General features: G+C 41.5%; 2 protein-coding genes and 2 pseudogenes across 4 annotated transcripts; 2 read left to right on the forward strand and 2 right to left on the reverse strand.

Annotated features, from left to right (window-relative positions):
• Window positions 1–752: 752 nt before the first annotated feature.
• Window positions 753–21,689, reverse strand: LOC131400555 (GTPase IMAP family member 8-like). The gene is given in 7 exon segments (XM_058535275.1): window positions 753–775; window positions 778–1,440; window positions 3,479–4,105; window positions 6,750–6,795; window positions 10,631–11,291; window positions 14,062–14,148; window positions 21,583–21,689. Coding segments are annotated over 7 exon segments (2,214 nt in total).
• A 2,392-nt stretch (window positions 21,690–24,081) lies between these two features.
• LOC131398985 (GTPase IMAP family member 7-like) lies at window positions 24,082–72,771 on the forward strand. 3 transcript variants are annotated; one of them, XR_009217050.1, is made up of 2 exons: window positions 24,082–24,494; window positions 25,077–25,321. XR_009217050.1 is itself a non-coding variant. In XM_058532901.1 (2 exons), exon 2 carries the CDS (start codon window positions 71,337–71,339, stop codon window positions 72,225–72,227), a length of 891 nt encoding a protein of 296 aa, XP_058388884.1. In that variant the 5' UTR covers window positions 24,082–24,494; window positions 71,286–71,336; the 3' UTR covers window positions 72,228–72,771. The 3 variants fall into 3 exon arrangements, 2 of the variants coding, with proteins under 2 accessions (XP_058388884.1, XP_058388873.1); XM_058532901.1 differs by lacking the exon at window positions 25,077–25,321 and adding an exon at window positions 71,286–72,771; XM_058532890.1 differs by lacking the exons at window positions 24,082–24,494; window positions 25,077–25,321 and adding exons at window positions 66,001–66,108; window positions 71,286–72,771.
• LOC131400566 (GTPase IMAP family member 1-like) lies at window positions 36,762–40,519 on the reverse strand (annotated as a pseudogene).
• On the forward strand, window positions 64,281–94,731 carry LOC131398916 (GTPase IMAP family member 4-like; annotated as a pseudogene).
• Window positions 94,732–120,733: the final 26,002 nt, after the last annotated feature.

Genomic DNA, 120,733 nt, shown 5'->3' on the forward strand with positions numbered 1-120,733 from the left:
AGAACGTTGCAAGATTGTCTAATCTTTTACATGCCTCTGATTTTTTAGTCTGCTTCACTGTGATGATTAGCAATAAAATCTTCTGAAACCTCACAGACTCATGTTCATTTCCTCAGGGACAACAAGGGAGGGTAGACTGGGTCCCACTTTCCCTTCAGGCTTGGAAGGAAGAGAGCACTAAGGAGCAGCCACTACATGGAGAAAAGAACCTGCTAGCCCTGAGTCCTGCCCCAGGTTAAGACACGGGAGCTCAGGGGGCTACCAGGCCTGGCAAGCAGCCCTGGGGAACGAGGAGGCCCACAGGAATCCAGCTTCTCCATCCTGCCATGCCCAGGGGTTGGCTGGACTGTGCCCTGCTCTCACATACCTGGATCCCCTGGTTCCTGAGTAATGATCTGTGTTCTGACCCCAGGCTGGCCTTGGCCTTGCTCCTGGTGTCTGTCCTGACACCAGTCCACCTACATAGGTGAGGTCACTCTTGTACTTGATTCTGACCCTTGACATCAGCCTAGTCTCAGAAGCCTTTTCCAGATTTCCCCACCTTATTTCTTCTTTCTCCTTTATAATCTCCTACCACCTGCCCAGCCTGATAATTACTTACCTACAAAGAGCCACAGCATCACAGGTGAGATGCACCTACCTCCCAAGTCCTCAAAGTCATGGATCCTCTTCCCAGCCCACCAGTCCTCCCATGTCCCCACCCCAACCTCAAGGTGTCTTCAACTGAATGAGACCCCAAGCATTTCAGCTACCTATGGTAACATATCTTTTAAAGTTTCAGTAAATTTGGGGGCTTGTGCTTTTCCTGGGCATTTTTCATTATTTTGCTGACCTTCTCCCAACCATAGGGGTATCCATGCCCTTCACATCTCCCTATTAGCTCATTGGCCAATGTCAAAAGATCTTTTGCCTAGGCTTCCCTGGCTTGGCCACTTTCTTTGTTATTAAAAGCACAAACTCGCCCCTCACACTTTTTAATTATCTTCTTAAGAGCTTTGTTATCTGTGTTCTTGAGGTACTCCTCAAGCTTCCCATCTCCTAGATCTTCCTTCCGGGTGAACACCACAATCGTATATTTCATAACTTCCTCTCCAAAGATGGTCTCCAGTTCCCTCACCACGTTTTCATCCTCCTGAGTGAACTGTCCCAGCTGCAACACCAAGACCAGAATCTTGCTCCCTTCTTCACAGCAGGACCAACAGCGTTCGACCTCCTGCTCCAGCTGGGATGGACCTCCTTAAGCACCGGGCATCAGGTGGAATGAGGGAGTGTCCACAACCACAACATCCTGCCCTTCCCACTTCCTCCTGCTGCTCTGGCACGTCTTGGTGATTGGCTGCGCTAGAAGCTGAGAGGGGAATTTGTCCCTTCCAAGGATGGTGTTCCCCGTCGCGCTCTTCCCAGTCCCGCTCCTCCCCACGAGGACAATGCTCAAGGCCTCTGTTGAAAGGAAAGCGGGAAAGATTCGTGACCACGGGCTGATCAGGGTATGACATTCAAAGTTATGCCATACATTACAGCAGAGGATGCTCAGAGAGCTTCAAGGCAACCCTCTCGCCTGGCAGCTCCATCCCCAGGCATGGGAATGGCTTGTTCCAGTCACGCGGTCTGCGAACTCAGAAGCAGGACTTGACCACAGTCTCTGCCCTGTGCTCATCCACTGACATGGCACTGTTCCTGTCTCTGAATCTGCTCTGCTCCCTCTTTCTGGTACCTTCTCTGACTCCCTGGCACCTTGTGAATGCTGCTGGCTTTATTATTCTTCACCTACTCAGCTGGTCCAGTGACCTACACAACTCATCTTTTTGTCTTCTGCTCCTGCTGCGACTATGTCTTCCTATTGCCAACTAATGCTAACTGTAGCAAAATCTCCTTGATGTATTTGAAAAATTATTCCATAGAATTGACTTTTCATGAAAAATGTAACTGTGTATACCAATGATGGTTTACCAGTTCCTTTGGCTGGGTCACACTGAAATCCATTTCTCATTAAGACCACGTTAAACTTGATTATGTCTCTCATGGATGAGTCAAAAGTCACTTCATGGTTTTAATAATGAATATCCCCTAACACTGTTCTGTGCAGTGACAATAATGGAGAATAAATTTTCCTATAAACGAAATTACAGATGCACAGAGATCTTACAAGGTGTATTACTGGGGGTTTCTTATGACTTTGCACTTCTACTGTGATCTCTCTCTCTCTCTCTCTTCCATTCAGGTCTCTTCACAGTTCTGCTCAATTATGAATTCTTTACCAAATTACTAGCATCCACCCCCCAAAAAAGAGGGAGGAAAGCTCGTTCTGTGCTCTTCCTTCCAGGGGAAATCATTGAATTGCTTATGCTGAAGCTGCAATCCTATAGTTATGCTTTCAGGATGAAAAATAGATGAATCTTCTGACACCCCAATATTTGTCATGTATTTCAGTCCCTGCTTCCATAAAATCAGAGGGTGTGGTTCTCAAGTCCTCTCTAATCTGATCTAACCTCCTCATCCCACGTTATCAAGATGTGTGAACGCTCCATTTCCATGAAGACTATTCCCTTTTGTTCCCTCCAAAGTGGCATGCTTAGTCCTACCTCCTTGCTTCAGATTGCTAGTGTACTCTCTGGAATGACTTCCAGCTCTCTGCTCAGCCATCCAAACTCTACCTATTCTCCAATGCCTGTTTCAAATTGGGCTTTCTCCACACAGCCTCCTCAGCTTTCTCACATGTCTGTACTTCATGAAGCTACCCAGCACCTGGCCCTCCATGAAGAATTGAAAGGGCTCAGTAAACAGATATGACTTGGTCTGATATTCTTCCTGGTGAGGACACTGTAGCAGAAGAGAATGGCACGAACAGTGCTGGGCTGGAAGAATCTCAGCTCAGGTCAGTAGAACATGGAACGCTTAGTGGTAGCAACTCCTGCTTTAGCAGTAGATAGGGTATTGTGACTGGGCTAATAAAACCCATCTAGTGCCATGTGGGGGCCACCCATCAAGAGCATTCAGGCTCCCTGTCCTGTCCAGTCAAAATAGCTTCCTCTCTCCAACAGAGAGAAGAGTAAAGAACCGAGAGACTGGACAAAGAAGATGAGAGAGAGAGTTAGGCTTAAGAGAAAGACAAGAGTAAGCCAATGATCGGGAACTATCTCATCACCAACACTGAGCAATGAGCCCTGGACAACAGATACACTGTAAGGAAAACAAGAGATTGGAAGAGGTCAACTCCTTCCCTTAAGACCCTCACCATCCAGCTGGAGAGATAGGATAAGGGTCATGAAAGAAGTAAACACCAGGTCAGGACATCGTGCACAGAAAGGCACATCACTTTAGTAAAATGTGAGAAAGAACGGAAAAAGAGAAAAGAGTTAGTCAATAGCATGGACCTGTCCTTTTTATCTTCTCTATGCCCTTCAGAAAATGAAAACTTCTTGTATATTTTAGATCTATTTTTTAAGTATATATGAAATGTTTTCTACACATTGTTTACCTCTCCCTCTGAGGAAGCAGGGCTTGTTTCCATTCTGCTGCACCACGTTCACAATTTTTTCCAGGAGCTGATCCACCTGGTGTTGCTCCTCATCTCCTGTCACTCTGTAGTTGAAGGCGCTGTATCTGTCTTTACATTTCTTGATGAGCTGGTTGAGGGATTCATTTGTGTCTTTTAAGAACGTATCTACATTCTGATCCCCTAGATCTTCTTTCCTGGTGAGGAGGACGATCATGTACTCAAAGAACTTGTCTCCAAAATTGCTTCGGATGGTGTCCAGCACTGCCTCATCTTTCTCAGTGAAAGAGCCCAGCGGGCTCACCAGCAGGAAGGCGTGGGGGCCCGGGAAGGTGTGTTTTGAAAGCTCTGATTCAAGGACCTTTGAAAGTGAGATGTCTGGAGTGTCAATGATTGAAATATTCCTCTCTTTCCAGATTCTGCTCTTAGACCTAAACATCTGGGTTACTGACTGTTCACTGAATTTGGTCTCAAAGACTCGCTTCCCCAGAAGGCTGTTTCCAACGGTACTTTTTCCAGCCCCACGCTTCCCCACGAGCAGGACCTTCAGTTCTGACATCCCAGGGTTCCGCTCACATCCTGTGGCCTGCAGCTGCTTCTCCTCTGGCCCTGTGGGACAAAAGGACAGATTCATATTCCCTTCTTGCAGTAGACACAGAGACGTGGACTGGTTTTATGATTTCTCATCCTTGTCAGTTTTTATAGAGAATGGCAGTAGGGTACTGAACCAGTAGAACTCTAGTCCTGGAGAGAAGCTACCCATCAAAGTTAAAGCCATGAAAGGCACCAGGAACAAATTAAAAGATACGTAAAGTGTGGGGCCGGCCCCATGGCTTAGCGGTTAAGTGTGCACGCTCCGCCACTGGCGGCCCGGGTTAGGATCCCAGGCACGCACTGGCACACCAACGCACCGCTTGTCCAGCCGTGCTGAGGTGGCATCCCACATACAGCAAATAGAGGGATGTGCAACTATGATGTACAACTATCTACTGGGGCTTTGAGGAGAAAAGGAAAAAAAAACGAGGAGGATTGGCAATAGATGTTAGTTCAGGGCCAGTCTTCCTCAGCAAAAAGAGGAGGATTGGTATGAGTGTTAGCTCACGGCTGATCTTTCTCACACACGCACAAAAAAGATACATAAAGGGCTTGAGGTTACCCAGGAACACGATAACGTTAAACTTGGCCTTCACTGGTATTGGTCCTTAGGCTTCCTCTCACTTTGCTACCAAAGGTAAGTACTGGGGCATGAAGTCAATGGACTAAGGCAAGACCAGGGAGAATCCAAGTTTAAAATGCCCCTTAGTGGTATATTCATAAAATAGAACAGAACTCAGCAATTAAAAAAAAAAAAGGGGGGAGTGACTGATATGCAATGTGGATGGATCTCTAAAACATGCTAAGTGAAGACAGCCAGCCACAATACTACATACTATGTAATTCCATTATACAATGTTCAAGAACAGACAAAATTAATCTATGTTGATAGAAGTCTGGAGATGGTTCCCTTTGCGGAGGGTCAGTAAGAACTTCTAAGCTGATGGAAACGCTCCATATCTTTATCTAGATGGTGGTCACACATGTGTAGATATGTAAAATGTCTTTGAGCAGTATACTTAAGATTTGTGCATTTTACTTCATGTGAATTATACCTCAATGGTGTAACAACCTGCACCTCAAAACTGTCTCTTCACACAGCCCTGTCCCCACTGCTCTCCTGTGGTCCAAGCTCAACACCAGACCTACGTGCTGAGCAAATGGCAGAGCCAGCAACTACAGGAAATATTCACTGAGTCTGAGTCATCCAGGGCGCTATTGGTGTGGATCGTCACTCAGTATCTGAGTGGCAAGTCTGGGAGGTGGAGTGAACATGGCATTTAAAGAAAGCAGCTGAAACGCTAGTGAAACCATGTCCTTGTTATGTCCCCTTGGGAAAGTTATTGCTTTCCCCAAAATCACCTTAGACAAGCTCACATTCTATAAAAAGTACTTTTCAACACCCTCATTCTGAGACGCCCCATGGTTCCCCACGACGTGCTGTTCTTTTACTTCCATGAGTCAATAAACCCCATTTTGTTCAGGAAGAGGTATATTCTTGGGGGTCTTGGCTAAAGAACTTGACAGAATTTTAAATCCCTACTGCTGCCTGAATTCACATATTTCTGGCTAAGTTTACTCATCTGTAAAATGAGCATAATGATAAGAACACCTTCTTTATAGGGTTGTTATGATGAATATGTATACAGGGTTGTTATGAGGATTATATGTTATATGCTACGAGGATTAAATGATTTATATATTTCCCACATAATACCAGCTGCAATTATTATCACTGTTAAAATTATAATTATTATTTTGGGGAGTTCTATGATGACAGAGATGTCATCTATCTTATTCACTGCTTAATATTCAATTCTTGCACAGAGCTGGCCCAGAAATAACCTGAAAGTCCATCAATAATGGGATGGTTGAGTTAGTTGTGTAAGCCCATACTATGGACCAAATTGCATGTACTAAACAGAACAAGGTAGACCTATACATACTGACTTATGCAGTATGCAGGATGTACTATTAGCAGCAATCATTACATGGATACTGAGCTCCATCACTGAAGTCTGTAAGTTAGTGTTATCTGTGAAGGTGTGGTTTCTGCTTTCCCAGTAGGAGTCAAAAACTGGGACGTGCTGGGGGGCCGGCCCAGTGGTGTAGCGGTTATGTTCCCAGGTTCCACTTCAGCTGCCCTTGGTTCACCAGTTCAGATACTTGGCGCAGACCTACTCACCGCTCATCAAATGATGCTGAGGCAGCGTCCCATATAGAAGAGCTACAATTCTACAACTAAGATGTACAACTACGTACTGGGGCTTTGGGGAGAAAAGAGAAATAGGAAGACTGGCAACAGGTGTTAGTGCAGGGCCAATCTTCCTCAAAAAAAAAAAATTGGGTAGTGCTGGATCCATGGCCAGACAAAAGAGGCTGAGTCAGAAAAGAAGCCGTGAGAGGCAAACCTAGCTCTGTAATATTTCAGAGACGGTCAATGACACCAACGCCATGTCCAGGACCTTTGCTGGTGATGCACCTACTCACAAGTATTAGGAGTTCCCTGGGAGACAGATGGTGGGCACTGACCTGAACTAGGTCTCCAGGGTGCATTTTTGTTCTGACTCATCTGGATAATTTTTCCACTACACTTTGACGCATGATACATTCAAAAGAATACAGATAGGAGCTTAACATTTTTTAAGAATCATCTTACTATGTGGATTGTCCTCCTTCTGTGATGTAGCTTCATTCACAGAGTCCTAGAAAATAAAGGGGGAAAATGATGCACGCAGATCTAAAATCTCATGTTTTCAGAAAGCAAATAAATGGAGACACAAGTGCAGTCATGTGTCGCTTAACGACGGGGATACATTTTGAGAAATGTGTCATTAGGCAATTTCATCATTGTGCGAACATCACAGAGTGCATTTACACAAACCTAGATGGTATAGCCTACCACACACCTAGGCTCAATGATACTAATGTTATGGGACCACCGTCATATATGTGGTGTGTCGTTGACTGAAATGTCATTATGCGGTGCATGACTATATATAATCCAGAGTGATCTGATGATTAGGATGTGGTCAAATCAAATCCATGGTCATGGTCCTTGCTGGCCTTTGTAGACCTGTTCATAATGATGGTTGTTCTCGAGACCTCACTGCAGCTGCTGCTGCTGCTGTGACAGTTTCCCAGAGTAAGAAGATGGGTCCTGTTCTCACACAGAGAAGCCCCACAAATGCCATCTAACCAGGACATTGTTCCTGAAGCTCTCTAACTTTACTTCTCCACAGTCCCTGAGAGTAAGAGTAATTCCTTCCAAAGTCTTCCAGAGTTTCTGCTATTCCTGGAGATAATCCAGAGACTTAAGAAGAGTTTCCAGACTCCCTGAAAGAAGAAACTAGCCCTGTAGTGCCTGTGATGTGCATCTGAGGAACAAGGGGAAGGGAGGAGGTTGGGGATCAGCTCCCCACATAGCTCCAACGTCTTCTTCCCTCACTGCACCCCTGGTACAGAGATGAAGCTTCTTCTAACATGAGATCCAGAAAAATTGGAACCTTCCCCATCCAGGTGGGCAAATAGAGACAACAGAGGATGGGGTGACAAACACACAACTGGCATCCCCTTCAGCTGCCTGGTGAAGCCTTATACTCTCTCCCGAAATTTAAACTTTCATGGAACCAAAAGAGAAGGTGAAAACAGTGATATACAATCTTGATGAATCTACTGTTCTTAGAGACTTCCTGTACTTTATTTTAGCCTTATCTCTGTTAAATCTCCATGCCAGCCAAGGAAATTTCCCTCTGCTCTCTTACTTGGCCCTACCCAAAACCGTTGACACCCTCAATCATCTCTCCCGAGGTCCTCTCCAGTCAGCTCGGAGTATCAGACTTCTTTTTCTTTGAACACAGCCCAGTTCAAATTCTTTCACGTTTTTTAAGTGCAAAAGATTCTTACAATGCAAATGTGTATTACCTAAAAATTAACAATTTTCCATCTCCAATCCATCAGAACAGTAACAGTTTTATATATATATGTAGATAGATGATAGGTAGATATATATATCATATATGTATATGAAGGAATACATACATATATAGATACATAAGTTATATATGTACAGATATATACCCTTCTATGTTTTTCTATGTTTACACAAATACATACGAACATATAGAGAGACTTACTAGGCTTTTTATTCTGCAATTTGCTTAATAATATGTCCTGTACATCTGCACAAGTCAATTCATACAGCTCAACCCCATTTTTTTTTTTAGTAGATGTTACTTGTTCCATAGTATGAACATATACAACTAATGCAACCATTCTTTTATTGATAGACCTTCAGATTATTTCTGGCTTTACTACTTCAAAAGATGCTGTGGTAAATATCCTTGTACACAGATCTTTATACATAAAAACGTTTTTATTTCTGGGTGATATCATCCTAAATGTGGGAATCTTGCTCAGTCTTTAGATTGTTAAAGTCCTTAAAATTTCCATTATTTATTAGAACCTCATATACTTCTATAATAATAACAATAATAATAATAACAGTTGATAATTATTGAACACTTACCAAGTTTCAAGCATTTGCAAACAACTTTGTAAGCATTTCATTGAATGCTTATTACATAGTATTATTACCTCCTTTTTACAGAAGACAAAATTAAGGTGCTGTGATCAACAAAGCAGATACGAGTTCTGTCCTCATGGAGTTTGTGGGGAGGCTCCCATCACAGATCTATTCAGAGGAATCACTTGGTACGATGATGACCACGTGAGAAGCACTGAGAGGGAGGGGAGCTGCGGGGGCTCACCCAGGGGACAATCAGGGAGGACTCCCTGAGGAAGTGAGTTTAAGCTGAGGCAGATGGACACGTAAAAGCAGATCTGGGATGGGATGGGATGGGAGAGGGGAAGCCTCAGGCAGAGTGAACTGCAGGTTTGAGGCTCTAGAGTGGACATGAGCATAACTCAAGGACCAAAGGGAAGGCCGGTGACACCAGCACATAGAAAGCAAGATAGACGGTGAGGGACCAGGTCAGGTCAAGGGCTCTGAACTTGATCTGAAGACCAGCGGGGAGTCACTGAGGCATTTTAAATCAGAGGGTGTTCAGGTTACACTGTAGAAAACTCATTCTGTGCCCCTTCTCCTCTCTGCTGACATCTCTGTTCCAGGCCTCCTTCAAGAGAGAGACAGATGGTCATGAAGGAGAGAGAGAGCTCAGGCCTAGGAGACAAGAGAGCAAGTGACTTCAGTTCTCTTGAGCCTCTGGGGCCTCATCTGTAGAACATCAGTACATAGAATTGTTGTGAAGACTTAATCAGTTCATGTATGTGCCTGGAACTTAGTAGGTGCTCAACGAATATCCATTTCTCTCTCATTTAGATCATGTTTGGGCTCAATACTCAGTAGCTGTAAGAAGATTCGCTCTGACCAAAACTGTCCCCATGCTGAATTCTTGCTTGCTTCACATTCTCCAGCACCTACATTTATAGAATTCTCTATACCAACATTCACTTACCTGCACTGAATCACTTATTGCTTTGTTTCTTATGCATAGGTCACTCCAATTGAATGGTACTCTCCTCAAAGGCAAAATTTTACATTTTTGTATCTTCCTTAGTTAAGAATACATTTTCCATTCCAGTTTAAAAATCAAATAAAATATCACTCTGGCTGTTGTGTGTGAAATGGATTGGAGGGTAAGGCACAAGAATGAAGGAGGGCAAAGTTGTTAGTAGAATCCTTATAAAATAGGACAGGGAAGAAAAGAGGCTGACTTAGACCAAGTGGTGGTAGTGGAGATGGAGAGAAGCAGGTGGATTCCAGGTACACTGATGACCTCTTGGATATCAGCCGCAAGCTAGCAGTGGTATCAAAGCTGACATCTGGGTTTAGGTTTGAAGTTCATGGTGTGCACCACAACCAGTTACTGAGTTGAGAGCAAGACTGAAGTCTTATAGATTTAAGAGGGAAAAGCAAAAGTTTGGACATGTTAAGTTTGAGATCCTACAAGAGAGCCATGTGGACATGTCAAGTAGCAACTGGAAAAAGGAGTCAGAACTCCGAGGACAGATCTGGACCGGTATTACTAATTTGGAAACTGTTAGCAAGAGATAGAGCTCAAAGCCGTAAGAATATGGAATCATCTGAAGAGAGAGTGTAGAGAATTGAGGAAAGGCTAGAACCAAGCCCCAAAGATGCCAACATTTAGAGATCATTAGAGCAGGACCCAGCCATCTCTGGAGTAGCCAGTAAGAGAGGGGGCAAAGATAAGAGGGTAGCTTTATTGAAGCCAAGGGAAGAGAGGGTCTAATGAGTCACTTGTGTCTCCAATACTACGGGGGTAAAGTTAGATAGGGACTTAAATGTATCCAATAACTTGCCAATAAAGTCCAAAGTCCAAAGGGTAATACTCAGAGTAACCTACCGGCTGCCTCATCTTTCCAGATATGGATAAATATCTCCTTAAGCAATGCTTGTGTTCCATCACACAATGCAACATTTCACTTATTTACACTCATTTTCAACCTACTAGCTCTAGCAACATAGAGATCTTTGGAGACCTTAACAAGAATTCTCACCTGGAATCCAATGTCTTCATTTCTGAATTTCACACAATATGGTCTTCGGTTCTCATCCACCAAACACGGGACCTTGCAGAGGAGCTCCCTCACCTGAGTGTCCCACTCACCCTCACTTGCCTTGTTGTTGAAAGCGCAGTACCGGTCTCCACAGTCTTGAACCAATTCCCTAAGAGAGTCATCATCTTCAATGTAATCTTGTAGGGAGTCATCACCGAAGTCATCCTTCCGGGTAAAGACAACAATGATGTGCCTCTTGGCTTCAGCTCCAAACACCTTCCAGATGGCATCAATTGTTTCTTTGTCCTCCGGCTTATGGTAGCCAATGGGAATTACCAGAAGCAGGACATGGAGGCTGGGAGCGGAGAGCTCCAAGCAGTGTTCAATGTTGCGGTGCCTGTCACTGGCACAAGGTACTGAAGAGAAAAACTCGAGGGTGTCGATGATCACAACCTCCCTCTCTCTTGTGGCCCCCTTCTCCTCCTGGCACATTTTAGTCACCATCTCCTCACTCGGCTTGGACTTGAACACAGCTTTGACCAGAATAGTGTTTCCTGTGGCACTCTTTCCTACACCATGTTTGCCTAGGAGGAGAAGCCTCAGTTCCGACATGGAGCAGCCCTCCTCTGACTTGCTCTCCAGACAGAGGCTCCTGCTTATTCTGTTGGGACAAAAAGCAACACATCAATGTTCAACTCACACGCAGAGTGGAGAGAGGAACAGCAAGAAACTACATTTTCTTTTTCACTCAACTTTTTGGCCAAGGATTTGGGCCACTGAAGTCCTAGACTCAGACTAGACTGGGACAAGAAATCCTGTTTCCTAGGATCTTCCCTGGGCTCTTATCTCTGAAATAAACCCATATTGGTAAAATGTCAAACACTGTTGATAACCCCTTTCTCTATACACATCTCCCACTCTACATGCTGAGGGGATCTAGACACTCTCTGTGATGGAGAGAGTAACGCCCCACTCCCCCAAGATGTCCATGTGCTAATCCCCGGAATCTGTGACTAGGTTACCTTTCATGGTAAAAGGGACTTTGCCAGGGTGGTTAAGGATCTTGAGATGAAGAGATAACCTTGAATCATCCAGGTGAGCACAATCTCATTAAAAGAGGTCTTTATAAGAGGGAGGCAGGAAAGTCAGTGTGAGAAAAAAGAGATGTGAGGACAAAAGTAGAGATTGGAGAGTGAGAGAGATTTGAAAATGCTACACTGCTGGCTTTGAAGATGGAAGAAGAGGCCACAAGCCAAGGGGGGATCCAGGCGGCCTCTAGAAGCTGGAAAAGACAAGGACACTATTCTCCCAGAGAGCTTCCAGAAGGATCATAGTCCTGCCCAACACCTTGATTTTAGGACTCCTGACCTCCAGAACTGTAAAATGATAATTTTGGGGTTTTTAGGAACTAAGTTTGTGGCAGTTTGTTACAGCAGCAAAACAAAATCATACATTCTCTCTCCCAGCTTCCCCTCCAACTAGGAGTGTCCGTGTGACCTGATGACAGTGGAGGGAACGTTGGCTTGGGCCTTCTGGGGATGCTGTTTTGTTCTTGATGGTAGGGGCAGACTCGAGTAGAGAGCTCCTGTTGTCACTTCTTCCCCATTCCACTTATTTGGAATTCAAATGTGATATCTGGAATTGCGGCAGATATCATGGGGCAATGAGGTAACAAATAAGAGAACAAAAAGTCAACAGGCACCATCAGGCTAAAGCACGGCAGAGTAGAAAGACAGAAGGATCCCTGCTGATGTCACTGAGCTGCCAGAACACCCTCGAGACCGCCTCTTTGTTAAATAAACAGCTAATATTCTTACAATTTAAGCTGTTGCTACTCAAAGTGTGATTTGCGAGCAGGAATATTGGCAACAACTGGGATCATAGTAGAAATGCAGAATCTTAGGCGCCACCCCAGACCTGCTGAATCAGAATCTGTAATTTAACAGGTTCCAGGTGATTCTCATGAACACTCAAGTTTGAGAGACACTGATGTACGCCACCGTTACTTACAAATTAGCATTCCCAACTGAATCAGAATCCACAGGAAGAGCAAATTTCCCAAGACCATTAGTTGAATAGTCCAACCTTTGTCAGATGATTCTGTCAGACACCAGGTGCCCCTATTTCCATGAGACTGTCCCTAGGTTCTCTGTTTTGTCCACTGGACTCAGTCTATTCCTGAACCAGAATGTCTTAATTACTAAAACCATATGACTTAGTATAATTTTAAAATAGGTCTTAGCTATCTGTCGAGCAGCCCTCAACACCTTACTATTGTTCAAAATTGTCTCACTACTCTTGGCTTTTTAATCGTCTACAGGACTTTTAAATCAGGTGTCATTTTCTTTGGGAAATCCTGTTGAAATCCTGAAGGCCCCTGCACTGAGCTGACAGCATAGTTTGAGAAGAACTGACATCTTCACAATGTTGTCATTCCCGCCATTCTTTTTGTTGTAGTTTTAAATACGTTCTAATTTCAACTGATTTCTTTTTGATCCATAGATTAAGAGACATGATTACTAAATTTAACAATGTATTGGGAGACTGGCTCTCTTTTTTGTTATTTCCAATGTTACTGCACTATGGTCAGAGAACAACATCTGTATAAAATATTTGTCCTTGATTGAGATTTGACCCAATAAAACTCTGGTAAATGTTTCGTGTGGGCTTGAAAAGAATGTGTAGCCTGTAACTGTGGGTGCCTTTCACAGAGACCCCCCTCCATCTCTGCTACCTCAGCTCCAGTTCCCCAGAAGGTCCAGCATGCCCTTCCCTGCACTCTTCTCCCCCATCTGCCTGGAAAATTCCTCCCCATTCTTCACACATAGCTTAAGTGTCACCTCCATGTCAAGTTTTTCCTGATTTTTCCAGATTGAACTCATCATCGGCTCTTTTCTGGACTCCTGCAATAACATTATCGCTGGTCTCCCTGCTCCCACCCTCCTCCTAGAGCCTATCATCCATCAGCTGCTGGACTGCTCCTGCTAAAACAAGAGACGATAATGTCCCTCATCCCCCCAAAATCCCCCAGTGGCTTCCCAGCCCCTCAAAGTAACAGGCAAGCCTTTATAGCAGTCTACAAGACCCTACCCAGTCTGGGCCCTGGCCGCCTCTCTGACCTCATCTCCCTCTCCCACCTTGCTTTGTCTGCTGTAGGCACATCAGCCTCCCTGCTGTTCCCCAAACTGTGACCTTGGGCCTTTGTGCTGGTTGTTCATCTGAGCTAGAACGTTCTTCCCCCAGACTTGTGCAAGGCAGTTTCACTTTTTAGGTCTCTACTACATTGTCCCCATGATGCAGGAGGCCTTCTTCAGTGACCCTCTATTTAAGAGCAACCCGCCCCTCTGCGCCCACCAGCACCCCTGTCCCTGCACACTGCTCTGTGTTTCTCCCCAGCCCCCACTGCTACCACCCTTCACAAGTGCATCTACCTGCTTATCGCTTTCTTCTTGTCTCCCGCCTCTATAAGGTAAGTCGCACGAGGACAGGGACTTGTTCTGCTGTGTTCACCACTGTCCCTACAGCACAGAGAAGGCATCCCATAAACACTTGCTCAGGACTGAGGAGATGGTTGTTGACTTGAAGAACAAAGAAACACAGCTGAAGAAAGTGAAGAGTGAGAAAAGCCCCATTTCTGTGTAGCCATTTGACAGTTTGTCCCTTTTAAGAGAGCAGTGTCACGGACCACTGAAGGGAGAAACCGCACTGCAAGGACAGAGTCAGAGGAGGTGGAAAGGGAGGATGCAGACTCCTCCTTCAAGAGGCTTCACCACCGAGGAAACCCAGTGGGCTGAGGGGAGGAGAGCCCACGGGGGCCACGCACAGGGGCCTGGGCTCCTCTCTAGAATCACCTGGATCTCTGCAGGACGCAAGAGGCCAAGCCCGCCTCAGACTGAGACACTCACCCCAGAACGGTTGCTCCAAGGAGAAATAGATGTCTTGGTTGCTTAAGTCCAGTAGCTGTTGGGACTCTTCTAAGAGCATCCTCTGACCCCGACATACTCCTTTATAGAGAAGACCTGAGGAAGTGAGGCCCTCAGACTAGCGCTGCTTCCCAGGCCAAAGATTTCTTTCCCCAAGCTAGTAAATCACTTGAAATGCTAGAACTTGGAGCTAGCAAAACACTTAAAATGCTAGAACTTGGATGCTTTCCTATAGGTCTTAAAATGAAACCCTTTTTGTGACAGATAATACTGTCCAAAGTCCCTGGTTGCTGCTACAGAAGGATGTCCAACACTTCAAAAGACTTTTTTATTTTATCTTCTTTTATTATGGTAAAAAAAACCCATAACATTAAATTTACCACCCTAAGAGCATAGTTCAGGAGCGTCAAGTACATTTACCTTGTTGTGCAACGAGCTCCAGAACTTTCCCATCTCGCCACAGGGAACCTCCATACCCTTTAGACACTAATTCCCCCTCCCGTTCCTGTTCCCTCCCTGGTAACCCCCTTTCTACTTCTGTTTCTATGATTTTGATGACTTAGATACTTCATACCAGTGGAAGCAGACAGGGGTTTGTCCTTTCGTGTCTGGCTTTTCTCACTTAGCATCATGTCCCTGAGGTTCACCCATGTGAGAACACGTCATCAGGAAACAGAGCCTGAGCCCACACCGTCACACCAGGCTTGGTCTTCGACACGTCTGAGGTGGTGCTGAGCCTTCCAGAGACCCCACGGAAGGAGCAGCAGTGGGGGCCCTGAACGGGCTTTGAGGGACCTCTCTGTCCCCAGGGGTGCACCTCCCTCTGGGCTGGTCTTCATGGTCAGCCTCCTTGGGAAGCTGAAGGAAAACCTGGTTATGCTGGCGCTGCCCACTGAGGGCTCGGGGCTTCACCCTGGTGGGGAAACTGACAAAGCCTCCCTGTCCCCTCCCACTGACCCCCCTTAGTGAAGGAGGACCCGCCGCAGGAAGACGGCCCACCTCTACTTCTGTTGGGCACTAGGTCAGTTCACGTCAAATCAGCTCATCAAAACGATCAGACAAAAGTCTTCATCCCGGCCAGTGCTCACCAGCCACCCCAGAATGAACAGCCCATCAGAAAAGGTGTGACCGACCAGGGCTGGGGTGGGTTTTTGATGACAATCAGACTTCACGAAGTGGGGTATATTTAGGGAAACCCTTAGGAGTGGGGCGAGGCCTTTAGTCGTGGAATTTAGATCAAACCCTGGTGATGTGCGTTGTGGGGGCACAGAATTGTGTTTAGGTGCGAGGGCCCAGGGTGGGGCTGGATTAGGTCAGCGTTGTCGGGAGGCCATAGTTTGTTACTGACCATCTACAGTATGCCTCGTCCTGGGATGACAGACCACTCTGGGAGGAACAGGGAAAGTGCAGGCACTCTGCACTCCAGGAGCTTCCACTCGCTCTGATCCTTGGCCAACCTGGAGGGAACCTCCCAGACGCATCCCTTCTCTGCTGATTGTCAGCTCCTCTCCCCTTTACCCTGTAACTGTGCCATCTGCCTTCCTGCCTCTGCCTTCCCTAGTATTGCTCTGAAATGTGCCCCTACCCCCTGCCCCGGCTCAGCCCTCTTCTCCACCAGGGCCTAGCTTCTCTAACCGCCTAGCCCCCATTCCCCCTTCCTCCTCTGAGCAGTACCCATGTTAATTACCATCTCACACTCGGGTATTATGTGCAGTCTTACACTCCAGCTTCCTGTGGGTGTGTGTGTGTCTCGAATCTCCAACGAGACTGTGGGCTCTGAGAGGACAAGGGTCTAGCACAGGGCTGGGCCCGTAACCTCAGGAAATACGCGTCGACTGGCTGATGGGTCAGGTGCTGGAGGTTGTGGGGTGGCTGGTGCCGGGAGGTGCCAAAGGGGAGAGGGCCTGTGAGCTCACCGGTGGGTGCATATCACTGGGCTGTGGGCTGGCTCCCCTGGGCAATAATGGCCAGAGGAGGCCTCAGATCCTCCCCTACTTGGGGCCGTGGGACAGGAGGGACCCCCCATGCTGTGCAGGAGTGTGCGTAAATGCTTGTCCAGACTGGATATTTCCGAAGGTCACTGACACCTGCCGGAGCTGACCGAGTGGAATCAACATTCTCTCGACGTGAGCGAGTGTGAGGACTGGTCGTTTAGGGCTCAGCTGGGAGAGGGCAGTGGCCTCTGGCTTGCTCCATCATTTCTTGGGGAGTTATGTTCACAGTAACTCGTGGTGGCCAAAGGCTAGAGGAAACACAGCTCAAAGGCCACAGCAGTGAATTAGTTTAGGCTCCCCCCCAGTGTGGATGTTTACCGCCATTTGCATTTGGATAATGGATATTGGGGCTCCTTGAAGTAGCCCCAACATCTTGCTCAGCCCGCAGTGAGGCCTGAGAACCTGCGGGGTGATTCCCATCGGTACCTGAGAGGTGGGTGGCTGAATGTCAAGAGACCATCCAGCTCCGGAGCGGGGCCATCTCCACCGAAGGGTCTTGGCCAGTCACATAACTCTCCTGAGCTTAGTCTTCTCATCTGTCACACGGGGAAAGCAATTCCTGCTCCTCTTACCCCACGGAGTCATGGGAACAAATAACGCACATAAGCTGTAAGCTGCAAGCTGCACAGCACAGTGCAGAGGCAGGGCTTTGCCATCCTCCTCCTCCTGCCGAAGGGGGCCCTCCCTGGCCACTGACCACGTCATTTCACAGCCCACGTGTCTTCTGTCACGGAAAGTGCTGGAGAGTGGAGTTTATGTCAGGCCGGCCACCAGCAGCCATGAGACTTGGCTGAGTGAGTTCCCTCCTGTTTTTTGGTGAGGGGCTGGGCCCGATCATGGCTGAGGCTCACTCCAGAATGTTCTATCAGGGAGGAAGACAAATCTTCTACCCACTCTAGGTCCTTCTGGCTGGGTACGAATTAAATTGACATGAGACAGAATAACAGGAGAAAATCAAACAAAGCTTTATAACACGTGTACTTGAGAGAAACCCAGGAAAGCTGAGTAATTCGCCAAAAGGGCTGAGCTGCCAGCTTAAATATCATCTTCAGCTAAAGACAAAGGAGGATGTTGGGTGTAGTGGTTTGGAACTTCAAAGGGGAAGAAGGCAATTCACCTGGAGATGGAAAAGCAAATGTTTGATAGATAAGATTGGGCTTAGCAAGGACCCTCCAAGTCTACCGATACTCAGAGTTATCCATGGTGATGGCCTGTCCTGGGGACAGGCCTTTTATCTTAAATTCTTTTAGGCAGTTAGGGGGAAGACCAAAGTTTCTTTTAGAGTCTTTTATTCTTAAAAATAATCAAGGCAGGGCAAAGAGACACATTTTGGGGTGGCCAGTTCTGATCCCCCACAGTTCCTTCTGTGCCTTGCTCTTTGACCCAGATTTGGGGCTGCATCAGTTGTCTCTGTCAGCCAAGGGGGGTCCCCAGTGGTGGTGACTGGAGGACAGGGCCTTCGAAACTTGACTGGGGGAGGGGAGGGAATCAGGTAGGACTTGTTCAACTCCACTTGATGCCACAAGGGGGAACAGTCCTCACATAACTGAGAGTGCAGTGACTCCATGGGACACCGGGACCAGCCCGCCTTTGGCTCTGCTCTCCCTTGTGTTGAGTGTTGGCCGCCACAGCTCGCAGGGAGCCCCCTGCCCTCCTGGGCTCGGTTCCTCCCTGAGCGGAGCTGCGGGGCTGACTCGTTGGCCTGTTATCAGACCAGTGTCGCGCCAACACATCTATGCAGTGTTCTGAATGGCCAGGCCTGGCCAGCGCTGCCGCTGAGGGGTCAGCCCCACCTGGAGTCCACGGTCCGCGAGCAGAGGCAGGGAGGGTTCACAGGGAAAACCGGAGGCAAGAAGGCAGGCGAGTGTGTTCCAGGTGGCAGACCACCACCCCTGCTACCGACCAGCAGACCAGCAGCGTTGCGTCTCCTGGGAGCTCGTTGTAAATGCAAAGTCACAGCCCCCTCTGGACTCCGGGTCAGGAGCTGCATTTTAACCGGATCCTCAGGGAATCGTGATGCAGGTGCTCTGCTCTGCGTCACTTTCCCACCTCTCTGGTGGCCTTTTCACTCTGGCGTTCCATCAACTCTACCTCCAAAAGGGAGGAGACGGAGGCCTGGCATTTCTCATAGGCAGGCTTGTGGGATGTAGAGACAAGACACTACCTCCGCCAGGGCCCAGTGTCCAGGCCACAATTGCCTCCACCGCACCCTGGGGACAGGGGTGTAAGTCAGCGGTGCCCGTCCTGACCAGCCTGCCCGGCCAGGTCTCATGGGAATTTACCGTCAGTACAGAAGACAGTACAAGAGAGAAAGGCCCAGAAAAGAGCCAGTGCAGGTGAGAAAGCAGGCCACTGGCCTGGCGCGATTCCTCCACCCGGTCTGTGCACCCTCCCATCCCCTTCCCCACCCTCCTACGACCCCCTTCAGAACATCGCCAGGCCCCGCTTTCCTCACCCTAATAATGCCCAAGCGAGAGGATACCTGCCGTGATGCAGCTGTGCCAGATCCCCTTTCTAAGCTGCTGATGGTGCACAGCTGCCAAGCCTCGGGGGCTGCCCCTAGCCCACCCCACCTCAAGAATGACTGCTGACACAGGAGGGGCCGGCTCTGAAGTTCAGTGTGCCCAGAGCTCCCCAAGGGATCAGAGGACGCTGGTCTCCAGCTGAGACCACATCACTGGCCCCTTTCCCTGCCCCATCCTGCTTCCCACTCCTCTTCTCCAGAGAGCACTTCCCGACAGTTCTTGTTCCCCTTGAACAGAATCCTCGTCTCAGTCTCTGCTCGTGGGGACTCCGACCCAAGGCAGCGTCTCTGAGGAGTGCACACTCCGAGCATCTTGCACACATAAGAGATCATGACTAGTCTCTTTTTTGGCGACTCTGTGTGGAGCTGGTCACCTGCAGGCTTTCAGGGAAGAACTGCTGATGGATTAACAGACTGGAGGTGGCCATCTCCCTCGTGAGAGGCCAGGCCAGAGGACCCACGTGCTGGCGTGGCAGCCCCTTACCAGCTGCTCTGAGGCCCGTCAGCTGGAGACCAGGCACAGGAATCTAGTTCAGGGGTCAAGGCTTGGGGTCTAGTGACTGTGTGGTTTTGGCCAAGGTCCTTACCGTTTTGAGCCCATTTTCCTATCCACGAAACGAGCGGTGCACCAGCTGCCCTCTGAGGTTTCTTTCTTTCGGGTCTGAAATTCTACAGTTGCCTCCCCACTGCTTGTGTGGGCTCTTTCGGGTGGTAAGGAGCCGAGACCCACTTGGGCTGGTGATGGGCCATGTGGCAAGGCCTCAGGAGACGTGAGCAAGCCCCCACGTGCCCCTGTGGCCCCCAGGACAGCATTCCTTCTCCTCTGGTCCCGAAGCTGTTCCTATGACTCAGCCTTGCTCCTTCCTTCGGCTGCCACCACCTCTACGCTGTAGCACGTGCTCAGGGAACTGGAACTGGATTTTCTTTTCTTTAAGCAAGAGAACTGCAGTTTGTGGCGGTGGAGACAGAAAGTCACCTTGGAGCAGACCTTCTTTGTTTCTGGAAGGTCATCGGACCCTTTTGGTTAAACCCACATAGAACAAATACCCACCAGTATTCTCACTATTCTTTTTTTTTTAATTTTTTTTGTGAGGAAGATCAGCCCTGAGCTAACATCTGTGCTAATCCTCTCCTTTTTTTTTTGCTGAGGAAGACCGGCTCTGAGCTAACATCTATTGCCAATCCTCCTCTGTTTTTCTCCCCAAAGCCCCAGTAGATAGTCGTATGTCATAGTTGCACATCCTTCTAGTTGCTGTATGTGGGACGCGGCCTCAGCATGGCCTGAGAAGCAGTGCGTCAGTGCGCACCCGGGATCCAAACCCTGGGCCGCCAGTAGCGGAGCACGTGCACTTAACCGCTAAGTCACGAGGCTGGCCCTCTCACTATTCTTGAACTAGCCTTGGACTCGGGAAGCATTTCAAACGCAGATGCTTCAGACCGGCATGTTCACTGTTGTGTTTAACAATAATCATTTTTAGAAGGCTGTTGTTAGGCAGAGCACCTGAAGACAGGGGCCTCTGAGAAGTGGGAAGGACCTGAAATTCTCTCCCTGGTGAGGGGCTGAGCTGGCCCTTCCCCTGGCACGTGGAAGCCTGCTAGGGGGCAGCAGCTCCCCTGGGACTGGGTTTAGACGGTGTGGGTTCAAGAGAGCCTTGTTTATAGGAGCTGCGGGAACTGTGTCCTTGTGCGGGGCAAGAGGGGCTCTGGAGACGGGTGGCATGGTGGTGCCCGTGGGGTCCTGAGAGGTGGGAGAGACACTGGCTGAGGGACAGAGGGGCAGGCAGCCTCCACTGTCCGTGAGCACTCCCAGTAATTACTGGGGGTGTGTGTGGGGCCCCTGGAGGAAGAATGGACCACGTAGAGGTCTAGGGATGGGGAGGGCTCGGTCTTCGTCAGAGCAGAAGAGGCAGCGTGTTTCAGGCTGGTGAAGCAGGGCCCACTGGCCATTGCTGCCCCCGCTGCCTTCTGCTTGCTGCTGTGCCTCCTGCTCGTGGTTAGTGCTTGTTCTCCTCTTTTCTGCCACTGCCCTCGGCTTCCTCGCCACCAGCTCTGTGCGCCCCCCCCCTTTGTCTCACGTGCGGACTCTTCGAGGCAGATTTTGGTGGGACTGGCCACTGTCCCTTTAGGGTGTCCCTTGGACAGAGCCCATCCTCCCAGCACTGCTAACGTTGCTAGTGAGTCTCTAGCTGGCGTCCCTGGGTGCGCGCACACGCCGGGTCCAATAGCTCTGGCCACGGTGCCCGAGGGCCAAGGTGTCAGTGCTGGGACTCCTCATGAGGGAGGGCCGGAGCGTGTGTTCTCAGAGGGGGCAGCTCACAGGCCCTGGGCTGCCCAGCTGGTCCAGCCAGTGCTCTGTGTTTTCTCCCTAACGTGCACTGTGCAAATCTCTAGTTCGGTAGATTATCCCATATGCCTTGTGCCTTTTGTGTACTGTTTTCTTAGGATTTAGCTTCTCGTGTTTTTGGCTTGATCTGCAGTCAGTGACAGATTGTGCATCATTTGATGGCTCACTGTCGCATGTGTAAACCCCTCGAGGGCTCGGAGGAGGTTTTGCGGGTCTGGGACCGCGGTGTCCGACACTGGGAGGCCCCAGCGAACAGGCGATGGCCCGCTTGCATGAGCGTTGGCTTCGATTGATTCACGCTCTGGGTACAGTGCTGGGCTTGGAACAGAAATGTCACTTTGGGGGCTTCTTTCAGTTCCTGTTGCCTCCTTCTGGTTGGTATAAATTATAGGCACTTCTCCCTAGTGCCCGGAGAGCATTATAAAATAGAACTGTTTTCTTGGTCTCATTGGAGCATATTTGGGAAATCTTACAATGTGAGAAAATCAAGAAAGAGAGCCAGCGAATACAGCAGTCCCATTTATCAGTAACTCTCAAGAAAACCCCAATTATCACTGGTAGGTCATATTCTGTGAACACAATGCAATAGGATTAGAAATTATTAACAACAACAACAAAAGCAGCTCTCAGGCTGCCAGGGTACCCCGAGCCTGAGGCTGACACCACCCCAACAACGTGGGGAGGGGGCTCTGCTCTCCTCATCTTTCAATAAAGCTGTTGGTCTAACTCAAAATAAAAAAAGCAAATAAAAGCTTCTATATGTTCAAGGATTTAAAAACAGACATTAATAATTCACAGATCATGGAAGAAATTGTAATGGAAATGATAAAATATTTATGAATGAAAGACAATGAAAACACTACATCTCAAACCTTGTGCCAATACAACTACAAGAGTAATTAGAGGAAAACTTTAGCCTTAAATGTTTTCATTAAGAGAAAAGAAATTTTGAAAATCCAAAAGTCAAGAGTTCTGCTGAAAACGTTAGAAAAAGAACAACAGAATATATCCAAAGAAGGAGAAAAATAAGAAGAAAGATAGAAGTTAATGGAACAGAAAACAAAATAATATTAGAAAAACTCAATAAAACCAAAACTGGTTATTTGAAAAGACAAATAAAATAGACATGCTCTGGCATAAAAGAGAGAAGACACATGTCAACAGTGCTAGACATGGAAAGGAGGTTATAACTGTGGACATAGTAGGGATTTTGAAGTCATAAAAGATACTATGAACAATTTATGACAATTTTACATTTATGTGAAATGGAAAATTTTCTAGAACATAAATTACCAAAGACTTAAAACAGTCTGAATAGACTTATAGGAATTTGAGTAATTGAATCAGTAATCAAATATGACCCTCATTCACCAAGATTAAGATAGGAGACCAGATGGCCTTGACTGGGAAGGTTTGTCAACCTTTAAGGATGGGACAATCCTTCCTATACAATCAGTTCCAGAGACTAGGGGGAAATCTTCCCAAACTCATTTGATGAGGCTGGTAAAACCTTGAAGATGAAACCAGACAAGGATAGCACAATGAAGGATAATTTTAGGCCAATGTCACTTATGAATATAATCACAAAAATCCAAAATAAAAAATTGGCAAATCAAATCCAGAAATATATTTAAAAATATGTCATGATCAAGGTTTCATCAAACACATACAAGCATGGTTCAACATTAGAAAATCTATTAGAGAAATATACCACTTCAACAGATTAATGGAGAAGAAAACATGGTCATCTCAATAGATGCAGAGAGAGAATTTGCTAAAATTTAATTTATTTGTAATTAAAAACCCAAACCAGAAACAAGTAAACAAAACAAAACCAAAACCCAACAAACCTCCTTCCCATGGTTACCTCTGATGTCTGTTCTTGTTTATTGTTTCAAATGTAAAGAAATATTTTTGAGACTACGTTTAACAGGAAGCAAAGCTGATATTTTGCTCTTTGTAGATAGTTAATTGAAGATCTGTTGATTTCAATTTTGCAGTTTTCTGGTATTTTGGAATTAAAATAGTCTTCGACATTTTCATAATTTTATAAAACCTGTAAGCCCTAGGCATTCTGCCCATGTCTAGTGGATAAATGGACCTGTTTGGGGAATTATATAATTTCTATCTTTCCGTCTCTGTCCATGCATCCAATAAATGGAATTTATTTCACTTTTAAGGTGCAAGTTGTGTGAGATCCTTCATTTGGTTGACTGTGCAGCTAGGTATAAAGAACCTAAATAAGATGAGGGGGGTAAGATGGATGTTGTTTAAAGGTACAAGCTTGCAACCAGGGTAAATAAGCCACAGAGATCTAATGCACAGTACAGGGAATATAGACAATATTGTACTATAATCATGGAATGTGGTAAATATCGCAATCATGTTCTAATACAGAAATGTATCAAAGTAACACCTTGTACCTTAAATTTACACACTGTTATGTGTCAAATTTATTGAGTTAAAACAAAAAAGGATATAAATAGGCTGCTCATCCAGTTGCTCTGGACTTTTTGTAACCGATGCCAACGGGAGAGTGGCGCCCTCTAGTGCACATTGAGAACTGCTGTTGAATGAATTGGACTTGGTAAGGAGGGCTGTTTCTCGGGTGCCCTAAGACCCGCCGGCTACGTTCACATCAGAATGTACAAGTCAGGCACCGCGGAGGTTGTCAGTAAATATTTGTTGAATGAATAAATAGAACCATGAGGCTTTTCAGAGTGTCCTATGGAAGTGAGTCAAAAAAGCAGACTTGTAAAAGTAAACTGTCCACTTAGAGATGAAAGGAAGGCTGATGGTGAATACTGGGAAGAAGAGAAAATTGGAGGGAAATAAATTAGACATATGTTTCTTTTCTGGGTTTCAAGAGGAAATAAGAAGGAAACATAGGGTAACTTTCCAAAGAGAATTAGCTGAAAAGCCAGCAACGAAAGCTTGCTCATACAAGCTGACAACATTCTAAAAGGGACTGGGCACCAACCCCACTGGAGGCTGAGCCGACCGCAGACGAGAGAGAAGGAAGGATGGAATACGAGGGTGAGAAACAACAACCAGCTGAAAAGTAGGGGCTGTTTCATCTGTAAGTAAATCTTCAAAATGTAGATGTATTGGGGAAATTTGAACACTTATTGGATGTTTGATAATACAGAATTATTCATCTTTTATTAGTTATGGTTAGGTCATTGTGCTTATGTCAATAAGAGGATCTTGACCTTCCAGAGAAACATACTGAATGAAATGCTCTCTGGGGTCTGGGGGTGGGTGTGAGGGGTGAGGATAGAGATGGAACAACCCAACTCTGTGTGACCATTTGAAGTTGGGTGAGAGGTAACTGGGGGCTCATGACACTCTTCTCTGTGCCATTGTCATGTGTTAGAAAATTTCTGTAATAACAGATTAAAGTATGTTTGTATCTAATCCTTCCAGCGTTTTGAAAATTCCCTTCTTAAAAAATTCCCTCCTTAAAAAAGCTAAAGTGTTGGTGAGGGGAGAGGAAATGTTTGAGGCTGATTTATTTATTTATTTATTTATTTTTAGCTTTTCTATTAAGTTTTTTTTATTAGTAATAAAATTGAAATCTTAAACATGTGGAGTAACGACGTCATATAAACATTTCCCAAGGCCTCAGCACTGTTTACATTGACCATTTCTTCCTTTACAGCCACACACCACAGCAGCTTTCTTACTGGCCAGCCGGCACGTCTACCTTCATCGTCACACCTGCATCAGCTGTCCTTATTACAGCCAGCAGGATCTTTTAGAAAGACCGTCTGCTTATATTTCTTCTCACCAAGGCCCTGTGTGATTTGGCTCCAACCACACTTCCCCAGCCTCATGCCACTCTCCCCTTTCTCTGTATTCCAACCATAGAACTCAACAGAGACTTTTCCATGTGCCAGGCACTATTCTAATAATCCCATTATACAGAAATTATTATTACTATTTTATTTACTTATTTATTTATTTTTGTGTGTATTGCAGTAACATTGGTTTATAATGTTGTATAAATTTCAGGTGTACATCATTATACTTCTACTTCTGCATAGATTACATCATGTTCACCACCCAAATACTAATTACAACCCATCACCACACACATGTGCCGAATTATCCCTTTCGCCCTCCTCCCTCCCCCCTTCCCCTCTGGTAACCACCAATACAATCTCTGTCTCTATGTGTTTGTTTATTGTTGTTATTATCTACTACTTAGTGAAGGAAATCATACAGTATTTGACCTTCTCCCTCTGACTTATTTCACTTTGCATAATACCCTCAATGTCCATCCATGTTGTCACGAATGGCTGGATTTCATCGTTTCTTATGGCTGAGTAGTATTCCATTGTGTATATAGACCACATATTCTTTATCCATTTGTCCCTTGATGGGCACTTAGGTTGCTTCCAAGTCTTGGCTATTGTGAATAACGCTGCAATGAACACAGAGGTGCATTTATCTTTACGCATTTGTGTTTTCAAGTTCTTTGGATAAATACTCAGTAGTGGAATAGCTGGATCATATGGTAGTTCTATCCTTGATTTTTTGAGGAATCTCCATACAGTTTTCCATAGTGGCTGCACCAGTTTGCACTCCCACCAGCAGTGTATGAGAGTTCCCTTCTCTCCACATCCTCTCCAACACATGTTGTTTCCTGTCTTGTTAATTATAGCCATTCTGACGGGCGTGAGGTGATATCTCATTGTAGTTTTGATTTGCATTTCCCTGATAGTTAATGATTTTGAACATCTTTTCATGTGTCTGTTGGCTATCTGTATATCTTCTTTGGAGAAATGTCTGTTCAGGTCTTTTGCCCATTTTTTAATTGGGTTGGTAGTTTTTTTGTTGTTGAGATGCATGAGTTCTTTATATATTTTGGAGATTAAGCCCTTATCAGAAGTATGGTTTGCAAATATCTTCTCCTAATTGTTAGGTTGTCTTTTCGTTTTGTTGATGGTTTCCTTTGCTGTGCAGAAGCTTTTTAGTTTGATGTAGTCCCATTTGTTTATTTTTTCTATTGTTTCTCTTGCCCGGTCAGACATGGTGCTTGAAAATAAGATCGATGTCGAAGAGCGTACTGCCTATGTTTTCTTCTGGAAGTTTCATAGTTTCAGGTTTTACATTCAAGTCTTTAATCCATTTGGAGTTCATTTTTGTGTATGGTGTAAGGTAAGGGTCTACTTTCATTTTTTTGCATGTGGCTATCCAGTTTTCCCAACACCATTTGTTGAAGAGACTTTCTTTTCTCCGTTGTATGTTCGTGGCTCCTTTGTCAAAGATTAGCTGTCCATAGATGTGTGGGTTTATTTCTGGGCTTTCTATTCTATTCCATTGATCTGTGTGTCTGTTTTTGTGCCAGTACCATGCTGTTTTGGTTACTATAGCTTTGTAGTATATTTTGAAATCAGGCAGTGTGATACCTCCATCTTTGTTCTTTTTTCTCAAGATTCCTTTACCTATTCGGGGTCTTCTGTTGTTCCATAATTTTTAGGATTCTTTGTTCTATTTCTGTGGAAAGTGTTGTTGGAACTTTGATAGGGATTGCATTGAATCTATAGATGGCTTTAGGAAGTATGGACATCTTAACTATGTTAATTCTTCCAATCCAAGAGCACGGAATATCTTTCCATTTCTTTGTGTCTTCTTCAATTTCTTTCAGCAATGTTTTATAGTTTTCGGTGTACAGATCTTTCACCTCTTTGGTTAAGTTTATTCCTAGGTATTTTATTCTTTTTGTTGCAATTGTAAATGGGATGGTATTCTTAATTTCTCTTTCTGCTACTTCGTTGTTAGTGTACAGAAATGCAACTGATTTTTGTACGTTGATTTTGTATCCTGCAACTTTACCATATTCGTTTATTACTTCTAAAAGTTTTCTGGTGGATTCTTTAGGGTTTTCTATATATAAAATCATGTCATCTGCAAATAGTGACAGTTTCACTTCTTCCTTTCCAATTTGGATCCCTTTTATTTCTTTCTCTTGCCTGATTGCTCTGGCTAGGACTTGCAGTACTACGTTAAATAGGAGTGGTGACAGTGGGCATCCTTGTCTGGTTCCTGTTCTTAGAGGGATAGCTTTCAGTTTTTCACCATTGAGGATGATATTAGCTGTGGGTTTCTCATATATGGTCTTTATTATGTTGAGGCACTTTCCTTCTATACCCATTTTATTCAGAGTTTTTATCATAAATGGATGCTCTATCTTGTCAAATGCTTTCTCTGCATCTATTGAGATGATCATGTGATTTTTATTCTTCATTTTATTAATGTGGTGTATCACTTTGATTGATTTGCGAATGTTAAACCATCCCTGCATACCTGGAATAAATCTCACTTGATCATGGTGTATAATCTTTTTAACGTATTGTTGTATGCGATTTGCTAGTATTTTGTTGAGGATCTTTGCATCGATGTTCATCAGTGATATTGGCCTGTAATTTTCTTTTTTTGTGTTGTCCTTGTCTGGTTTTGGTATCATGGTAATGTCGGCTTCGTAGAATGAGTTAGGGAGCTTCCCCCCCTCCTCAATTTTTTGGAAGAGTTTGAGAAGGATAGGTATTAAGTCTTCTTTGAATGTTTGGTAGAATTCACCAGGGAAGCCGTCTGGTCCTGGACTTTTATTTTTGGGGAGGTTTGTGATTACTGTTTCGATCTCCTTACTGGTGATTGGTCTATTCAAATTCTCTACTTCTTCTTGATCCACTTTGGAAGGTTGTATGATTCTAAGAATTTATCCATTTCTTCCAGATTGTCGAATTGGTTGGCATATAGCTTTTCATAGTATTCTCCTATAATCTTTTGTATTTCTGAAGTGTCTGTTGTAATTTCTCCTCTTTCATTTCTGATTTTACTTATTTGTGCCTTCTCTCTTTTTTTCTTGGTGAGTGTAGCTAACAGTTTGTCAATTTTGTTGATCTTTTCCAAGAACCAGCTCTTGGTTATATTAATTTTTTCTATTGTTTTTTTCATCTCTATTTCATTTATTTCTGCTCTGATTTTTATTATTTCCCTTCCTCTACTGATTTTGGGCTTTCTTTGTTCTTCTTTTCCAGTTCCTTTAGGTGCATTGTTAGATTGTTTATTTGAGATTTTTCTTGTTTGTTGAGATAAGCCTGTATTGCTATAAACTTCCCTCTTAGAACCGCTTTTGCTGTATCCCATAAATTCTGGCATGTCGTATTTTCATTTTCATTTGTCTCCAGGTATTTTTTGATTTCTTCTTTGATTTCTTCGTTGACCCAGTCGTTGTTCAGTAGCATTTTGTTTAATCTCCACGTATTTGTGGCTTTTCTGATTTTCTTCCTATAGTTGATTTCTAGTTTCATACCGTTGTGGTCAGAAAAGATGGTTGGTATTATTTCAATCTTCTTAAATTTATGGAGACTTGTTTTGTGGCCTAATATGTGATCAATCCTGGAGAATGTTCCATGTGCATTTGAGAAGAACGTGTATTCTTCAGTTTTTGGATGGAATGCTCTGTATATATCTACTAGGTCCATCTGTTCTAGTGCATAATTTAAGGCCAATGTTTCCTTATTGATCTTCTGTTTGGATGATCTATCCGTTGGTGTAAGTGGAGTGTTAAAGTCCGCTATTATTATTGTGTTACTGTCTATTTCTCTTTTAACATCTGTTAATAATTGCTTTATATATTTAGGTGCTCCTACATTGGGTGCATAGATATTTACAAATGTTATATCCTCTTGTTGGATTGTTCCCTTGATCATTATGTAATGACCTTCTTTGCCTCTTTTTACAGTTTTTGTTTTAAAGTCTATTTTGTATGATATAGTCCTGTTACCCCAGCTTTCTTTTCATTGCCATTTGCATGGAGTATCTTTTTCCATCCCTTCACTTTCAGTTTGTGAGTGTTTTTAGGTCTGAATTGTGTCTCTTGTATGCAGCGTATATATGGGTCTTTTTTTTTTTTTTATCCAATCTGCCACCCTATGCCTTTTAATTGGAGCATTTAGTCCATTGACGTTAAAGTAGCTATTGATAAATCAGTATGTACTTACTGCCATTTTTTTAACTTTTTTTTTTCCTCAGTGTTATGGTAGTCCTTCTCTGTTCCTTTCTTCTTCTATACAGAATTGATGGTCTCTTTAGTTTGACCTCTCTCTGAAAGCTCTACTGTTTAGCTCCCCTCCTCCCTCCTTGTATGTTTTTGATATCATAGCTAACCTCGTTTTTGTGCATTTGTATCCATTACGTTCTTATCATGGAAATAGATAATTTTTCCTATTTGTGGTCTTCTCTTTTCCTCTTAAATCAGTCCCTTTAACATTTCTTGTAGCACTGGTTTCTTGGTGAGAAACTCCTTTAATTTTTGCTTGTCTGGGAAATTTTTGATCTCTCCTTCCATTTTGAATGATAACCTTGCTGGGTAGAGTATTCTTGGTTGTAAGTTTTCTCCTTTTAGCGCTTTAAATATATCATGCCATTCTCTTCTAGCCTGTAAGCTTTCTGTTGAGAAGTCAGATGATAGACTTATGGCATTTCCTTTGTATGTAATTTGACATTCTCTTGCAACTTTTAGGATTCTCTCTTTACCTTTAATTCTGGACATTTTGATTATGATGTGTCTTGGTGTGGGCCTCTTTGGGTTTATCTTGTTTGGGGCTCTCTGTGCTTCCTGTACCTGGATGTCTGTTTCCTTCCTTGGGTTAGGGAAATTTTCATCTATTATTTCTTCAAATAGATTCTCTGCCCCTTTGTCTCGCCCTTCTCTTTCCGGGACACCTATATCACGGATGTTAGTGCGCTTGATGTTATCCCAGAGGTCCCTTGGACCGTCCTCACTCTTTTTAATTCTTTTCTCTTTTACCTGTTCAGCTTGGGTAATTTCTTCTAGTCTTTCGTCCAGCTCACAGATCCGTTCTTGTGTATCCTCTACTCTGCTTTTGAGTCCGTCTAGTGAATTTTTCATTTCCAGTATTGTATTCTTCATTTCTGATTGGTTCTTTTTTATATCTTCCATTTCTTTTGACATTCTCACTGAGTTCATCTATTCTTCTCCCCACATCAGTGAGCATCCTTAACACTCTTAGTTTGAACTCTCTGTTGGGTAGGTTGCTCATTTCTGTTTCACTTAGTTCCTTTTCTGGGGTTTTGTCCTGTTCCCTTACTTGGAATGTATTCCTTTGCCTCCTCATTTTGCCTCTTTCCCTGTGCTTGTGTCAACGTACTAGGTAGGTCAGCTATGTCTCCTGCTCTTGGATAGTGCAGGAGTGATGGCTTAGGAGGCCTGCAGTGTGCTTCCCTCAGTTCTCAGTGTTCCAGGGGTGACCCCTATGTGTGCTACGTGTGTCCTTCTGTTGTGGCCTGTTTGCTCTCCCTGTTTGCACCCAGGGAGGCCGAGTTATGCTCCTGGCCAGCTGTTGTAATGCTCAGCTGCTTGTAGTTGTTGTGGGCCCTTCAGTCTCTTTACCAGGGTGAGGAGCCTCAGCACAATTGGCTGCAAGTTCTAATACCACATTTGTGTTGCAGTCTTTCTTTTAAGTGAGTAGCCCCCACCGTGGCAGGTTGTTAGGCTCAGGGCCTTACAATAGCTGTAAGCCTCCAGCCTTTAGGTCTGTTGTCAGCTCTCTGAGGATTGCAGCTGGGTGGTTCTGGCCTTAGGCACGGGAGCACCCAATTGTTTCAGGCTTTGGAAGGTGGGGCAAACCCCCTATGTGGGTCTTTGAGAAGCACTAGTCTTCTGCAGCTGACAAGCCCTGCCGCCCACAGGTCCACACACACAGTCAACACAGGCCTGCCCCGTGCGCGTGCCCCAACCACCTGAAGCAGACCCAATCTCTCCACGGCAGGAGCCCCACACACTCCACCACTGCCCCACACTATCCACCCGCTCCTTGTGCACGCCCTGCCCCACTGAAGTCGTCTCAGTTGCCAGGCTGCAGAGAATCCAGTCACCAATCTATGCAGGCCCACAAGTTGCCTGAGGGCTCGTTATTGGGTGGGGCCAGTCTTTAGGGTGGGCTGCCTGTCCTGGCTGAGCTGGATTAAATTGGTGCTCTAGCTGGTGGGGCAGACCCTGGGCTAGCAGGCCTCAGGGAGAACTCCAATGGCGCCTGTGTCAGCTCGCCCACACCAGGCCACAACAATGGCCGCTGCCAATGTCCCAGTCCCTGGAGAGGTCTCACCTCTCACCGAGATGCACACAGGGCCTATTAGGTGAGTCTCTTTTCACCAAAGCACTGTGCACCTTTCTTTCTGGTGATTTTAGGTTGCTTTCTGAAACGGGTGAGTTTGCGTGGGTGCCCTTTAAAAGCCGGTTTTAATTTCTTTGTGAACCAGCTTTTCTGGGGGTACTCCCCAATGTTTTAGTAGCAGGCAAAGTCAGATATTATGCCACTCGTCTCATTTGTGCTGGGTCCACACAATGCCCCCAGCGGCGGTGCTCCCCGGTTCAGGGTCCTGCTCCTCCAGGGAGGGCTGCTTACCTGTGGGCTGCTCCCGGGCGGCCGTGACGCTGGCGGCTTGTGAAGGCGGTGTTGTTCCTCTCCAGAAGGGATTTTCTGCCTCTTCTACCTCAGTTAGGATTGTCCGTTGTTGCAGGAGTTCCTCTTATCCAGTTTTCAGTTCTGTCTCAGGGGTAATTTTTCCACGAGTAGGTGTAAATTGGCTGTGTCCGTGGGAGGAGGTGAGTTCAGAGTCTGCCTATGCCGCCATCTTGACTTCTTCGTCCAATTAATTCTTAACATGTGCCTTTCAGTATGACTTTTTAAGTGATTGTTCTAAGTATTATAGTGTATGTAAATAACTTATCACAGTCCACTGATGTTATTGTTTTACCAGTTTGAGCGAAGCATACAAACTTTACCTCCATTTATATCCCCTAACCTTCTCTCTTTACAGTATAATTGTCTTAAATTTATTTTCTCTACATAAATTTAGAACTACATCAGACAGTGTTATAATATTTTTTTCAACCATCAAACATAATTTGGAAATCTCACAAGGAGAAGGAAAATCTGTCTACCCATATTTTTGCTACTTCCTTCCTGGTGTTCCAAGGTTCCTTCTTTTATTGTTTCCTTTCTGTTTCAGAACTTCCCGTAGTCATTGTTCCAGTGTAGGCTTGCAGGTGACAAATTCCCTTAGTTAATTTTCCTTCATCTAAGAATGTCTTGATTCCCTTTCGTTCTTGAAGGATATTTTCTCTGGCTATAGAATTCTTGGTTGACAGCCCTTTTAACACTTGAAAAATTTGTCATATCCTTCTGGCCTCCATGGTTTCTGATGAAAAATCTGGAGATGAGCTTGTACCACCATGCAGGTAGAGCATTATGTACCTCACAAGGGTCTTCCACTTCTATATCCCCTGTCTACAGGATGCTAGGACCCAGGCACCCCACTCCCCATCACACTATGTATTTAGGGTTCTGAGGTATACATTTCCTGGTGCTTCCAAGTTTGCCCTTGTGCATCAGTGACTCTAGGATCACCCTGTGCTTGAATGTCACTCAGCTCACAGTGGGTCTCAGCTTACTTTGGTCTTGGTAAGCAGCTGGCCCTCCAGAACCAGTGTCATCCCTCGGTCATTGCTGCCACCACCGAACGATCCTCAGTGGAGCATTCCTCTTACTGCTCTGCCTACCCACACCTATGTATGACCTGCCATTTCATTTCCTAACAACATGTAATTCTGGTGTGTTGACCAGCGTTAACTATAGTGAATCACAACATGGAAGAGGTAGTAGTTTCCTAGGGCTGTGGCAACAAAGTACCACAAACTGGGGGGTTTATAATAACAGAAATTTATTCTCTCACTGTTCTGGAGGCCAGAAGACCAGAATAAAGGTGTTAGCAGGGCTATTCTCCCTCTGAAGACCGTAGGGGAGGAATCTTTCTTGCCTCTTCCAGCTTCTGGTGACCCCACATTTTCTTAAGCTTGTGGCAGCATAACTCCAATCTCTGCCTCCATCTTCACATGACTGTCTTCCCTCTGTGTGTGCGTGTGTGTCCAAATTTCCCGCTTCTGATGCAGATACCAGTTATAATGGATTAAGTCCCACCCTAATGGCCCTATCTTAACAATTAAATTTACAAAGACCTTATTTCCAAATAAGGTCACATTCATCACATTCATAGGTACTGTGGGTTAGGACTTCAACATATCATTTGTAGGAGAACACAATTCAACCCAGAAGAGAGGAGGAAAGCTTAAAAAGTGAGTATAAATGTTAACAGAGTTCAAGGAACTAAAACTAAATCCCTTTTAAGGACACTCTCACGAGCTCACTCCAGTTTCTGGACATTTCATATACAAGGAACCATATCTTATGTGGTCTTTCTTGTCTGGCTTCTTTCACTTAGCATAATTCTTTCAAGGTTCATTCATGTTGTAGCATGTATCTGTACTCCATTCCTTTTTGCGGCTAAATAATATTCCATTGTATGATATACGTTATTTTTTTTATCCACTCATCAGTTGATGTATATTTGGGTTGTTTCCACTTTTTTGGCTAGTATGAAAAGCACCCTTTTACCATTCATGTAAAAGATTTGTATGAACATATGTTTTCAGTTCGCTTGGCTATATACCTATGAGTGGAATTATTAAGTCACGTGGTAAATTTACATTTAACTTTTTGAGAAACTGCCACACTGTTTTCCACAGTGGCTGCACCATTTTGCATCCTCACCAGCAATGTAAGTGTTCAATGTCTCCACATCTTCACCAGTATTTGTTATTTTTTCTTTCTATCTTTCTTTTTTTTTAATTAAAACCATCCTAGTGAGTATGAAGTGATATCTTATTCTGGTTTTGATTTCCATTTCCCTAATGACTAATGGTGTTGAGCATCTTTTCATGTGTTTATTGGCCATTTGTATATCTTCTTTGGAGATATATTTATTCAAATATTTTGTGATTTTAAAATTGGGTTATTTCTATTTATACTGTGGAGTTGTAAGAGTTCTTTATATATTCTGGATACTAGATCTTTATCCGATATCTGATTTGGCAATATTTTCTCCCATTTTGTGGGTTGTCTTTTTCACTTTTTTGATGGTGTTCTTTGATAGGCAAAAATTTTAAATTCTGATGAAATCCAGTTTATTTTTCTTTAGTTGTTTGTGATTTTGGTGTCATATATTAGAAACTGTTGTTTAATCCATGGTCATGATGATTTTTACCTGTTTTCTTTCAAGAGTTTTATAGTTTTAACTCTTATGTTGAGTTCTTTGATCCATTTTGCATACAGTCATGTACTGCATAACGATGTTTCGGTCAACAATGGACCACATATATGACAGTGGTCCCATAAGAGTTGAACCATGTAGCCGAGGTGCGCAGTAGACTATACCATCTAGGTTTGTGTAAGTGCACTCTATGATGTTCGCATGGCGACATCACCTAACGAAGCATTTCTCAGAATGTATCCCAGTCATTAAGCGACTTGTGATAGTTCTAATATTTGCATTTAGTGTGAGACAGGGATCCAGATTCATCATTGTGCACATGGATATCCAGTTGTCCCAGCACTACATGTTGTTTTTATCTATTAATTTGTTTCCAATACATTTCAGGGCATTCTTTATCCTTCTGCAGATATCCCACATATTTATAGACAGACCCTAACACACTGATTGCAAACACATGCACTTCCCCAGTGTGCCCTGGATTGCAGCCTTAGTGGGGTGTGCTTGCCCTCTGGGGTCCCTGGAGTGCTCCCTCCCACATTCCCAGCAGCTCAGTCTCTGTCCCTTGGGAACTCCCTGGCTCTATTCCTCTCCAATGGAAGAGTAAGAACCAAGTGTTTCTCTCTATTTGGGTCACAGGTTAAAACCTTCCATTGCTCACATTGGACACTTTGCTGTTCTTTTTCACATTTATTTTCACCAGTGACCAACCACTTTCTCAATAGAGTGAAAAAGCAGAGTATTTATCTGTTTGTTCATCACAAGGGTATATTGAAAAGTGAATAAGACCAAAATCATGATTCCCTCTCAGGCCTTGCTGGGATCTGTGCACAACCCTTTAAACCAAAACGACCTGTGCAGCTGAGGAATCTTCAGGTCTCAGCAGTTGGCACTGGAGTTCCTCCTGTTAGTGTTCCCAATGGCTTCCATGCAGGGCTTGTGGGCCCCTCTCTCCAATATGTGCTCAGCTGTTGCAGATTATTTTCCATTTCTATGTGTTTTTTTAGTGATCTGAGTTCATCAGTAACCTGAGATTCTCTGGCTGTGAAGGCAACAGGTAGAGGATGCTGTAGGGAAGAGACTTGGAATTCCATAGCAGTATCTGACATGAGCTTGACTGTGTGTGAGGGTGGTGGTGTTGTGGACAAAGCAAGTGTGAGTGGAGAGATGGGGAGGCACAGTTAGGACTGACCACACAGGCTAACCTGGCTCATTTCACCTGGACCAGAGAGCTGACTCTCCCAGATACACATGGGACAGAAGGAGATGACTATATCCCACCATCTTGTCACCACTTCTCAGCCGACAAAGACCTGTTTGCTCTTATTTTGGCATTGAAATAAAAGAAAAATGTCCAGACCTCTTAAATTTGTTGATTTATCCCTGAGTTGAAAAGCATATCCTTACCCCGTGAGTGTATAAGTCAGTGAGGAAACTCCTCTTTGGAAGCAGACTTTCTGCAGGGTCTCAATGGCTCCTAGGCAATGGAGCCTCTACACACACATAGTTTCCTTGGACTTGTGGAATCGTCGGCCTTCAAGCTGCTGAGGGGTCTGAATGGGGATGCCCGGGGAGACATTCGCCTGCAGGTATAGACAGGAAGTTCTCTCTAATGTGCTCTCTTCTTATGATCACACACCCGAGTGTGTGTGTGTGGTGTGTGTCTGCACGTGGGTGCATGGAGTTTGCAGATGGGGTTAGGGATGACAGAGTAGTGTCCTTGTTCAGTGGGCACATTAGGCAGATGAACAAACATCCACAAATACTGATTTCCTTTGACACGATGTGATGTCCAGTACACTTATTTATTCACTTCAGAGTCAATGCAAATAAACAAGTATATCCTGAGGCTCTGTGTTGGCTCTGCCCTTGGTCCTGTTGGGAGTTCAAGGGATGAGAGAACTGATGCTCCTCATCTGTCTTCAGGTGCAAAGACAATTCCATGTCAGGAAAGGGCAGCCTGAGGTCAGTGGGAAATAAGCAAAAAGAACAAGAGCTGTTTGGCTTCAGTAGGAGGAGAGCTCAAGGAGGGCCAGGTCACAGGGGAAGGTCAGGGGAGGGAGATGGGACCTTGCAGGACCCTGAAGTTGGTAGAGTAGGGTGAGTTGAGGGAAGGAAGGATCACCTGTGAGCCCTGAAGCAGCAGAACACCAGGCATGAATGTGCTTATGAGTTGATGGGTCACAGTCCTCTTTAGGGTCTGTCAGTAAGGATTGACATCACCCAAGCCGTCCTCCCGGTGCGTGGAGAGGAGCAGATAGAGCAGGCCCAGGGCCACCAGCAAGGTGGCCACACCCAGCATTGCCCTGCTCCAGGGCGCCCTCCTCCACTCCTGCAGCATGGCCAGCAGCCCGTGCCCCCGCTCTCTCTGCAGGTGGGCAGCCACAGTCTCTGCCACCCTGTGGAGCTGCTCCTTGGAGCACATGCAGCCCAGTGCCTGTGCCAGGCAGTACAGGTCATTGGTGTAGGGGGCGCCCCAGTGGACACCGACCAGCTGCTCCACCAGCGCCATCAGCTCAGCCACTTGGACCTCCCGCTGCTCACTGGTGGCACGGTTGTCAAAGACACAGGCACGGCCCTCGCAATCGGCCACCATCTCCCACAGCGCATGGTTGTCGGTGCAGCGCACATAGTCCTGCAGCGAGTCCCCCGCCAGGTCATCCTTCTGCGTGAAGAGGATGACCGTGCGCACCATCACGCCTCACCAAAGATGTCTCTCAGCTGCTCTGCGGCCTGCTGGTCTTGGGCAGTGAAGTGGCCCAGCTGGGTCACCTGGAGCGGGGCTTGGGGCCCAGGGCTGACAGCAGGTAGCAGCGGCCTCTCTCCTAGAACCCCGGCTCTGTCTTTGGGTCTTCAGTGCTGAACAAGTCTGGGCTGTTGATGACTTCTACGTGCCACCCAACCTACCTCTGGCTGCTGATGAGTGTTCAGGGCAGGCCTCCCCATGATGCGCCACTCTGGTATGCAGATTATTTTGAGCTGAAAACAGTAAAGGCTCAGAAGACTCAGGAAGAACATTTGAACTTCTCCTCCCAAACTGCCTAAAGAGTTTAACATAGAAGGCCTGTTACAGGAAGGAGCCACTACCATATGATGGCTGTAGTATAGTGTAGCATAGATGCGATAAGAAAGGCACCAAGAAGCCCATCTTATTAAGAACTGTCTCCTGGGCCACATTCTCTAGGTGGTCCAGTAAAAAGTTGTCTGACAAACATTTGCATTTCCATCTCCATGTGAATTGTCTTCTTCCCCTCAGAAATCCCAAACCACTACCCCCCAACGCCTTCTGTGCCTTTAGCTGAAAATACTTAAGAGAGCAGCTTAGTCAGAATGATGAGTTGCTCAGTTCTCTTTCTGAGTTTCCCGCATGTGTACATGTTATTAAACTTCGTTTGATTTTCTCCTGATAGCCTGCCTTTTTAATTGTTTGGCCAGCCATAAGAACCTTAAGGGAAAGGGAGGGGAGGAATTCTGCCTCTTCCCCAACAGTTTTGGCGTAGCTGGTGGGATCTGCACTGGCCGGCAAGTTGCCTTCTCTGGCTGGAGGAACTGCTTTCTCCCTGGGACTGGTGCAGATGAGGAGATACAGGAACACCTGACAAAAGCTGGCAAAAGTTAGGACTTCTTACCACGTCAGCCTCCCAGAATCTCTACCTGCAGGATCTGGTGAAAGCAAGTGGTCAGAATTTTTTTCTCTTTCTAAATATAGATTGGCAGGAGAAAATATTTGGGAAACTAGTTTCTTGTGCTTTTAGTGACTCTGGTAAATTTGGTAGAGTACTCTCAGTTTTAAAGATCCTTTTCCTCCCAGAGATAGTCACTGCTTTTCTCTTTCGTCTCAGTATTTTGTGTCTTGTGTCATAAGAAGGAAATACCATAGGGTAGGACACAGGCATAGGTTCTATAAGCCTGCTGTCCAGGCTGGCCCTACAGGCTGGCAAGTTTGCTGGTCTCACCAGATCAACATCTGTCTAGACAAACTTTGCTGTGGGTTAATATGCACATGAAATGAAGGCCATTGCCAAGGGCATCTTGGAAGCCAAAAAGGCTGCAAATTTGGTGGAAGTGGGTCTAACAGTTAAGAGACATTAGGGTGCTTGCCACTTCAAGAAGTCTCCCATGAAAGGATCAGTTGATCACAGAAGGATTTAGGTGACACTGGTCCTCCACCAATTTCAACAAAATGTCCATGCAACAACAAGGCACTCTGTAAAGCACACACAATCCCCAGCCATGTGGCACCACCCTCCTAGGTATTATTCTGGTGTTGGGAAAGAGGGAGAATTGCCCTTTCCCTTAAGGTTTTTATGGCTGGACAAATAATTAAAAGACAGGTTAGCAGGAGAAAAGAACACCAAATTTAATAACATGTATACATGGGAGAAACCAAGGAAACTGAGTTTCTCAACACAATGGCAGAGATTCTCATCTTAAATACTATCTTCAGCTAAAGACAAAGGAGAATGTTGGGGTGGGGGGAGTCAGTTATGGGAGATTACCAGAAAAGCACAGTAAACAAGAATAAGGTTATTATGCAGATTTAAGGCCTCCCCTTCCACACTGATAAGTTTCTAGAGATGAAGAACTTATCCCCCCTCTTCCCAGTACAGAGAGGAGATACTTTTACAAATGGAGATTTCCCTTATAAATGTAAATGTTTGTCTGACAACTCTTTGCAGGACCACCTAGAGAATGTGGCCTGGGAGAGACAGAATTTTTGGTAAGATCGGCATGAGCCTTTCCTATTGTAACATCTACTTTACATTATATTACAGCCATCATATGATAGTGCCTCCTTCCTGAAACAGGTCTTCTATGTTAAATTCTTTAGGCAGTTTGGGGGAGGTCAGATATCCATCAGAGAAAATAATCAAGGTGAAGAGACATATTTCAGGGTGGTCAATTTTGGTCTCCCACACTGGATTCAAGAGACCCAAGATGTAGTCTGGGTCTGGATGAGGTCTTTCCTTCTGTCTTGTTTTATGTCCTGAGAACTTGGCTTCTTGACCAATGAGAATATTCTCCTTGGTCTCCAACATATGGAAGGTGCATTTACTGGGGAGCAACTTGGTGGCCAGTCAAATAGACTGGTGTTCCGAACTATCTCTCTGTCCAGCTTTGTCAAGCTCTCAGGGGAGTTTGTCATAAAGGGCCTAGTCCATAAGGGCTTTTGTCGTCTTAACCTTTGTTGCTTTTTAGTGCTGGAAAAATCTCATTCCAGTAGTGTCTGCCTGGTGTCACAGATTAGCAGATCTGTGACTTGAGGCATCCGAAACTCTCATGGGAGACCAGAGACACTGTTTTCACTGCACCATCCTTACTTCCTGTGCGATGAAGGTCTTTACCTTCTCTGAATATCTTTGGGAGAGAATTCTGTGGATCATGGGGGCTACATCATCTGCACCCTCACCAAGGACACCTCTTGTGTCCATAGTAAAGATTTATTCTAAGCCTGGAAAGTTACCTCCAGGTCTTTCCTTAAAAAAAGGCTTATTGGATTGAGCCACTACTGGAATAAATATACAAATGGAGATCCTACACGTCAATGGCCAGACAATAGATCCTTTGAATTGAAAAAACTTCTATATTCGAAAAATATTTTAGAGAGTTCTCATCAAAAGCAGCTGCCTTATTGGTATTTATGAGAAAATCAAATTGAAAAGAAAACCCAGAAAAATATAATGACTAGACTTAGGGAATCTCTTAATAAACTGAAAGAACAAAAGTCAGAGTTAGAACTAAAATTGAAAAGAAAATTTAATGAAAATTCCCCTTCTCCTCCCTCTTACACTCCCCTATATCCCCAACTCCCTGTCCCTGACTCCCTAGAAGATCTTTTGGATCTCTGGGTACCTGGTTCAAACCCTCCTCCTCATTCATTCATTCATCAAATAGCTTTAACTACCTACAGTGTGTCAGTGTAAGTCCGAGGAGTTGCTGACACCATACTGAGAAAGTCATGGTTCCCTTCTGCCCCTATACACTCGAATTTAGGGAAGAACAGTGGAAGAGCCTGGTCTGGGATTGGAATGAGACTGTGAGAACTTGGTTTTGTCTTTTCAGGGGCTCCAAGTGTGAATAGCAGAGCGGAGATTGTAACACTTGCTCTGTGTCAGTGAGGAAGCTGTAGATATTAATTTTCCAGGTAATTCAGTGTCAGTGACATAAGCCATATATATTAAGTTTTCCCAGGAGATTCAGCAGCCAGGGGAGCCTTTGGAAAACCCTGAGAACCAGAAACTTTGCTCTGTGACTTAGGGAAGCACCTCAGCGTGGTTGCCCTGGGAAACAACCAGAGGAAAATTGGAAATTTGCTTGTGAAAATCTGGAAAACAGAGATACCAGCAAAGCTGATCTGGAGAGCCTCTGACTCTTCTCTCAGAAATCCAGAGAATTTGCCTTGAAATCTGTCTAAATATGATCTGTGTGCTGGAGACACTAGGATGCTCCCCTCCAACTCCTGGTGCTCTGGTCCCAAATATGAGGTTTCTCGAGGTAAAGTCATGATATCCAATTCAACAATAAACATCCCATGAGCAAGTTTTCCCTATCACAAGTGCACAGTCTCTCCTCCATCTGCGTCTCCAGCCTCAGTTCCAACCACTCCCTCAACTCAATGAGCTTCTCCACAAAGAGCAGACTTCAGGGACTTTCCCAACCTGCCTGTGCTGTCCCTCGTGTGACCCTTCATCCTCTCACACATTCTGTCTGAGTCCTGTCTGTGCTCATCGTCCATTTGAAATTCTACCTCTTCCTGTCATCCACCTGGTTACTGCAGGTGACTGTGTTCCCTCTCCCGGGCTCCACACAAGGGAAAGCAAAGGCTGAGACTGGCTGAATAACGTGTCTCTGGCGAAAGGACCTAGATGACAGGTTTGCCTGGTCCCCAATCCAAAGTGCTCGTGTTTCTGCAGTAGGTCCCCTGCCACCTCCCCAAGCCTTCGGTAAAGTTCACCCCACGGGCCTCCTGTGATTAATTATTTTGTGTGTAGAAATCAACAAGATCCCATAATTGACAGCAGAGCAGAAATGAAGAAACAGCCACAAGATTAGAGCAAAGAAAAAGAATTTAGGTAAAGCAACAAGTCCTTGTCAAAGATGGAAATGAGTAAGCCTGCTACAGGGAATTCACAGAACCCTTGGGTAGGCCATTTGGAACTTCCCATGGAGTTTGGAATGGGATTTGAAAAGTTCTACCAAAGTTCTTAAGAGATCAAATCTGGGGGTGCAAAAGACGTATTGTTACTGAAGAATGTAAAACATGTCAAATCCTATGATCTTAAAACTCCAAGGGATTGGAGTTTATTTATCTAGTCCAGTGCTGTTAAACTATCTTTGGAATTATCTAGGGGATACTTTAAAATGAATGTTTCTTAGAGATTTTGATTCACATATCTGCACTTTAAAAAAATAAGTACCCCCCTCTCCACTGATTCTAATGCATTCAGTCCATGATCTGAGTTTGTGAATCCCCTATCCTAGCTCATCCTTCATTATACAGATGAGACGAGATGAGACACTGAGGTGGCTCAGCAGCACACAGAGCCCTGGGAGGCTTATATTGGGGAGCAGATGTGTGGGCACACGGAGGGCAAGGGTCTGAAGACCAGCTTCATAACCTTAGATGTCTCCTATGAGACCCGATTGTGGACAGTGCTGAGGAAAGTGGAGAGTTTTAGGAGGATTCAGTTCAGATATATACAGAATTTCACTTTGTAACTTGTGCTGAGTTTAGATTCATTTATGTGCCCTCAGAAATATTTCTTGCATTTGCTGAATTTGCATCTGTGGAGTATTTCTGCCTTCTAAAGTATGTTTTGTTCCCTGAAGCAGTTCTAGCAAACACCTTCCTTATTTATTAGGGGAGTAGGGAAGGAGAGAGGATTTGGTAAGACTGTGTGCTCTCCAGAGCTGGAGAAGATACCTCCCACTCCTTCGGATCTTACTCTATTTGAAACTCAGAACATCCTTAAAAACCAGAAAATGTGAAGTTATTCTTTCTAGGTGCTGCTCCCCACCTCGTACCTAGGGGAGTGTAGGTGCTCCCTTAGCGAGCTCATACAGGCACTGAATTCCTCACAGGTCCTACTTCCTGGCCAGCTCCCTTTCCCTTGGGCTCACCTTTCCTGCAGAGTTGGTGACGGGCTCTGAGGCTGGCTCTGAGAAGCCCTTGACCTACTGCTTTCCCTTTGGTGGTGAGTACGCAGGCTGTTTCCTCCCAAAACAAGAAGTCTCCCAGCTCCTGAGACTTCAGAGCTCAGACAGCTGAGGGAGGGAGGGCCCAGTGGTGATGACTTAAAGAGACAGAAACATCCACCAGTGGTAGGTATTTGATGTTTCCACTGTGAAACTCACTCCCTGCTTTGGACTGTGGTGATGTTCTCAAAGGTCCTGTGACACCAACATCTTGTCCCCAACAAGGCAAGGGATCCCTGTGAAACCTCCAGAGTGTCCCTGTGACACCAGCATTCTGTCTCCCAAGAGGGGAGAGCATTTTAGGTTTCTGAGCCTGTTCTCACTTCTGGCCTTTGACCACCAATCTTATCTCCTTTTGCTTTTTAGGTCTTTTCCTATGAAATCGCCTCTTGAGGGTCTCCTTCCCCAGGACAGGAATCCTGAGAGGAATCCTTGACTGGACGTCAGTGTGGACAGTGCTACCAGTGCGGCCTTATCTGCCAGGAACATCACATGCAGATCTCATCATTCTCATGAAACGGAAGCTTTTCCTGCTGTTAAAAATAGGACAGCAGGTAGAGGATGGAGATTTGTCATACAAGTCTTAGTCTAACCATCTCTATCGGCATCTCCAACTCACGTTACTGTCTCTCGCCTCAAGAGGGTCATGAGAAAGGAGTGTAAAATGGCCAATCACCGTGTGGAGAGAAGGCTACGACAGGATCATGGTGCAATGGGCCCTGGGCCTGGTTAGGTCATTAACAAGCTATGTGATCTTGCCTAACTCACTTAAACTTTCTGAAATTGACTTTCCTGTATGTAGTGAGGAGATAAACTAAATCTGAAGCTGATGGGTTGGGGTCTGATTTTCACCCATTCTTGCCAGCTCATTGTCTCTAGTGAAGAACCCAACTCTCACCGAACTCCACCTTGTTTTTATTCCCCCAGATTTATTGAGATATAATTTATACATAACATTGTGTCACTTTAAATTGCACAATCTGTTGATTTGATACACTTATATATTGCAGAAATGATTACCACCATAGCATTAGCTAACACCTGCATCATGTCATATAATTACCATTTCTTTTTGGTGGTGAGAACATTTAAGATCTACTCTCTTAACAACTTTCAAGTGTATAATATAGTATTATTAACTATAATCACTTTGCTGTCCATTAGATCCCAGGACTTATTCATCTTATAACTGGAAGTTTGTGCTCTTTGACTGACATCCCCCCATTTCCCCACCCTCCAGCCCCTGGTAGCCACCATTCTACTCTCCATTTCTATAAGTTCAGCTTTTTAAAATTTCACATATAAAGGTAATATCCTACAGTGTTTGTCATTCTCTGACTTACTTCACTTAGCAAATGCCCTCGAGGTCCATCCATGTTGTAGCAAATGACAAGATGTCCTTCTTTCTCATGGCTGAGTATTATTCCATGATATATATGTACCATATCATCTTGATCCCGTCATCTGTACCCAGTCTAACAGGTATGAGGTGATTTCTCATTGTGATTTTGATTTGCATTTCTCTGATAATTAGTGATTAGTGATGTTGAGCACCTTTTCCTGTATCTGTTGGCCATTGGTATACCTTTGGAAAAATGTCTATTCAGTTCCTCTGCCCATTTTTTTCAATTGGATTTCTTGTTTTTTAACTATTGAGTTGTATGAGTTCCCTGTATATTTTGGATATTAACCCCTTATCAGACATATGACTTGCAAATATTTTCTCCCGTTCCATAGGTTGACTTCGTTTTGTTGATGGTTTCCTTTGCTGTGCAGAAGCTTTTTAATTTGATGTAGTCCTGCTTGTTTATTTTTGCTTTTGTCGCCTTTGCTTTTGGTGTCAAATCCAAAAACTTATTGCCAAGAGCAATGTCAAAGAGCTTACCACCTTTGTTTTCTTCTAGGAGTTTTATGATTTCAGCTCATATGTTCAAGTCTTAATCCATTTTGAGTTGATATTTGTGTATGGTGTAAGATAAGAGTCCCAATTCATTCTTTTGTACGTGGCTATCCAGTATTCCCAACACCATTTATTGAAGAGGCTATCCATTTCCCATTGTATATATACTTGGCTTATTTGTCATAAATTAATTGACTATAAATACATGGGTTTATTTCTGGGGTCTCTGTTCTGTTCTGTAGATCTAAGTGTCTGTTTTTACGCCAATACCATGCTGTTTTCATTAGTATAGTTTTGTAATATAGTTTGAAATCAGGAAGTGTGATGCCTCTAGCTGTTTTCTTTTTTAACACTGCTTTGGCTATTGGGGACCTTTTGAGTTTCCATACAAGTTTGAGGATTGTTTTTTCTATTTCTGTGAAAAATGCCATTGGAATTTTGATAGGGATTGCATTGAACCTGTAAATCACTTTGGATAGTATGGAGATTTTCTCAATATTAATTGTTTAAATCTGTGAGTACAGAATATCTTTCCATTTATCTGTCTTCTTCAGTTTCATTCATCAATGTCTTATAGTTTTCAGTGTACTGGTTTTTTACCTCCTTGGTTCAGTATATTCCTAGGTATTTTATTCTTTGTGATGCTGCTGTAATGGATTGTTTTCTTAATTTCTCTTCCTGATAAATCATTATTAGTGTAGAGAAAGACAACTGATTTTTGTGTATTGATTTTGTATCCTATGGCTTTACTGAATTTGCTTATTAGTTCTCACAGTTTTTTGGTAGAGTCTTTTGGATTTTCTGTATATAAAATCATGTCATCGACAAATAGAGACAATTTTACTTCTTTGTTTCTGATTTGGATGCTTTTTATTTCTTTTTCTTGCCTAATTACTCTGGCTAGGACTTCTAGTACTGTATTGAATAAAGAGTGGACATCCTTGTATTTTTTCTTGATCTTAGAGGAAAAGCTTTTAGCTTTTCACTGTTGAGTATGATGTCAGCCTTGGGCTTGTCATATATGGCCTTTATTATGTTGAGGCATGTTTTCTCCATACCCAGTTTCTTGAGGGTTTTCATCATGAAAGGATGTTGAATTTTGTCAGATGCTTTTTCTGTATCTTTTGAGATGATTATATGATTTTTATCCTTTATTTTGTTAATGTGGTGTATCACATTGTTTAATTTGTGGATGTTGAACCGTCCTTGCATCCCTCTCCATCTTGTTTTTGAACAATGTCTTTTCTTCCCTAATTGCCCTTGTTAGAACCTCCTGTACAAAGTTGAAAAGAATTGACAAGAGCAGATATCCTTGTCTTATTCCCAATCTTAGCAGGAAAGCTTTCAGTCTTTTGTCATAAAGTATGGTACTAGTCATGGGATATTCATGGATGCCTTTTACCAGGTTGTAGAAGTTTCTTTCTCTTCCTAGTTTGTTGAGTGTTTTTATTTTGAAAGGATATTCAATATTGTCAAACGCTTTTTCTGGGTCTATTGAGATGATCATGTGTTTTTTTTTCAACTTTGATTTATTGATATGGTTTATTACATTAATTGATTTTTGGATGTTAAGCCAATATTGCATTCCTTGTATAAATTTCACTTGGTCGTGGTGTATACTCCTTGTTATATATTGATGGATTCTCTTTGCTAGTATTTCATGGAGGATTTTTGTGTCTATAGTCACAAAAGATGTTGGTCGGTAGTTTTCTTTTATTGTGATGTCTTTTTCTGGTTTGGTATCAGGATAATACTGGCATCATAGAGTGAGTCAGAAAGTGCTCTTCTTCTTGTATTTTTTGGAAGAGGTTGTGAAGATTGGTATTAATTTTCTTAAATGTTTGGTAGAATACACCAGTGAAGCCATCTGGGCCTGAGTTTTTCTTTGTAGGTAATATTTTTTTATTACTAATTGAATCTCTTTATGTGTTACAGATCTGTTCTGACTTTCCATTTCTTCTTGAGTCAATTTTGGTAGTTTATGAATTTATCTATTCCATCTAAGTTGTCTAATTTTGGAGGCATAAAATTGTTCATAATATTTCTTTATAATTGTTTTATTTCTGTAAGCTCAGTAATAAGGTCCCATCTTTCATTCCTGATTTTAGTAATTTAATTCTCCTTCATGTTTTTTTGGTCAAACTAGCTAAAGATTTATCAGTTGGATGATATTTTCAAAGAACCCAGTTTTAGTTTTGTTGGTTTTCTATATTGTTTTTCTATTCTCTAGTTCATTAATTTCTACTCTAATTTTTATTGTATCCTCCTTCTGATTGCTTTAGGTTTAGTTTGCTCTTAATTTCTCACTGCCTTAATGTGGAATATTAGGTTATTGGCTTGAGATCTTTCTCCTTTGTTTAATACAGGTATTTCCAGCTATAATATTTCCTCTGAGCATTGCTTTATCTATACCCCATGAGTTTTGCTATGTTGTTTCTTAATTTTCATTCACCTCAAAGTATTTATAATTTCCCTTTTGATTTCTTCTTTGAGTCACTGGTTATTTAGGACTGTATTGTTTACTATCTACATATTACTGAATTTCCCAATTTGTTTTCTGTTATTGATTTCTTTTTTGTGTGTGAGGAAGATCAGCCCTGAGCTAACATCCAATGCAAATCTTCTTCTTTTTTTTGCCAAGGAAGATTGGCCCTGGGCTAACATTGTGCCCAATTTCCTCCACTTTACATGGGATGCTGCCACAGCATGGTTTGACAAGCGGTGCATCCGTGCACGCCCGGGATCCGAAACTGTGAACCCTGGGCCACCAAAGCGGAGCATGCACACTTAACTGCTATGCCACCAGGCTGGCCCCTGTTATTGATTTCTAATTGCACTCCACGTTGGCTGGAGAACATAGTGTGTAAGATTTCAAGCCTCTTATATTTATTGAAGCTTATTTTATAGCCTCACAAATGGTCTATTTATGAGAATGTTCCTTGTGCACTTGAAAAGAATGTATATTCTGCTGTTGTTGGGTGGAGTGGTCTGATGTTAGACCTTGTTGATTTATAGTGTTGTGGTCACATCTTCTATTTCTTTGTTGACCTTTTGATTAGTTGTTCTATGCATTATTCAAAGTGGGGCATTGAAGTCTACAACTGCTATTGTTAAATTGTCTATTTCCCCTTGACTTCTGTTAATTTTTGCTTCAGGTGTTTCAAGGCCCACTTGTTAAGTTCATATATGTTTATAACTCTCATATCTTCAAATGCATTGATTCTTTCTTCCACTGGTTCAAATCTACCATTAGAGCCCCTCGACTAAATTTCTCATTTTCAACTATGCTTTTCAACTCCAGAATTTTTATTTTGATCATTTTTAAAAAATAATTTTTGTGTCTTTCTTCATATGCTGTATTTGATGAGATGTTGTCATCCTGGCTTCATTTATTTAAGTGTGCTTTTCTTCAGTTCTTTAAACATATTTATAATTGTGGCTTTGAAGCCCTGTCTTTAAATCCAGTATCTGGGCCCTCTCAAAGGCAGTTTCTGTTGCTTGATTTTTTTCCAGTGTATAGATCACACTTTCTTGTTTCTTGTCTTATAGTTTTCATTAAAAAACTGGGCATTTTACTTGGATAATTTATATTTTCAAGTTAGCATGAAATAATTTTCAAAAATAAATCAATTCCCCATCCACTAAAAAAGAAACTGGGCATTTTAAGTAATATAGTGTAGCAATTCTGATACTTCTTCACCTTCTGCTTTTCTAGGGCTTGATTTGCTGTTCTTTGCATACTTGTTTAGGGACTGGGCTAGACTCTTCTAGTGAAGTCTGTTTCCCCTGCAGTGTGAAACCTCTGATGTTCCTCCTCAGATAGTGCAGCCTGGGGTGTGCACACAGTCACCTGGGATGACAATAGTTTAAGCAGTGCTCTCTCTGACTGTCTCTTTTCCTAACCTCTCTGTTAACCTGTGTGTCTCTGTTGATATTACACCCAGCTGTTAGGCTTACTAAGTACAAGCTGATTGCTCTCTTGGTTTTGACAATACCCTTGGGCATAAATTGCTCCATAGTCTGATCTAATTAAATTTTGCTTCCTTTGAAGGGGTACTTTTTGTGGCCAGTCTTTCAGGTTTTCTCTGATCCTAGAAGGACTCTTCTTACCTGTCTCTTTTCCTGGTTCTCTCTGATAAACTTGCTGGCCTATGGTTTCTCTTATGGCTCTCAGCCTCCTCTAAATTGCTTACCATTAAAATGTTCATTATTTTTAAGAGTGCCCTTTGCCTTAAACTTCCCACATACTGTTTCAAATAACGTTATTTCCTTTGGGGAGACCTTTGGAGTTCTCCAATATTATAGACTTCTTTTCATCCTGAACCAAATCTCTGAGCCACAGCTCTGGGCCCAGAGCACAGGATGGTAGCTTATTGTCTTCTCAGGTTGCCTCTCTCAGCATGGAACCTCCATCACATGAGGGAGCTGGAGGCAGTAAGGGCCCCAGTATTTTTAGCCTATTGTGCCTAGGGTAGAGTCTCTGCCCTATGAATAGAGGAGCAGTCGATTGCTGTTGGCTGCACTTACCAGGAGTTTAGTCTCTGCAACTTAGAGTGGGAGGGGATGATAATGCTGCCAGTCTGCCCATATTGGAAGATACTACAGTCTTGATGAGTGGCTGAGGGGAGAGGGACCCCATCTTCCTGGTCACACCTGCCCAGAATGGAGTTTCCTTTAAGCTGAGCTGAGGGTGGGTTAGGGAAGGAGGAAGTAGGTCATGGCTCAAGTACCACATAGAGTCTCACTGTTCTTACAAGATTTAGTAGATGCTTAAAAAAATAAACATTTCCTTATTTGCTATATGTCCTTAGGACAACTTTTAGAGTCTTAAATTAAAAAAAATAATTTTCACAAGTTATGGTTATTCCACCTGTAATAAGCCTACAGGATTCCTTATGATCCTTTCTGGAAGTGGAAATCTTGTCAGTAGTTTTAGGTTAAACTTTGGCCACATTGCTAGCTCCCCTCTGCTTTTCTTCCTGCCGAGTGCATGGATTTTGTATAGTTTAGTTTTCCCTTCTTGTTGTTCTTTACTGTAGTTGAATGAAACACTGCTAAATGGGGACCTAGGTGGCAGCTGTCATTGTCTTCCAGATTGCTATCTTTAGCTGGAGTTCTTGCTTTTCCACCAAATGCAAGTATGTTCTACTTGCAGAGCATAAGAGAAATGTTGGTGTCTCCTTATATTTACGAATAGTCATTTATGGCCTCTCACAGCTTAGAAATGAGTCATTTAAATACAATTTTCAAGTTACATTTCTTCATGATAAACAATAGTCAAAAGTAATGAGGCTGCTCAGCTGTTTATTGGCTACTTAGGCTTTGAGAACTTCATTGCTAGAATTTTGAAAGACAGCAACATCCATATGCACCTATTCCAGTTTAGAGCAGAGTTTATTTTGCTTAGCTCACGTCACTGTCAAAATGGCAACTGTTGTGCCTGCTCTGAATGAGGCCCTGGTGTGGGTTTGGAGATTCACAGGAAAACTCTTCCGCTGCATCCTCAGGCCAGCACCAGCCTAAGGAGGGAACTGAAAAGGAGCCTGAGCACAGTTCAGCGCGATCTCCGTGGTGAGATTTCTTCTTGGCCCAGCCTTTCTCCTCTCATCCCTTCTGAACTCTTCAGCAGGTACAAATAAGGGGGAGATGGGCCCTGTGACCTGGCCGTTCTAGCCTGTGCCATGACCACAACTCTAAGTGCAGAGTACGACAGAATCGAGAGGAGATGAGGCAGGAAATGGCTGTGGCTGAGGCAGGATGCATGTTTTTCTGTGCACAAGTGAATTTACAAAAAATCACCCTGTTGCTCATTTCTCAAAAATATAAGGGATTATGAGAAACAAAAAAAAAGTCATGTTGTGATATGCTGAAATATACATTCCAATTGTCCCCTTTATCCCTTGTTAAAGTTTTATTTATAGCATTTATCATTAGCATTAAAGCACTTAAGAACACTCCCTTAATGTGAGGATTGGAGTGAAGCAACAAAAGATGCAAATTGAAACCAAAAGGAAGAAATGAAGACAATAGCAGAAATTGTGCAAACTGAATTGCAAATCCCAGGAAGAAGGCAAGCTATCCAACGCTATCAGGCAGTTGTGGCAGCCTCTGAATCCTTTCCCCGATTCCTATTCTCCAAGGCAGCCTTTTCTTCTACCACTGGTATCATGGAGTGGCTAAGAGTTCAGGGGATATGAATGCAAATATTGTGGGTTTTGGAGGGATGGGAATAAAAGTCTAGGTAGACGAGTAAGGAAGGGAGCCATGGGTGTGTTGAGAGCAGCAGCAAATTATTGTATGATACAGTTCCACTGCAGGCATCAAACTTCGACAATCTGACACTTCCCTATCTTCTCATCTATAAAGATGCTAGTAGGGCTGAGAGGGGTTATGAGTTTTTTTGCCCAAAGCCATAGGTCTTGATAGTGGCAGAATCAGACCCACACACTTATCTTCTTACTGCACTTCCTGTATTAAAGGGAGACACCCAGTGCTGATGTGCTGACATGAGACTCTACTTCTGAAGCTCGTGGAAGAAAACAAGTGCCATTGGGCCACAGAATGATGCAAATTGCTGTTAAACTTCTCAGACAGAGTAGTCATCCTGTGCTCCCAGTGTAGCCTAGGGAAAAGTCTCCTGTATATTGAAATGCATTAAAGCTTGTTTTGTCTTATTTTAAAGGGACAATGCCCACCTCTTTTTTTTTTTAAGATAAAACAATTTTTTGTGTGTGCATTCAGTATTCTGTAAGATCATGAGCTTGACTCTTGGTGGTGGGACCGGGGCATGATTTTAGGCAGAGGTGGTCTTATAACCTACTCAGCTCAGACCATCTTGGCAGTCTACTTATTCCCTGAAGGGTTCAGGAGGCCTTAATTGCACTCTCAGGACTTAATTTCCTCTGTTATTCTTAAAAGAAACATTTTTTTTTGTTTTTATTTTGGTGTTGTATTAATTGTTGACAAAACGTAATTCCCCTGAGAATTGAAAAGCTAAATTCTCCTGAGAAAGACCCAACATCTCTCATCCAGGAGACTTCCATGGTCCATTTGGGCCGGATGTGTGGATGAGGAATGAGGAAGAACATGTTGTAGTACATTTGTACTTCTCAGACTGTGTAATGCAGAAGGCGAGATCTTTGAGTCGTTATGAGGATGGAACAAAAACAGGCAGGAGAAAAGGTGGAGGAAAAGAGACAGGGGGTGTATTAGATTCCCAGGGATGCTGTGACAGATCACCACACACTGTGTAGCTTAAAACAACAGAAATGTATAGTCTCTTAGTTCAGGGAGTCCAATTGCTCTCTCTGAAGGCTCTAGGGGAGGATCCTTTCTTGAGACGTCTGAGTTTCTGGTGGCTGCTTACAATCCTTCGCATTCCTTTACTTATAGGTGCATCACTCCACTCTCTTTGCTCTTGCATTTTATTGTAAGTAACCATGAGAAAGCAGGCTGCCCCTTCCACACTTTGCTTGGACACTTCCTTGGCTAAATATTCAAGTTCATTGCTTACAAGTTCTACTTTCCACCCAATAGTAGAACATAGTTCTACCAACTTCTCAGCCACTTTATAGCAAGTATCATTTTTCCTCCAGTGTCCAATAACATGTTCCTCACTTCAGCCTGAGATCTGACCAGAAGGACCTTTAATGATCATATTTCCACCAATAGTCTCTTCAAGGCAATCTAGGACTTTTCTATGATGTGCCTCAAAATTCTTCCAGCCTCTGTCCAGTACCTAATTTCAAAACCACTAGGTATTTTTTACAGCAGTATGGCACTTCGTGGTACCAAAATCTAAATTAGTTTCCCAAGGCCATTGTAACAAATGACCACAAACTCAGTGGCTTAAATCAACAGATTTATTGTTGCACAGTTATGGAAGCTAGAAGTCCAAAATAAGATGTTTTCTGGGCATGCTTTCTCTGAAGCCTCTGGGGAGGATTCTCGTTTTCCTCTTCCTAGCTTCTGGTGGCTGCTGGCAATCCTGGGCATTCTTTGGCTTGTAGATACATCACTCCAATCTCTGCCTCTAATGTCACATGGTGTTCTCCTTTGTGTATCTGTGTCCAAATTTCCCTCAGTTCATAATGATACCAGTCATCGTATTAGGGCCCACCTTAATGATCTCATCTTAACTTGATTACATTGCAAAGACCCTATTCCAAATAAGGGCACATTCTCAGGTACCAGAGTTTAGGACTTCAACATATCATTGGAGGACACAATGCAACATATAGCAGGTGGTGAAGTATGCAGTTTGAGGGTGAAATGCCCCGATCTCTTCCTTTCCAGTCCTAGCTGTAGTTAGTAGGTTAAGCCCATGTAAATAGTTTCCCCATGTCACTGGGAAGACTTCTACTGCCCAGAGCTTAGAGTCCACATTCCTTGGCCTGGTATTCAACAATCAGTACAATCTGCCTCAACTTTTCTTTCAAGGCCAATCTTCCTCTACCGCTCTCCTTGAGAAGCAATCTAATTCAGTGTTTCAGTGGAGCTCTATTTACCTAAATTTCCAGTCATGGTTCCTTTTAATATCTGTTTTACAATCTCATAAGGAATGAAGAAGAGAATGATATAAAGGCCAGTGCCTGGAACACAGTAGGCCCTTAATAAATGCTGGTGGTGGTCACCCACTCAAAATTGTTTGCTGTTCTCTGCCCATGTCCAGTATATTTCCACCTCCACGGCTTTCTCATGCCATTTCTCCCTCTCTTTCTTGTGAGAGTGCAATTTTCAAAAACACAATTTCATGACTCTTGTGAAAATGTAAAATAAACACATGTCAAAGATTTTGCTCAACTCATTGATGAATGAGGGAACCAGTAAAATATTATAATTGATTCAAAGAGCATTTGAGAATCCAGGATTAGTGTCCAAGACAGTCATAAAATGTAACTTATGGGTTATACATCTCACTGGACAGAATATCATTTGCATGTCTCTAAGACAAAAACCTGCAAAATCCCTCTCTGTCCTTATAGAATTTAAAATATCTCAGATGATAGTCAAACCCAGCACTACACAGAAAGAACACTCAGTAACCTCTTTTACCTCTTTCTAAATATTGGATCATTTTCATGGCATTCTCCACCTCGTAATCATAAACAGTATTCAACAATTATTGTTGATCCCTAGAAGATTGCTCTTATTATCCATGGCCTGATTATTTACGTAGATGCAGGAAGAATTCTAATTAACTGGGTAGGCTTTCGTGAATTTGCTCAGCAACTCTAGAGCCTAACTGTATTAAGGAGCTACTAATTCCAAAGAATTAACTTCTCTTGGAAATTTTCAAAATGAATCCTGAGTCAGACTTTAAGAGCCTCTGTTATTTGCTCTTCTATCCCAAGTGTGAGAAACCAAGACCCAAACACTTTCTCCAACAAATTTTGCATGCTGTACCTGTAACTTGCAGTGAATTTCCCTCTTTACAAGGTCTCCAAGATTTTCTAAGGTTCCTGAACTGCCACGGGGTGGCCTTCCTTACTACCTGAGAGACTGGGACCCTGGAAGCTGGGTGTCATGTGAGTTTTCCTGGGAGGGTTTTGTAGGCATTAGCTCCAAATGTGACATCCACCATTGCTCCTCAGTAGTGGCCTGGCTGTACCTGAGTAAATGAAGATCACTCTCAAATACGATACTCTAGTTATGGCCTTGGTGGAGAACTGGTTTTTCCAATTGTATCTTTGTAAAAACGAGAATAGATTTTTCCTGAACCTATGCAAATGATTATACTGTCATGAAACATAAAAGAAACTCAGTAGAAATATTTGTTTTTGAATTCTGAGGGTGAGTGAAAATCAGATAAAATTTAAAAATAGTTGATACCAGTTTACAAATACAAAGTCTACTAACTTGTGGACCAGAGATAGTTTATAGTTTATATGAAGTTTTCCTCATATATCCATAAAAATATAACATTAAAAAATAATATCAACAATATTCCAAACAAACAACCACAATGAAATTTCCTTGATCAGTTCCTTCAGTCCTATGTTATTAATTCTCATTCTGCTGGACCTTGGGTCAGTCATCTGATTTCATGAATTACATCTGCTTCCAGACTGAAATAATCCCGGAAATCCTGGCTCCATTCACCGGTGCAGTCTGAGTGTTGACTAAGCATTGCCATCTTGGAAACCTGTTGCTAAGAGTCTACTTTTTGAAGTAACAGTGGTTCAGAGTACCTAGTAATGTTTTTTCCACGGAGTTTCTCTGTTGAAGACACAAATTCTGACTGGTAGCTTTTAGCAGAGTCTTCAGGCAAGCAGTAGAAGAAAGCAGAGACCTGTTTGATAATGAGAATGAATGGTTGTAGCTAAATTATTAGAGTAACCAAAAATATCAGAGTGGAGGAGAGCAAAAGTGTCTCTTGGGGCATGGTTTTTATTTCCTGAGGGTTTGAGCCATGTTTCCCTTGAGGGATCCAGCCCCAAGTACCTGTCTACACCCAGCACTTGTGTCACTTTTGTTACAAGGCCACCCTCAACCTGCAAGAGGCAGCTCTCTTGTGCATTGGGGGAACCAGAGAGCATTGAAACCAAGACTTGTGAGTGCAGGGGTATAAATAATCCAGATCCCTTGCCTTGGTAGACAGTTTGTGGAAGTGCTGAATTTTCCTTTTCACGCAGGTACCATTTGGGGGAGGAGCAAAGGATGGAAACCCGGAAAGCATGAGCAATACCCAAAGCCAGGTAGTGAACCTGAAGGAGACTGTTAAAAAGTGGAAGTAACTAAGAAATTTTATTTGGTGGCAGGATGGAGGGCTCCAATATCCCTGGCTGCTTTCTTCACCCATGATCTGCTGACCCTCTTGCTGAACGACAAACTGGTCAGGCCCAATGTCTGTCCCTGCATTGACCCTGGCTGAAGGAAGGGGTGTTTCCTGGCAGAAGTTTGTGATTTTTCTTTTTTAAGGACAGAAGAGGGAACTGTTTTCAGATGCATAGACAAGGATGAGAAACTGAACCAGAAATCAACAGACTCCTAGAACTTTCGTATTTGCTCATTAGACACAGTCATTCTCAGAACTGGAGGGCAAGCCCCTCTGCAGTGGTTAGAAAACATGAAGTAAGGGTTTTCCAGCTTTCCACCGCTCCCTGTAGGGCCTTCAGTTCTGTTTATGTATTTGGGTACTGCTATAGACTGAATTGTGTCCCCTTTCCTCCAAATTCATATTTTGAGACCCTAACCCTCATTGTGATGGTATTTGGAGTTGGGGTGTTTTGGAGGTAGTTATGTTTACATGAGGTCATGGATGTGGGGCCCTCATGACGGGATTTGTGCCCTTACAAGAAGAGATACCACAGGGCTTGCTTCCTCTCTCCATCATGTGTGGACACAGTGAGAAGGTGGCCATCTGCAAGCCAGGCAGTGAGCCCTCACCAGGGAACTGAATTGGCCAGCAGCTTGATCTTGGACTTCCCAGCCTCCAGAATTGTGAGAAACAAATTCCTGTTGTCTAAGCCACCCAGTCTATGATATTTGGTTATGGCCATCTCAGCTGACTAAGACAGGCACTTATGGTGTGAATTCCATAGTAGGTGAGTTTAAGGAGGATAATCTATGATCTGAGACTAGCATCAAGAGTTCTCTTACTACTACTAGCTAACATTTATAACTCATTTACTATAATCTGAGTACCATTCTAACTGCTTTATATATACTACTTTGTTTAATTTCATAACAACTCTATGGAGTAGGTGCTCCATTTCAATATTAGGAAAGTGAATTGCACAGTTTAACTTACCCAAATGTGATCAGCTGAATAGTGGCCCCCCAAAAGATAGCCGTGTACTAATCCCCAGAACCTGTGAGTGTTACCTTCTTGCAAAAGTGTCTTTGCAGATGTGATTAAGTTAATGATTTTGAGATACAGAGATTGTCTTGGATTATCTGGGTGTGCCCTAGATGTAATCACCCGGGTAGTTATATGAGGGACGCAAGAAGGTCAGAGAAGGAAGAAGCAATATGATGGCCTCAGAGATTGGAGTTATGTGACCACAAGCTAAGGAATGCTGGCAGGTTTTAGAAGATGGAAAAGGCAAGAGACGGATTCTCTCCTAGAGCGCCAGAAAGTACCAGCCCTGCCTATCCCTTCATTTTATCTTTGTAAGGCTAATTTCAGGCTCTTGACCTCCAGAACTGTAAGACACAAAATTTGTATTGTTTTAGGCCAATAAATTTTTGTTAATTTCTCATGGCAGCAATAGGAAACTGATACACAAAGATTACATAGTTAATTTGAGGAAGAGCCACGACAATGTGAGGGGCCCTTGCTTTCACCTCCTGTTATTCTTTCTGCAATGTCTTAATAAGTTGAGCTTTGAATTTATCTAGATCATAGCAGCAGAAAAAGCCCTGAGCTGCACAAGGCAGACTCCCCTAGAATTTAAAGAAATGTCTTTTAATGACCCCACAACCTGTTGGAAAATTCATTATATCCACATTGTCATGTGTGTGTCACATAAAGAATAGAGGGAAAATGTAAAAGGGAAGCTGTGGCTATCTCCACATTCATCTCTTTTCTTCTGACTATGTGGAGGGAGCAGCGTCCTAGGTGGAGGGGGCAACTTCATGGAGTTGCAGGTGGGGACCAGCAGCAGAGAGACAGGTGGCCCCCAGCAGAGATGGAAGTGGAAAGGAGCTCTTAAGGATGAGGAGCATGGCCTAGTGAACACTACAGGAGAGATATGGGCAACGTGGCTCTTATCAAAATTCTCCCAGAGTAAGATTACTCCTAAGTTAGGGTTCAGGATGGGACTGATATGTGCCAGATGCTCCCTCTTGGCCAATGGCCTCAAGGCTCTTACCATTTGAGACCCGCTTCCTATTCCCTATAGCATCTGTGGATTCTATCCCAACTACTTCCCTCTTCCTTTTCAGGAAGTTACCAGTGTGCCCAAGTGTAGTACCTGGGAAAGCAATTAGCTGACCAGGAAAATATCCAAGGCAGCTTCTGGCAGGACAAGTTTCATTCAAGGAATATGTAGAGTGAAATGAAACTGGGCAATGGTGGAACTCTTTTGAGCAGATGTGGTTCTGGCTCTCCTCTGGACTCATGTGTATGCAGCCTTGTCAAGGTTAGCTTCATGGGTGTGTGACCTGTACAGTTGCACAGGGCCCTGTCCTTAGAAGGGCCCCTCACTTGCTTTAATGTTGTCTTGATGTCATCTTAAAATTCTTAATGATTTTTGACCAAGGGCCTGGCATTTTCATTTTGTGCCAGACCTTGTGAATTACATTGTTGGTCCCAATCTCTGCCTTTATTAGAAGTCAGAATACTGTCACCGGTGGCTCTTCAAGGTGACCCAAGTCATTAACACCAATAATTGGCTCAATAATATGGACCAGTAATATGGTCATTAACACCGTAATTTCCAAATCTAGCTGCTTCACTCTGTGGGTGTCTACCCTATTGTCTGCTACTTCCTGCCCACAGCTGGTCTTCTTAGTACCTACTGTCAAGCGTGAGCATTGATTAATCCAATTTTTCAATGTAATGAATTAAAATATACAATCAGGGGGAGAAGTCAAGATGGCGGCATAAGCAGACTCGGAACTCACCTCCTACCACGGACACAGCCAATTTACAACTACTGGTGGAAAAATTACCCCTGAGACAGAACTGAAAACTGGATAAGAGGAACTCCTGCAACAACGGACAATCATAACTGAGGTAGAAGAGGCAGAAACTCCCTTCTGGAGAGGAAAAACGCCGCCTTCACACGCCTCCAGCTGCATGGCCGCCGGGAGCAGCTCACAGGTATGCAGCCTCCCTGGAGGCGCGGGGCCCTGAGCCGGGGAGCGCCCCCACTGTGGGCATTTTGTGGACCCAACACAATCGAGACGAGCGGCATAATATCTGACTTTGCCTGCTACTAAAACATTGGGGAGTACCCCCAGAAAACCCGGTTCACAAAGAAACTAAAACCAGCTCTTAAAGGCCCCACTCGCAAACTCACCCATTTCAGAAAGCAACCTAAAATCACCAGAAAGAAAGGTGCACAGTGCTGTGGTGAAAAGAGACTCACCTAATAGGCCCTGAGTGCATCTCGGTGAGGGGTGAGACCTCTCCAGGGACTGGGACATTGGCGGCGGCCATTATTGTGGCCTGGTGTGGGCGTGCTGACACAGACGCCATTGGAGTTCTTCCTGGGGTCTGCTCACCCAAGGTATGCCCCACCCACTAGAGCACCAATTTAATCCAGCTCAGCCAGGGCAGGCAGCCCACCCTAGAGACTGGCCCTACCCAACAACAAGCCCTCAGGCAACTTGTGGGCCTGCATAGATTGGTGACTGGATTCTCTGCAGCCTGGCAACTGAGCCGACTTTAGCAGGGCAGGGTGTCCACAAGGAGCCGGTGGAGAGTGTGGGGTGGTGGTGGAGTGGGTGGGACTTCTGCCATGGAAAGAATGGGTCCACTTGGGGAGGTCCGGGTGTGCACACCAGGCAGGACTGTGTTGACTGTGTTTGTGGACCTGTGGGCGGCAGGGCTTGTCAGCTGCAGAAGACTTGTGCTTCTCAAAGACCCACATAGGGGGTTTGCCCCACCTTCCAAAGTCTGAAACAATTGGGTACTCCTGTGCCTGAGGCCAGCCCCACCCAGCTGCAATCCTCAGAGAGCTGACAAGAGACCTAATAGGCTAGAGGCTTACAGCAATTGTAAGGCCCTGAGCCTAACAACCTGCCACGCTGGGGACCTACTCACTTAAAAGAAATACTGCAACACAAATGTGGTATTAGAACTTGCAGCCAACTGTGCTGGGGCTCCCCACACCTGATAAAGAGACTGAAGGGCCCATGACAACTACAAGCAGCTGAGCATTACAACAGCTGGCCAGGAGCATAACTCGGCCTCCCTGGGTGCAAACAGGGAGAGCAAACAGGCAACAACAGAAGGGCACATGTAGCCCACATAGGGGTCACCCCTGGAACATTGAGAACTGAGGGAAGCACACTGGAAGCCTCCTAAGGCATCAATTACATAAGGTCACCTATCCAAGAGCAGGAGACGTAGCTGACCTACCTAATACGTAGGCACAAGCACAGGGAAAGAGGCAAAATGAGGAGGCAAAAGAATACATTCCAAGTAAGGCAACAGGACAAAACCCCAGAAAAGGAACTAAGTGAAACAGAAATGAGCAACCTACCCAACAGAGAGTTCAAACTAAGAGTGCTAAGGATGCTCACTGATGTGGGGAGAAGAATAGATGAACTCAGTGAGAATGTCAACAAAGAAATGGATGATATAAAAAAGAACCAATCAGAAATGAAGAATACAATACTGGAAATGAAAAATTCATTAGAGGGACTCAAAAGCAGAGTAGAGGATACAGAAGAACGGATCTGTGAGCTGGACGAAAGACTAGAAGAAATTATCCAAGGTGAACAGGTAAAAGAGAAAAGAATTAAAAACAGTGAGGACAGTCTAAGGGACCTCTGGGACAACATCAAGAGCACTAACATCCGTGTTATAGGTGTCCCGGAAGGAGTAGAGCGAGACAAGGGGGCAGAGAATCTATTTCAAGAAATAATAGATGAAAACTTCCCTAACCTAAGGAAGGAAACAGACATCCAGGTACAGGAAGCACAGAGAGCCCCAAACAAGATAAACCCAAAGAGGCCCACACCAAGACACATCGTAATCAAAACGTCCAGAATTAAAGATAAACAGAGAATCCTAAAAGCCGCAAGAGAATGTCAAGTTACATACAAAGGAAACCCCATAAGGCTATCAGCTGACTTCTCAGCAGAAACCTTACAGGCTAGAAGAGAATGGCATGATATATTTAAAGTGCTAAAAGGAAAAAACTTACAGCCAAGAATACTCTACCCAGCAAGGTTATCATTCAAAATGGAAGGAGAGATAAAAAATTTCCCAGACAAGCAAAAATTAAAGGAGTTTCTCACCAAGAAACCAGTGCTACAAGAAATGTTAAAGGGACTGATTTAAGAGGAAAAGAGAAGACCACAAATCGGAAAAATTATCTATTTCCATGATAAGAACGTAATGGATACAAATGCACAAAAACGAGGTTAGATATGATATCAAAATCATAAAAGGAGGGAGGAGGGGAGTTAAAGAGTACAGCTTTCAGACAGAGGTCAAACTAAAGTGACCATCAATTCTGTATAGAAGAAGAAAGGTACAGAGAAGGACTACTAAAACACTGAGAAAAAATAAAGTTAAAAAATGGCAGTTAAGTGCATATTTATCAATAGCTACTTTAAACGTCAATGGACTAAATGCTCCAATTAAAAGGCATAAGGTGGCTGACTGGATAAAAAAACAAGACCCATAGATATGCTGCATACAAGAGACACACTTCAGACCTAAAAACACTCACAAATTGAAAGTGAAGGGATGGAAAAAGATACGCCACGCAAATGGCAATGAAAAGAAAGCTGGGGTAGCAGTACTCATATCAGACAAAATAGACTTTAAAACAAAAACTGTAAAAAGAGACAAAGAAGGGCATTACATAATGATCAAGGGAACAATCCAACAAGAGGATATAACACTTGTAAATATCTACGCACCCAATGTAGGTGCACCTAAATATATATAGCAATTATTAACAGACAGAAAAACAGAAATAGACAGTAACACAATAATAGTAGGGGACTTTAACACTCCACTTACACCAACGGATAGATCATCCAAACAGAAGATCAATAAGGAAACATTGGCCTTAAACGACACACTAGAACAGATGGACCTAGTAGATATATACAGAGATTTCCATCCAAAAACCGAAGAATACACGTTCTTTTCAAATGCACATGGGACATTCTCCAGGATTGATCACATATTAGGCCACAAAACAAGGCTCCATAAATTTAAGAAGATTGAAATACCAACCATCTTTTCTGACCACAACGGTATGAAACTAGAAATCAACTATAGGAAGAAAACCAGAAAAACCACAAACACGTGGAGATTAAACAAAATGCTACTGAACAACGACTGGGTGAACGCAGAAATCAAAGAAGAAATCAAAAAATACCGGGAGACAAATGAAAATGAAAATACGACATGCCAGAATTTGTGGGATACAGCAAAAGCGGTTCTAAGAGGGAAGTTTATAGCAATACAGGCCTATCTAAACAACCAAGAAAAATCTCAAATAAACAATCTAACAATGCACCTAAAGGAACTGGAAAAAGAAGAACAAACAAAGCCCAAAATCAGTAGAAGAAGGGAAATAATAAAAATCAGAGCAGAAATAAATGAAATAGAGATGAAAAAAACAATAGAAAAAATTAATAAAACCAAGAGCTGGTTCTTTGAAAAGATCAACAAAATTGACAAACCTTTAGCTAGACTCACCAAAAAAAAAGAGAGAAGGCACAAATAAGTAAAATCAGAAACGAAAGAGGAGAAATTACAACAGACACCTCAGAAATACAAAAGATTATAAGAGAATACTATGAAAAGCTATATGCCAACCAATTCGACAATCTGGAAGAAACGGATCAATTCTTAGAATCATACAACCTTCCAAAACTGGATCAAGAAGAAGTAGAGAATTTGAATAGACCAATCACCAGTAAGGAGATTGAAACAGTAATCAAAAATCTCCCCAAAAATAAAAGTCCAGGACCAGACGGCTTTCCTGGTGAATTCTACCAAACATTCAAAGAAGACTTAATACCTATCCTTCTCAAACTCTTCCAAAAAATTGAGGAGGGAGGGAAGCTCCCTAACTCATTCTATGAAGCTGACATTACCATGACACCAAAACCAGACAAGGACAACACAAAAAAAGAAAATTACAGGCCAATATCACTTATGAACATGGATGCAAAAATCCTCAAGAAAATACTAGCAAATCGCATACAACAATACGTTAAAAAGATTATACACCATGATCAAGTGGGATTTATTCCAGGTATGCAGGGATGGTTTAACATTCGCAAATCAATCAACGTAATACACCACATTAATAAAATGAAGAATAAAAATCACATGATCATCTCAATAGATGCAGAGAAAGCATTTGACAAGATAGAGCATCCATTTATGATAAAAACTCTGAATAAAATGAGTATAGAAGGAAAGTACCTCAACATAATAAAGACCATATATGAGAAACCCATAGCTAATATCATCTTCAATGGTGAAAAACTGAAAGCTATCCCTCTAAGAACAGGAACCAGACAAGGATGCCCACTGTCACCACTCCTATTTAACATAGTACTGCAAGTCCTAGCCAGAGCAATCAGGCAAGAGAAAGAAATAAAAGGGATCCAAACTGGAAAGGAAGAAGTGAAACTGTCACTATTTGCAGATGACATGATTTTATATATAGAAAACCCTAAAGAATCCACCAGAAAACTTTTAGAAGTAACAAACGAATATGGTAAAATTGCAGGATACAAAATCAACATACAAAAATCAGTTGCATTTCTGTACACTAACAACGAAGTAGCAGAAAGAGAAATTAAGAATACCATCCCATTTACAATTGCAACAAAAAGAATAAAATACCTAGGAATAAACTTAACCAAAGAGGTGAAAGATCTGTACACTGAAAACTATAAAACATTTCTGAAAGAAATTGAAGAAGACACAAAGAAATGGAAAGATATTCCATGCTCTTGGATTGGAAGAATCAACATAGTTAAGATGTCCATACTTCCTAAAGCCATCTATAGATTCAATGCAATCCCTATCAAAGTTCCAACAACATTTTTCACAGAAATAGAACAAAGAATCCTAAAATTTATATGGAACAACAAAAGACCCCGAATAGCTAAAGGAATCCTGAGAAAAAAGAACAAAGCTGGAGGTATCACACTCCCTGATTTCAAAATATACTACAAAGCTATAGTAACCAAAACAGCATGGTACTGGCACAAAAACAGACACACAGATCAATGGAATAGAATTGAAAGCCCAGAAATAAACCCACACATCTATGGACAGCTAATCTTTGACAAAGGAGCCAAGAACATACAACGGAGAAAAGAAAGTCTCTTCAACAAATGGTGTTGGGAAAACTGGATAGCCACATGCAAAAAAATGAAAGTAGACCCTTATCTTACACCATACACAAAAATGAACTCCAAATGGATTAAAGACTTGAATGTAAGACCTGAAACTGTGAAACTTCCAGAAGAAAACATAGGCAGTACGCTCTTCGACATCGGTCTTAGCAACATCTTTTCAAACACTATGTCTGACAGGGCAAGAGAAACAATAGAAAAAATAAACAAATGGGACTACATCAAACTAAAAAGCTTCTGCACAGTAAAGGAAACCATCAACAAAACGAAAAGACAACCTAACAATTGGGAGAAGATATTTGCAAACCATACATCTGATAAGGGCTTAATCTCCAAAATATATAAAGAACTCATGCATCTCAACAACAAAAAACTACCAACCCTCTTAAAAAATGGGCAAAAGACCTGAACAGACATTTCTCCAAAGAAAATTTACAGATGACCAACAGACACATGAAAATATGTTCAAAATCATTAACTATCAGGGAAATGCAAATCAAAACTACAATGAGATATCACCTCACACCCGTCAGAATGGCTATAATTAACAAGACAGGAAACAACATGTGTTGGAGAGGATGTGGAGAGAAGGGAACTCTCACACATTGCTGGTGGGAGTGCAAACTGGTGCAGCCACTATGGAAAACTGTATGGAGATTCCTCAAAAAATCAAGGATAGAACTACCATATGATCCAGCTCTTCCACTGCTGGGTGTTTATCCAAAGGACTTGAAAACACCAATTTGTAAAGGTACATGCACCCCTGTGTTCATTGCAGCGTTATTCACAATAGCCAAGACTTGGAAGCAACCTAAGTGCCCATCAAGGGCCGAATGGATAAAGAAGCTGTGGTATATATACACAATGGAATACTACTCAGCCATAAGAAACGATGAAATCCAGCCATTTGTGACAACATGGATGGACATTGAGGGTATAATGCGAAGTGAAATAAGTCAGAGGGAGAAGGTCAAATACCGTATGATATCCTTCATTAAGTAGTAGATAATAACAACAATAAACAAACACATAGGGACAGAGATTGGATGGGTGGTTGCCCGGGGAGGGGGCGGGGGGGAGGAAGGGGGGTGAAGGAGATGGTTCGGTACATGTGTGTGGTGATGGGTTGTAGTTGGTGTTTTGGTGGTGTACATGATGTAATCTGTGCAGAAGTGGAGGTGTAGTGATGTACACGTGAAATTTTTACAATGTTGTAAACCAATGTTACTGCAATAAACAAAAAATTAAAAATAAAAAAATAATAAAATAAAATAAAATATACAATAAAAAAAATAGGGGCTGACCCAGTGGCATAGTGATTAGGTTACACGCGCTGCACTTCAGTGGCCCAGGGTTAGCAGGTTCAGATCCCAGGCCTGGACCTACGCACAAACCTGTCAGGCCATGCTGTGGCAGGTGTCCCATATAAAGTAGAGGAAGATGGGCACTGATGTTAGCCCAGGGCCAGTTTTCCTCAGCAAAAAGAGGAGGATTGGCAACAGATGTTAGCTCAGGGCTAACATTCCTCACAAAAAAAAAAAAAGTAACATTTTTATGGTGATGCAACAGACAACTGGAACAGCTAGTCAACCATGAGAGGTTTGACAACCTGCCTCTCATCTCAAAAAAACTTCGGAAGCAAGATGGTACCATCCATTGGGTCAATGTGGGAAAATCTATCTCTGCCTGGGCCTGGAGTAGGAGAAAGTAGGAAATTTTGGAGTGAAAGTGGAGTATCCTCTCTGGGTGCATCTTTACTTGTCACATCATTTATACTTTCAAGCTTGCGAGAACCATTTGAAGAAAACTAGAGAAGCTAGTGGTCATTGGAAGATTTTTTCTTCCAGGCCTCATCTTTCTCTTTTTGTCTTGGTTCCCAATGGTGTAGACCCTTCTGGCTTAGTACCTGAGAGCTATTAACTTTTGAATGATACCATGAGACCTTCCTGAAACACTATAATAAGAACCCATATTATACAATCACTGGGAAGGATCCCCAGGCTCTGAACTTGTAAACGCCAAGCCACATAGCTGACTTCTTTCTTCCCCAAATCACCCTCCAGTCTCCCACTCAACCCCGAGAAGATGATGAGACATTATGCATGGCTTTCTGGGCAAGATTTTGGTCATTAAAAAGGACCTCTTAGATCCACATTTATAACCCAAAACAAAAAATATAGCTTGGGAAATTTTGTTGTGATACCAGGCACATGGAGAAAATCTTTCAACTTGGCAACACTGAAGTACCCACCAAATTATAAGGCAAGATTTCTGTCTCTTTAAAGGCAAACAGTTCCTTCACTGGCTCCACCCAATCTGAGTTTCTTGACTCAGGTTTCAGAGGGTGCAAACACTTTTTCCCCACAGTTAAAGCAAAAGCACCATTTTAAAGAGCTTCTTCGGAGAAAACTTGAGAACTCATGACCTCCTTCAAAAGAAGGTGAGCCTGGCTGGGAAGAGGCTCCAGAGCGACAGAGCTGTGAGGGGCAGTAGGATACAGGGAGTCTGCATGGGGGTGGATTCTGGTCTGAGAAGGGATCCGGTACTGTGACAGCAGCACAGCAAGGAGGATGCTTCCAGAGTGGTGGGGGTGGAGGGCAGGGAGGGGAGTAAGGAGACGTGTTAGCACAACGTCCATCCATCTCCTATTGAACAGGACAAACTCTCGCTGAATAGTGCCCCTTCCATCCAGTTGCTCTTGTGATGGACATTGAGTGCTGCCTGATAACCCATCCTTTTCCCTGAAGAGGAGGTTAGTGTCCCCAAGGCGAGTCTTTAGAGCTGGAAGGCAATTGACAGACACCCAGTCTAAATCTCTCTTTTTACTGAAAAAGAATCAGAATCCCAGAGAGTGTGGTGATTCTCCAGGGGTTATGCAGGTCACTAACGGCAGAGGAAATCTGGAATTCAGTTTGCTGCGTCCTTTCCAGCATTTAACAGAGAGAAGCTGTGTCCCCAATAGTGTAAGATACGAGGTGAGGAGGGGGAGAGGATGAGCTATTCTAAAGAAAGAACATATGTGAAACCCTCCTCATTGCCTTCCATAATTACAGGCTTGCTGCCAGTTCACGTTTCTGGAAGGAGTATGGACTGTCTTCCCTGCCCTGCCCTGATCTATCTCTGACCTGATGTAAACTGAAGTTTAGAACCATGGGCCTGAGAGGAACCAAGAAGAGGCCGTGGTGTGCAGTGGTTAAGAGGGAGCGTGGTGGAGTCACACAGACCTTGAACTGGATCCCTCTCTGCCCAATGCCTGTAAACTGCGTGACCTTGGGCAAGTTTGTCAGCATTTTTGCGCCACATCAGTTCCCTCAGTTAAAAAATTAGAATAATAAAATTAGCTTCCTTGCAGGCTGCTTTTGGAGAGTAAATGAGTTAGTGTACGAAACATATTTATCAGAGTGCTTGGTATACGGTACACATTCAGTAGTGGTTATACTACATACCGGTTAAATTTTTTATTATGGAAATTTTTTAACTTATTCACAGATAAAGAGAATAATATAAGGAAATTTCATGACCCTATACAAAACTTCACCAATTATCGATTGATGCCCATCTTGTTTTATCTATATACTCAGCACTCTCTATCCACCCCAGATTATTTTGAAGTAAATGTCAGACATTGTGTCACTTTATCAGTAGATCAGTAAATGGTGTTATAGATAAACCATTTCAAAAATATTACCATAATCAGACTTCAAAAAGCAACTAAAATTTTAAAAAATATTAATGATTGTATTCAGACTTCTCTGAGTATTCATAATTTTTAAAATTGTTTGAAGTCAGATCCAAATAAGGTCCATAACTTGCAATTGTTCCATACTTCTTAAGGTTAGCTTAATATATAGGTTTTCACCTTCCTTGTCTCTTTCTGCAATATATCTTTGCTTAAGAAAGGGGTAGTTTTTGTCCAACAGAATTGGACAGTGTCAATTTTGTTGATTACACCCTCAAAACATCATTTAACACACTCTTCTGGTTTTAATGTTTTGTGTGAATTTATATTTAGGGAGAGGCTTAATCAGATTAAGGTCTGACTGTTTTTTTGGTGGGACTGCTTCAGAGGTGCAGTTGGAAACTTCCATCAGAAGGATCTTTGGCTGTCTCTCTTTCTGTGATGTTAGCAGACATCAGTGATTGCCTGGAGCAAATTTGTTTCATTAAGGGTCACCAATTATGATATTCTATCATTCTTTCTTCATTTATTAGATGGAATAATCCTATGAAAACAAACTTCCCCTCAACAATTCTTTCATTTCTATGAGGTACAGTTATATAAAAAAGACAAGATAAATGCTTGATTCTTTCCCTTTTTTTGTCAAGGTTCCAAATGATTAGACACTTTCCTAGCATACTCCAAAGGAATAATTGACTTCTTTTAAGGAGGTGGTACTCTTATGAACTCATGGATTTCAACACATCTCATATATTTCAATCCATTGGAATTATTATTCTTATTGAGCCTCAAATTGTCCCATCTTTGTCCACTTGGAGCCTCTTCAAGTTGGCTCTTGAGTCCCTTTGATAAGATCCCAGTAATTTTTGATAGCATCCTGGCTTTCTAGTATAGCAAGATGGTCTAGGGTCAACTCGTACCTTTCCTGGCCCAGATCTGGAATCAGTACATCTTCCTAAGAGCCCTAATTTTTTTGGTGGGAAATGGCATTTGAAGACCACAATCTGGGCACTAAGGGTACTTATTGCTCCTGGGCTCATCATTATTTTTATGCCTTTTCAGTGGACCTTAAAACTACATGCACACGCACATAACTAAGAATAAGATTCCTAAAAACAATTTAAGGTTCTTTTTTTTTCTTTTTGGCCTTAACGTAATTCCCATTAGGGTGGACGATGAGATTACTACATTTTCAAATCTCTTGGGCCAATACTTTCTGTAGTTCATCCACCACACAAATACAATTAGGTTCATTTGTTTCATTGCTTTTGATTTTTACTAGTATCTTTTCATGTAATTTTTGTTGTATAATTATGTAAACTATTTACATGAATTCAAGATCAAATCTATGAAATCTAAGTGTATCCAAAAAGTCTAGTTTCCAGCTTCTATCCCTGTTTCCTCACCCTGGTCCTCCCATCCCTACGTAAGTAAATTTTTTGTTTGTTTAGTTTTCAGATTAGCCAGGCCCAATGGTCTAGTGGTTAAGAATTGGCAGGTTCATTTCCCGGTCAGGGAACCACACCACTGTCTGTTGGTGACTATGACTGAAAGCTATGCCACTGGTATTTCAAATAGCAGCATGGTCACCCTTGGTGGACAGGTTTCAGCGGAGCATCCGGACTCAGACAGACTAGGAAGAAGGACCTGGCCACTCCTGAAAATATTGGCCATGAAAACCCTATCAATAGCAGTGGGGCATTGTCTGATACAGTGCCAGAAGGTGAGAGGATAGTGCAAAAAGACTGGGCAGGGTTCCGCTCTGCTGTGCCCAGGGTCGTCAGGAGTCAGAATTGACTTCACAGGACTAACAACAAAGTTTTCAGATTATCCTGCCACTGCTTTTTCATATATATGAAAAAATATATATAAATATTATATTTTGTATATGTAGTTCATAATCCTTCTTATCAGAGAAATGGTAGTAAACTATACATTATTTTCTTCACTTTGCTTTTTTCACTTAATGATATATCCTGGAGATCTCTCCATACTGGTCTATAGAGATATTTCTCCTTCCTCTTTACAGTTGGATAGTACTTAACTATGTGAATAATTTATTTTATTCAACCAGTCCCCTGATAATGGGCATTTGATAGGGTTTTGGTCTTTTGCTATTACAAATAGTGATGTAATGCCTTATGCCTAATTTTTCCTGTATTTTTGTCAGTGTAGCTTTGGAATAAATCCTAAAATTGGGATTGCTAACCAAAGGGTAAATGCACATGTACTTTTACAAGATATTGCTAACTTCTCCTCTGTAGGTTTGGGCTGGTTTTCCATTCCCACTAGCCCTGTAGGAAAGGACCTGCTTCCCCCTTACCTTTACCAACCGATCAGGCCAGCAAACTTTTGGAGTTTTCCCAAACCTGTAGGTGAGAAGTGGTATCTCAGTGTAATTTTAATTTAGTTAATTTAGTTATTTTCTTTTTTCTTTGTTTTGATTTATTTTTCTCTGAGTGAATGAGAATATCTTTTTATCTATTCATGGGACATTTACATTTCTTTTTTTCTTTGACCTGTTTATGCATATCTCTTGTTCCATTTTCTATCAAGCTGTTGGTCTTTTGTTTCTCTACTTTTAGATTTTCTTTGTCTAATAGGAAAACTAACCCTCTTTGATATAAGTTGGAGATTTTTATTCCCTACTTTGACATTTGTGTTTTAATTTGTCTATGGTGATTTTACCTCACACTGTCTTTTAGATTTTTATGTAATCAAATTTATGAGTCTCTTTCCTTACTCTATTTCAAATCTTAGAAATATTTCTCCTACCCTCAGGTTGCAAAGAATTTATCCGTGTTTCTTCTATTATTTATAGGGATTAATTTTTTACATTTAAATTTCTAATCTATATGGAATTTGAATGGCATGAGGCAATGGATGCAGTTTTATCTTTTCTGTATGGTTATATAGTTATCCCAATCTTGCTTATTAGTCTGTCTTTTTCTCCATTGATGTGAGATGTTGCCTTATTGAATATAAATGTAATGTAATATAATTGAATTGAATACAAATGAATGTAGTATGATCTATTTGGTCTATTTCTGAATTTTCTGCTTTTGTTTCCCTGTTCTGTCTCTCTTTTCATGCACCAACATCCTACTGCTTTAATTATAGAAACTGTAATGTTTTACTCTCTGGTAGAGCTAGTCTTCCTTGATTGTTTTTCTTTTTCTTGATTGTCCAAGCTGATGTTCTTTTATCTTCTTCCAAATGAACTTTATAATCAACTTTTTAGCTACAGGTAAAAAAAAAAGGTGATGACAAAATTTTAAAAATTTATATTTATATAAAATCATATTAAAGAAATATCTATTCCAATTTTATGGAATGCTTTAAACATGAATTAGTGTTGAATTTGGTCAAATGTCTTTTCTGCATCTAGGAAATTTTCTTCTTAATCTATTAATGGGGTGTGTTGTAACAATCAATTTTCCTATATTGAACCACCCTACTATTTCTGAAATAAATCCACTTAATCATGATGTATTACTTTTTAGTGTCTAATAATATATTTAGAATTTTTGCATCAATATTCACAAATGAAACATGTCAGTAGCTTTATTTATTGGTGAAATCTTTGTTATCCTTTGGGATCAATATTATACTTGGCTTCTGAAAAAGAATTGAAAATTTTCCTTCTTTTTTACATGATCAGGAATAGTTTATGTAGCATTGAGATTATCAGATCTTTAAAGCTTTAAGTGAGTTCCCCTGTGAAACCATCTGGACCTGGTACTCTTTTGTGGGGAAACTCTTTAACTACTTTCTCGATTATTTCTTCCATAGTGATTGAACTGTTTCATCTTTCTGTCTCTACTGGGATCAATATTGATAATAGATTCTTGCTAATTTTTCAGGGAGGAAAAGAAAGAAAAGAGAGTTGGGAATGGTTCCCATGCACCCAAATTGACCCTTTTTTCTCTTCTTCTCAGCCTTCCCAACCTTAAGGTCTTGTGAGTACCTAAGCCCCAGAGCCTCTTGATATGAACATGGCTGACTCTCAGGACAATGCTCTGAGGATTGTTCTGGTAGGGAAAACTGGAAGTGGGAAAAGTGCAACAGCAAACACCATCCTCGGAAAAAAAGTATTTGCTTCTAAAATTGCTGCCCATGCTGTTACCCCAACCTGTCAAAAGGAATCTCGGGAATGGAAGGGCAGGGACCTTCTTGTTGTTGACACCCCAGGGCTCTTTGACACCGGGAAGAGCAAGGAGACCACCTGTGAGGAAATCAGCACGTGTGTCCTCTCCTCCTGCCCCGGGCCTCACGCCATCGTCATGGTTCTGCGGTTGGGCCGCTACACAGAGGAAGAGCAGAAAACCGTTGCATTGATCAAAAATCTCTTTGGGAAGGCAGCCATGAAGCATATGATCATCTTGTTCACTCGCAAAGATGAATTGGAGGATCAGAGCCTAAGTGACTTTATAGCAGCGGCGGATGTGAAGCTAAGAAACATCATCCAGGAGTGTGAGAACCGCTACTGCGCCTTCAACAACAGAGCAGACGAAGCTGAGAAGGAAGCTCAAGTGCAGGAGCTGGTGGAGCTGGTGGAGAAAATGGTGCATGACAATGGAGGGGCTCACTTTTCGGATGCCATATACAAAGACGCAGAGGAAAGGCTGAAACGACGGGCAGAGGACTTGAAGAAAATCTACACTGATCAATTAAATAATGAAATTAAACTAGTAGAACAGGAATATGCTGATAAAATAAAATATGCACAGCAAGAAAAAGAGGAAAAAATTAAATTACTAAAGATGAAATATGATGAACGAATAAAAAATATAAGGCAAGAATCTGAGAATAGTGTATACCAAAATGTTTTTAATCGGATTATCATGATGCTTTCAAGAATATGGCATATGTTTTGGTAGTAATGTAAATTTCATTTTTCTTTCTTAATTTACTATGATTGTTAATGTAGAGGATTATAATTTCCAAAGATGGCTACAATTGTATCTTCTATCCTACTTATTCTTTTTACAATCTGACCTTGTTACTTCTTCCATTGAGTTATGAGATCTGTGTCTTCTACCCTGAAATTGGATGGACTTTGTGACTGCTTTGATAAATAGTGGATACGTGAAGCAACACCATGTGACTTCTAAAGTTCGATAGGAAAATTGCATCCTTGCTTTCTTGGGGTGCTTGCCCTTGGGACTTGGCCACCGTGTTATGAGGGAGCCCAAGTTGCCCGTTGAGAGGCCTACAGGCAGAGAATTTGAAGTCACTGGCCCACTCCCCTGACTGATCTTTCATCTGCCAGCCATGCAAGTGAGGCAACACAGAAGTGCATTCTCCAGCTGCTGACAGAGCCACCTCTGATGAAGCTGCAAAGAGCAAAGATGAGCCATTCCCACTGAGTCCTGCCCAAATTGCAGATTCATGAGAAAAATAAATGACTTTTGTTGTTTTAAACCCCTAAGTTGTGGGATGGTTTGTTATGCGGCAGTAGCTAATCAGAATGAAACATCTTCCCAGCTCATTCCCTACCACTCCCTGGCCCCACCTGTCCCGCCTCACAATAACAACAAATTTAAAGAAGTTATAACATTGGCATAATCAGGCAATAAATTATCACGTAGAGCTCAAAGACTCGCTTTAGGGAAATTCAAATAAGAAATCCTGTATCCATTAAGTGTTGGCCCCACTGGTTATGTGTGTTATTTTAGTCCACGTCTGTGAGTAATTTTTTAGTGAGGCATCAGGCTTCTCTGGCAACATTGTTTTGTGGTTCATGGTGATCTGAAAGTTGACAAATTCTCTTATTGTTTGTCTCTCTTTTCTTTTTCAGATACCATCCTAGCTTAAAATGTCCTGGACTATAACTTAAAAATGCCAAATACTTTCTGTTTACCACGGCAGATCCGCACTTCACCCTTGCTCACCCTGGCTCTTTGCCCAGGAAGCTGATCTCTGTGGACAATATCAGTGGGATCCCTTGCTCTTTGACATCAACCCCACTCTCCTTCCAGTTTTCATCACCCCTTTAGAGTTAGGATGTGATCACCTCACTGTTACTAGCACGCCCCCTTGTTGTTTCTGAACCCCATGTCCACAGCTTGTAGGAAGCCCCTTCACTAGACTTCCCTCCAAGTCCTGAATCAGAAAGGGCCATCTCTCCTGCTAGAATCCAGATTGATTGATGTTATGATACCCACTTCCTTTCCTCTTTCAGAGCATTCCCTGATCTTTATTATTTTTTAATTCCCTCTAGTGTTTTCTGCCACCAGAAAAATCTCTCCTGACAGCTGAAATCTCTGGGACAAGTTTACTCTCACAAACTGTGACATTGGCAGTGAACAGATGAAAGGTTCTGTCTTGCTAAAATAATTGAGAAACTTCAAAGTTAGAGGGATGACTCTATGTCATTTCTAATGATTGCAGATAACCCAAACTCAAATTGTTGGAATTTTTACAGCCGTCCTTTATTTGGTCTGTGAAAATGACTGAGAGTATTGACTGCATCAGCGGATTTTAGGGAGACAGGGAATAGAGATTAAGTCTGGAGAAGGTAGATCCCAAATACCTGCTCATTCTAAGGTTCATTACAAAAGTTATGAATGGAGTAAAGACAACATGGAAGGAAATAACTGCTGTGAGATAACACGTTCATAAGATACATGAAATAACAAGGTTCACCAAACTGCTGTTTGCCGTAATGCAGTTCTTCTGTTTAAAGGTAGTTCCTGGTGAGTGACTCATCAGTGCTGTATTATCTCCAGAGAGCAAAATATGCATGACTGTCCCGACTTCTTTCATTTAAGAACCGTTTAAAAGACATTTTCCCTCAGAGACTCACAGAAGCATTATTAATTCAACTAACTTGTGCGTGTCTAGGCCTGTATTAGGGCTTGTTGAAGATGCAACTTAAATGAGTTGATTTCATTTCTCCTGACTCATAGTTTACTTTGGAAGGTAAGGCATACCCAGAGGAAAAATGAGTAAATCAAATAAATTATGTCAACATTATCTCTTTGCTTGACAAGTGAAATAATTCCCACTCAATTATCTTAACAATCTTTATATCCCAGTTTTCTCTGAAAGTGGTTCTAATTGAGTTCCGAGGTCTCTGGAAGTTCCCTCATTTAGTGTGTGCATTATCCCTGTTGTTGAAATATGTGATCAACATGACCCATAATGGGGAATTAAACTAGGATTTCTAGGAGAAGACTTGCAGAAGAGCTCAGGTCTTGCAGTCTACCGTGAAGGATGTGTAGAATGTGTCCATGTGGGTGATTGAACGATGGTCATGCTTCTTTTCAGAAACGGGAAAGTTAGGGGCTGCAGGTAAGATAGTCAGGGGAAGCATAGACTCAGGAGCAACAGCATTCAGTGAGGTTTGTGACAAGCTGAGTATCAGATGTCAAGGGAGTGTTCAAAGCAAGAGTCCTGCGTTAACTTGAAGTGTTGGACTGAAGGTGATGTGAAAGGCCTGGGGTGAACATGGCAAGATATAAACATAAATATCCCCCTCAAGTTCAGCTGAGTCCTTAGTAATTGCCAATATCTCCACATTCCAAAGACGTATGCTACAAGATCTATGTAGTACTTGGCAAAGGAAGCAGCTAGAAACCAATTATATGAGGTTTAGTTCTTGAACTAATTCGATAGGTATTGAGGAGATCAAGAGGAAAGGACTTTGTAAAAGAGGACGTTTAGAGTATAGGGACAATGACTCTTAGGATGGGCAAATTCTTGGGGCTCATCTGTAGACTAACCATCTTCCCAGTAAGAAGGCGATCTTTATGTAACAATGTGTTTACATAAGGGAGGCTCCACAGTGACTCCACTCCACAGTGTCTGCCAGCCAACGGGATGATGGTTCCCTCTCACCTCAAACCAAGTAAGGAGTCCTCTTGGACTTTGAAGCTGCCAGAAGACATGGGTGGTGTATGGTAAGATATTCCTGGGAGGAAGTGACCTTTGTCCTCTGGGGTTTGGCTTTACAGCCTAGTGCTGCCATGGGAATCATAATATGAAAGGATGTTGCTATGTGCTGGAGGGAGCAGGGTAAAGATGAGGAGGCTGTTTTGGAAGCAACCATAACTTTCACTGATGGAGGGGAAAAAGTGTGTGTTTCCCATAAATCAAATGTGGGCCACACAGAGGGGAGCCAGATAGAGCCAGCTTGAAGGGAACTTGCCCAGGAGTCCACCAGGCATCCCATCAGTGGTGTATGGACCAGACCTCTGGAAGTCCAGGTGCCAGCAACTGAACTTGAAGTAGCCAGCTGGAGGGGAGATAGTGGCCATTGGTTGGACTTGTAATTGCAGATTTCCAGGGGACACTCTATGAAGAGTCGTCAACGATGCCCTAGGAAAAGAAGAGCCACTAGGTGTGCCTCCAACCCCCCGAAGGCCAGATTACACTTGACTTGTCTTCAATGTTTCTTCCTCTTCTCCTCCAACCCACCAGGGGTCAGAAGCAAGGCAAGTGACTGGAGAAGGAAGAGGAGAAGGGCAAGGTGGGGAAGTCCTGTCCACACTGCAGGTCCTTCTGCTGAAGCAGGCACAAGCCAGGGGAAGGAGAAGCCTTATCAGTCAATGAATTTCAGAGTTTGATTATTGGGTTGGACGTTCTAATTACACAAATGTGACTAACAGTGATTGGAGAGGTTTTTTGCTTAGGGTAGAACCCATCCAAGATTTTCCTCATGAGGCACTGATGGAGCAGTTTGAAGAGCTAGTATGAGAAAAGAATAAATGTCTTCTTTCCACGCCCCTGTGGAGTCCCTCTTGTTTAATCACATAGTTATGTACAGACTACCTTCTTTGCTGTGGAGGAGATGACTCTAGAGAAGAACCCCAGGATCTTGCCAATCCTGATTCCTGTAACTGAAGTCTTGTGTGTTTCAGTGAGTGGCAGGACCAGGAGTCCAGGGCAAGGCACTTTGCTCATGGGGGTTACTGAGAGAATTTTGAAGTTATCACATTCCTACTGGGGAGGGGTGTTTGTGTATAAATCCCAGAGTCCAGAGGTTCAAAGAGGTGGAGTCGGGTCTGTACTATCTGAAGTGGGAGAAGTGTCCCTATGAGCCCTGGGCCTTGTTTACTCAAGGTCAGTCAGAGCCCAGCCTCGACCAGCCAAAAATCTGTGCTGAGGAGTCTCCACGTCCTTGTGCCGAGGAGAGGACCGGCAGTGAAAAGCACTGTGGTGCATGGGCAGGATCTTTACGTCTGCGTGGGAGACTTTCACAGCAAGCTTACGGTTTATCTGTGGCAAAACTTCTGACCATTCTTAGAGATCACAGCTCAGCTTTTTGAGAATGGATTTCATTTTTGACAGAATCTCAATCTGGTGAACAGGGTGAATGACCAAACTTGAAAATGTGCTTATGGTTGAAAACAAAAAGAAGCTATAAACTAGAGACTTGTCTTCCATTATGGCTTTTAACTCTGAAGACGATGCTACCAGAGGTGTTCCAGAAATACTGTGAATAACAAGCTCCCGAGGTCAAAGGAGGCATCTATGAAACGCAGCAATCATTTGCCGAAGAGCTGTGTCCACGGTCCATGGGCAACAACCCAAAGTTCATTTGAATAGTCATTTGTTGAATATGGATGTAAAAAATGCATAATTTCTGGATGTAATAGCCCAGATGGGAGCCATTACTAAATTCGTAGAGCAAGCCTTGACTGGTAGCCAACAACATCTGTCCTTATGAATGCTGAAGTATCTCTAATGGGAAAAGCTGTCCTCTGGAATAGAAGGGCCTGAAACATTACTAGTGCCTCGCAAGGAGACACCTGCGCCATTATCCAAACAGAATGTGTGTGTTCATACCTGATGAGTCTGCTAATGTGTCGTCTTTATTAAATCACATGAGGACACAAGTGCATGCTTTGATCTGACCCCCAGCCTAGGGGACTTAGTAAATCAATGGTTCAGATCGTGGGGCTCTAGGTGGAAAAAGTTGTCAGTGATTTGGGGCATTATTGTCTCAACCTGTGTTTTCTCTTGCACATGCCTGTATTGTTGCTGTGGCCTCTGCCTCCAATGCAGCCAGATGGCTGCCCAATGAGTCACCTCCACACTAGGGAAACCCCTTGCTGACTGCTGAGGGCCCAGAAGAGGGGACATGTGAGACTGTAAGAGCTGGTCACTAGGGGTGGAGTGGTGGGGGAGGTCATGGAGAGGACACCCTCGAGCTGGACCCGGGCAATTGGAGGCTCCCTGCCCCCCCATTCTTGGAATGTGCATTCTTCTTGCCTTCCCCATTCCCGGAAGCTTCCCCAAGGATCCAGCCTTGAGACAGAAATGTGGTGTTGAGACCATTTGGATGGTATACGTGACTGAACCCAGTTAAGGCCTCTATATAAACTTTTAAGATTGGCAGGCAGGTGTGGAAAATTACTCATCTAGCAGCCACCTAAGACAAGTCTTATAAGTTCCTTTGCTTATTAAACCTGCCACCTGTCCATCTGGAGTGGTCTGCCTCTTTCTTAGGTCCCTCCTTGCCCTCCACCTATGGGGGCCAGGAAGCTCCTGAGAAGGTTGTGAACCAACATGTACTTTTAAGACAGCAGTCTTATCTATGTTTATCAACAAATATAAAAAATGGCATATCTAAGGCAATGGCTCTCAAGTTCTTTCTTCTTGTTAAAAAGCATCTTGATGATCTAAAATACTTTCCAGATTGGACTGCATTCTCTGGGATTTGGAATCAACAAATTGCATGTTGCAGAAGGTGGTGATGATGGTAATGAAAACCCTCATCATCTTCATCATCTCCTCCTCCACACAGAACTGCCGTCTCAGCTCTGAATCTGGGTCTCAGGCAATGTCTCAAACGTTCACATCAAGGGACAATCGCTATGCATATCTGTGCACAGGACATGAGTGGTTGCCTGGGGATGAGCGTAGGTGGGATGGGGAGGGATTACGAAGAGGCATGAGGAAACTTTTGTGGCTGATGGATATATTCTTTATCTTGGTTGTGGTAATCGTTTCACTGGTGTATACATATGTAACAATTTATTCAAATATACACTCTAATTATATGCAGTTTATCATATGTCAATAATGCTTATTCATATCTTTTGTCTATTTTAAATTGGGTTCTTTTTATTAATGAATTGCAGGTGTTCTTTATATATTCTGTTCTTTGTCAGCTCTTTATCAAGTATGTATACAAGTTCTTTATCAGATATGTGATTTACAGACATTCTCTCCCGGTTTCTAGTTTGCTCTTATTTTTATTATTTTCTTATTGCTTAAGATATATATTTTGCTGATTGTCATTCCTTTCTTCATTTCTAATATGTACACTTAAAGCTAAAATTTAATCTGTAAATGCTGCTTTAGCTGCATCTCATAAGCTTGGAAATGCAGTATTCTAATTATGCTTTAGTTCTAGATATTTATCAATTTCTATGATATCTTATTTAATCCATGAGTTATTTAAAACTATGTCCTCAAATTGCCAAACAATGGCATTTTATTTATTTATCTTTTAATTACATTGTGGTTAGGAAATATGGTCTATTTTAATCCTACGAAATTTTTAGAGCATTCCTTTATGGACAAACATAAGACCAGTAGTAATAAATGTTCCCTGCATACTGAAGACAGTTGACTCTGAAATTTTATGAAATAGTCTGTATAGCTCATCAGATTAAGCTTATTAATCATGTTGCTCAAATTTTCTGTGTACTTTTTCAATTTTCATCTGTCTGTTCTAGCAATGCATGAGAGATGTGTGTTAAAATCTGTCATCCTACATGTAGAATTGTCTATTTTCTCTGGTGATTCAATCACTCCCTTTATAACATGATGTCTCTTTATGTGGTAGATATAAACAGAAAGCTGTTTTTTACCTTGATGGATAGGACTGTATAGCTATGCCCTGACCACACTATTGGTGTGTAACCTGCCTTCTCACTCTTGATCCTCTTTACCTTACTCTACAATTTTGTTTCTTATCTAAGTGAACATCTCATATATTTTATAATTTACCAATTTATTCCTTTTTTGCCTATTTTCTGTCCCTTCACGAAACACTGAGAGATCCAGAAATGTGAGAATCTTTACCTGCTATTATTTGCTGATATATCCAATTGCTGAGAACAGTGCCTGTACATAATAGGCTCTCCATAAATATTGAATGAAAAGTCAACTTCGCATGATGTTTTGCTCTTGTTTGTTTAGAATTTGATTGCTGTATTTGCCTACACTTCTGTTTTCAACCTTTCTCAGTTTCACGTTTTATTTTATTTTATTTTTTTTTAAAGATTTTATTTATTTATTTTTCCCCCAAAGCCCCAGTAGATAGTTGTCTGTCATAGTTGCACATCCTTCTAGTTGCTGTATGTGGGACGCGGCCTCAGCATGGCCGGAGAAGCGGTGCGTGGGTGCGTGCCCGGGACCCGAACCCGGGCCGCCAGCAGCGGAGCGCGCGCACTTAACCCCTAAGCCACGGGGCCGGCCCAAGTTTCACGTTTTAGATTTGGATTTCTTTTGCAATCCACTCCAAAAAATGTTTATTTTTTATTTGTTTTTTGTGTGTGTATGAGGAAGATTAACCCTGAGCTAACATCTGTTGCCAATCCTCCTCTTTTTGCTGAGGAAGACTGGCCCTGGGCTAACCGTCATGCCCATCTTCCTCTACTCTATTTGTGGGATGCTGCCACAGCATGGCTTGATAAGCGCTGTGCATGTCCGCATCTGAGACAAACCGGAGAACCCCTGGCTGCCAAAGTGGAACTCGCAAACTCAACCACCAAAATACCGGGCAGGCCCCAAAAATGTGTATTATTTAAACTGAAACCTATGGTGCTTTTACCATAATTATAATTTCTGATCTATTTGGATGTATATATAAAATTTTATTTTTTGCTGTCTACTTGTCCAACATATTCTATGATTTGTTTTTTCCTTCTTCTTCGTGCTTTAATTTGGATTATTTGGTCATTTGTTCACATTATATTTTTTTCTCTACTAGTTTGGAAATTATATACACTTTTCCCAATTTTCAATGGCCACTCAGTAATATCAACACATATTCTTAACTTATCAAAGTCTGAAGGTAATCTATATTTTTATCTTCTTCTAATACAACAAATTACTTTAGAATATCTTGATTCCGTTCCAAGCCTCCACCTCAATCTACATGTTATTGCGGTCATGTATTTTCATTTTTTTTTCCTGTTTTAAACTCTAGAAGTTATTGCTATTATTTTGTACTGTTTATGCTCTTTAGACTTGGTCCTTTTTTTTCACATCTGATTTACTCTCTGAGATTACCTTCCTCTTGCCTCAAGTACATTCTTCAGAAATTCCTTTTTTGAGGTTGTGCTGGTGGTAAGAACCCTCAGCATTTATTGACTGAAATGTGTTTATTTTGCCCTTATTTTTGACAGCTATTTTCCCTGAGTAAGGAATTTTAGGTTGACCATTACTTTCTCTCTGCACATTGAAAATCTGTTTCCACTGTTTTTTGGCTTCCTTTGTTACTATTAAGAAATTAGTGTAGTTCCAGCTATCTCTTCTTCGAAGGTCATCTGTCATTCTTTCTGACTACTTTTAAGATATTCAATTTGCTTAGATGTCCTACAGTTTCACTACTATGTGTTAATGTGTGAATTCTTTCTTAATTCTCTCCTTTGGGATTGGTTAGATTTCTTGACTGTATGGATTGGTCAATTTCATCAGTGAAGAAAAAAATTCAGCCATTACCACTTTGAATATTCCCTCTGCCCCATTCTCTTCTGTTTTCTCTCTGTAAGCATCGTTTGCCCGTTTAATTGCATTCTGGCCTGTTCTTTTTCAAATCCATCATCCAGCTCACCAATTGGAAGTCACTGCTTCTAGATATCCCTTCTAGATGGAGGAAGTGGCCCTTTGGGGTTTACTTTTCATGGTAAAAGTTCCCCTATTAGACCCCCCAAATCAGCTCTGGCCTTTGAATCTCACTTTCATGTTGGTGTGGCTTTGAGAGCAGAGCTCTCCAGGGTTGGTGAGATTCCCCAGAGCGACAGCCAGCTGCCACCCTCACTCACCCGTCTGGGTTTCCTCCTTCAACTTGCTCCGTGTCTGAGAAAGCTTATTTTCTTGTCTGCTTACCTATGCTTTTAAGCAAATATAAGTAATATTTCTCAGTATTTTTAGTTGATTTCAGTGGGAGGATTAAAATCTAGATATCTGAATGAGAGGTTTATTTTTATTCATTTGGTTAGTTTTTGTTTTTGTTTCCTGAGTTAATGGCTCCCTTTAGAGTTATTTTTCTGTTTACTTTGTCTCTTCTCTTCTCTTTCATATTGTAGTCTGTCCTCAAATGTCAGTTCTCCCTGATCGTCTTTTCATATTTGAGGGTAAGTCATGACAAAGGCTCCCTGGAAGTTCCATGTTAGGGGTGAGAGTTGTGACTGCAGTCTTCACCTGAGGTGACAGAGCGGTACAGGCTGCTATGCAGAGGGAACCCTAAATGCCAGAATGCAGAGGTTTTTCTCTGGAGATGTTCTAATCTATAGAGAGGAACCCTCTAATTACACACTTGGAAGAGATTCCTTGAAGTGTGGGTGTCTGAATTAGGGGGAAATGAGAGGATGATGGAAGAATCAACTGTCTCATGTTCACGTCACACCCTACTTTCAGCCCTGCTGCCCCATTCCATGTGGCCGTAGTTTCTGAAGCTGAACCTCCCCGAGGTGGTCCAGTCACCATCTGAGGCCAGCTCACCCACAGCCTCTCTGGGACCGTGTTGACTGGGGATGTTCTGCCCCAATGCAACTTTCATCTCTCTGCCTTCCAGAAACTTGTTGAAACCTCTTGTCACTGATGCTCATTCTTCCAGGTTCTCGAGTCGTGGTTTAATTAGGGGTTGCCAAAAGAGAGGACGTCTGTGGTCTACAATTATGTTAATCCTTTTCTAGAACAGTTAGAGTATGGAAGTTTGCTATCTTCACTCTGAAATCCTTGATCTCTTGTTAAATAGAAATAAAATATAAAAAGAGAGAATGTGCAAACTACTTTTACATATTTATATTTACGTGGAGTGATTTGTGGCCATTCACAATTTGCAAATAGAGAAATTTGAATACAAATTTAAAGTTGCTATAACTTCAAAATACGCAATAATAAAAAAGTAATTGACCTGCTAAATTGTCTATAAGCAGTGTAGGCTTTTCAAGCTCCATTGTTAGGATTCTAAAAGCAGAGACAGTCTGAACAACCTGCAGCCACTAATTGCACTGGTCATTTTACTCAGCTCAAGACAGGGTGTGACTATCTTTAATTAGGCCTCCTCTCCAGGTCTGAGTCCATTGTGAGCACCACCCGACACAGACTAGGGAAACGGACCTTGCTTTTTAACCTTTCTATCCTGCGAAGTGACCACAGCTAAATAGAATAGGTAAGACAAAAGGTGAAGGCGAAGAGGCAGGAAATGGTGGTGGCGGAGACAGGGAGGAAGCTTGCTGCGCACAGGTAAGTTTACAACGACCTTTCTTGTTTTCCTCCCAAGATTCTGAGAAATGGGCTAACATCGGTTGTAGACCACAGACTTCCTGGGGACCGTGCTGTGATGTGTGTGAAAACCGTTCTCTGGTCTCTTCACCATAGAATTTCTAGTAATGTGGTATAGATCTTTTGATATGCGTGAGAAGGTAGTTCATAGGTTGAAAAAAGGTGTCAAATTGTGAAGCAGAAACAGGAAATGCACAAAAGAGCAGAAGCTGTCGGAAACCAAGCTGCACAGCCTTTGTGGCTTTGAGCTTCATGAGGTGCCGAAATAGACCCCATCTCTGCATGGGAAGAGATACAGGTTCATGATGTCAAAGGCCGTGGACGCAGGTAGTGTGCCCATTGGTGGCCTGTCTTACAATCAATCTACCATGACAGATTATCCAAGTTACATCCAATTGTACCTAAACAGCTGCAGGTTTTCAGCTTTACTGAGTTTTAATTCACATAAAATAAATTCATTCATTTTCAGTGTACAGCTCGACGCATTCTGGTAATTTTACACAGCTGTATGACCACCACCCTAATCAAGATACACAACAGTTCCAACACCTAACAATTTTCCTCATGGCCTTTTGGAGTCCATCCTCTCCTCCAACTCCATGTCCCACGCAACCAGTAGTCTGCTTTCTGTTGTGATAGTTTTGCCTTTTCTAGAATTTCATATGAATGTAATCTACAGGATGTAGTCTTTGGTGGTTGACGTCTTTCATTTAGCGTTACTTCTCAGATTCCTCCATGCTGTGGCAAGTGTTATTTTTTGTTCATTTTTGTTGCTGACTAGAATTCCATGGTGTGCGCGTTAGTTTCCTGGGACTGTCATAACAAAGTACCACGAATTGGGTGACTTAAAACAATGGAAATTTATTCTCTCACAGTTCCGGAGGCTAGAAGCCCAAAATCAAGGTGTCTGCAGGGTCGTCCTCTCTCTGTGGGCTCTAGGGGAGAATCGTTCTTAGCTTCTTTCTTTTTCTTAGCTTCTGGTGTCGCCAGCAATCCTCGGTGTTCATTGACTTGTGGACCCATCACTCAGGGCTCTTCCTCTGTTGTCACATGGCATTCTCCTCTTCCTATAAGGACACTAGTCCTTGTAAGATTAAGGGTCTACCCTGCTCCAGTATGACCTCATCTTAACTAATTATGTCTCCAATGGCCCTATTTTCAAATAAGAACACATTCTGATGTTCCAGGAATTAAAACTTCAATGTACCTTTTTAGGGGACCCAATTTAACCCATAGCAGTATGGAGATACCAGAATTTGTTTATTCATTCACCAATTGATGAACCTTTGGGTGTTTCTGGTTTGGGCTATTAAAATATCGTAACAAATAAGCATTCACACACAAGTCTATGTTTTTATTTCTCTTAAGGAAATACCTAGGAGTGGGATTTGTATGGTTTAACCGGTTTGTATGTTTAACTTTATGAGATACTGTTTATTTATTTCCAAAAATGTGGTACCCTTTCGTATGCTTGTTTGCGATCTATGAAAGCACATCCTTGCCAACGTTTGGTATTTTCAGTGTTTTCAGCTTTAGTCTTCCTCGCAGGTGTGTAGTGGTGTCTCATTAAGGTTTGCGTGTGCATTTCCCCAAAGATTAGTCAAGTTGAGCAATTTTCATGTGCTTATTGGCTATTTGTATATCTCCTTTTCATTAACATCATTTGACCATTTTATTGTTGGGTTGTTTGTCTTTTTATTATTATTTTGTAGGAATTCTCCCTATGTTCTAGATACATGTTTTTGCTAGATATGTTTTGCAAATAGTTTCTCCCAGTTTGTGCCTTGCCTTTTCATTTTCTTAAGTGTGTCTTTAGAAGGGCAAAAGTTTGAATTTTGATAGTCTATATTTTCAGCTTTTTCATTTATATTTTGTACTGTTTTGTCCTATTTAAGGAATCTGTTTAACCCAATATCACCAAGATTTTCTTTATACTTTTTTCTGGAAGTAGAATAATGTTAGCTCTTACATTTAGGTTTAAGTCCATTTTGATTTAATTTTTGTGTGTGATGTGAGATAAGGATTCGGGTTTATTATTTTCCATACAGATATCCAGCAATTTCAATACAATTTGTTGAAAGCACTGTCTTTTCTTTCTGTTACTTTGGCACCTTTGTTGAAAATCAATTGATGGTTTACATAGGGGTGTGTTTCTGGACCCTCTGTTCTTTTCCATGGATCTCTGTTATCCCTTCACCAATCTAACATTGTCTAGATTATCACAGCTCTATAGTGAATCTTGATATTAGGTGTTGTATGTCCTCCATATTCCACTCCTTCTTTTTGAAATTGTTTTGCCTATTCCATGTCTTCTGCCTTTCCATGAAAATTTTAAAATCAGCTTAGCAATTTCTTTTAAAATATTCTGTTAGGATTTTGATTGGGATTCTACGGAACTCATAGGTCAATTAGGGGAGGATTGCCACCTTAACATTACTGAGTGTTCCAATCCACAAACATTGCATTTTAATCAGGTCTTGATTTCCTTTTGCAATTTTCCGTGTATCGGTCATGCACGTCTTTCATTAAATTTATTCTTAAATGTTTCGTTCTATTTCAAATTGTATTATTTTTAAAATGTAATTTTCCCATCGTTCATTGCTAGTGAATAAACATACAGTTGAATGTTATGTACTGACCTTGGATCCCGGAGCTGTGTAAATTCACTTCTTAGTTCTACCAGCTTTTTCATTGCGTCCTTAATATTTTCTACATACATGATCATGTCATCTGCAAATAAAGACAGTTTTACATCTTCCTGTCTAATCTTTATGCCTTTTATTTCTTTGTCTTGTCCTATTGCAATGGCTAGGGTCTCCAAGACAATATTGAAGAGACATCCTTGCCTGATGCCTAATGTCAGATCTAAAACACTTAGCCTGTCACTGTTAAGTATGATGTTAGAAATAGTTTTTTCCTAGGTGTCTTTAATCAGATTGAATAAGTTCCTTTCTAGTCCTAGCTTGGTGAGAAGTTTAATCATGAATGGATGCTGTATTTTATCAAATGCTTTTTCTGGAATGATTAAAATGATTATAGATGCTCCTTGACTTACAATGGGGTTACATCCCAATATACTCATGGTAAGTTGAAAATATCCTAAGTTAAAAACGCATTTAGTACACTTAACCTACTGAACATCATAGTCTAGCCTAGCCTACCTTAAACGTGCTCATAACTCTTACATTAGCCTGCAGTTGGACAAAATTATCTAACAGAAAGCCTATTTTATAATAAAGTGTTAAATTCTTCATGTAATTTATTGAATACTGTACTGAAAGTGAAAAACAGAATGGTTGTGTGGGTCCAGCATGGTTGTGAGTGTATTGCCTGTTTACCCGCATCTTCACGTGACTAACTGGGAGCTGGAGCAGCGGCCACTGCCCAGCATCACAAGAGAAGATCGTACCGCATTTCACTAGCCCAAGAAAATGTCAAAATTCAAGATTCTAAGTACAGTTTCTGCTGAATGTGTATTGCTTTCGTACCATTGTAAAGTTGAAAAATTGTGAGTCGAAACATCGTAAGTCAGGGACCATTTGTATATGTTTTCTTTCATCTGTTGATGGTGAATTATGTTGATTATCAAATGTTAAACAAACTTTGCACACCTAGGATTGACCCCACTCAGTCATGATATAGTATTTGTATGCATATTGTTGGATTTCATTTGCTAATATTCTTTAAAGGATCTTTGTGTCTATTTTGATGAGGGATATTGGTCCGTTGTTCCTTTTCTGGTGATGTCTGCATCTGGTTTTGGTTTCATGGCATTTTTGGCCCCGTAAAATGAATTGGGATGTGTTCCCTTCTCTTCTAGTTTCTGAGTTTGTGTTAGATTGATATAATATAATTTTTTCCTTAAATATTTAATGAAATTTACCAATGAATTAATTTTGCCCTGAAGTTTTACGAGAAAGTTCTAAATTACAATTTTAATTTTTAATGTGATATAGGGCTTTTCAAATTTTCAATTTCTTCTTGGGTCAGTTTTGCTAACTCGTGATTGTCAAGGAACTTGTCTATTTCATCTATATAGTCAAATGTATTGGCATAAAGTTTTTCATTACAGTCCATGATTTCCCTTTGATGTTGGCAAGATTTGTAGTGATGTTCCATCTTCCATTCCTGATGTTGGTAACTTGTGTATTTTTACTCTTTTTCTTCATGTTGGTAGAGGCTTGTCAATTTTCCTGGTTATTTTCAAAGAATAAGCTTTTGTTTTCATTTGCTTTCTTTATTGTTTTACTGTTCTATTTCAATGATTTCATCCCAGTATTATTTCCTTCATTCTCTTTACTTTAGGTCCAATTTTCTGTTCGTTTTCCAATTTTTAAATGTAATATCTCAGAAAATTATTTTTAGATTGTTTTTCATTTATAACATAAGCCTTTAAAGCTAGAAATTTCTCTCAACACATTGCTTTATTTTGAAAGCATTTAGCCCAACCTGGGTGTCATTCCAAATGTAAACCATAACAGAGAACCTTCCTATGAGAAGTGATCCCTGTAACCCAAATAAAGAATACCTAAATAATGGTCCGGGGTTTAATAGTACTTTAAATAACGACTATATTTTACATCAGTCTCTGCTCCCACTCCCACAATTAAATAGAGAATGACACAAATCTTCTAGCTAGGGTTAAGCTATAGAAACAAAGTATAATCCTCCCCTTTCTCTCTTTAAGTCACTCACTTCAGAAGAACAGCAACGTGTTCACACTCTGTCTATTCTTCTGACTCACTTTTCTTGTCTGTCTCACCTAGGGACTGAGATGTCCTTGTTATTTAGATTATATTGTTCTGGAACGTCATTTATCCTTACTGCTGGTGCATGATTTATGCCACTGCCTAGAGTAGTTATCCTGTGCTTATATATACAAAGCCAACCACACTCTATCTTCAGAGAAATTTATGTCATTTCTTTTATCTCTCTTTAGAATTGTTAGCAGCTTGTATAATTACTGAAGTCCTGTGCAACTCTAAATTGTCTCAGTTTTGGGCTATAATGGTGAATTGGGACCCCTTTTAGATGGGAGCCACATCTCTGGAGAACTGGGACCCTCATTACAATCCTCACAGTTTCCATTTTCCTGACAGATAATGTCAGATGTCAAGGCTTAAATTATTCAAAATGGTTCTAGTACTATCTCACAGGGTGACTTTGGGCCCTTCCTAAGTAGTCAAATGAAAATCATTTGCTCTTTCTTCTAGCAGATGATTCAGAAGAGACACCCTGGAAATAACGGTTCTTGTTCTCTCTCCCACATCATTGGGAGAAAGGAGAGCAGGTGGTAGCTGCCTACACTGATACAAGCCCGAAGCACTGGGGGTAAATGTTGGGCTGGGAGGCCTATTGTGCTGAAAAGTGGGTCCAGGGATCCATAGGTCTTTCAGAATCACTGGCAACTCTCGGTTTTGACCCAGCAGTTTCTTCCAGAATTTCACAGCATGACCCATATTTCTTTCCTCCCTGTAGAATTTTTGCATGGTCTATTATGGTAGCCACTAGGCAGGTGTGGCTATTTAACTTTAACTTTCAACTAGTGAAAATGAAATAAAATTAAAAATCCAATTCTGCAATCACACTCATTACATTTCATGTGCTCAACAGCCCGTGTGGCCAAAGGTTATCATATTGGACCGCACAAAACACCTCCGTCATTGCAGACAGTTCTATTAGTGCTGCTAGATGAGAAGGTGGGCAGGTCTCTTGCATGAGCAAGTTTGAACGGCTCCTCCCCTCACTTCCTCTCTCCTCCTCTCTCAATATCCTGGCTTAGCATTGCCTTCAAAGTGAGAGGAGTGAGCAGGACTCAGATTTTCCAGGTAAGGGAACAGGGGTGTTTGTGGGTGGGGGCAGGGAGGGAGGAAAATGAGTGATTTGGCGGAGAGGGGACCTCTCCCCGGGTCTATATCTGAAACCTCCTGGCTGACTTGCTCTCAGAATGTATTTCTCATTAGTTCCTGTTTCCCATCTTTGCTGACTTTAGGCTCTAATCTCTTTTCAAGGCTGAGCCCCACAAATGAATACCTCTTTCGGGAGTCACTGCTCAGAGGATATTTGTGCAAATAAATGATTCTTTTCACCATTTGTAGAATTTATAAATAAACTTGAAGCTTTCAGTAATAGAGCTGGGTGAGCGGGTGAGCTCTGTGGAGAAGTTGGAGTGGTTCTCTCCGGAGAAGTGACAGAGAGAGAGCTAAGGGCTGAGGGCTGAGCAGGAATGAGCTGGGCAATGGATTGGAGATGATTTTCTCCAGGGAGAGGGAACTGTTCCGCAAGGGTCTGGAAGTTGTAAGGAGCTCAGAGGTTCTGGGAACATTGAGGAGGCCAGTATGGTTAAAGCCTTTTGAGAGAGAGAGTTATTGATCATGCAGGGCCTTATGGACCATCCAAGGATTTTCAACAATTTTTTTTACAAAAAGCAATAGAAAGCTATTAAAGAATTTAAACAAGAAAATAATCAAATTTAAGTTTTAAAAAGGCATCTGAGATGATCAGTTAGGAGCCTGTTACATTGCAAACAAATGAGAGTGGGTTGGATTAACATGAAGATGAGGAGAAAAGGATAATTTTGTGCTTTTGGAAGTAGGAGCAATAGAAGTTAGTGATGGACTGATGATCAGTGAGGAAGAGTTGTAGATGACCCCAAGATTCCACCTGAGCCACTGGCTGAGCGGTGATGCCATTTACTGAAACGGGGAATGATGGAGGTTGAGCAGGTTGGGGGTAGAGGTCAAGGGTTCCTTTTCGACTGAGTTCTGTTTGAGATGCCTGTGGAATTGCCAACTAGAGAAGTTGAGTGGGAAATAAAAGTTCACAACTCTGTGGAGGGTCTAGGCTACAGACCACATTTAAATGGTGTGCAAACCAATAATTCACTGAATAGAGAGGCGGAAGGGTGCACAGAACCTGTGCTGAGGAAGCATGTGAAGCATTTATGTTTGTGTAAAGACAAAGGAACAACCTGAAAATGGAGAGTTGGGGAGAAGTGTTGGAAAGTAGGGGCAGAGAAATCTAGTAGCAAGTTAATGGAAAAATAGAAACTGTTGGCTCCAGGAGGTTGAGGTTTCCAGTCACTCTCCATTCCCCTAAAATGACTTAGTTATGTCTTTTATCTACAAGAATTCAAAGTACAATGGCGGCCCCATACTGCAGCACAAGTTCCAACCCTGATGAACCCAGGACCACCCATGGTGAGAGGGTATTCTGGGCTACCCTGGCCAGGCAGTTTTTTCCTGACCTGTCAGCCAGTCCCCATCTGAGCAAGAGCAAACTATTTCCAACCTCATTTCTCATCTTTGCTTCATTCACCCTGCGCTTTCATTTCTCTTGACCCTCTCCACTTTCTCCTCATGATGTAGCATAACACCTAAGAAGAAGAGAGGTGAAACTACCCTGATTGATCCCAGGCTTGGTGAGGGTTCTTATGTCCTACTTCCTATAGCGTGGACACACCAGAACAGCAGGTGTAGCCTCGCTGGATGTTTTTCTCCTCCTCTTTTCAGCCTGGGAGATGACTGGGAAGGAGGAACGTGGGAGTAATTGATTCCTCATTCAGGTCCCTAATTTCCCTGCTCCTGGTGGCCTCACTATAACCAATAAATTCAAGAGACCAGCACATCTGATTCTGTCACACAACCTCCCTCTACTCCCTCATCCATGGAAATCGACCACAGCAGTTGAGCTTTTGCTGGTTTAGCAAACCACCCCACCATTTAGCCACCTAAAACCATTCAGCTGACTCTTGATTTTGTGGGTTAGCTGGGCAGATCTTGAGTCTGGGTCAACTTTGCTAATCTCAGCCAGACTTGCTCATGCATCTGTGGTAAGCTAGTGGTTCAGGATGCAAGTGGATAATCCTGGATAGCCTCATGGAAATGTCTGGTAGTTAGCAGGCTCTTGGGCAGGCCACAGTGACAGGGATAACTGGGCCTTGTGCCCCTCATCCTCAAGGAGGATAGTCCAGGCCTCTTCACAGGGCAGTTGCAGGGTTCAGAAGAACAGAAAGAGAAGGCAAGCCACAATGCATCCGCACTTTTGGAGTCTCTGCTTGCATCGTGTTTTTACTATTCTATGCTCCAAAACAAGTCACATGGCCCACCAAGATCCAAGGGTTGGAGAAATAGACTCAGCATCTTGATGGGAGGAGCTACAAATCCACATCCCAGCTGCATGTGTCCAGAGATGGGAATAATTCATGGCTGTATGTACGATCTCTCACATAGATCGTCATCCATATGCTATCAATGTTGGTAAACGGTTGTGGTGTTGGAACTGGCCTTTGGTGCCTTTTTCTTTCGTCTCTCATGATTTTCCTACCCCTCTCTCTACAGCCAACCAGTGCCCTCAGGACAGCCTTAGGTTGCAGTCTTCCACGGTGATGACAACTAAATAACAATCTGAACTCCCAACCACATTTTTCCTTGCATAACCTTAGCCAGCCTGTATCCAATATTCTCAGCTTCTGGAAATTTATTTCTCTCATTCCAGGATTCTGGTTATCAAATGTGGGGAACTCCACTTTTGGGAAACTTAGCATAAAGTGTAGGAGATGGGTATTAACTACAGACATTGTGGAAGCTAGAGTGGGGGCTTTTACAACATCTCTCTTCTGTTTGATTGATATTTTTAAAAGGTTATTCCAATTACAGAATAGATTGAGCAGGAAAAATGGAAGTAGAGAGACCAGTCAGGAAATCACTGAGGCATGGGTGGTGATGGTAGCTTGGGCTAGAATGGTGGTCTTCAAGATGGAGAGAAGACGGATGGATCCCAGAGAACTTGCTGATGGGTTGGAAATGGAAAATAAAGGAAAGAGAGGAATCAAGAGCAATTCCTAGATTTGGGGTCTGAGGGACTGAGTGAATGGTGACGATATCTCTGAAAAATAAAATGGAGTTAATGATATTGTCTGTAATGTTGTAAGTACGATGATGTGTGCATTATCTCAAAGATGAAGTAGATGATTATAATACAGGATTCCTGATGCAGGAACCAGTCTTATTCAAGGGCTGTGCTGGCAGGGTCTGCCTTCTTGGAGAGACAGGCTCTCAAATGTGGTCGTCAGTTGCCTTCCATCTACTCCTAGTCTACACTTAACGAATCCTGAAGACTTCAACTTTATAGACACACTAAAGAATTACGTGGAGAATTACTGAATACATATATAAAAGAAGCCATATAGATTATTTGGTATTTAACTTAAGGCACAGATATTTAGAAAACATAGTTTCAGTTGATATGCTATGCTGCTCTGAAATTAAATTTCAACTTTCCTAGAAAGTGGAATATGCTTAACCAATGAAAGTAAGAAAAGTATAGCTCTACTGATGCTAATCTGTAGAAGCTTTTTTTCTTTCACTTATTATGTATCAAAGGATTTTCTAGTAACTCCAGAGAACTGTCAATATTTTCTGGCTATAATTCTTCAAGATATTAATTTAAAATATAAAAACTTCACTACATTTCCGTCAATATGTCTAGTATTGCCATTTCTTGATTTGCTAAAACTAAAGTCGTTAACTTTAAATGTTGGGTATTTTATTCTCCTGTGGGTCATAATCCCTAAAAGGATGGTTGTGTATGTGAACCATAAAGGGACACTTTGTATTCCTGCATGGGTAGCCCTTTTCTACCCTGCAAGGGTGAGATGAGCTGGATAGCCACCTACCTGGCTTCTTAATGGGAAGAGGAAAATTCCAAGATTGGATATATTTTGGGGGGAAACAATCTCCCTCTGTGATGTCCCAAAGTCACATTTTGTGTTGCTTCCTGCATTATCTTATGAGGAACAGCTACCTGCAGTAGCTCAGAGTTCTCTTCTTGAACCATTCTGTTTCCCCCTCTCTGGGCTACTTAGCTACAAAAGGTCAGAGTAAGAACCTCAAGGGAATCCTGAAAAGTACTTGGGCATTCCCTAAGTACTGCAAGAGGAACATAAGGCCCAGAGGACTTTCTATAGACTCCTCGTGAGTGCAGAGGTAACTCAAGGGAGAGCACCCTAGTGGGCAATAGCGGAGGGCACCGGTGGGCAGCGGCCCTGCAGGAGAAACAGTCAGAGGTGGAACCTAACACTGTGGCTTTTGTTCCCTGATGTCCCAGGGCTTGGAAACCAAGACCTCAGAGACTCACAACTGAGACTTGTCTTAGTGGGTAAGACTGGAGCAGGAAAAAGTGCAACAGGGAACAGCATCCTCGGAAAGAAAGTGTTTCGTTCCAGCATTGCAGCAATATCCATCACCAAGTCATGCAAGAAAGGGAGCAGCACGTGGCACGGGAGAGAAATTGTCATCGTGGATACACCTGGCATTTTCGACACTGAGGTACGGGATGCTGACACATGCAAGGAGATAGCTCGCTGCATCCTCCTCACCTCCCCAGGGCCTCACGCTCTGCTCCTAGTGGTCCCACTGGGCTGGTACATGCCGGAAGAGCGCAAGCCACTGAGAAGATCCTGAAAATGTTTGGGCACAGAGCTAGGAGATACATGATTCTCTTATTCACCTAGAAAGATGACTTGGATGGCACTGACTTCCCTAATTATCTAGAAGAAGCTCCCAAAGGCATTCAAGAGCTGATGGGCGAATTTGGTGATTGTTACTGTGTGTTCAACAATAAGGCGACAGGAGCTGAGCAGGAGGCCCAGAGGGCACAGCTGCTGGCCCTGGTCCATCACATGGTGATGGACAACAAAGGAGGATGCTACACTAATAAGATGTACCAAAGGGCAGAGGAGGAGATTCAGAAACAAACCCAAGCGGTGCAAGAACATTACAGAGCAGAGTTAGAGAGAGAGGTAGCACTGATAAGAGAGGAGTATGAAGAGAAAATCAGAAAGCTGGAGGATAAACTGGAGCAGCAGAAGAGAAAGGCACAAATGGAGAGGGAATTAGCAGAAAAGGAGGCTCTCTGTGCTTCACGGCAGCAAAATGCCCGAGATGAAGTTATGAGTCAGACTAGGATAATTGAATTAATCTTCAGAGCATTGGAGATTGCTTCCTTTGTTTTCTCACGTCTGTTTAACGAAGATTAAACTTAATGAAACTCTGCTTATAGTTCCTGCATATTTTCTGGGTGGCCCTGCCCCATATAACTCATTGAACAAAGTCAGAGCACATTGGTTTCTGTTGCTCAGGACTAAGGAGTGCAGAAAAGTTCACTGTTGGCAGCTGGTAGATGTTGCATAGATTTAATGGAGAGGGACAAATTCTCAATTTGTGAAACTCCAAAACAGAGAGTATTGATGCTCCCTACCTTGTGAATTCTTTCTCAGAGACACAGAGAAAAGGAATGCAGGAGACCAAGGAAAATGGCCCTGAACTCTCTCTATTTCTTCTCTAGAATCTTTCCAGATTGGCAGATAATCACCCCCTGGGGCTTGTTCTCACTTATTTTTGCCTTTAGGAGCACAGTGATCATCTTACCCATACAGTTTGTTAGAAAGATCAGTTCTTTGCATTAGTTAATCTTATAGATGGAGACACTCATGGAATTCTTTCCAGATGTATGTAAATTTGTTTAATTCCCTTTTTACAGAAGGATTCAAATTGTTCCTTATCGTCTCATCTACTCATTGAAGTACTAAAAAAGAGTTGTCTGGAGAATAGATCTCTATCAGAACTCAACCAGGTGAAATGCCAGAAAGTGAGAAAGACAGAGATTCAACAAATAGGTTAGCAATGTTCGGTATATTCAGATGTATCTGTAGAAACTCTGACCAACCTCAAAGTCACCAAATCACTGAATAACCAGTTCTCTCCTTTTCCTGTCAAACTAACTGCTGACACCCCACCTCCATAACACCACATCTTGATTATTAACTGCTTGTCAGGTCATCTGCACACTGCTGCCCCCACCCAGTTAAATTATTTGCATGTTGTTACTAAATAAAACTTATCTGTTCTCTCATATTTGTGTAAAATTGGAATGTGTTTTTTGTGTATTTTTTTTAATACCACTTCTCTACTACTTCTTCTAAGAACACAGGGATGGATTTCACTTTTTGGTAAAAATTCAAGATGATTTTGGAGCTAGTCGGGTCTACCCTCAAGACATCTCTCCTCCTTTTCCCAGGAAGATTTGAACCACATTCTCAACCCCTCTGCCAGTCGAAGACCACATTCTCCTTGGATTCATTCATTATGTGTTGATAGAAGTTATATGTAACCAAGGTTTCTGAGACCTTGGTGGTTTTCCTGAAAAAATTCCCTTTAATATTCGGACAACAAGAGCTGAAGTCCCTATCCCTTTGCTGCTTTTCTACAGGGTCCTCCTCACCTAATAATTTCTAGGATTTCCCAGAGCACATTTCCATGTTCTAGCAACATGTCCTGGTGGGCAAATGTGACTTACACCAACTTGCTCTGCCATCTTGAAATTGGCTTCTCCTTGCCCCAAGCTATTTGCCCAAAATAGGACATATACCTCTCTCTTATTTCCCCAAAACACAAATGAGATTAAACTGTATGCTTAATAAAAGTTAGCAAAGGCTCTAGGGTAAGAGAACCACCACACAGAGATGTTCACAATTCCTTTAGAAATAGTCACTCCGAGGGAGACAGATTTGGTTTCACTCTGCAGAATGTGGGTGCATTTTGTGTCTATTGTTTTCATCATTGGAGTTTTAGCCAAAGTTCTGAGATATAAATCTAACATCCTATTATATTAGAATTTTCTATAAGCAAAGAGCCACAGATGCCCCCAAAGAAAAGGTAAATACAGGTTTAATCAGAAAAAAAAAAAGGCTTTAACTGCAGTGGTTCTTTTTTTGTGTCAAAGCATTCAATTATTCTTATCCTTGCATTCAGGTTAATGCTGTAGATGAGGCAAAGGAAAAGGTTCTGCTCTTGAGAAGCAGCGAGGAGATGAGAAGCCCACATAAAATACCATGAGAGCAATGCTTCCCATTTCTCTCCCAGAGCACAAGATCCTTAATAAATACTATGCATTGTGATTAATATAATAGGTGAATGAGGCATGTGGCATACACCCTTCTCTCAAGTGTTTTGGGAGTCTATACCTATTCATCCATTCATTAACATTCATCGATTTTGCACTTCATTGTAGATTTTATACCAGACACTGAGAATCTAGACATAAGTAAAACCAAGTCCCTTTTGAGACTGGCTTCATTCGCTTAGCAATATGACTTTGAGAATCATCCAACTTGTGTGTATTAATAGCTTGTTCTCTTTTATTGCTGAGTAGTATTCCATCTTAGGGGCATACCACAGTTTATCACTTCTTCTTTACTTATTCTTAAGCAACTGATTGATTTTTCTTATCTAATTGCATTGGCTAAAACCTGCATTATAATGTTGAATAACAGTGGATGGACATGCTTGCTTTGTTCCTGGATATGCCTTCAGTATTTCCCAGTTAAGTATGTGAGATACTGGACTACAGTAGTATGTAAGATGTATTTGTGTGTGCATACATGTGTGTGTGTATAATCATGTTAAGCAAGTATTCTCCAATCACTATTTTCTTGAGAGTTTCTATCATGAATGACTATTGAATTTTGCAAACAGCTTTTTTGAAGTCATCTATGGGAATAATCTTATGATTCTTTTTCTTAAATCTATTCACAAGGTGAATGATATTAATAGATTTCCAAATATTGAAACAATTTTTTATTTCTGCTTTAAATTCCACTTGGTCATAATGTAGCACATTCTTAATGTGGTGTTGAAATCTGCTAATATTTTCTAGTATTTTTATATTGATATTCATGAAAGATATTGGTCTTGACAATGCAAATAATCCATAAACAATGTATAAATCAAAATTGGGTTGAGTATATGATAAGCCAAACCTGAGGACCTTATAACCCGGGAGAGCCCTTTCACAAAGGAATGGAGCACTCCAAATAAGTGGGGATGTACAAAGTGGTTATATACCATCAAAAAGCATGTATCACATATGATTGGAATGTTCCTTGTACAATTGTCTCAAGATTGCTTTGCCGGCACAGCAATTTGGTGAACACAGCAGGTCGGTGGTTGCAAGGTGGGTGGTCATAATGTGAGTGCAGCAGGTCAGCAATCAATCTTCAGTTTAGGGAGAGATGCTTATCCTTAAGGAAATGTTGATTTGGGGGAAGTTACATCCTTATCTTTAAGGGCATTGTTCTTGTCTTTGGGACATAGTAAGTACTTAAAGCAGATATACAAATCATGCTCAACAGGCCATGTCAGGCCCATTTGGTAAAACAAGGTCAGACCACATTAGTTTTAACCCAAATGGCTTCTGCGTGTACTCCAATGCATCCTATTGTTTGTGATTTGTTTATCAGTCTATAGTTTTCTCTTTTTGTACTGTTTTTATCAGGCTTGGGTACCAAGGTTATACTTGTTTTGAAAAAGAATTAGGAAATTTCTGTTCATTTCAATGCACTGGAACTATCTGGACTTTGAAAGTTTGGAAGAATTGTCATACAAAACAATCTAGTCCTGGTGCTTACTTCATGTTACGGTTTCTTAATAGCTTTCTCTATTTCTTCCATGTAAATAGGCCTATTCAAATTTTCTTTCTCTAATGCAGACAATTTTGGTAGTCTATATTTCCGTCAGAAATTATCCATTTTATCTAGGTTTTCAGATTTATTTGCAAAGAAGTTTAAATTTCTAAAATTTCTTCGATTTCAGTGGTTATTTCCTCTTGTCATTTTGAAAATTTTATTTGTGCTCTTTTCTCTTTTTTTCTTGAATAAATTAATTAGTAGTTTGTCTATTTTAATTTTTATCAATAAACTAGGATTTTGATTTATTAAGACTAATTTTTGTGTGTGTGTGTGGAAGATCGACCCTGAGGTAACATCTGCCAATCCTCCTCTTTTTGCTGAGGAAGACTGGCCCTGGGCTAACATCTGTGCCCATCTTCCTCTACTTTATATGGGACGCCACCACAGCATGGCTTGACAAGTGGTGCATCGGTGCACGCCAGGAATCCGAACCGGCGAACCCCAGGCCGCGGCAGCGGAGGGCGCGCACTTAACCGCTTGCGCCACCGGGCGGCCCCAAGACTACTATTTTTTATTCTCTACAACGCTAATTTTTCTTTTCCATACTTGTGCTTTCTTTTGGTTTACTTTATTGTACTTTTTCTAGATTTTTTGAAGTGAGAATTTAAATTATTTATTTTCATTGAAAGAGTCTTTGGTGCAATGCATTTTCCTGTGATCATTTCTTTAAATCAGTTCTATAGCTTCTGATATTTAGTGTTTTCATTATTAAGACTTTTAAGAAGTTCTAAAGTCTCAGTTTGTATTTTTCTTTTCAACAAGAGTTGTTTAATAGAAGGTATTTTATTTTCCAGATGGAAAGACTACTTTTCAAAGTAATTTCTGGTTTTATTGCATTGTGATCAGAAAGTGTTTGTAATATTTCTACTTTATAGAACTCACTGATGTTTGCTAATGTTTATTAATATATGATCAATTTTTGTGAATGTTCCATGTGCATTTGCAAAAAGAAGTAATCTGTTACTATTGCAAAGAGAGTGTATTCTCTGTATATCTATGAGATCTACTTTCTTCATTATGTTGTTTAATTCTTCTATCTCCTTTCTTATTTTTTGACTACTTGATTGAAATTGTGCTGATAATGGTGAGCTAAAGTCTCCTATTGTTAAGGAATTTTAATCCACTTCTCCTCGTATTTCCTGTAGTTTTTGCTTCATAAACACGGTTGCTGTGTTATGTGGTACATACATCTTCTTAGGCATTACATCTCTGATACAGGATTTATGAGAGAGCATACTGATACAGAGAGATTTAAACTTTACTTTTAATTCCTCTTGAGGTAATAGTTTCTTTTGTAGGAAAAATGCTTTGAAAAGCTTGTGGAAATGAGTCCCCTGAGGCTATAAGTCAAGGACCTCTGGTGGAACAATTTGGAATTCACTGGAAAAACCCTACATGGCAAAATCAAACATTTAGGGCATAGAGACAAAATGCAAATTTTCAGTTTGTCTATAATTTTATAATCTTTCCTAGCTCCCATCCATTACTTCTAGGGAACAAATATAACTAAATGTTTACTCTTATTTACACCGGTCCAATCTGATCTGTTAAGGAGCCCCTTTACATAGTGTTTAGTTTCTCTATTTAGGTGACTTAGAGAGCCAACCCCTCACCATCCTGTTTCTCTCCTTCAGTGGGGGATGGGTGCCTCATGTGACATTGTGGCTTGTGGAGAAAGATGGGGTCCCCAGGCCTCAGCCTCTGTCTTCTCTACTGTTGGGTGATGTCCCTTGTCTGTCAGGTCTCTGAAGTCCTGCTGGCCCCCAACTAGGAAGTCCACAAGCTGGTGTAACCCAGAGCTAATTTCTCAATTCAGGTGGTGCCCTTTGGAGTGCTCCCTGGCTGACTTCACCACAACTCGGCTGCTGGTCCAAAATTCCCTGTGGCTGGTCTGGCACCACTTCTCATTCAGTCCCAGAATATCAGCCAGAGAGTTTGTTTGGCTGCATGTCAGGGAAACTTCACTAAAGTGGCTTAACAAACAAGGGATTCAATTTTGATATAACAAGGAAATTACAGGTGGCAAGTCCAGAGCTGATGTAACTGTCCAAAGACCTTGATTTTTTTTTCTCCCTATCTGCTCCACCATTCTTTGCAAGTAACTTTGTTCTCAAAATGGCAAGATGGCTACTTCACTTTCAACCTCATGTCTGAATTGTAGGCAGAATGAAGATAGAAACAATAAGGAAGACAGAATGGCACTTAAAATACAAAAGCAAAGCCAACCCAGAAATCCCCACAGGACTTCTGCTTATATCTCTTGGTCATACGGTTACCACAGCTGCAAGAAACACTGTGCAATTTAGTATTTCACATGGGCATGTTGCTTTTGTTAGTGAGGAAAAAGGGGCGAATGGCTAGTAAGCAGATGCCCAGCAGAGTGTGTGCCACATGCAGTGTGGGTGAATGTGCTCCACTCCTTGCTCTGCAGTGACCTCACTGTCACTCCCAGGGGAAATTCCTTTGACTGTCTCCCAACCAAATGTTCATATAATTCTCAACTCTGGTCATTTTATCCATGAACCAAGGAAAGGACAAGAAAATAAAACCTCAGAGCTTGAGTCTGGTTCCCAAAATAACAGTGAGGCTTCTAACAGACCAAACAACCTACAGGTAAACTTTGGATAAACGATTAAGAATCAAATACTGGAAAGCACCAGACGACAACCAAAACCAGACAGAAACTGAAGGTGTTTCAATTCTGGGAGCAAGGACTGCATAGGGTGATATCCATGCTTAAAAGGCTTTTCCCCTGAGGGCACTCGCCAGACCACACCTCAAGGAATAACTAGAACTTAATTATCTAATAGACTTATTGTTTTCTGAACCTGGAGAGACAATATTTGGGACACACATCTGATTGCTTTATTCTTCTGCCTTCCTCTCTGTTTCCTTTCCCCTCTAAGATGACAGGGTGTCCCCATCTCTTATTATCTGGACTTCTACTGTATAAAATGCTATTGTCTAGTGACTAAACCAGGCCTTGTTATGCATATTGGAGACGAGATAGAATACAGACAATCCATTCTAAAGAAAATACCCAGGCTTACATGGCTGTCATCTTTTTGCGAATATCTATCAACATTCTTTTAATATTAGAAACTTATTATTCAGGTTTTTCTCTGTATTTTGTGAAGTATTAGCATACGTCAGAGTCCTGTGGAAGGCTTGTTAAAATACAGTTATTGATTCAGTGGGTGTGTGGTGTAGGCTAAGAATCTGCATTCCTAACAAATTCCCAGGCACTGCAGATGCTACTGGTCCAGCACCATCCTTTGAGATTCACTGAACTGGAGAAAATATCCTGTGTTTGACAGTCACTTCAATAATGCTCAAGGCGTTTCCCTGATTCCAAATGTTACCAGCTGGATCTATGGCTCCAAAGACCCTTCTCCACTTGAGGATTCTGAATTAAGAGTATACACATAAAGAACTGAAGCAAATAAGAAAAACTATCATATTTCTACCAAAAATCAAGGTCTCCCTAGTAAAGGTGAAGTGGGGACCAGAGGCCAAAGTTAGATGTCTTCATTTTTCTCCCTGAATGGAAGAGAGCTAGTTGCACATAATGGGGCCACCCAACAACCAGAGAGTTATGATCTGAGAAGATGAAATCAAAAAAGTAAGGCATCACTGGACCTGCCAGAAGGAGAACTTCTTTGGTCAGCCTGTAGAGTGAAACAAGGTACTGAAAGTGCAGGTCATATCTGGTCACAACCGGCCAAAAGGGAGAGAGTACTGTCTGTTTCCTGTTTGTTTGTGTGGGGTTTTTGGACCATAAACCTAGGTGCCCTTCTGTTTCTTGTTTTTGAAAAGTAAAAATAATAGTGGGAAGTGGTCTAACTGATGTCAGCCTCTCCTAACATCCTCACATCTCAAAACAGGTCAACCCCTCTGCCTCGTGAGATGGAGAGGATTTATGAGGTGGCACTCCAGAGTTCCTCCCTCCTGGGTGCTGGAGGGATGAGCACCTCTTCCTTCCAAGCCAGAGGAATGACAGTCCACTTGGTGTAAAAATGCCAAGGGCTGCCTGTGGGACCCCTTCCTGTAGCTTTCCAATCTCCAATTAAGGTGCTAAAGCCTTAAAAAATGCTCAGTATGTGTTGTTATTGTGGAAATCAGCTAAAGAACTGAATTTCAAGTCTATATGAAATGAATTGAGCCAAGTTTCACCAAATCTCCAAAGGGTAGGGTGAAAAAGTACTTAGTGAGAGCCTTGTGTATGCCAGGAACATGGTACACAATGGTGAACAAGGAAGAGTTCACTGGCACCCAGTACTGTGGTGGTATATGTTAGTATATTGAGACCAAAAGTAATTAAAATACAAGATAATAAATCAATACTTTGTCCCAGGCATACCCAGAATCAAATAGGTGTAACTCCTATTTGATGTCTCAGATGAGATAGGAAACATTTCCATAAGAACATCAGATATAAAGTGAAACCTTATGTATGAATTATTCAACTGTGCTGAATCCTCTGTTGTAAACATGGCACCATTGATTGTCCCCCTATGTTATTTGCCTCACAGAGAAGGAGCCTGGAGTGACCCTCTTTATCATCCCTTTCCAGATAGGTCCCGCTTAGAGTCTACCCACAAGGAGTGGCGCTCCTGTGAGATTTGAAATGTGGGCGAGGAGTACCGTTATCTGGCAGCTATTGCAAATAGACAACAGTGATGTTTCACAGCTGATGGCTCCTGAAAACCACTCAGCTCAGTGCACCCATTAGTTTCCCAGATCCTGGCATTCCCAGCCCTCTCCAGCTTGGACAAGCCTCTCATTCCCTAGACTAAAAGTACATCATATGGACCACCCCTGTGGTTAAGGTAGTGTGCTCCTCTTCAGCAGCTCTTGTTCAAATCCCAGGGTGGACCGACATCCCACTCATCAAGCCATGCTGTGGTGATGTCCTACATACAAAAAAATGGGGGAAGATGGGCACGGATGTCACCCGGGGCCAATCTTCCTCAGAAAAAAGGGAAGATTGCCAACAGAAGTTAGCTCAAGTTCAAGCTTCCTCACCAAAAAGAAAAAAAAAAAAGTACATCCTGAAATGTGATTCCCTGGATGTCCCCAAAATGGGTATGCTTCCTTAGGGTGTCCTGGGCACAGTGGATTACACAACAAAGAATGGAATTCTGGATTCCTGTGTTATGCCTATCCAAACCTTCCTGAGGTAAAAAAAAAAAAAAAAAAAAGGAAAGAAAACACTATAAAGTAAAGCATCAAATTATATAATTCGTATGAACAGAATAAAACAAAACTGAATGCATGTGTGGAGTGAGGTCAGCTTCATGGTGGAGTGAGCTCTCCCCCTTGGACTCTCTCCCCCTAACATACAATAAAGAGGACATTCATATACCAACAGAGGACATTCACACAACACAAAAGACATCTGAGAGACCCACGCAGCCATATATCTGAAAGTGGAGGTGCTGGACCCCCTGGAGGAAGTGGTAGGAGGTAAGGAGAACACCTCTCCTTCCCAAAGGACTGCAAAACTGGGACCAGGAGTGCACAGCTCTCTGAGAGAGAGGGGGAAGAGGTAGTCCTCCACTGGAAGGCTGTCTCTCTCCAAATTGTCTCGCAGCCTGTGGGAAGTTCCAATACGGAGGGGACTGAACTGTTGTGGGGGTATCTTCATCAAGCTAGCATCCCAGGAGAGCAGATAGCAAGGGAAGAACAATAAGCCCCCAGGATCAGGCAGGCAAAAGAAAGAGCCCCTCCCCTCTGGGACAGTGTGGCTCTTGGAGAGAAAAGGGGGAGGGGTGGCCCTCCACTGGAAAACTGTTGCTGTGGAGTTCTCTCACAGCCTGTGGGAAACCCCATATGGAAGGGAATGAACTGTTGTGGGGGTGCCTTCATCAAGCCAGCACCCCAGAGAGCAGATAGTAAGGGAAGAGCAAGAAGCCCCCGGGATGAGGTGGGTGAAAGATAGAGCCCCTTCCCCGGCCTGGAGCACCACCACTGCCAGTCGGCCAGAGCACATATGGATCACAGTAGGTTCAGAATACATAGCTCTTGATGCCTAACCAGTGGTGGCAGGTAGAAGTTGCAACCAGATATTTTCAGAATGAGGAAAAATAAGCCCATGCCCTTAAGCAGTATGCAAAATATATTAAATCTCCAGACCAGAAGGAAAATGACAAGCACACACAATTCAATCCTGAAGGCACAGAAATTTATAAACTAAAAGATAAGAATATAAAATAGCTATCATAAAAAAGCTCAATGAACTATAAGGAAATACAGATAGACAATTCAATGAAATCAGGAACTTCTTCACAAAAGAGATTGAAACTATAAAGAAAAACCAATCAGAAATGTTGGAGATGAGAAACACAATGAAGGAGAGGAAGAAAAATCTGGAATCTTTAAAGAAAAGGTCTGACAATATGGAGGAAAGAATTAGCAATATTGAGGATAGGAATGCAGAAATGCACTCTCTCCTCCTTCTCTCCTAGGAGGATAAAGAACTAAGACTGAAAAGAAATGAAGAAATTCTCTGAGAAATATCCAACTCCTAATTGCAATTAGGAAATGCAACATAAGGATTATAGATATTCCCGAGAGAGATGGAGGGAAAAAGGAGCAGGGAGATTTTCAAAGAAATAAAAGCTGAGAAATTCCCAACCTTGGGGAAGGAACTGGGAATACAAGTGTATTAAATCAATAGATCTCCTAAATATATCAACATGAAAAGACACTCTCTAAGACTTATTGTAGTAAAGCTGTCAAAAGTCAATGATAAAGAAAAAATATGAAGGGCAGCAAGACAAAAAAAAATAACATACAAAGGAATTCCTATCAGACTGTCAGCTGATTTCTCAGCAGAAACTTCACAGGATAGGAGAGAGTGGAATGATATGTTCAAAATTCTGAAAGACAAAAACTTTCAGCCAAGAATACTCTATCAAGTGAAAATATCCTTCAGATATGATGCAGAAATAATAGCTATCTCAGATAAACAAAAGCTAAGGGAGTTCATTGCCACGAGACCCCCCACTACAAGAAGTGCTCAAGAAGGCCCTCATGCCTAAAAAAAAAGAGAGAGAGAAAGGGGATATGAAGCTTTGAGTAAGGAGAAAAATAGGCAGACAAAATCAGAAAAATTGCAGCTCTCTATCAGAATAGGTTAGCAAACACTTAATTATAACATCAAATATTAAGGAAAGGAAAACACCAAAAATAAATATAACCTCATCACTTTAAACACAAACTCACAAAACAAGATGGAATAAGTTGTGACCATAATAACTTAGAAGAGGAAGAGGAAAGGATTGGAATTGACTTAATCTAAGGAAATAAGAGCCCATCAGAAAATGGACTATCTCATCTATGAGATTTTTTATGCAAACCTCATGGTAACCACTAAACAAATAATCAGAACAGAGACATATATGATAAATAAAGATAAAACTAAGAAAACCATCATAGAGAACTACCAAACTGAAACACACAAGGCAAGAAACAAAGGAAATGCAGAAGAACTGAAAATGAGCAATAAAAAATAGCAACATTAGCCCTCATATGTCATAATCACTCTAAATGTAAATATATTGAATTCTCCAATAAAAAGGCACAGAGTAGCAGGATGGATTTAAAAACAAGATCTAATGATGTGCTGCCTAAAGGAAACACATCTCAGCTCTAAAGACAAACACAGGCTCAGAGTGAGAGGATGGAAGACAATACTCCAAGCTAATGGCAAAGAAAGAAAGCAGGTGTTGCCATACTTATATCAGACAAAGTAGACTTCAAGATAAAACAGGTAATGAGAGACAAAGAGGGACAATATATAATGATAAAAGGGACACTCCACCAAGAAGATATATCACTTATAAATATATATGCACCCAACACAGGAGCACCAAAATACATAAAGCAATTATTAACAAACCTAAAAGGAGATACTGACAACAACACAATAATAGTAGGGGATCTTAACACCCCACTTACATCAATGGATAGATTGTCCAGACAGAACGTCAATAAGGAGACAGTGGACTTAAATGAAAAACTAGGCAAGATGAGCTTAATAGACATATAGAGAGCACTCCATCCAAACATAGTGGATTACACATTCTTCTCAAGAGTGTATGGAACATTCTCAAGGATACATGATATGTTGGGAAACAAGACAAGCCCCTGTAAATTTAAGAAGATAGAAATCATAACAAGCATCTTTTCCGACCATAATGCTATGAAACTAGAAATCAACCACAAGAAAAGAACTGGGAAAGTGACAAAGATGTGGAGACTAAACAACATGCTACTGAACAATCAATGGATCATCAGAGAAATTAAAGGAGATATCAAAAAATATCTGGAGACAAATTAAAATGAAAATACACCACATCAACTCACATGGACAAGCAAAACTGGTCCTAAGAAGGAAACTCGTAGCAATACAGGCCCACCTTAACAAACAAAAAAAATCTCAAATAAGCAACATTAAATTGCACCTAAAAGAATTAGAAAAAGAACAAACAAAGCCCAAAGTCAGCAGAAGGAGGGAAATAATAAAAATTAGAGCAGAAATAAGTGAAATTGAAACCAAAAATCAGTAGAAAGGATCAATGAAACAAAGAGCTGGTTCTTTGAGAAAATAAACAAAATTGACAATGATTTAGCCAGATTCACTAATAAAAGAGAGAGAAGGCTCAAATAAATAAAATTAGAAATGAAAGAGGAGAAATGACAACAGATACAACAGAAATACAAAGGATTATAAGAGAATACTATGAAAAACTATATGCCAACAAATTGGACAATCTAGAAGAAATGGATAAATTCTTAGATTCATACAATCTCCCAAAACGGAATCAAGAAGAAATAGAGAATATGAATAGATCAATCACAAGTAAAGAGATGAAACAGTAATCAAAAACCTTCCAAAAAATAAAAGTCCAGGACCAGATGGCTTCTCTGAGAATTTTACCAATCAAAAAAGATTTAATACCTATCCTTCTCAAACTATTCCAAAAAATAGAGGAAGATGGAACATTTCCTAACACATTCTACAAGGCCAACATCACCCTGATCCCAAAGCCAGACACGGACAATACAAAAAAGGAAAATTACAGGCCACTATCACTGATGAACATGGATGCAAAAATCCTCAACAAAATATTGGCGAACCAAATACAGCAATACATAAAAAAAATCATACACCGTGATCAAGTGAGAATTATACCAGGGACACAAAGATGGTTCAATATCCGCAAATCAATGTGATAGACCACATTAACAGAACAAGGAATAAAAACCACATGGTCTTCTCAATAGATGCAGAGAAAGCATTTGACAAGATCCAACATCGATTTATGCTAAAAACTCTCAGCAAAATGGATACAGAAGGAAAGTACCTTAACATAATAAAGACCATATATGACAAACCCACAGCCAACATCATAATCAATGGGGAAAGACCAAAGCCATTCCTCTGAGAACAGGAACAAGACAAGGGGGCCCACTCTCACCACTCTTATTCAACATAGTACTGGAGGTTTCAGCCAGAGAAATTAGGCAAGAAAAAGGAATAAAGGAATCCAAATAGGCAAAGAAGAAGTGAAACTCTCACTGTTTGCACATGACGTGATTTTATATATAGAAAACCCTAAAGAATCCATTGGAAAACTATTAGAAGTAATCAACAACAACAGAAAAGTTGCAGGGTACAAAATCAATTTACAAAAATCAGTTGCATTCCTACACTCTAATAACGAACTAATAGAAAGAGAACTCAAGAAGACAATCCCATTTGCAATCGCAACAAAAAGAATAAAATATCTAGGAATAAATTTAATGGAGGAGATGAAAGACCTATACACTGAAAACTATAAGACATTATTGAAAGAAATCAATGATGACATAAAGAAATGGAAAGATATCCCATGCACATAGATTGGAAGAATAAACATAGTTAAAATGTCCATACTACCTAAAGCAATCTACAGATTCAATGCAATCCCAATCAGAATCCCAATGACATTCTTCATGGAAACAGAACAAAGAATCCTAAAATTCATATGGGGAAACAAAAGACCCTGAATAACTACAGCAATCCTGAGAAAAAAGAAGAAAGCTGGAAGCATCACAATCCCTGACCTGAAAATATACTACAAAGCTATAGTAATCAAAACAACATGGTACTGGTACAAAAACAGACACACAGATCAATGGAACAGAATTGAAAGCCCAGAAATAAACTCCCACATCTACGGACAGATAATCTTCAACAAAGGAGCTAAGAGCATACAATGGAGAAAGGAAAATCTCTTCAATAAATGGTGCTGGGAAAACTGGACAGCCACATGCTAAAGAATGAAAGTGGACTATTTTCTTTCACTATACATGAAAATTAACTCAAAATGGATCAAAGACTTAAAGGTAAGACCTGAAACTATAAACTCCTGGAAGAAAACATAGGCAGTACACTCTTTGACGTTGGTCATAGAGGGATCTTTTCAAATTCCATGTCTACTCAGAGAAGAGAAACAAAAGAAAAAAATGAAGAAATGGGACTTCATCAGACTATAAAGCTTCTGCAAGGCAAACGAAACTAGGATCAAAATGAAAAGACAACCCACCAGCTGGGAGAAAATATTTGCAAATCATATATCCAGCAAGGGGTTAATCTCCATAATATATAAAGAACTCCCACAACCGAAGAACAAAAAAACAACCCAATCAAAAAACAGGCAGAGGATATGAACAGACATTTTTCCAAGGAATATATACACATGGCCAATAGGCAAATGAAAAGATGTTCAACGTCACTAATCATCAGGGAAATGTAAATCAAAACTACACTAAGACTTCACCTTACACCCATTAGAATGGCTATAATCACCAAGATGAAAAATAACAAATGCTGGAGAGGTTGTGGAGAAATTGGAAACCTAATCCACTACTGGTGGGGATGCAAACTGGTGCAGCCTCTTTGGAAAAAAGTATGGAGATACCTCAAAAAATTAAAAATAGAAATACATTATGATCCAGCTATCCCACTACTGGGTATTTATCCAAAGAACCTGAAATCAACAATCCAAAGAGGCTTAAGCACCACTATGTTCATTGAAGCTTTATTCACTATAGCCAAGAAGTGGAAACAAACCAAGTGTTCCTTGACTGATGATTGGATAAAGAAGATATGGTGTACATATGTATATGCAATGGAATACTGCTCAGCTATAAAAACAGACAAAATCGGGGACTGCCTCATGGCTTAGCAGTTAGGTGCACGTGCTCCACTACTGGCGGCCCGGGTTTGGATCCCAGGCGCACACCAATGCACTGCTTGTCTGGCCATGCTGAGGCAGCGTCCCACATACAGCAACTAGAAGGATGTGCAACTACCACATACAACTATCTACTGGGGCTTTGGGGAGTAAAAAGGGAAAAAACAAAGGAGGAGGATTGGCAATAGATCTTAGGTCAGGGCCGGTCTTCCTCAGCAAAAGAGGAGGATTGGCATGGATGTTATCTCAGAGCTGATCTTCCTCACAAAAAAAAAAAAAAAGAGAAAATCATCCCATTTGCAACAACATGGATGGACCTGGAGGGTATTATGTTAAGCGAAATAAGCCAGACAGGGAAAGACAAACACCACATGATTTCACACATATGTGGAAGATAAACTAACACATGGACAGAGGGAACAGTTTGGTGGTTACCAGGGGGAAGGGGGTTGGGGGGTGGGCACAAGGGGTGAAGGGATGCATTTATTTGATGACTGACAAACAGTAATGTACAACTAAAATTTCACAATGTTATAAACTATTATGACACCAATAAAGATGAAAAAAAAATACATCCTAGTTGTAATATCTAGATTGGCTTCATATTTCCTAATTAAGTACTCTGTATAACTGAGGGAGAGTAAATGTTTCTGGAAACAATTGAGGCAAGATCCAGAAGAGGAATCCAGAAGAGGAAACAAGCATGGTCCAGTAATTCTGGGGCATAGAGTATGAGAGTGAGACTGGAGTCTTATGCAGATGCTTCCATCACACGGGTTTGTGCCAAATTCCTATTACAATTCTCATCTGACAGTTTTAAAAGATTTAAAAGTATCTATACCACTAATTTGATTGTTTTGCCCTGAGTTTACTCTTCATAGCTTTGGGAATACTTTCAGGCATACTCAAAGTATTATTTGGGCAGTGTCTTATAGCACACTTCCCATATGGCTCTAAAGAAAAATATTTGCAGATTTTCACATTTTAAATCAACTAATCTTTGATGTTATTACAAAGGTCTTGTCTTCTACGGGCAATTGTTTGGTGCCTTAATGGAAGGTCTTTCACGTTTTGTGGACTTTCAAATGCTTAGTCTTAAAATTTTCCAACAAAAGTTTCCATAACCCAAGTAATCATTTCTTTTACCATCTCTCCAACTAAAAATGTCTTGCTTTTTTGTGCAGTAATCCAAGCTCTTTTATAGCTGATCCAAGTTACAAGCTCAGATCCTGTTAAAAATTGTTTAGAATTTTTTGTTTGCATTTAATTCTCACTCCAATTACTAGTTTTGTCAATTCTGTTTTTGACTGTTCAGATGAAATGTTTGATCAAATTCCCTAGGTACTTGCTGAAAATGTATCTAATAGTAGTTTTTTTTTTTTTTTGGTTTTGCTGCACTGCAGCAAACGGCGATTGTGATTCGTCCTGGATTTTGTGACGTATCTTCTTACAGTCTCTTTTTCTCTTCCCTGTTCTAGTCGTCGTACATGCTCGTCATCTCCAGTCATTCTGCCTCAGTATCATGCCTTCATTTCAAAGTTGAAAATTTGTCCATGCTTATTTTAAAACTAAAAATTAATTTAATTATATTATAAATAAGATAATCAGTATTTAAATTTGATTACTGATTACAATGCAGATAGGTGTTACTGTAAGTCAGGCAGTCTACATAAAGTATTCAAATACAAGTATTACATCAGTGTGCAAAAAAGATTATTCAAACAGAATCAATCCATTGACGTTGACTCAATCAATGACATGTTTTTGTGTAATACTAGAAACAAGGCACGGGACTGACATTTGCATTACAATACAGCAGTAACATGTGGTCAACAGAGTGAAATGTATTTCTACCAAAAGGGCAAAGCTGTCTTTCATGGTAAAATATTTTACACTGCTTCAGTTTTTTAATTCAAACTAAAACTAATTGTGATTTAAAAAAATTGATAATTCAGTTTCTCAGGTACACCAGCTACATTTCCAGTGCTCGATAGCCACATGTGGCTAGTGGCTAGCATGTTGGATACTGCAAAGTGGTGAGAGCAGCCATATTTCTGTTGTTCCTAATTAATGGAAAGGGTTTCAACCCTTCACGATTGAGTATGATGTTAGCTATGGGCTTGTCATATGTGGCCTTTATTATGTAGAGGTAAGTTCCTTTTATACTCACTTTGTTGGGAGTTTCTATTATGAAAGGATGCTGTACTTTTGTCTAATGCTTTTTCTGCATCTATTAGGTTGATCATATGATTTTTATCTTTTGTTCTATTAATTTGGTGTATCACATTGATTGATTTGCTTATGTTGAACCACTCTTGTATCCCAGGGATAAATCCTACTTGATCGTGGAGTATGACCCTTTTAATGTACTGTTGAATTCGATTTGCTAATATATATTGAGGATTTTTGTGTCTATATTCATCAGGGATATTGGCTTGCAGTTTTCTTTTCCTGTAGTGTCCTTCTATGGTTTTGATATCAGGGTTACTCTGGTCTCATCAAATGAGTTTGGAAGTGTTTCCTCCTCTTCAATTTTTGGAAGAGGTTGAGGAGGATTGGTATTAATGCTTTTTTAAATGTTTGCTAGAATTCACCAGTGAAGCTATATGGCATGGGCTTTTCTTTGTTGAGAAGTTTTTGATGACGGCTTCAATCTCCTTACTCATTATTGGTCTGTTCAGATTTTCTGTTTCTTTATGATTCAGTCTTGGTAGGTTGTATGTTTCTAGGAATTTATCCATTTTTTCTAGTTTATCCATTTGTTGACACATAATTTTTCACAGTAGCCTCTTATGTTCCTTTGTATTTCTGTGGTATCAGTTGTAGTGTCTCTTCTTCCATTTCTAATTTTATTTATTTGAGCCTTCTCTTCTTTTTTTAAAATTAGTCTAGCTAAAGGCTTGTCAATTTTGCTCATCCTTTCAAAAAATCAGCATTTAATTTTATTGATTTTCTGTTTTTCTGCTCTCTATTTTTGCTGTGATCTTTGTTATTTCCTTCCCTCTGCTAACTGTGGACTTAATTTGTTCTTCTTTTCCTGGTTCCTTGAGGTGTAAAGTTAAGTTGCTTATTTGAGAGCTTTCTCTCTTTTTTTTTTTAATGTATGCATTTATCACTATAGCCTTCTCTTTTACAATTACCTTTGCTGCATTACATAAGTTTTGGTATGTTGTATTTCCATTTATGTTTATTTCAAAATATTTTTTGATTTCCCTTTTGACTTCTTCCTTGATCTATTGGTTGTTCAGGAGTGTACTGCTTAGTTTCCATGTTTTTGTGATTTTTCCAGTTTTCCTGATGTTACTGATTTTTAGTTTCATACTATTGTGGTCAGAAAAGATCCTTACTGTGTTTTCCATCTTTTAAAAATTTGCTAAGACTTGTCTTGTGACCTAAGATATGATCCATTATGGAGAATGTTTCATGTGTGCTTGAAAAGAATGTGTTTTCTGTTGTTTTTTACAATAGCCAAGAGGTGGAAACAACCTAAATGTTTATTGGCATATACATCTGTATATCTTCTTTGACAAATGTCTGTTCATAGCCTCTGCCCATTTTTTCATTGGGTTGTTAGGTTTTTTGTTGTTGAGTGGTATGAGTTCTTTATATATTTTGAAAATTAACCCCTTGTTGGATATATGATTTGTAAATATTTTCTCCCAGTTGGTAGGTTGTCTTTTTGTTTTGTTGATGGTTTCTTTTGCTGTGCAGAAACTTTTTAGTCTGATGTAGTCCCATTTGTTTATTTTTTCTTTTGTTTCCCTTGCTTTATTAGACATGATATTCAAAAAGATACTGCTAAGATTGATGTCAGAGAGTATACTGCCTATATTTTCTTCTAAGAGTTTTATGGTTTCAGGTCTTACATTCAAGTCTATAATCCCTTTTGAGTTAATTTTTGTGTATGGTGTAAGATAATGGTCTACTTTTATTCTTTCACATGTGACTGTCCAATTTTCCCCACACCATTTATTGCTAGACTTTCCTTTCTCCATTGTATGTTCTTGGCACCTTTGTCAAAGATTAGCTGTCCATAGATGTGCGGTTTTGTTTCTGGGCATTCAGTTCTATTCCATTGATCTATGTGTCTGTTTTTGTGCCAGTTAAGTGCTGTTTTTATTACTATAGCATTGTAGTGTTATTTGAATTCGGGGAGTGTGATACCTCCAACTTTGTTCTTTTTTATCAGGATTGTTTTGGTTATTTAGGGCCTTTTGTTGTTCTACATAAATTTTAGATTCTTTGTTCTATTTCTGTGAAGAATGTCATTGCGATTTTGATTGGACTGAATCTGTAGATTGCTTTAGGTAATGTGGACGTCTTAACTATGTTTATTCTTCCAATCCATGAACATAGAATATCTTTCCATTTCTTTATGTCTTCTTCGATTCAGTCTCATAATCTTTCGTCCAATTTTTACAATGGGTTGTTGGTCTTTTACCTTTCAATTTCCTAGGAACTCTACATATTAGAAAGATTAGACATTTATCTATTATATGAGTTACAAATATTATTTTCTAGCTTGTCATTCATATTTTACTTTGTTTTTATGTAGACGTGTATCACTATTATGTAGGCAAATTAATCAATAAAATTTATTTGTGTACTCTGGCTTTTGATTCATAGTTAGAAAGACCTTCCATATGTGTAGAGTATAGTGAAATACTTTTCTGTTTCCTTCTCAGGCTTTTTTTATTTCCTTTTTGCTAATATTTATTTTTTTATTGATGTTTTAATAGTTTTTAACATTGTGAAATTTTGGGTTGTACATTTTTGTTTGTTCATCACCATATACATGACTCCCTTCACCCCTTGTGCCCACCCCCCACCCCCATTGCCCCTGGTAATATTTAAATCTTTAATTCATTTGTAATTTATCCTGGTGTTTATCAAGCATTTATTCTGCCTTTATTACATAAACTGTACTTCAGGTTACTAAATAAGTGAAGAGAGAAAGAATATCCTAATAGAAATACTCTAGTCACTAAATGAAAAAGAAATGTTAGAATTCAATGTCACCATTTTGCAATACCTATTAGGTAGTGGATCTATACAATGATCATCAATGACTGCTAACATAAAAAGGGGCCCCTGGTGGAAATATAGAATATCATCTGTGAGTAAAATTGTCAAAGAAAAATTAAACTTGATTCTCATCCATCTGATCAAACCATCCACAACCAACTTATTTTGTGAAAATGTATGAGACAGAGGAACATATTAAATGATATCATGAGGATGCACGCAGCAAAATCCAGAATGTGGGAAAATCAATAGTACAAATGTCTAATGTCTTTGACAAACACTTCACAAGAAAAGAAAAAGGAATTCTTTTTCTGGTCATAGTGGAGTAGCTAGGATTGTTACTTAGTTCCTTCCATAAACAATCAGAAAACTAGATACACATATATAGTTTAGCAGGTACATATATATGTACCTGTTTCCAGACATTTAACAACAGGCTGCTCAGGATTGATCCACAAGACAGGTCAGGTGGATGGAAAATAAAAGCGGATGACAATTGGGATCTCCACAAAGAAATGAAAGACCAAAAATAGTAAATATGTGGATAAATATAAAAGATTATTTTTGTAATTTAAAAATTTTTTCAGGGGCTGGCCCGGTGGCACGAGCGGTTAAGTTTGCACGCTCCGCTGCGGCAGCCCGGGGTTCGCAGGTTCAGATCCCGGGTGCACACCGATGCACCACTTGTCAAGCCATGCTGTGGCGGCATCCCATATAAAGTAGAGGAAGATGGGCACTGATGTTAGCTCAGGGCCAATCTTCCTCAGCAAAAAAAAAAGAGGAGGATTGGCATCAGCTGTTAGCTCAGAGCTGATCTTCCTCAAAAAAAAAAATGGTTTTTCAAAAGATTATTGACTCTTGAAAGCAAAATAACAATATACTGTTGAGTTTCTATTTTATGTGAATGTAAAATGTAACAACAATAATGCAGAAGACAGGATGGAGGAAGTAGAAGTATAAAGTTATGAAGATCTCACAGTATATGTGAAGCGATATAATATTCAGTGAAGGTAGAACGTGATAAGGTAAAACTGCTCATTATAAATTGTGGAGCAACCACTAAGAAAATAAAATGAGGTACAGCTAATAAAACAATAGGGGAAATAAAATAGAATTTTTAAAATTCACTAGAAGAAAAGCAGAAAAAACAACAGATGAAACAAATAGCAAGATGAATTTAAACATAACAATATCGATAATAATATTAGACATAAATTGTCTAAATTCTCCAATTATAAGATAGTCAGGTTGGATAAAAAATCAAGACCCAAATGTATGCTATCTAAAGGAATTCCCACTGTAATATAAAGACACAGATTAAAGTAGGAGAATGAAAAAGATATACCATACAGAGATTAAGCATCTGAAACCTGCAGTGGCTGTATTAATATCAGACAAAGTAGGCTTCAGAACAAGACCATCTCTGGGCTGGCCCTGTGGCTTAGCGGTTAAGTGCACGGGCTCTGCTGTTGGTGGCCCGGGCCCAGATCCTGGGCGTGCACCGAGGCACCGCTTCTCCGGCCATGCTGAGGCCACGTCCCACATACACCAACTAGAAGGATGTGCAGCTATGACATACAGCTATCTACTGGGGCTTTGGGGGAAAAATAAATAAATAAAAATTATCAAAAAAAAAAAAAAAAAAAACAAGACCATCTCTATACCAGGGATGAAGAAGGACTTTTTATAATGATAAATAGGTTAATTCATCAACAAGACAAAATAATGTTGAATGTGCATCACCTCATATTTAACAGACCTTCAAAAAACAAGAGAACTTCAAAATTCAAGAAGCAAAAACTGACAGAAATGAATGCAGAAATAGACAAATTCACAGTTACAGTTGGAGATTTCAACACTCCTTTCTCAATAATGTATATTATTTCCTTTTTCTCTTAAGATTGACCACAGAAAAGGGAAGAGAAATTGTGTTTCATAATTCAGATTTCTTCCCACCAAACTCTGACTTGTGGTTTCATTTCCACGTTTCACACAATCTTATCATTGAGTGGGTGGGGTAGGGTCTGAAGAGGTGCATGGAGGGACAGAAAGAGGATAAACTATAAGACGTAGATTATGGTTCCAGATCCCGCACAGGGGGTGGCTTGGAATATGCCACCTGAGTTTTCTGGGCCTCAGTTTCTTCCTTTGCCATAAAAAGACAGCAGTCTCCCCCTTGTCTGACAGTAAAGCTGGAGTCCCTGAAACCACTTCGAGTGGACGGAGGAGGACGCTGATCGCAATGCCTCAGGGATGTGACCCAAGGTGTTACCAGTGTTCTGTGAGGCCAATTCTCAGCATAGCCTGGAAGATGTCTACCCTTGACCAGGCAGCTGCTCTCAGGATTTTCACCAAGAGGCTAAATTATGCTAGTTGCAGCTGACCACGCCCTCAGGGTTAGCTATGCCATGACTGGTGGGCAGAGTCTGGCCACGGGTGAGTAGAGACAGAATTTGTCCATTCTTGAGTAAAGTCATCTGCACTCAAAGTGGAAGAGGGGTGGGGGAGTGGTGGGACCAGGAGACAGATGTGTGGTAGGGAGAATATGATCCTCTCCTCTCGTCAACAACAAAGGAGATTGGCTTCAGCAATGGGTAGAAATAAAGGAGAAATAGTCATTTACCTCTTACTTTGCCAGCCTTCCATGACCGTGTCATGAATGTTTTCCAAGACCAGAAAAGTCCCTTTACAGACTTAGAATTTGATAGTGGAGGCCCATCAACAAGACCGTAGATTCTGATGATCGTTTCGGAGTCAGGATGCTGCTGATAGGGCAGTGGAGAAGAAATTTCAGGTGTCTTTCTGTTATTGATTTCTAGCTTCATTCCATTGTGGGCAGAGAACATACTCTGCCCGATTTCAATTCTGTTACACGTGTTGTGGTTTGTTGTAAAGCTCAGGATATGGTCTATCTTAGCGTATGTTCCATGTGCACTTGAAAAGAATGTGTCTTCTGTGGTTGTTTGCTGGAGTGTTCTATAAATACCAATTACATACTGTTTATTGATGTGTTACTGAGTTCTTCTCTATCCTTGCTCATTCTCTATGCATGTGGGTTCTATCAATTGTTGAGAGAGAAGCGTGAAGTCTCCAAGTGTAATTGTGGATTTGTCTATTTCTCCTTTCAGTTCTATCACTTATTTTCAATCTCTGTTGTTCAGGAACACACATTTAGACTTGCTTTGTCTTCTTGGTGGATTGACCATTATATCACTATATAATATCTCTCTCTGAATCTGGTATTTTTCTTTGTTCTGAAGTCTACATTATTTAATATTAATATAGCCATTCCTTCTTTCCTTTCCATTATTAATATTTGCACTATTTATCTCTTTCCATCCTTTTATTTTCAACCTGTTTCTACTATAACATTTAAAATAATTTTCTTGTACGCAGCATATAGTCGTCATGTGTTTTAATCCATTCTGCCAATCTATGTCTTTTAATTGATGTGTTTAGATCCCTTACATTTAATATAATTATTGAGATGTTAGGGCATCCATCTGCCCTTTTCTTTTGTTTTTATCTTTGTTCTCTCTGGTTTTCATTTCTCTATTTTCCTTTCTATATTCCTGTGTGTTACTTGAACAACTTTTAGAATTGTATTTTGATTTATATATAGTGTTTTTAAAATGTGCCTTTCTCTATGACGTTTTAGTGGCTGCTTTAGGTATTAAAGTATATGTACACAACTTACCACAGTCACTGCTGTTATCATTTCACCAGTTTGAGTGACATATACAAACTTTACCTCCCCTTACATCCCTTAACCTCCCTTGTTTACAATATATTGTCTTAAATTTATTTCCTCTACATAAATCTAGAACCACATCGGACAGTGTTATAATATTTTCTTTAACCGTCAAACATAGTTTAGAAAACTCAAGAGGAGAAGGAAAATCTGTCTACCCATATTTTTGCTACTTTCTTTCTTCCCGGTGTTCAAAGGTTCCTTCTTTTGTTGTTTCCTTTCTGTTTGAGAACTTCCCTTACCCATTGTTTTAGAGTATGCTTGCTGGTGACAAATTACCTTAATTAACTTTCCTTCATCTGAGAATGCCCTGGTTCCCTTTCATTCTTCAAGGATATTTTCTCTGGCTATAGAATTCTGGGTTGACAGCCCTTTTCTTTCAACACTTGAAAAATACGGTCACTTCCTTCTGGCATCCACGGTTTCTGATGAAAAATCTGGAGATGACCCTGTACCACCGTGGAGGAAGAACATGATATATCTCTCAAGGGTTTGCCACTTCTATATCCCCTGTCTACACATTGCTAGGACCCAGGCACCCCACTCCCCATCCCACTATGTATTTAGGGTTAGGGAGTATACATTTCCTGGTGCTTCCAAGTTTGTCCTTGTGCATCAGCAACTCTAGGATCACCCTGTGCTTGAATGTCACTCAGCTTCACAGTGGGCCTCAGCTTCCTCCGGTTTTGGTCAGCAGCTGGCCCTCCAGGACCAGTGTCCTCCCTAGGTCATTGCTGCCACCACCATGCCATTCTTAGAGGAGGGTGATGGGAGGGAAGCCTGCGTTCTTCTTACTGCCCTGCCTACCTAGACCTATTATGACCTGCCATTTCATCTCTCGACAACATGTAATTCTGGTGTGTTGACCAGGGTTAACTAGAGGGAATCACAACATGGAGGAGGTAGTAGTTTCCTAGGGCTGTGGCAACAAAGTACCACAAACTGGGGGGTTTATAATAACAGAAATTTATTCTCTCACAATTCTGGAGGCCAGAAGACCAAAATAAAGGTGTTAGCAGGGCCATACTCCCTCTGAAGACTGTAGGGGAGGATCCTTTCTTGCCTCTTCCAGCTTCTGGTGACTCCACGTTTTCCTTGGCTTGTGGCAGCATAACTCCAATCTCTGCCTCCATCTTCACATGACTGTCTTCCCTCTGTGTACGTGTCTGCGTCCAAATTTCCGTCTTCTGATATGGATACCAGTTATAATGGATTAAGGCCCACCCTAATGGCCCTCTCTTAACAATTGAATCTACAGAGACCTTATTTCCAAATAATATCACATTCATCAAATCATGGATACTTCATAGGACTTCAACATATCTTTTTTAGGGGAACACAATTCAGTAGAGAGGAGGAGAGGAAAGCTTAAAAAGTGAAGCTGAGTATAAATGTTAACAGAGTGCAAGGAATTAAAACTAAAACTCTCTTAAGGACACTCTCATGAGCTCACTCCAGTTTCTGGACATTTCATATAAATGGAATCATATCTTATGTGGTCTTTCATGTCTGGCTTCTTTCACTTAGCATAACACTTTCAAGGTTCATTCGTGTTGTAGCACCTATCTATACTCCATCTCTTTTTATAGCTAAATAATATTCCATGTAGGATATATGTTATTTTGTTTATCCATTCATCAGTTGATGTACATTTGGGTTGTTTCCACTTTTTTGGCTATTATGAAAAATACTCTTTATTATTCATGTAGAAGTTTTGTACGAACATATGTTTTCAGTTCTCTTGGATATATACCTAAGAGTGGAATTACTAAGTGGTAACTCTAATTTAAATTTTGAGGAACTGCCAAAGTTTTCCACAGCAGCTGCAGCATTTTACATCCTGAGCAGCAATGTAAGTGTTCAGTCTCTCCACATCCTCACCAGTATTCGAATTTTGTCTTTCTTTTTTATTTGCTTTTAAGTTATAGCCATCCCAGTGAGGATGAAATGGTATCTTATTTTGGTTTTGATTTCCATTTTCCTAATGACTAATGATGTTGTGCATCTTTTCATGTGTTTATTGGCCATTTGTACATCTTCTTTGAAGATCTATCTATTCAAATCTTTTGCCCATTTTAAAATCAGGTTATTTCTCTTTTTATTGTGGAGTTATAAGAGTTCTTTATATATTCTTGATACTAGATCTTTATCAGATATACGATTTGCAAAAAATTTCTCCCATTCCGTGGGTTGTCTTTTCACTTTTTTGATGGTGTTCTTTGATGGGCAAAAGTTTTACATTCTGATGAAATCCACTTTATCTATTTTTTTTCAGTTGTTTCTGATTTTGGTGTCATATGTTAGAAACTGTTGCTTAATGCATGGTCATGAAGATTTATACCTATGTTTTCTTTTAAGAGTTTTATAGTTTTAACTCTTATATTGAGCTCTTTGATCCATTTTGCATACAGTCATGTGCTGCATAACAACGTTTCGGTCAACAATTGACTGCATATATGACAGTGGTCCCACAAGATTAGAACCATGTAGCCTAGGTGTGTAGCAGGCTATACCATGTAGGTTTGTGTAAGCACACTCTATGATGTTCCCACAACAATGAAATCACCTAACGACGCATTTCTCAGAACGCATCCCCATTGCTAAATGGCCCGTGACTGTACCGATATTTGCACATAGTGTGAGACAGGGATCCAAATTCATCGTTGTGCATGTGGATATCCAGTTGTCCCAGCACTACATGTTGTTTTTATCCATTAATTTGTTTCAGATACTTATCCTTCTACAGATATCCCACATATACATAGACAGCTCCTAACACACTGCCCGCAAACACACGCTCTTCCCTAGTGTGTCCTGGATTGCAGCCTTAATGGGGTGTGACTGCCCTCTGGGGTCCCTGGAGTGCTCCTTCCCACATTCCCAGCAGCTCAGTCACTGTCCCTTGGGAACTACTTGGGCTCCATTACTCCCCAACTGAAGAGCAAGAACCAAATGTTTCTCCCTATTTGAGTTACAGGTTAAAACCTTCCGTTGCTCACACCAGACACTTTCCTATTCTTTTTTCACATTTGTCTTCACCAGTGACCATCACTTGTCTCATGAGTGAAAATGGCAGAGTTTTTCTCTGTTTGTTCATCACAAGAGTAATTTGAATAGTGAACAAGACCAAAATCATGATTACCCCTCAGGCCTCTGCTGGGATCTGTGCACAATCCCTTAAACCAAAACGACCTGTGCGGCTGAGGAAACTTCAGGTCTCAGCAGTTGGCACTGGGTTTCCTCCTGTTGGTGTTCCCAATGGCTTCCATGCAGGGCTTGTGGGCCCCTCTCTCCAGTATGTGCTCAGCAGATTATTTTCCCTTTCTGTGTGTCTCTTTAGTGATCTGAGAGTAACCTGAGATTCTC

This window comes from Diceros bicornis, chromosome 3 (assembly GCF_020826845.1).
Source record: "Diceros bicornis minor isolate mBicDic1 chromosome 3, mDicBic1.mat.cur, whole genome shotgun sequence".
Taxonomy (NCBI): Eukaryota; Metazoa; Chordata; class Mammalia; order Perissodactyla; family Rhinocerotidae; genus Diceros; species Diceros bicornis.

Coding starts and splice junctions, on each gene's coding strand:
- LOC131398985 (XM_058532901.1), top strand. CDS start 71,337: ATGAACATGGCTGACTCTCAGGACAATGCTCTGAGGATTGTTCTGGTA.